At 45.4% G+C, this 144,179-nt stretch overlaps 1 protein-coding gene across 1 annotated transcript; it reads left to right on the forward strand.

The window, feature by feature from the left end:
* The first annotated feature begins 45,827 nt into the window (after nucleotides 1-45,827).
* On the forward strand, nucleotides 45,828-112,115 carry LOC138293840 (regulator of G-protein signaling 21-like). The gene is made up of 4 exons (XM_069233153.1): nucleotides 45,828-45,834; nucleotides 68,699-68,824; nucleotides 77,354-77,520; nucleotides 111,427-112,115. Exons 1-4 carry the CDS (start codon nucleotides 45,828-45,830, stop codon nucleotides 111,607-111,609), a joined length of 483 nt encoding a protein of 160 aa, XP_069089254.1. The 3' UTR covers nucleotides 111,610-112,115.
* The last annotated feature ends 32,064 nt before the right edge of the window (nucleotides 112,116-144,179 follow it).

Here is a 144,179-nt window from a genome sequence, read left to right on the forward strand (position 1 = left end):
AATGCAATGTTTGTGTCCCCACCCTAAGTTGGGTGGGACAAAAAAATCAGAACCCCCTAAGGGTTCCAAAGCATTGTGAAGCTTTTGTTCTATGCTTGTAGACTTGTGTTCTCTATGGGTGAAAGTGGGTCTATGAGTATATGAGTGGCTGTGTGAGGCTCTTAGTGGTCTGTGAGTGATTGTCTCAGTGGGTCTGTGTGTGGGTGCATCAGTGTCTCACTGGGTCTGTAAGCAGGTTTGTAAGGGTCTGAGTGAGTGCATAAGTGTCTGAGTAGGTGTGAGTGGGCGCATGAGTCGCTGAGTGCATGTATAAGTGAATGTATTGGTGCATGAATGACTGAGGTTTCTCTGCCAAATTTTTACATATTTGGGAATATTTTGCGAATTATTAGCGACAATTTGTGGATTTTCGCAAATATTGAGCATGGTGAGTCAAAGTTATTGTTAACCCATAATTTGCCCATAAAATACATCTATATCACACCTCTTCCATCAGGGAACCTCCGCCCTGACCCCTCATGCTACTCTCAATTAGGAATTTCACCCCTGGGGTCCATGTCTATCAAATAAGATGGCGGCCTCAACTTTCTAGTCCTGTTGCGGTCAGCCAATTACAGTGCTTCTTTTCGCAAGCACATTTGTGAACATTCACAAAAATTTGCTAACTATTTGCAAGCTCAGATATACCAATTTGGATTTCCATTATTATCTCAAAAACCTACTGAACAGATTTACACCAAACAAGCAAAAGCGTAAATTTGGTACAATTCCGTCCAATGATCAGGCTCTAGTCATGTCTAAAGGTCCTATGGGAATTAACATGGGAAACACAAAAAATTTTACACCTCCTTTTTCCCTGCCCCCACTTGATGGATCACACCTAATCTTTCCATGAGCAACAAGAATCATCAGGGTACTTTTTTTTTTGAAAATTTCATTGAGATTTATCAAACATTGATAAAGATATAGGCAAGTCAAAAAATGCTTCTTCTATGGAAACTAGGGGCCAGATTTACAATGTTTTGGCACAAGGCAGTGCAGCAAGCCTTCTTGCTGTGCTGCCCTGCGTCAAAACAAAGGGGCAGAATGTGCCATATCTACAAGATATGGCACATTCCTGTTCTTTTCCCCTGGACTGGTGCACAAATGGCTGTTCTGCGCCGTCTGAGGTACCTTTGCAACATGGTGTTGTGAGGTGTTTGTCTTTTGCAGGAAGGGACACCTTTCTGCACAAAAACAATCCCAAGAGGACTTTTCCTCTTTCTATGCAGCACACATAGAACGAGGAACAAATTGGGAGAAATAAAGATATTTCTCCCTGTTGTGTCACTTCTACGCCACCCCTGGGGTGGCATAGGGTTTTGACGCATTCCCAGGTTTACAAAACCATGTAAATCTGTGAATGCATCAAAATCTACGGGTGTTGCATGGGAACACCTACGCAACACCAATGGAAACGCCTCCCCGACGCAAGGAAAGGCAACGCAGCAACTTGCGCTGCCTTGCCTTACTCCATATCTACAAGGCCTTGTAAGGCCACACAAATAAACCATTTTACATAATCCATAACTTAATTTACCAATTAAAAATTAAAAGAACAAATTGCCAAGTTTAGTAAACATTATAACATATGATAATGCTCTTCCCACTCTACTCTGGTAAAAATCAACAATGTCCAACACATCGAAGATTAAAAGTCAATGAAATATAGGCCCTCATTACAACACTGACAGTTGGTGATAAAGTGGCGGTAATACTGCCAACAGGCTGGCTGTATATACTGCAAAATTATGACCATGGCGGAAACAGCTCAGAGAGACAGCCACTTTAACACACCAACCGCCAGGGCAGAATCGACAGGCACTACGACGGTAACCACCTAACAGCCAGGAGGAAGCCAATGTTCCACCCACTGTATTAAGACACAGGAAACTGACACCTTTTCCGAGGCGGTACCAATGACATCAAAAGCCTGGCGAAAACAGATCTCAGAAGTCAAAGGAATCACCTGTGGAGACTCAGGGAAGAACCATGACGCCATGGAGCCTGAGCTGCACATATTTCCAATGTTGATTTACGTCCTGCTCCACTACGAACACCAACAATGGTGAAGATGACCACGTGAGTACAGCCGACTAGAACGCAGGGGAAGGGGGAAGGAAAAAGAGAGTGACACACACATGCACAACACACACACCCACCCCCACCCCCAGCACCATACACACACAAGCAGATGCAGTAACATAACATATTTGCCCTTTACCCCTCAGGAATAATGCAAGGACAACTCCAATAGAGAAAAGTGAGTGTAATAAGATAAATATAGTAGAAATACATGCATCCAAATAAAAAAGTATATACATATTTACAAATGAAGGGACACTGCCCAGTCCTCAATGTTCTTGGGCCACAGGGCCACATTACAAAGTCCAAGGCCACACTTCACTCCTGCAACAACAAGGAGGGAACACTGCAGGGGCATCAGGTCAAAAATAGGCAGTAACCTCAGGGGGCCTGGGAATGGGGGGCACTTTGGCTGGCAGATGGAACAACCTCACTGGTCCTGGAGGGGGCAACATGCCCTATGCTTTGTCCTGGGGAGTGCAAGGCCACAGTCTCTCAAGTGGGTGACTAGCCCACTGGCACTGGAGGGGGCATTTTGCCCAGTGCTTTGTCCTGGGGAGTGCAAGGCCACAGTCTCTCAAGTAGGTCACTTGCCCACATGCTCTGGAGGGGGCAACATGCCCTGTGCTTCATCCTGGGAAGGATGGGGTGAGTGGATGGCTTCTCCATTGGTTCAGGAGGGGGCATCGTGCCCAGTGAGCTTCATCCTGGGGAGGATGGGGTGAGTGGATGTCTTCTCCACTGGTTCTGGAGGTGGCATCGTGCCCTGTGAGCTTCATTGTGGGGAGGATGGGGTGAGTGGATGGCTTCTCAATTGGTTCTGGAGGGGGCATCGTGCCCAGTGAGCTTTATCCTGGGGACGATGGGGTGAGTGGATGGCTTCTCCACTGGTTCTGGAGGGGGCATCGTGCTCTGTGATGCAGATCTTGGAAAGTGCAAGGTCACAGTATCACAGCTGGGTGTAATACCCACAGGATTTGCATGGGACAGGATGCACAACAGCCCATAGAGGCAGGTATACAGAATGTCCGCTGGCGTTGATGGCTGTTCAGTGGTGGCAGTGGTGCTGCTGCTGCTGGTAGTGGTGGGGGTGGCTCCAGTCCATCCATTGCAGCCTCGGACGGCTGCCCACTACTGGTGCTGCTGCTGGTGGTAGTTGTAGGGGGAGGCTCCAGCCCATCCCCTGCAGCCTTGGATGGCTGCCCACTGGTGCTGCTGCAGAGCTGGTGGTGGTAGTGGTGGGGGGGAGGCTCCAGCCCATCCCCTGCAGCCTCGGACGGCTGCCCACTACTGGTGCTGCTGCTGGTGGTAGTTGTAGGGGGAGGCTCCAGCCCATCCCCTGCAGCCTTGGATGGCTGCCCACTGGTGCTGCTGCAGAGCTGGTGGTGGTAGTTGTGGGGGGAAGCTCCTGCCCATCCCCTGCAGCCTCAGATGACTGCCCACCGGTGCTGCTGGTGATGGTAGTGGTAGGGGGAGGCTCCAGCCCATCCCCTGCAGCCTTGGACGGCTGCCCACTAGTGCTGCTAATGGAGCTGGTGGTGGTGCTGCTGGCAGAGATGGTGGTGGTGCTGGTGATGGTGCTGCTGGTGGAGCTGGTGGTGGTAGTGGTGGGAGGAGGCCCCAGCACATCCCCTGCAGCCTCGGACGGCTGCGTCACCATGGTTGGTGGTGGGGGCTCCGACTGAGTCCCAGCACCGGGCCCCTCGTCGTTATTGCCAGCTGGTGCAGGCCCCTTGCCCTTCCTGCCAGAAGCTGGGGATGGCTCCTTTTGGAAGCAGCTTGGGATGGCTCCTTGCCCTTCCTTGCTGCAACTGGGGGTGGCTCCTTGTGCTTCCTTACTACAGCTGGAGCTGGCTCCTTGCCCTTCCTTCCTGCAGATAGGGCTGGCTCCTTGCCCTTTCTTGAAGCACTTGGGGCAGGCACCCTTTCCGCCTGGCTTGCTGGTGGCTGGGATCCTTTCCCACTTGGAGTTGCTGGGGACACCACTGTGCCTGTGGACCGGGTGGCTGAGGTGCTTGCTTGGGTTCTGACCACCCTGGCCTGACATGAAGGATGGTGGGGAGAAGGGGTAGGGAAGAGGTCAATGGTGGAAAGGAAAAGCTTCTTAGGGACATTGGGGCGGGAAGAGGGAGAAGGTCGGGGAGAGGAGGAAGAGGGAGTGGTTGTAGGAGGTGTCTCTCTGCTGTGTTTGGGTGCAGGTGCATGGGCTGGATGCTGTTGTGAGGTGGATGGCTTTTGGGTGTCTGAGTGCTTGCGTTTGTGTACCTTGGGGGGGGGCACAGACACAGTGGGAGAGGACATAGGGGATGTGTGCATGGATGTGTGGGTGGATCCCTGTGCTACTCACTGGGCCTGCTGGTGTGCCACTGCCTCCCTCATACTGTTGCCCATGTCTGCCAGCACCCCTGCAATCGAGACCTGGGTGGTGTTAATGGACTTCAGGTCCTCCCTGATCAACAGGTACTGTCCGTCCTGCAGCTGCATGTTCTCCTGCATCGTGTCCAGGATCTGGCCCAGCATATCCTGGGAATGTTAGTTTGCTCCCAGGATCATGGTGAGTGCCTCCTGGAGAGTCGGTTACCTGGACCTGACCTCCCCCGGCGCACAGCAGTCCTCCCAGCTTCCCTGTTGTCCTGTGCCTCTGTTCCCTGAACTGTGTGCCCACTGACCTCAGGTCTCTGATTGTCCTGGGTTTGTGGGGTGCCCTGTAGTGGTGGACACACTGCTGATAGACATGCTCTGGGAACAGAGGTATGGGCCCGCTGGGTGGGTCCTGTGGTGGTGTTTCCTGAAGGTGGAGGCTCTGTGGTGGTGTGAGACTGTGCCTGGGTAACCGACTATCTGGAGGTCCCTTATGGGCCAGGTTGGTCATCCAGATCCAGGCAAGCAGAGCTGCAGTCATCACTGTGGGCTTCTTCTGTGGGTGACTGGATGCTGCTGGTACCTCTTCTCCGGGGACTTTGGCTGGGATACCTGTGGGGATGTAAATTTAGTGTTATTGTTTCTGTGTGTAAATTATTGTGCATGGGTGGGTTGCCCTCTATGGTTGTTATTGCCCTGGCAGCTTTGCCTTGTGTGAGTTGTTATTTGGTGGGCTAGCTGATTGTCTCTTGTGTGCATGCTTTATTTATTGGTGTCCATTCAGGGCTGTGAGTGGTGTCCATGCATTGGTGGTGCGTGCAGGGCTTGGCAGTAGGATGAGTGGGTTGTGATTTTGGGGTAGGTGGGAAGTTGTAGAGTGATGGGAGTGAGGGTGAGAGGGGGTATGTTTGGCATGCAAGTATGGGGGTGATAGTAGTATAGAGTTGACTTATCAGAGTCCAGTCCTCATCCTACTCCTGCCAGGCCCTCAGGGTGCAGTATTGCCAAGACTTGCTCCTCCCATGTTGTTAGTTGTGGGGGAGGATGTGGGGTCCACCGCCAGTCCTCTGTACTGCGAGCAGGTGTCTTGCAGCAAAGGAAAGCACATTCCCCCGTAGGCCGTTACACCTCTTCCTGATGTCATCCCTTGTTCTGGGGTGCTGTCTCACGGCGTTGTCCCTGTCCACGATTCTCCACCATAGCTCCATCTTCCTAGCAATGGATATCTGCTGCACCTGTGATCCAAATAGCTGTGTCTCTACCCGGATGATTTCCTACGTTATGACCCTTAGCTCCTCCTCAGAGAATCTAGGGTGTCGTTGTGGTGCCATGGTTGTAGTGTGAGTGTTGTGGGTGAGGATGTGTACGGTGATGTGTTGGGGTGTGTGATGTTTTTTAGGTTTTGATTCATAGCCTTAGAGTACCTTTATTTGCATCAGGAGCGACTCCACCGTTAGGGCGGACGAGCGTCATCCTCCCGCCTGAAAGGCAGCTGCAGAACCTTTAGAAGAAAACAATAATAAACTGTGATGCATATTTAAGAGCCCCTAGAGCCACTGTTAATGAATCTCCCCGGCGCTCTATGCCCTGCGCCGTATTGACTTTTTGTGGCTTAACGCTATCTTGTAAATACGGCCCCTTGACACACAGCCCTTTGTGTGGAGGGGGCGTGCAATGGGTGTTTATGTGGGCATGTCACAGCAACACCCATTGCATTTTTACTTTTATTCCTCCTAATTTTTTGCTTGTTCTATGCATGCTGCATTCTGCAGCACATATGGAAAGAGCAAAAGGCCAGACATGATTGTTTATGTGCAGGAAGGTGTCACTTCTATCATTTCAAAATGACGCTTTGGCACTTCTGTGTGTGCTGCATTCTTACACACACTATGCCACTTTGTATAATCAAATGCAATTTGATTCATTTCTACAGGAAAAGTGTGGGAACAACAAGATTTGAGTGGCTGTTGCTTGCTGTGCTTTTTGTTTAAACATATTAGAGCACCAAGAGGCAGATTTTAAAAGCCCAATAGCGTAATTTGTTTTACCCTAAGGCGGCGCTAGAGTGACATTTTCCCCACTCCATATTTATAAAGTGGCCCAATGCACGCATTGCGCCATTTTGTAAACCAGTGCGTCACATTATGCCTGCACCAGGCATAATGTAGTCAAGGGGAGGCATTCCCCCATTAGGGCGGCCCAAAAAAATGGTGCAAGGAAATCTAGGGGATTTCTTTGCACCATTCTTTTGGCACTTTTAACTCCTGGTCAGAGCAGGTGTTAAAAGGGAGCATCCTATTATTTATAATTGGCCCCTACGTACTCTGCAAAAGTAGCGCCAAAATGTTGGTGTTACTCCTGCAGAGTAAATCAATAGCGTAAAACAATGACGCTATTGCCCCCTACTCTGCACCGTATTTTAAATACGACGCACACATGGTGGCGGTAAGGTGGCAGCAAAGGGGCACAAGGAAAGTGGGGACCTTTAAAGATTACGCTTCAAATCTTCTTTCTGTATCAGGTTTATTGGAAGATAAACTAAACTATGACATATTCAGCACAGCTTCCCTTCATAGCTTCTCTTCATCCAGAAAAAACTCTCACCCAGGTCCCCACATTCCATAAGATGTCATTGCTTACAACATGCATTCCAGCAGCATTGCCTAGTCACTTCATTCCAAGATATCTCCACACATCTCCCCACTTAACACCCAGATAACATAGAGGAAAAGAAAACAACTAGCATGAAGAAATATTATGTACCACAGTATGTACAAAAATATGTGCATATTAACATTATTTTATATATATAGATACATTTTTTTTCCTAACATAACACCATCATCAAGATTACTTAACAATATTATTGACTCATACAGAGAAAAGTTAATCAAATTTAAAGATTAATTTTACACACACTACCCATACTCCATGACGAGCCATTCTCTAAGATTACTACGTTCCGTTTAAGTTCCTTCACTAACTGGGAAGCAGAATACTTGCTATCCCCTTTCAAGAGAGTTACACCTTTTCTTGTCACCACCCACTCCCCCTTTTCAATGTGACACTGTTTCACCCCCATTCTCCTATTATAATGTTGGATGTTTCTCTTTTGCATCTTTTCAACTTTATCTCTTACATTTTCCCTGTCTACCATCAGCTTTTCTTTTATTTTCAACCACACAGGACACTCTTTCACTCCAGGCTCTCCCCTTTTAGCGATACAAATGGTGACACTCCTGTAATCGAATGTGGAGCCGTACGATACGTCCACATCATTTTATTCAACTCCCTCTTCCAAGGAAGATGATTGGTCAATGATAACTGAATATTCTCCATTACTTTACGATTTACCCTTTCCACTAATCCATTAGCTTTTGTAAGGAATAGAGCAACTCTCTCATGTACGATCCCTATCTACCGTAAGTAATTAGTCATTTCTAATGACAGAAATTGTACGCCATTGTCTGATACAATTGTTTTGGGAATTCCTTCCTCCATGAACGTTTCCTCAAAGAACTCTATAACTTTTGATGTACATACTTGATCAGAAATTTTGATAACAAACCATTTAGTGTGATAATCCACTAACAACATTATATACCTACATCTAGTAGCCTACCCTCCCAAGGTCGCCCTGGCAATTTCATGGGTGCTAATGGGGTTTGCCTCAGTAATTTTGTTTTATCACTATTTGCATAGCAACACAGTTCTTCACTATCTCTTCTACCTGTTTATCTATACCTGGCCACCAAAATGACTGTCTTACCTTCCTCTTCATCATTCCTCGACCTAAATGTCCTTGATGCGTAATGTCAATATTATGTTTGCATACACCTTCTGGAGGAACAATTTGATTTCGTCTTAACAACTTCTCATTCTGTATGCTTAACTGATCTCTTACCTTGAAGTAGCTAGACAATTCATCACTTTGTACATCCTCACTCCTCCACCTATTAATCACTTTATCTTCCACTTTCCTCATAATAGGATCACTGGCTTTTGCAGTTTCCCATTCATTTTCACTTACTGCCATCTCTCTTAAAACCGTTTCTATAACATTTCCAATTTCTTCACCTATGACTACATCCACCATTATTGGCATTCTTGAAAAATAATGTGCCACCACATTCCTGTTTCCCTTCACAAATTCAACATCAAAGTTGTAATCCATCACAGACAACAACCACCTTGAAACTTGAGGTATTATGTTACCCTCTAGTCCACGCCCACCTTTAAAAATATACGTTAATGGCTTATGATCGGTCCTTAATTTGAAAGACATCCCCCACAAGTAAAATCGGAAATGATTGATTCCCAAGCAACAAGGCAAGGCTTCCCTTTCTATCACAGAATACGAAATTTCTGCACCTTGCAATCTCCTTGATGCAAACCTCACTACATATTCTTCTCCCTCCTTAACCTGTGTTAATACAGCTCCAGTGCCTACATTGTTGCCATCAGTAGTTATGTAAGTTTTTGCAGACACATCAAATACCCCCAAAGTAGCTTCTAAGATACACCTCTTAACTTCTTTAAAAGCATGCCTGCATTCCTCATTCCAATTGTACACCACTCCTTTTTCCATAAGCCTTCCTAATGGTTCAACTATTTCCGTAAAAATGTTTATGAACTTTGCACAATATTCTGCAAGACCTAAGAATGATCTTAATTCTTCCTTGCAACCAGGTTCTGGTGTATGTTCAATTGCAGCCACAATGCTCTTCTTAGGTTTAATGCTGTGACTACTTATAGTGTGCCCTAAGTACGTCATTTCAGATTTTCGAACTTGACATTTTTCCTCCTTGATAGTTAGACCCTTCTTTTTTAATCTGCACATCACTTCTTCAAACAAAAGATCATGTTCAGATTCATCGTTTCCAACAATTAGTATATCATCCTGGAAGCACAATACATTTGCCATATCACCAAAAATCTCCTCCTTTATTCTCTGGAAAACGGCAGCAGCAGAGGCTAGACCAAAAGGTATCCTCTTGTAAAGGAAAGCCCCTAAAAGCATTACAAAGGAGGTTAGATGTCTTGAATCTTCATGCAGATTCACCTGGTGATAGGCAGATGACATGTCTAAAACACTGAATATACACCCTTTTCCCTTTACAAATAACATTTCTGAATTGTTCGGCAAAGGCTGCCTATCAACCCATATATTTTTGTTCAAGTCCCTAAGATCAATACATAGACAAATTTTTCCAGTATCCTTTGGTGCCACCACAACTGGAGCAAGCCATTCCAAAGACTCTATGGGTTCAATAATGTCATCTTGTAGCAACCTATCCACCTCCTGTCTCAAGGGATCTCTCATCAGATTCGGAACGTTCCGTACTTTATGAACCACCAGTCTTGCATTTTTCTTTAGTACTATTTTGTGGGAAAACACCTTCAAGAGACCCAATTTTAGTGAAAAGACCTCAGGATGCTTTTCAATGAGAGGATGCCGGAGTCCTACACACACTTCCTTAATTTCTTCCTTTCCTATAACGATCACTGGTTCTTTTGCGTTGGGATCGAGAATTATGCCCAAATCTCTTTTGTGACGCCAGCACAATGCATTTGTTCCATAGACTGTAATGTATACTTTCCCTTTAACAGCTCTTCCCTTAAAGAGGATTGTCATCCATCACATGCCAATCATTTCAATTCTTTTTCCGGCATAACCCACAGCCTTTAAGTCTGGTTCCAGTAAGTTTTTATTACTTGTGATTGCCCACTCTGTCTCATATGCTTCCTTTGAGATAAGCGTGAAAAAACTTCCTGAATCCACAAGTAATTTGATTGGCACATTGTTCAGTAACACCTGAGCATGAGGTTTCTCCAACAAATCCGTACTTTCCATTTTAACTTGCAATTTTGACCGTTCCTTATCTGAAGTTCTATTTTCGACATCACAATCATTGAACTCTCCATCTACAAATAAAATTATTTCTTCAATACATATATCCTGAATTTCCTGGACTGTGTGACCACCACCACTCCCACTTGGTTTCAATTTGCGAACTGTAGCAAAATGTCATCTTTTGCCACAGCTGCAACAGATTGCACTTCTAGCTGCACATATTTTGCTAGATGCGATATGTCCAGGTGCACCACACCGACACAATTGTTTTCAGTGTTAACTTGTAAGTCACTTTTATTTTTAATTTCACCAACAATACTTTGTTTGCTTTCCTTATTGGGTTCATCCATTTCCTTCAGCCAAATGATAGTGTGTTCCATTCTCTTGGCTATTTGTATTGCTTCTTCTAAATTTGGATCTTTCATTAATAATTTCTCTCTTATTCTTTTATCATATGTACATCTTATAATCTGGTCTCTTATCAAAGAATCAGACAACTGTTCAAAGCGGCAAGGCAAGGCAAGTCCCCTTAAAGTTGCTACATATGACGCAATATCTTCATCCGCTCTTAGTATTCTGGAAAAAAAATGATGACGCTCCAGAACAAGATTAGTTTTAGGAGTAAACTGAATGTCCAGCATTTGTACAGACATATCATGTATATTTGTAGGCTCCCCATCTCCCATTCCCAAGGAGACTTCAGGTATATCTTCACATATTCTTCTCCCTTCGACACCCAAATAGTGTAGTAGAATCACTTGTCTTCTGAGGGGACCATATTGATCACCCCCAATTGCAAGTATGTAAGTTGTGAACATTTTCTTCCATTGTTTCCAAGCAATGGGTGGTTCGCCAGGTGTTGCCAAGAAGGGTAGTGGCGAAGACATGCTTTGGTCCCCCATTGTGTTATTTTACTTATTTATTTCTTCATGAATATTTTATTATAATATTTTTTTTCCACAGTCTTCCTCCGTTATTGAAATCATAGCATATTCTAGACTACAGTTGTATCACACTGCTCTACAAAGTCCTCTTTTTATTTCCATTGTCCTTCTTTTATTTCACTCACAAATATTCAATGCCAGGCATCGGATGTTCGTAGCAGAATTCTATTATCCTTAGTTTGCAATATTCGTGTGTTAAAGGTCATTATACTTTACAATTATTTGTTTTTCACAGCACATTGAAAAGATTCATAAATCTTTTATGCCATGCTTTTCTCCTGGAAGTTGCTTTAATCTGTTAATGTGCCTCCTGCACGGAACTCCCTTGTCGCCAATGTAAAGATTACACTTCAAATCTTCTTTCTGTATCCCGTTTATTGGAAGATAAACTAAACTATGATATATTCAGCACAGCTTCCCTTCACAGCTTCTCTTCATCCAGAAAAAAACCCTCACCCAGGTCCTCACATTTCATATGATGCCATTGCTTACAACATTGCATTCCAGCATTACCTAGTCACTTCATTCCAAGATATCTCCACAGGACCCTTGTCCCCTGTGCTAGCCATTGGGGTGGTGGGCATGACTCTTGCCTTTTCTAAGGCAGGAGTCATGTGGCATGGATAATTTGCATCAGAAAACGACGCTAGGCAGGTTAGAGTCATTTTTTTTACTCTAACCTGCCTGACGTCATTTTTTTGTGCAAAACCCCCTTCTTCCATACCGCCAGCCCCACCTGACTAATGTCATTTTTTTTTACGCTAGCCTACCCCTTGCACTGGCTTGCACCATTCCATAAATATGGTGCAAAGCTGGTGCAGAGAAATGGTGAAAGCCAGTGCTAAACTTTTTGGTGCAAAAGTGCGTTAGTGCACTTTTCCACCAAAAAGTATAAATTATTTTGACACTAAAGCAGCTCAAACCTAGCTCCATATTTATATTTGTACGCTAGACCCATCTAGCATAAAAATATAGAAGTTAACGCCATGTTCAGGATTTGTGAAACCACCTTGCGTCTATGAGATGCAAGGTAGGTGTTCCTGTCCTAAACACCAATCTATCCCCTAGAACCATATTTATCTCCAGGTGCAGAAATGACAGGTAAGAAGCCGGCAGGCCTAAATAATGGTGCTAAGCTCGCTTAGTGCCATTATTTAACGCTTGGGTCAGGCCTGGTGTTAGGGTGCAGGTAGGCCCATTTGCACAGCTAAATACCATGGAATGGGCACAAAGATGCCCACTCGAAGCCCCAAGAACACCACCACCCACACCGCACTACATACAGGGACATTACAGGAGGAGGAGCCCCTCCAAGGTAAGTTGAGGTAAGGTAAATTTTTATTTTTGTATGTACCATTGGGGGCACTGGATATATTGGGCTTCCCCATGGGACACTAGTCTCCTGTGGTGGGCATTAGGGTGGTGAACATGACTCCTGTATACACTTAGACAGGAGTAATTTTTTTGGCTGCCTGGGCATCAAAAAATCATGCTAGTCGGGTTAGCAGCATATTATTTGCCACTAACCAGCCTAACGTCATTTCGGACCCACTAGCTCATTTTCCATAACGCCATCCCCGACTGGCTAGAGTCTTTTTATGTAGATGCTAGCCACTCCTTAGCGCCATCCTGCATAATTTAATAAATATGGCTATAAGAGGGCTCTAGGGAATGGCTTTAGCCAGTGTTAAGAAAAATTTCGTAAAACTCTGTTAGCGCAGTTTTGCGTAATTTTTCATAAACAAGGGCCTTTAGTTACTGAAAGTCACAAAGATGGTGAACAGTGCTAACATTCACCCCAGTCACAAAGATCTGTGTTTAGTCCCTCATTTTTTTTCCCACCACACGACCCCAAGTTGGACACTGCCATATGCAAAAATGTTTTGACCCTGATCCTCATGGGCAGAGTGCATCATGAACTGCCAGACAATGTCTTCTCTGGACCTGAAACAAGCATCCTGCAACGGGTTTCAGGACATCACACTTCATCAGAGTGGCTAGCTCAAATCCATTGGCGCAGTGAGCACAGCACCCACATCTGGGCAGACATTTCCCATTTAGGACAACAAAAGCAAAAAAAACATGCTGGAGGGAATGCAGAGCAATGCAAACATTCACCACCAATCACAAAGATCTGAATTTAATCCATCATTTTTTGCAAACCACACCACCCCAGTTTGGACACAGCCATATGCAAATCAGCCTTGACCATGTTCCCTATGGAAACAAGCAAGCCTGATATGCGAAGCCCACAAACAAGCATCTTAGGAAATGTTCCAGAGTATCGCCCTTCATCAGGCAAGCTAGCCTAAATTTAATGGCGTACTAAGCATGGGACAGGACTCACACCTAGGCATACACTTCCCACTCACAGCGACAAAAGGAAAAAGAACAGATGATGGATAGAATGCTGAACAATGCAAACATTACCCCCAGTCACAAAGATCTGTGTTTAATACATTGTTTCTTGCCCATCACACCACCCCAGTTTGGACCCAACCATGTACAAATCAGTCTTGACTCTTCTGCCATGAGAAAAGTGAAGCGTGAGCTGCCAAGCTATATCCTTCCTGGACCAGAAACAAACATTCTGGTACCTGCTTTAGGGTATAACCCTTAAGAATCCAGGTGAACTTAAATCCAGTAGTGCAGTGAGCACAGTACCCACGCCTGAACATACCCTTCCCACTTAGATCACAAAATCCAAAAGAGCACATGATAGACAGAATGCTGAACAATGCAAACATTCATCCCAATCACAAAGACCTGGGTTTACGCCATCATTTTTTCTAACCACACAACCCCAGCTTTGACCCAGCCATATGCAAATCAATCTTGACCCTGTTCCCCCTGGGAGCAGTTCAGCCTGAACTGCCAAGCCCAGTCTTCCTTTGACCTGAAACAAGCACCCTGGGACTGGTTAGAGGATGTTAGAGGATGTTACACTTCACCAGGTTAGCTGGATTCCAGTGGCACAGTGAGCACCAGACCCACGTCTGGGAAGACTATTCCCAATTAGAGCAACAAAAGCAAAAAGAACAGACTATGGAGGGAATGCAGAACAATGCAAATATTAATCCCTAAGCACAAAGATCCTGGTTTAATCTATTGCTTGTTTGCCCACCACAACACCACAGTTTGGAACAACACATATGCAAATCAGTCTTGACCCTGACCCAAAAACAAGCAATCATGGAATAGGTTCAAGTGTTACCCTTCATCTGCCAGACTTGCTTGAAGTCACTGGTGCAGTGAGCGGGGGACCCACCTCTAGGCATACCCTTCTCAATTAGGGAGACAAAAGCACACAAAAAAAACTGATGAAGGGCAGAATGCTGAACAATGGCAACAATCACCAGCAGCCACAAAGATCTGGTTTTAATCCATGATTTTTTTGCCCACCACACCACCCAGTTGTGACCCAGCCATATGCAAATCAGTATTGACACTGTTCCCCATGTGAACAGTACAGCCTGAAGTGCCAAGCCAGGTTCTCCCTGGACCCGAAACAAGCATCCTGGGACCGGTTTCAAGGTATTACCCTTCATCATCCAGACTAATTTGAATCCACTGGTGCATTGAGCACGGGTCCCACATCTGGCCATACTCTACCCTCTTTAAGCAACAAAAGCCAAAAGAGCAGATGATGGAAGGAATGCTGAGCAATGCAAACATTCACCCTCAATTACAAAAGCCTGGGCATAATCAATCATTTTTTTGTCCAGCACACTATCTCAGTTTGAACCCAGTCATATACAAAGCAGTGTTGACCCTGTTCCCCATAGTAACAATCCAGCCTGAACTGCCAAGCCAAGACCACCCCGGACCAGCACCAAGCATCCTGGTAAAAGTTTCAGAGCATCATCCCCATCTACCAGGCTATTTTGAATGCAGTTGAGCAGTGTGCACGGGACCAGGTCTGAGTACACCATTCCCACTTAGGATGACAAACCCAAAAAGAGCAGATGATGGATGGAATGCTGAAAAATGCAAACATTCATCCCAATCACAAAGACCTGGGTTTAGGCCATCATTTGTTCCCACCACAGAACCCCAGCTTTGACCCAGCCATATACAAATAAATCTTGACCATGTTCCCCATGGGAACAATTCAGCCTGAAATGCCAAGCCAGGGCTTCCTTGGACCTGAAACAAGCATCCTGGGACTGGTTTCAGGATATTGCACTTCACCAGCCAGCCGAGCTGGAATGCAGTTGCACAGTGAGCACCGGACCCACCTCTGGGAACACTATTACCAATTAGAGCAACAAAAGCAAAAAGAACAGACAATGGAGGGAATGCAAAACAATGCAAATATTCACCCGCAAGCATAAAGATCCAGTTTCAATCCATTATTTTTTTTGCCCACCACACCACCACAGTTTGGACCCACACATACGCAAATCTGTCTTGACCTTGGCCCCTTGGGAACAATCCTTGTTCACCCTGGACCAAAAACAAACAATCATGGACGGAATTCAAGTATTACCTTTTATCTGTCAGACTAGCTTGAATTCACTGGTGCAGTGAGCAGTGGACCCACCTGTAGGCGTACCCTTCTCACTTAGGGTAACAAAAGCAACAAAAAAAAAACAGATGAAGGACAGAATGCTGAACAATGCAAACATTTGCCAGCAGCCACAAAGATCTAGGTTTAATCCATCATTTTTTTGCCCACCATACCCCCAGTTTGGACCCAGTCATACGCAAATCAGTATTGATATTGTTCTCCATGTTAACAGTACAGCCCGAAGTGCTAGGCCAGTTTCTCTCTGGACCCGAAACAAACACCCTGGGACCAGTTTCAAGGTATCACCCTTCATCATCCAGACTAGCTTGAATCCAGTGGTGCATTGAGCACGGGTCCCACGTCTGGGCATACTCTACCCCCTTAAAGCAACACAAGCCAAAAGAGCAGATGATGGAAGGAATGCTGAGCAATGCAAACATTCACCCTCAATTACAAAACTGGGTTTAATCAATCCTTTTTTTGCCCAGCACACTACCTCAGTTTGAACCCAGTCATATACAAATCAGTCTTGATGCTGTTCCCAATAGTAACAATCCAGCCTGAACTGCCAAGTCCTCCCTGGACCATCACCAAGCATCTAGGTAAATGTTTCAGAATATCATCCTTCGTCATCCAGGCTATCTTGAATCCAGTTGAGGAGTGTGCATGGGACCAGGTCTGAGCAGACCCTTTCCACTTAGGGTGACAAAACCATAAAGAACAAATGATAGATGAAATGCTGAACATTGCAAACATTCACCACAGTCACAAAGATGTGGGTTTTAATCCACCAATCTTTTGGTCACCGCATGGCTCAGGGTCACCTGGGGTCTTGCAGGGTGAGGCCACATAGGGCATGGTTTATGTCCCAGACCCACTTTTAAAGGTGCCTTTTCCACCTTCAACCCACCCACTTATCGTCTGGCACTGCACCACTGGGGCAACCCTGTGATTGGCTTCTCCTTCTTCAACCCGTGTTCTTTGCTCCTTGCTCTCCTTGGGTCAACGATGCAGCCCAACTAAAATGGAGCAGACCTCCCATTACTTTTTGTCTGCTCGCGTCCTTTATTCCCTGCTCTGCTAGGGTTGCCAATGGTGCTTAGTGCAGTGCCTTCATGTAAGCCTTGTTAAGCGAATCCAAGCAGTTGACATTTTTTGCCACCTTCATTTCTTGTAGTTGGGGCACAGGTGTTACTGAGCACGCAGCCTGGCCTTCTTTTATTCATTTCAAGGGGGAAGTTAGTGCTCTGCCTTTATAGCTAGTAGGAGCTGGAATCTCCCTTTTGTTTTACTTTCTCTTTCTCCCTGACTTTGTCCTGATGTTTTTGGGCATTTTGGTTGGTGCTACATGGGGGCACAAGGTAGTTATCCACAAAATTCTAATTGTCCAGTCTTCTTTTTCACCGCATTGTGTTTGCCCCCATCCCTCACCACCTCTTGCACTGGCCGCTAGGACACAGTGGTAAGGGGCAACTAGGTAGGGCTAATATGCTTCCATCTGTTTAGTGGTCATTTTTGATGTTTTTGCTGTTGGCTTGCTTTTTGCTTTGCCTGTTGTAGGAGCCCATTCCCTTGCATGCCTCCTAAAGGGCTCAAGCAGGCTACAAGCAGTGGAAAGGATAGGGACATGGAGTCGGTTAAATGGAGATTAGACACTATGGATGAGATGTTTACACTACTTTGCCCAGTGCTGTTAGGAGGGACTGGGATGGGAGCACTGTCTACACAATCCCCAATGGTGTTTGTAGAAAGACCCAGGAGGCCAGAGGTTCCCCCATTGATGGCTTTTTCCTGCATGCCTAAGAAAGCAAGGAATGGGCAGTTGGGTCAAGTAACCCCTTTGGGTACACCTGCAGTGGCTTCTGAGCCATATCTGTTAGCCAGTATAGCTAGTGTGTGAGAGGATGGTTGTGACTATCTGGTCCACCCCGATTTTTCACTTTTTGATCACCTGATTTTTTACCTTTCATTGTGAGATCACCCTCATAGTTGGGGACTCACCCACAATAAACTCATGTTGAAATGCACTGCGCATGTTCACCACCAGTGCCCACATTGCTGCAAGAGTAGGAGTCCTCAGAATGGTTACACGTGATCATGTGTACACATGTGTGCGCATACGTGTGAGGGCTGCATGGGGAGGATTCCTCAAGTGCACAGCCCAAGAACTTCACTCGGATAGCCTGGTGCAGTAGGAGCTATGCAGAGGGGGTAGTGACTTGGAGTAGGCCTCATGAGAGGGATGTACCCATGTGAGGGATAGTCTGGGTGCTTACTGTTTTCTCACTGTAGGGACACTATATTAAGGGGCAGATTTAAGAAAAGTGGCTCTGCACCTAGTGCAGTGCCACTTTCCTTGCACCCGTTAGCACCCCTCTACTGCCACCCTGTGTGCACTGTATTTAAAATATGGCACACCATGGCATATGGTAGGGGGCAACAGCGTCATTTTTTTTTTACCCTACTGATGTACTTTGCATGAGTAGCGCCAAAAGTTTGGCGCTACTCCTGCAGAGTACATAGGGGCCCATTATAGATAATGGTATGCTCCCTTTTAACGTCTTCTCTGAGCAGGTGTTAAAAGTACCAAATTAAATGGTGCATGGAAATCTCTTAGATTTCCTTGCACCATTTTTTCACCCGCCCTAACTGAGGAATGCCCCCCTTGCATACATTATGTATGGTGCGAGCATAATTTGGCACAAGGGTTTACAAAGTGGCGCAATATATACATTGTCCTACTTTGTAAATATGGCGCTGGGAAAAAGGCACTTTAACGCTGCCTTTGCATAAAAAAGACGCTACGTAGAGCTAAGGGGGCGCTAGGTGCTCTTAAATATGCCACTAAATGTCAACATCAGTGTGCTTACTGTCTTTTCACTGTAGGAACAATCCACTAAATTTCAATGGGGTAGAATGGCCTAGGGTGAAAAATCAGTCCTCTAGGGACCACAGGGACCTGAGTCACACCAATATACACTGTAACCTGTATGAAAAGAATAATGTAGTAGGTTACTAGGGCATAGTGGCCCAACTTATGGCTCATCCAGGATGCCATCTTTCTCTGACTCAGCTCAGGATTAGTGACAATTACTGCTCTGTCCAGCTGCTTGAGCAGGGCCTTGCATAAATCAACTAGCTGTCATCCTGTGCAAGGAATTGAACTGAGAGAGGCTTTCAGAGCACATGTGGCAACTAACTCCTGGACTACACCATTTTGAGCTATCCCAGAAGACTGTACAGGAAGGAGGGGACAGCGACAAGGAAGTGATGTGGCACATCTGGATAGGCCATCAGTTCAGTCCTGCTGGTCACTTCCACCCCCATTTAAAAGGCACAGGGGAGGGCTATCTCTCTTGGCTGTGATTATGTGCGGGACAATGGGACTGAAGATGGGCATCAAGGACAACTGGGAAGAAGAGCCCCCTCACTATCCACTGGGGCAGAGACTCTGCCCCTGAATGACTTCAGACCCAGTAAGGCACATGCCAGGGCCAGGTAAGCTGGCCCTCTTACCACCCCGAGGATCAGTTGTGGGAAAGACTGGGCTAGTGCAAGGAGTGCATGCAGTCCTGAAGAAAAGGAACGCACCCAGATGAAATGTGGGAAACATTTAGGCCAGGAGGCCTGATGAAAGTGCTCCTGGTGGCAAGGGCTCCCCACCAGGAGTGAAAGGACACCAAGATCATCAAAATCGGCCCTTGGGGGCCTGAGATATGAGGAGAAAAAGGTCTGCAACCTTTGATCTTTTTCTTAGCGAGCAGCGAAGTGCATGGGACTCCACTGCTGTTACAGACAGTGCCCCCAGGCTGGGCCAGGGTCCCAGGGCTGCCCCCAAGAAGAAACACTCCCTCTCTTGAGGAAGGAGGGAGCCCTGAACCTGATCCTAGGGCCCCCTGATGACTGGGCCATTCATGGAGATGGGGTGTTCCTTTGCACATACACCCTCACTGCGATGGTGGTCCGGGGGCCCCATTAGGCAAACGTAAAGTGAGGGAGAGTCGTTGTGATCCCAGTGAAAATAACCACAGGGGTCCTGGAACCCATCCCATGGCCCATACAAGGAAAGGAAGCCAGAGAGGACAGGGCTACAGTGAGCATCTGCCTGCAGGAGACGGCAGACGGAAGAGTGGTGGCCAGCTCCAATGGCAGCCTGGTGAGTAGGTGAGGGCCGCTGGGGTAGGCTTTCCCAGGGGCCCTCCAACTTATCTACACCACCTGGGGTGTCTGGGTGGGGCCGGACACCCCCGAACATGAGGGCAGCCGTGGGTGGGCTCCCAACGCTGCCCTCTAACAAGGCAGCATTCCGGGGTGTCTGGGTGGGACTAGACACCCCTCAAACAATGAGAAACACAGCACGAGGCCACAGACGAAAACAAAGGTAAAACCAAAGTGAAGTGTCACTCCCAGGGCACAGCGCGAGAGCCGCTCATCAAATATGCAACCCAGCCCACAATGCTTTGCGACCCACCACGTTCTCCCCAGCTCTATACTTCGCTTGTGGTGGCACCAGGAAGATGCAGCACAGTGTCCCCCCTCCCCCCCAATGCAATGTTTGTGTCCCCACCCTAAGTTGGGTGGGACAAAAAAATCAGAACCCCCTAAGGGTTCCAAAGCATTGTGAAGCTTTTGTTCTATGCTTGTAGACTTGTGTTCTCTATGGGTGAAAGTGGGTCTATGAGTATATGAGTGGCTGTGTGAGGCTCTTAGTGGTCTGTGAGTGATTGTCTCAGTGGGTCTGTGTGTGGGTGCATCAGTGTCTCACTGGGTCTGTAAGCAGGTTTGTAAGGGTCTGAGTGAGTGCATAAGTGTCTGAGTAGGTGTGAGTGGGCGCATGAGTCGCTGAGTGCATGTATAAGTGAATGTATTGGTGCATGAATGACTGAGGTTTCTCTGCCAAATTTTTACATATTTGGGAATATTTTGCGAATTATTAGCGACAATTTGTGGATTTTCGCAAATATTGAGCATGGTGAGTCAAAGTTATTGTTAACCCATAATTTGCCCATAAAATACATCTATATCACACCTCTTCCATCAGGGAACCTCCGCCCTGACCCCTCATGCTACTCTCAATTAGGAATTTCACCCCTGGGGTCCATGTCTATCAAATAAGATGGCGGCCTCAACTTTCTAGTCCTGTTGCGGTCAGCCAATTACAGTGCTTCTTTTCGCAAGCACATTTGTGAACATTCACAAAAATTTGCTAACTATTTGCAAGCTCAGATATACCAATTTGGATTTCCATTATTATCTCAAAAACCTACTGAACAGATTTACACCAAACAAGCAAAAGCGTAAATTTGGTACAATTCCGTCCAATGATCAGGCTCTAGTCATGTCTAAAGGTCCTATGGGAATTAACATGGGAAACACAAAAATTTTTACACCTCCTTTTTCCCTGCCCCCACTTGATGGATCACACCTAATCTTTCCATGAGCAACAAGAATCATCAGGGTACTTTTTTTTTTGAAAATTTCATTGAGATTTATCAAACATTGATAAAGATATAGGCAAGTCAAAAAATGCTTCTTCTATGGAAACTAGGGGCCAGATTTACAATGTTTTGGCACAAGGCAGTGCAGCAAGCCTTCTTGCTGTGCTGCCCTGCGTCAAAACAAAGGGGCAGAATGCGCCATATCTACAAGATATGGCACATTCCTGTACTTTTCCCCTGGACTGGTGCACAAATGGCTGTTCTGCGCCGTCTGAGGTACCTTTGCAACATGGTGTTGTGAGGTGTTTGTCTTTTGCAGGAAGGGACACCTTTCTGCACAAAAACAATCCCAAGAGGACTTTTCCTCTTTCTATGCAGCACACATAGAAAGAGGAACAAATGGGGAGAAATAAAGATATTTCTCCCTGTTGTGTCACTTCTACGCCACCCCTGGGGTGGCATAGGGTTTTGACGCATTCCCAGGTTTACAAAACCATGTAAATCTGTGAATGCATCAAAATCTACGGGTGTTGCATGGGAACACCTACGCCACACCAATGGAAACGCCTCCCTGACGCAAGGAAAGGCAACGCAGCAACTTGCGCTGCCTTGCCTTACTCCATATCTACAAGGCCTTGTAAAGCCACACAAATAAACCATTTTACATAATCCATAACTTAATTTACCAATTAAAAATTAAAAGAACAAATTGCCAAGTTTAGTAAACATTATAACATATGATAATGCTCTTCCCACTCTACTCTGGTAAAAATCAACAATGTCCAACACATCGAAGATTAAAAGTCAATGAAATATAGGCCCTCATTACAACACTGACAGTTGGTGATAAAGTGGCGGTAATACCGCCAACAGGCTGGCTGTATATACTGCAAAATTATGACCATGGCGGAAACAGCTCAGACAGACAGCCACTTTAACACACCAACCGCCAGGGCAGAATCGACAGGCACTACGACGGTAACCACCTAACAGCCAGGAGGAAGCCAATGTTCCACCCACTGTATTAAGACACAGGAAACTGACACCTTTTCCGAGGCGGTACCAATGACATCAAAAGCCTGGCGAAAACAGATCTCAGAAGTCAAAGGAATCACCTGTGGAGACTCAGGGAAGAACCATGACGCCATGGAGCCTGAGCTGCACATATTTCCAATGTTGATTTACGTCCTGCTCCACTACGAACACCAACAATGGTGAAGATGACCACGTGAGTACAGCCGACTAGAACGCAGGGGAAGGGGGAAGGAAAAAGAGAGTGACACACACATGCACAACACACACACCCACCCCCACCCCCAGCACCATACACACACAAGCAGATGCAGTAACATAACATATTTGCCCTTTACCCCTCAGGAATAATGCAAGGACAACTCCAATAGAGAAAAGTGAGTGTAATAAGATAAATATAGTAGAAATACATGAATCCAAATAAAAAAGTATATACATATTTACAAATGAAGGGACACTGCCCAGTCCTCAATGTTCTTGGGCCACAGGGCCACATTACAAAGTCCAAGGCCACACTTCACTCCTGCAACAACAAGGAGGGAACACTGCAGGGGCATCAGGTCAAAAATAGGCAGTAACCTCAGGGGGCCTGGGAATGGGGGGCACTTTGGCTGGCAGATGGAACAACCTCACTGGTCCTGGAGGGGGCAACATGCCCTGTGCTTTGTCCTGGGCAGTGCAAGGCCACAGTCTCTCAAGTGGGTGACTTGCCCACTGGCACTGGAGGGGGCATTTTGCCCAGTGCTTTGTCCTGGGGAGTGCAAGGCCACAGTCTCTCAAGTAGGTCACTTGCCCACATGCTCTGGAGGGGGCATCATGCCCTGTGCTTCATCCTGGGAAGGATGGGGTGAGTGGATGGCTTCTCCATTGGTTCAGGAGGGGGCATCGTGCCCAGTGAGCTTCATCCTGGGGAGGATGGGGTGAGTGGATGTCTTCTCCACTGGTTCTGGAGGTGGCATCGTGCCCTGTGAGCTTCATTGTGGGGAGGATGGGGTGAGTGGATGGCTTCTCAATTGGTTCTGGAGGGGGCATCGTGCCCAGTGAGCTTTATCCTGGGGACGATGGGGTGAGTGGATGGCTTCTCCACTGGTTCTGGAGGGGGCATCATGCTCTGTGATGCAGATCTTGGAAAGTGCAAGGTCACAGTATCACAGCTGGGTGTAATACCCACAGGATTTGCATGGGACAGGATGCACAACAGCCCATGGAGGCAGGTATACAGAATGTCCGCTGGCGTTGATGGCTGTTCAGTGGTGGCAGTGGTGCTGCTGCTGCTGGTAGTGGTGGGGGTGGCTCCAGTCCATCCATTGCAGCCTCGGACGGCTGCCCACTACTGGTGCTGCTGCTGGTGGTAGTTGTAGGGGGAGGATCCAGCCCATCCCCTGCAGCCTTGGATGGCTGCCCACTGGTGCTGCTGCAGAGCTGGTGGTGGTAGTGGTGGGGGGGAGGCTCCAGCCTATCCCCTGCAGCCTCGGACGGCTGCCCACTGGTGCTGCTGCTACTGGTGGTAGTTGTGGAGGGAAGCTCCTGCCCATCCCCTGCAGCCTTGGATGACTGCCCACCGGTGCTGCTGGTGATGGTAGTGGTAGGGGGAGGCTCCAGCCCATCCCCTGCAGCCTTGGACGGCTGCCCACTGGTGCTGCTAATGGAGCTGGTGGTGGTGCTGCTGGCAGAGATGGTGGTGGTGCTGGTGATGGTGCTGCTGGTGGAGCTGGTGGTGGTAGTGGTGGGAGGAGGCCCCAGCACATCCCCTGCAGCCTCGGACGGCTGCGTCACCATGGTTGGTGGTGGGGGCTCCGACTGAGTCCCAGCACCGGGCCCCTCGTCGTTATTGCCAGCTGGTGCAGGCCCCTTGCCCTTCCTGCCAGAAGCTGGGGATGGCTCCTTTTGGCAGCAGCTGGGGATGGCTCCTTGCCCTTCCTTGCTGCAACTGGGGGTGGCTCCTTGTGCTTCCTTACTGCAGCTGGAGCTGGCTCCTTGCCCTTCCTTCCTGCAGATAGGGCTGGCTCCTTGCCCTTTCTTGAAGCACTTGGGGCAGGCACCCTTTCCGTCTGGCTTGCTGGTGGCTGGGATCCTTTCCCACTTGGAGTTGCTGGGGACACCACTGTGCCTGTGGACCGGGTGGCTGAGGTGCTTGCTTGGGTTCTGACCACCCTGGCCTGACATGAAGGATGGTGGGGAGAAGGGGTAGTGAAGAGGTCAATGGTGGAAAGGAAAAGCTTCTTATGGACATTGGGGCGGGAAGAGGGAGAAGGTCGGGGAGAGGAGGAAGAGGGAGTGGTTGTAGGAGGTGTCTCTCTGCTGTGTTTGGGTGCAGGTGCATGGGCTGGATGCTGTTGTGAGGTGGATGGCTTTTGGGTGTCTGAGTGCTTGCGTTTGTGTACCTTGGGGGGGCACAGACACAGTGGGAGAGGACATAGGGGATGTGTGCATGGATGTGTGGGTGGATCCCTGTGCTACTCACTGGGCCTGCTGGTGTGCCACTGCCTCCCTCATACTGTTGGCCATGTCTGCCAGCACCCCTGCAATCGAGACCTGGGTGGTGTTAATGGACTTCAGGTCCTCCCTGATCAACAGGTACTGTCCGTCCTGCAGCTGCATGTTCTCCTGCATCGTGTCCAGGATCTGGCCCAGCATATCCTGGGAATGTTGGTATGCTCCCAGGATCATGGTAAGTGCCTCCTGGAGAGTCGGTTACCTGGACCTGACCTCCCCCGGCGCACAGCAGTCCTCCCAGCTTCCCTGTTGTCCTGTGCCTCTGTTCCCTGAACTGTGTGCCCACTGACCTCAGGTCTCTGATTGTCCTGGGTTTGTGGGGTGCCCTGTAGTGGTGGACACACTGCTGATAGACATGCTCTGGGAACAGAGGTATGGGCCCGCTGGGTGGGTCCTGTGGTGGTGTTTCCTGAAGGTGGAGGCTCTGTGGTGGTGTGAGACTGTGCCTGGGTAACCGACTATCTGGAGGTCCCTTATGGGCCAGGTTGGTCATCCAGATCCAGGCAAGCAGAGCTGCAGTCATCACTGTGGGCTTCTTCTGTGGGTGGACTGGATGCTGCTGGTACCTCTTCTCCGGGGACTTTGGCTGGGATACCTGTGGGGATGTAAATTTAGTGTTATTGTTTCTGTGTGTAAATTATTGTGCATGGGTGGGTTGCCCTCTATGGTTGTTATTGCCCTGGCAGCTTTGCCTTGTGTGAGTTGTTATTTGGTGGGCTAGCTGATTGTCTCTTGTGTGCATGCTTTATTTATTGGTGTCCATTCAGGGCTGTGAGTGGTGTCTATGCATTGGTGGTGCATGCAGGGCTTGGCAGTAGGATGAGTGGGTTGTGATTTTGGGGTAGGTGGGAAGTTGTAGAGTGATGGGAGTGAGGGCGAGAGGGGGTATGTTTGGCATGCAGGTATGGGGGTGATAGTAGTATAGAGTTGACTTATCAGAGTCCAGTCCTCCTCCTACTCCTGCCAGGCCCTCAGGGTGCAGTATTGCCAAGACTTGCTCTTCCCATGTTGTTAGTTGTGGGGGAGGATGTGGGGTCCACCGCCAGTCCTCTGTACTGCGAGCAGGTGTCTTGCAGCAAAGGAAAGCACATTCCCCCGTAGGCCGTTACACCTCTTCCTGATGTCATCCCTTGTTCTGGGGTGCTGTCTCACGGCGTTGTCCCTGTCCACGATTCTCCACCATAGCTCCATCTTCCTAGCAATGGATATCTGCTGCACCTGTGATCCAAATAGCTGTGTCTCTACCCGGATGATTTCCTACGTTATGACCCTTAGCTCCTCCTCAGAGAATCTAGGGTGTCGTTGTGGTGCCATGGTTGTAGTGTGAGTGTTGTGGGTGAGGATGTGTACGGTGATGTGTTGGGGTGTGTGATGTTTTTTAGGTTTTGATTCATAGGCTTAGAGTACCTTTATTTGTATCAGGAGCGACTCCACCGTTAGGGCGGACGAGCGTCATCCTCCCGCCCGAAAGGCAGCTGCAGAACCTTTAGAAGAAAACAATAATAAACTGTGATGCATATTTAAGAGCCCCTAGAGCCACTGTTAATGAATCTCCCCGGCGCTCTATGCCCTGCGCCGTATTGACTTTTTGTGGCTTAACACTATCTGGTAAATACGGCCCCTTGACACACAGCCCTTTGTGTGGAGGGGGCGTGCAATGGGTGTTTATGTGGGCATGTCACAGCAACACCCATTGCATTTTTACTTTTATTCCTCCTAATTTTTTGCTTGTTCTATGCATGCTGCATTCTGCAGCACATATGGAAAGAGCAAAAGGCCAGACATGATTGTTTATGTGCAGGAAGGTGTCACTTCGATCATTTCAAAATGACGCTTTGGCACTTCTGTGTGTGCTGCATTCTTACACACACTATGCCACTTTGTATAATCAAATGCAATTTGATTCATTTCTACAGGAAAAGTGTGGGAACAACAGGATGTGAGTGGCTGTTGCTTGCTGTGCTTTTTGTTTAAACATATTAGAGCACCAAGAGGCAGATTTTAAAAGCCCAATACCGTCATTTTTTTACCCTAAGGCGGCGCTAGAGTGACATTTTCCCCACTCCATATTTATAAAGTGGCCCAATGCACGCATTGCGCCATTTTGTAAACCAGTGCGTCACATTATGCCTGAACCAGGCATAATGTAGTCAAGGGGAGGCATTCCCCCATTAGGGCGGCCCAAAAAAATGGTGCAAGGAAATCTAGGGGATTTCTTTGCACCATTCTTTTGGCACTTTTAACTCCTGGTCAGAGCAGGTGTTAAAAGGGAGCATCCTATTATATATAATTGGCCCCGACGTACTCTGCAAAAGTAGCGCCAAAATGTTGGTGTTACTCCTGCAGAGTAAATCAATAGCGTAAAACAATGACGCTATTGCCCCCTACTCTGCACCGTATTTTAAATACGACGCACACATGGTGGCGGTAAGGTGGCAGCAAAGGGGCACAAGGAAAGTGGGGACCTTTAAAGATTACGCTTCAAATCTTCTTTCTGTATCAGGTTTATTGGAAGATAAACTAAACTATGACATATTCAGCACAGCTTCCCTTCATAGCTTCTCTTCATCCAGAAAAAACTCTCACCCAGGTCCCCACATTCCATATGATGTCATTGCTTACAACATGCATTCCAGCAGCATTGCCTAGTCACTTCATTCCAAGATATCTCCACACATCTCCCCCCTTAACACCCAGATAACATAGAGGAAAAGAAAACAACTAGCATGAAGAAATATTATGTACCACAGTATGTACAAAAATATGTGCATATTAACATTATTTTATATATATATACATTTTTTTTCCTAACATAACACCATCATCAAGATTACTTAACAATATTATTGACTCATACAGAGAAAAGTTAATCAAATTTAAAGATTAATTTTACACACACTACCCATACTCCATGACGAGCCATTCTCTAAGATTACTACGTTCCGTTTAAGTTCCTTCACTAACTGGGAAGCAGAATACTTGCTATCCCCTTTCAAGAGAGTTCCACCTTTTCTTGTCACCACCCACTCCCCCTTTTCAATGTGACACTGTTTCACCCCCATTCTCCTATTATAATGTTGGATGTTTCTCTTTTGCATCTTTTCAACTTTATCTCTTACATTTTCCCTGTCTACCATCAGCTTTTCTTTTATTTTCAACCACACAGGACACTCTTTCACTCCAGGCTCTCTCCCTTTTAGCGATACAAATGGTGACACTCCTGTAATCGAATGTGGAGCCGTACGGTACGTCCACATCATTTTATTCAACTCCCTCTTCCAAGGAAGATGGTTGGTCAATGATAACTGAATATTCTCCATTACTTTACGATTTACCCTTTCCACTAATCCATTAGCTTTTGTAAGGAATAGAGCAACTCTCTCATGTACGATCCCTATCTACCGTAAGTAATTAGTCATTTCTAATGACAGAAATTGTACGCCATTGTCTGATACAATTGTTTTGGGAATTCCTTCCTCCATGAACGTTTCCTCAAAGAACTCTATAACTTTTGATGTACATACTTGATCAGCAATTTTGATAACAAACCATTTAGTGTGATAATCCACTAACAACATTATATACCTACATCTAGTAGCCTACCCTCCCAAGGTCGCCCTGGCAATTTCATGGGTGCTAATGGGGTTTGCCTCAGTAATTTTGTTTTATCACTATTTGCATATGCAACACAGTTCTTCACTATCTCTTCTACCTGTTTATCTATACCTGGCCACCAAAATGACTGTCTTACCTTCCTCTTCATCATTCCTCGACCTAAATGTCCTTGATGCGTAATGTCAATATTATGTTTGCATACACCTTCTGGAGGAACAATTTGATTTCGTCTTAACAACTTCTCATTCTGTATGCTTAACTGATCTCTTACCTTGAAGTAGCCAGACAATTCATCACTTTGTACATCCTCACTCCTCCACCTATTAATCACTTTATCTTCCACTTTCCTCATAATAGGATCACTGGCTTTTGCAGTTTCCCATTCATTTTCACTTACTGCCATCTCTCTTAAAACCGTTTCTATAACATTTCCAATTTCTTCACCTATGACTACATCCACCATTATTGGCATTCTTGAAAAATAATGTGCCACCACATTCCTGTTTCCCTTCACAAATTCAACATCAAAGTTGTAATCCATCACAGACAACAACCACCTTGAAACTTGAGGTGTTATGTTACCCTCTAATCCACGCCCACCTTTAAAAATATACGTTAATGGCTTATGATCAGTCCTTAATTTGAAAGACATCCCCCACAAGTAAAATCGGAAATGATTGATTCCCAAGCAACAAGGCAAGGCTTCCCTTTCTATCACAGAATACGAAATTTCTGCACCTTGCAATCTCCTTGATGCAAACCTCACTACATATTCTTCTCCCTCCTTAACCTGTGTTAATACAGCTCCAGTGCCTACATTGCTGCCATCAGTAGTTATGTAAGTTTTTGCAGACACATCAAATACCCCCAAAGTAGCTTCTAAGATACACCTCTTAACTTCTTTAAAAGCATGCCTGCATTTCTCATTCCAATCGTACACCACTCCTTTTTCCATAAGCCTTCCTAATGGTTCAACTATTTCCGTAAAAATGTTTATGAACTTTGCACAATATTCTGCAAGACCTAAGAATGATCTTAATTCTTCCTTGCAACCAGGTTCTGGTGCATGTTCAATTGCAGCCACAATGCTCTTCTTAGGTTTAATGCTGTGACTACTTATAGTGTGCCCTAAGTACGTCATTTCAGATTTTCGAACTTGACATTTTTCCTCCTTGATAGTTAGACCCTTCTTTTTTAATCTGCACATCACTTCTTCAAACAAAAGATCATGTTCAGATTCATCGTTTCCAACAATTAGTATATCATCCTGGAAGCACAATACATTTGCCATATCACCAAAAATCTCCTCCTTTATTCTCTGGAAAACGGCAGCGGCAGAGGCTAGACCAAAAGGCATCCTCTTGTAAAGGAAAGCCCCTAAAAGCATTACAAAGGAGGTTAGATGTCTTGAATCTTCATGCAGATTCACCTGGTGATAGGCAGATGACATGTCTAAAACACTGAATATACACCCTTTTCCCTTTACAAATAACATTTCTGAATTGTTCGGCAAAGGCTGCCTATCAACCCATATTTTTTTGTTCAAGTCCCTAAGATCAATACATAGACAAATTTTTCCAGTATCCTTTGGTGCCACCACAACTGGAGCAAGCCATTCCAAAGACTCTATGGGTTCAATAATGTCATCCTGTAGCAACCTATCCACCTCCTGTCTCAAGGGATCTCTCATCAGATTCGGAACGTTCCGTACTTTATGAACCACCAGTCTTGCATTTTTCTTTAGTACTATTTTGTGGGAAAACACCTTCAAGAGACCCAATTTTAGTGAAAAGACCTCAGGATGCTTTTCAATGAGAGGATGCCGGAGTCCTACACACACTTCCTTAATTTCTTCCTTTCCTATAACGATCACTGGTTCTTTTGCGTTGGGATCGAGAATTATGCCCAAATCTCTTTTGTGACGCCAGCCCAATGCATTTGTTCCATAGACTGTAATGTATACTTTCCCTTTAACAGCTCTTCCCTTAAAGAGGATTGTCATCCATCACATGCCAATCATTTCAATTCTTTTTCCGGCATAACCCACAGCCTTTAAGTCTGGTTCCAGTAAGTTTTTATTACTTGTGATTGCCCACTCTGTCTCATATGCTTCCTTTGAGATAAGCGTGAAAAAACTTCCAGAATCCACAAGTAATTTGATTGGCACATTGTTCAGTAACACCTGAGCATGAGGTTTCTCCAACAAATCCGTACTTTCCATTTTAACTTGCAATTTTGACCGTTCCTTATCTGAAGTTCTATTTTCGACATCACAATCATTGAACTCTCCATCTACAAATAAAATTATTTCTTCAATACATATATCCTGAATTTCCTGGACTGTGTGACCACCACCACTCCCACTTGGTTTCAATTTGTGAACTGCAGCAAAATGTCATCTTTTGCCACAGCTGCAACAGATTGCACTTCTAGCTGCACATATTTTGCTAGATGCGATATGTCCAGGTGCACCACACCGACACAATTGTTTTCAGTGTTAACTTGTAAGTCACTTTTATTTTTAATTTCACCAACAATACTTTGTTTGCTTTCCTTATTGGGTTCATCCATTTCCTTCAGCCAAATGGTAGTGTGTTCCATTCTCTTGGCTATTTGTATTGCTTCTTCTAAATTTGGATCTTTCATTAATAATTTCTCTCTTATTCTTTTATCATATGTACATCTTATAATCTGGTCTCTTATCAAAGAATCAGACAACTGTTCAAAGCGGCAAGGCAAGGCAAGTCCCCTTAAAGTTGCTACATATGACGCAATATCTTCATCCGCTCTTAGTATTCTGGAAAAAAAATGATGACGCTCCAGAACAAGATTAGTTTTAGGAGTAAACTGAATGTCCAGCATTTGTACAGACATATCATGTACATTTGTAGGCTCCCCATCTCCCATTCCCAAGGAGACTTCAGGTATATCTTCACATATTCTTCTCGCTTCGACACCCAAATAGTGTAGTAGAATCACTTGTCTTCTGAGGGGACCATATTGATCACCCCCAATTGTAAGTATGTAAGTTGTGAACATTTTCTTCCATTGTTTCCAAGCAATGGGTGGTTCGCCAGGTGTTGCCAAGAAGGGTAGTGGCGAAGACATGCTTTGGTCCCCCATTGTGTTATTTTACTTATTTATTTCTTCATGAATATTTTATTATAATATTTTTTTTCCACAGTCTTCCTCCGTTATTGAAATCATAGCATATTCTAGACTACAGTTGTATCACACTGCTCTACAAAGTCCTCTTTTTATTTCCATTGTCCTTCTTTTATTTCACTCACAAATATTCAATGCCAGGCATCGGATGTTCGTAGCAGAATTCTATTATCCTTAGTTTGCAATATTCGTGTGTTAAAGGTCATTATACTTTACAATTATTTGTTTTTCACAGCACATTGAAAAGATTCATAAATCTTTTATGCCATGCTTTTCTCCTGGAAGTTGCTTTAATCTGTTAATGTGCCTCCTGCACGGAACTCCCTTGTCGCCAATGTAAAGATTACACTTCAAATCTTCTTTCTGTATCCCGTTTATTGGAAGATAAACTAAACTATGATATCTTCAGCACAGCTTCCCTTCACAGCTTCTCTTCATCCAGAAAAAAACCCTCACCCAGGTCCTCACATTTCATATGATGCCATTGCTTACAACATTGCATTCCAGCATTACCTAGTCACTTCATTCCAAGATATCTCCACAGGACTCTTGTCCCCTGTGCTAGCCATTGGGGTGGTGGGCATGACTCTTGCCTTTTCTAAGGCAGGAGTCATGTGGCATGGATAATTTGCATCAGAAAACGACGCTAGGCAGGTTAGAGTCATTTTTTTTACTCTAACCTGCCTGACGTCATTTTTTTGTGCAAAACCCCCTTCTTCCATACCGCCAGCCCCACCCGACTAATGTCTTTTTTTTTTACGCTAGCCTACCCCTTGCACTGGCTTGCACCATTCCATAAATATGGTGCACAGCTGGTGCAGAGAAATGGTGAAAGCCAGTGCTAAACTTTTTGGTGCAAAAGTGCGTTAGTGCACTTTTCCACCAAAAAGTATAAATTATTTTGACACTAAAGCAGCTCAAACCTAGCTCCATATTTATATTTGTACGCTAGACCCATCTAGCATAAAAATATAGAAGTTAACGCCATGTTCAGGATTTGTGAAACCACCTTGCGTCTATGAGATGCAAGGTAGGTGTTCCTGTCCTAAACACCAATCTATCCCCTAGAACCATATTTATCTCCAGGTGCAGAAATGACAGGTAAGAAGCCGGCAGGCCTAAATAATGGTGCTAAGCTCGCTTAGTGCCATTATTTAACGCTTGGGTCAGGCCTGGTGTTAGGGTGCAGGTAGGCCCATTTGCACAGCTAAATACCATGGAATGGGCACAAAGATGCCCACTCGAAGCCCCAAGAACACCACCACCCACACCGCACTACATACAGGGACATTGCAGGAGGGGGAGCCCCTCCAAGGTAAGTTGAGGTAAGGTAAATTTTTATTTTTGTATGTACCATTGGGGGCACTGGATATATTGGGCTTCCCCATGGGACACTAGTCTCCTGTGGTGGGCATTAGGGTGGTGAACACGACTCCTGTATACACTTAGACAGGAGTAATTTTTTTGGCTGCCTGGGCATCAAAAAATGATGCTAGTCGGGTTAGCAGCATATTATTTGCCGCTAACCAGCCTAACGTCATTTCGGACCCACTAGCTCATTTTCCATAACGCTATCCCCGACTGGCTAGAGTCTTTTTATGTAGATGCTAGCCACTCCTTAGCGCCATCCTGCATAATTTAATAAATATGGCTATAAGAGGGCTCTAGGGAATGGCTTTAGCCAGTGTTAAGAAAAATTTCGTAAAACTCTGTTAGCGCAGTTTTGCGTAATTTTTCATAAACAAGGGCCTTTAGTTACTGAAAGTCACAAAGATGGTGAACAGTGCTAACATTCACCCCAGTCACAAAGATCTGTGTTTAGTCCCTCATTTTTTTTCCCACCACACGACCCCAAGTTGGACACTGCCATATGCAAAAATGTTTTGACCCTGATACTCATGGGCAGAGTGCATCATGAACTGCCAGACAATGTCTTCTCTGGACCTGAAACAAGCATCCTGCAACTGGTTTCAGGACATCACACTTCATCAGAGTGGCTAGCTCAAATCCATTGGCGCAGTGAGCACAGCACCCACATCTGGGCAGACATTTCCCATTTAGGACAACAAAAGCAAAAAAAACATGCTGGAGGGAATGCAGAGCAATGCAAACATTCACCACCAATCACAAAGATCTGAATTTAATCCATCATTTTTTGCAAACCACACCACCCCAGTTTGGACACAGCCATATGCAAATCAGCCTTGACCATGTTCCCTATGGAAACAAGCAAGCCTGATATGCGAAGCCCACAAACAAGCATCTTAGGAATTGTTCCAGAGTATCGCCCTTCATCAGGCAAGCTAGCCTAAATTTAGTGGCGTACTAAGCATGGCACAGGACGCACACCTAGGCATACACTTCCCACTCACAGCGACAAAAGGAAAAAGAACAGATGATGGATAGAATGCTGAACAATGCAAACATTCCCCCCAGTCACAAAGATCTGTGTTTAATACATTGTTTCTTGCCCATCACACCACCCCAGTTTGGACCCAACCATGTACAAATCAGTCTTGACTCTTCTGCCATGAGAAAAGTCCAGCGTGAGCTGCCAAGCTATATCCTTCCTGGACCAGAAACAAACATTCTGGTACCTGCTTTAGGGTATAACCCTTAAGAATCCAGGTGAACTTAAATCCAGTAGTGCAGTGAGCACAGGACCCACGCCTGAACATACCCTTCCCACTTAGATCACAAAATCCAAAAGAGCACATGATAGACAGAATGCTGAACAATGCAAACATTCATCCCAATCACAAAGACCTGGGTTTACGCCATCATTTTTTCTAACCACACAACCCCAGCTTTGACCCAGCCATATGCAAATCAATCTTGATCCTGTTCCCCCTGGGAGCAGTTCAGCCTGAACTGCCAAGCCCAGTCTTCCTTGGACCTGAAACAAGCACCCTGGGACTGGTTAGAGGATGTTACACTTCACCAGCCAGGTTAGCTGGATTCCAGTGGCACAGTGAGCACCAGACCCACGTCTGGGAAGACTATTCCCAATTAGAGCAACAAAAGCAAAAAGAACAGACTATGGAGGGAATGCAGAACAATGCAAATATTAATCCCTAAGCACAAAGATCCTGGTTTAATCTATTGCTTGTTTGCCCACCACAACACCACAGTTTGGAACAACACATATGCAAATCAGTCTTGACCCTGACCCAAAAACAAGCAATCATGGAATAGGTTCAAGTGTTACCCTTCATCTGCCAGACTTGCTTGAAGTCACTGGTGCAGTGAGCGGGGGACCCACCTCTAGGCATACCCTTCTCAATTAGGGAGACAAAAGCACACAAAAAAAACTGATGAAGGGCAGAATGCTGAACAATGGCAACAATCACCAGCAGCCACAAAGATCTGGTTTTAATCCATGATTTTTTTGCCCACCACACCACCCAGTTGTGACCCAGCCATATGCAAATCAGTATTGACACTGTTCCCCATGTGAACAGTACAGCCTGAAGTGCCAAGCCAGGTTCTCCCTGGACCCGAAACAAGCATCCTGGGACCGGTTTCAAGGTATTACCCTTCATCATCCAGACTAACTTGAATCCACTGGTGCATTGAGCACGGGTCCCACATCTGGCCATACTCTACCCTCTTTAAGCAACAAAAGCCAAAAGAGCAGATGATGGAAGGAATGCTGAGCAATGCAAACATTCACCCTCAATTACAAAACTGGGTTTAATCAATCCTTTTTTTGCCCAGCACACTACCTCAGTTTGAACCCAGTCATATACAAATCAGTCTTGATGCTGTTCCCAATAGTAACAATCCAGCCTGAACTGCCAAGTCCTCCCTGGACCATCACCAAGCATCTAGGTAAATGTTTCAGAATATCATCCTTCGTCATCCAGGCTATCTTGAATCCAGTTGAGGAGTGTGCATGGGACCAGGTCTGAGCAGACCCTTTCCACTTAGGGTGACAAAACCATAAAGAACAAATGATAGATGAAATGCTGAACATTGCAAACATTCACCACAGTCACAAAGATCTGGGTTTTAATCCACCAATCTTTTGCCCACCACACCAGATTGTACCCATGCCATATACAAATCTATCTTGACCCTGTTTCTAATGGGAATAGTTCAGCCTGAACTGCCAAGCCAGGTCCTTCCTGGACCAGAAACAAGCATCCTAGGACCACTTTCAGAGTATTAAACTTCATCGTCCAGGCTATCCTGAATCCAGTGGTGCAGTGAAAATGGGCCCAAATCTAGGCATACCCTTCCCACACAGAGCAGCAAAAAAGAACAGATGATGGATGGAATGCTGAGCAATGCAAATATTCACCCTCAGTCACAAAGATCTTGGTTTAATTCATTGCCTTTTTTCCTACCACACCACACCACCGAAGTTTGTTCCCAGCCACATACAAATCAATCTTCACTCTGTTCCCCATGGGAACAGTCCAGCCTGAACTGCCAAACCAGGTCCTTCCTCGATCAGTAAAAAGCATCCTGGAAAATGTTTCACAGTATCTCCCTTCATCATCCAGGTTAGCTTGAACCCAGTGGGGCAGTGAGCACTGGACCCATGTCTGGCCATACCCTTCCCAATTGGGGCTAAAAAAGAACAGATGACTGACAGAAAGCTGAACAATGCAAACATTCAACCCCAGTCACAAAGATCTGGGTTTAATCCTTCATTTTTTTGCCCACAACTACACCCCAGTTTGGGCCTAACCATATACAAACCTATCTTGATTCTATTTTCTATAGGAAAAGCCAAGTCCAAGCTGTTAAGAACATTTTTTCCTGGGAAAGCAACATGCATCCTGGGACCGGTTTCAGAGTAGCACCATTCAGCAGTCAGACTAGCTTTTATCCAGTGGGGCAGTGAGCACAGAAGCCACATCTGGGCATACCCTTCACACTTAGTGCAACAAAAGCAAAAAAAAACGGATTATTGATGCAATGCTGAACAACATCCACTCCCAGTCACAAAGATCTGGGTTTAATACATCATTTCTTGCCCACCATGCTACCCCAGTTTGGACCCAGCCATTTGCAAATCAGTCGTGACTCTGTTTTCCATGGGAGCAATCCAGCCTAAACTGACAATCCAGGTTCTTCCTGGACCAGAAACAAGCATCCTGGCACCAGTTTGAGAGTGTAACCCTTCATCACCCAGGCTAGCTTAAATGCAGTATTGCAGTGAGCACAGGGCCCACATCTGGGCATACCCTTTCCACTTAGAGAAACAAAAGCCAAAAGAAAAAATAATGGACAAAATGCTGAACAATGCAACCTATCAACCCCTGTCACAAAGACCAGTGTTCAGGCCATTGCTTTATTCCCACCACACGACCCTGATTTGGACCCAACCATATACAAATGAGTTTTGACCCTGTTCCCCATGGGAACAGTCCAGCCTGAACGCCTGAACTGACAAACAAGGTCTTCCCTGGACCTGCGCAAGCATCCTGAGACTGATTTCAGGAGATCACATTTCACCAGCCAGGCTAGCTTGACTCCAGAGGTGCAGCAATCATAGGACCCACCTTTCCCACTTAAGGCGACAAATGAAAAAAAGAACAAATGATGGAGGGAATGTTGAACAGGGAATGTTGAACAATGCAACTATTCACACCAAGATCCAGATTTAATCCATTCTTTAATCGCCCACCACACCACCCCAGTTTGGACCCACACATGTGCAAATAAACCAGAACACTGGTCCCTCTGGAAAAAGTCCACTCAAAAAAACAAGCCAGACTGTGCCTCAAACAAAAACATACAATCTTGAACTATTTTCAAGATATTACCTTTCATCAACCAGACTAGCTTGAACCCACTGGCACAGTGAACAGGGGACTCAACTATGGGCATACCCTTCCCATTTAGGGTGACAAAAGCAAAACAAAAAAACCACAGATGATGGCCAGAATGCTGAACAAGGCAAACATTCATCCCCAGTCACAAAGATCTGAGTTTAGTCCATCATTGTTTTGCCCACCACACTGCCTCAGTTTGGACCCAGACATATGCAAATCAGTCTTGACCATGTTCCCTATGAGAACAGTTCAGCCCAAACTGCCAAGCCAGGTTCTCCCTAGACCAACAATAAGCATTCTGGGATTGGTTTCAGGGTATCACCCTTCATCATCTGGGCTAGCGTAGAAACAGTGGTGTAGCGAGCATGGGGCCCATGTCTGGGCATTCCCTTTCCACTTAGAGCAACAAAATTCAAAAGAACATATGATGGCCAGAATGCTGAACAAGGCAAACATTCATCCCCAGTCACAAAGATCTGGGTTTCCTCCATTGTCTTTTTGCCCATCACAACTCCTGTTGGACCCAGCCTTACTCAAATCAGTCTTGACCCTGTTCTCCATTAGAACACTCTAGCCTGAAATGTCAAGCCAAGTACTCCATGAACTGAAAACAAGCATCCTAGAACAGGTTTCAGAGTATTATATTTACCAGTCTTGCTAGATTACATACTATGGTGTAGAGAACTCTGGACCCATGTCTGGGCATGTCCTTCACACTTAGTGTGACAAAAGCAAAAAGAACAGATGTTGGATGGAATCCTGAATAATGCAAACACTCCCCCAGTCACAAAGATCTGGGTTTAATCCATTGTTTTTTGCCCACCTCACCACCCAAGTTTGGACCCAGCCATGTGCAAATCAGTCTTAATTGTTCCCCTTGGGAGCAGTCCAACCCGAACTGCCAAGCCAAATCTTCCTGGACCAGAAACAAGCATCCTGGAATGGTTTAAGGGTATCAACCTTCATCAGCCAAGCTAGCTTGAATCCAGTGGTGCAGTGAGCATGGGACCATTGTCTGGACATACCGTCCCACTTGGGGCAACAAAAGCGAAAATAACAGATGATGGGAATGTTAGAAACGGGGTCTTTGGTTGGTAGTCAGGTTACCCCCTGTCCAAGCACAGACCCTCAATCTAGTTAGGGTAAGGGACAATCACCCTCAGTTAACCCCCGCTCATCCCCTTGTAGCTTGGCACGAGCATGCAGGCTTAACCTCAGAAGCAACGTGTAAAGTATTTGTACCAACACACAAAGTAACTCAGTGAAAACACTGCAAATGACAAAACACAGGTTTAGAAAAATATGTAATATTTATCTAAACAAAACAAGACCAGAGCGACAAAAATCGTGAGTGTGCGTCGAAAAAGGCCAGTGTTGATTTCTCACTTGCAAGCGAGACCGTGCGTCGTTCTTCTTCCAGTCAGGACAGTGTGAGACGGTTCTTCTCTCCTGCAAGAGAGTGATGCGTCAATCCAGATAGACACCTCACCTCCAAGCAGGCTTTGTGTTGATTTTCTGCACCCAGGGATGTTGCATCAAAAATCCGGTCGCACAGTATCACAACACAGCGCTGCGTGGGGTTTGCGTCGTTATCAGGCTCCATTAGCGGTTTCTGTGTGTCGTTTCTCCAGCCACGTTGCATCGATCTTCCAGCTGCGATGCAGGTGGAGAGTTGATTTCAGCCACAAAGCCACCTGCGAGTTGTTTATCAGCCGCATTGCGGAAGGTGCGTTGAAAATTTCCCCTCACAGTGGTCTGTGCGTGGATTTTCAGTTCTTGCCTGACAATGTCATCTTTCAAGGGCCCAGGAACTGAATAGGGCACCACTTGGCAGGGCAGGAGTCTCAGCAGAAAGTCCAGGTGCGGGCATGGGAAGTCTTTAAGGGCCCTGAGACAACAGCAGGAGGCAAGCTCAGTTCAAGCCCTTGGAGATTCTTCTCAAGCAGGAATGCACAACAATGTCCAGTGTTTGTCCCAACAAAGCACAGTCACATCCCGCCCCAGTTTGGACCCATCCATATACAAACCAATTTTTACCCTATTCCCCAATGGGATCGGTCCAGCCTGAACTGCCAAGCCAAGTACTCTCAGGACCAGAAAGAAGCATCCTAAAACTAGTTTCAGGGTATCAACCTTCTTCAGTCTGCTTAACTTGAATACGGTGGTGCAGTGCACACGGGACCCATGTCTTGGCATACTCTTCCCACTTAGGGTGAAAAAAGCAAAAATAACAGATGATGGACAGAATGCTGAACAATGCAATAATTAATCTCCAGTCACAAAGATCTGGGTACAATCCATTGTTTTTTTGCCCACCATAACATCCCACTTTGCACCCATCCACTTGCAAATCAGTTGTGACCCTGTTCCCCATGGGAATAGTCCAGACCAAATTACCAAGCTAAGTTCTCCCTGGATCAGAAACAAACATTATGGGACCAGTTTCAGGATATTATCCAGGCTAGCTTTAATCCAGTGGCACAGTGAGCAAGGGACCCACATCTAGGCATACTCTTCCCACTTAGAGGAACAAAAGGGAAAAGAACAGATGAAGGACAGAATGCTGAACAATGCACAAATTCAACCCTAGTCACAAACATCTGGGTATAATCCACGATTTTTTTGCTGCCATATGCAATTCAGTCTTGACCACGTTCCCCATGGAACAGTCCAGCCTGAACTGCCAAGTCGGATCCTCATTGGACTGGTAACAAGCATCTTGTGATTGGTTTCAGGGTATTACTCTTCATCAGGCAGGCTAGCTTGAATCTGTTTGCGCAGTGAGCACAGGATCCATGTCTGGGCATGCGATTCCCACTTAGGACAACAAAAGCAAAAAAGAACAGATGATGGACAAAATGCTGAACAGTGCAAACAATCCCCCCCTGTCACAGAATGTTGGGTTTAATCCATCATTCTTTTTCCCAACACATCCCCTCAGTTTGGACCCAGACATATGCAAATGCCACTTGACCCTGTTCCACATGGGAACAGTCCAGCCCGAAATGTCAAGTCAGGTCCTCTCTGGACCAGAAACAAGCATCCTGGAACTAGTTTTGAGGTATCACTCGTCCTCAGCTAGACCAGCTTGAAATCAGTGCAGCAGTGAGCACGGGACCCAAGTCTAGGCATACCCTTCCTAAAAAGCATCCTGGGACCTGGGACTTTATAAAAGATGTTTTATAAGCCCTTGAGATGGAAAAACAGCCAAAGTTGTGTTTGTGCATTGTAGTGCATCAGCTCCATTGGCTAAAATTGGGAGGCTTTATTTAGTCTCATTTCCACTAGAGAAGAGCTAACTCTATCAAGTGTGCTTTCAAATTAGAAATTAGAATAAATCCAACTACGTGCCAAGGTTGGATTTGTTATAAATAGTACAGAGAAAGAGTTTAGAACTCTTTCTGAAAGCTACTAAAATCAGCCCTGTAGTGCGCTTTCCTGATTGGTCAGTCTCTGGCATCCTTAGCCAAGCTGCCTTAATGAGGTGTGAAGTGGCCTGGGTTGAAACAAAGGAAGTATCTGGTGGGAGGAGAACTGTTGCAGCAGATGACAGAGCAGGATGGCGAGAGTGGACAAACTGGTTTCCAAAGGAGGGAAAGCTATCTGGGACAGAAACTGGACTTCCCCATTTCCTGTTCCATCAGCCAGATGGGATCCCCAATAATTAGATCAGGAGAGGGGCTGAAGTGCTATGTTAGGGAAACATAGCCGCGCCAGTGGGAGGGCTCAGACAGATGTAACTTTGAAGAAGAAATTCCCTTCATGTTGGATTTTTAAAGAATGTTGCTTTCTTGGATTGATTTTTGCCACACTTTACAGGAAGTGGTCACCCCAGAAGGGGGCCCCCTGCACCCCATTGGTCAGTAAGGCCCCACTCCTTACCAACACAGGAGCAAGAATAAATATGGCAGAGCTGCCCAACAGTTCAGATCCCTGCTGGAAGAAGATACTGGAGAAGAAGGATTGCCCTGCTGAAGCCCTGGTCTGCACCTGAAAACTGCACTAACAAATACTACATCAGCTGCACACTTTGGGCTTCACCAAGAAAAGGTCATAGGGCCTCATTTAGACCCTGGAGGTCATGAGATTGCCAGGGCAGCATTGGAGGCTCGATCGCTGCCAAAGCGGCTGTCTGGCCTCCACATTATGACCATGGCGGAGCCGCCATGGTCAAACCATCGACACTGGCGTTCTCTGTGGTCTCAATCCACCAGGGCACCACTGCTTGCAGCACTACCCTGGGGATTACAAGTCCTCTTTCTGACAGCCTTTGCATGGCGGTAGCCTCGCCATGTAAAGGCTGGCAGAAAGGGAGTGCCAGGGGCTGCACTGCCCAAGCACAGCACGTTGCCTGTGAAGAATGGTGAGTGTTGAAACCAAAGGGGATGAACACAGTACTTGGGACTCAGGATGCTGATAACAGCAAACAAATGACGAACAAGCATTGGAACACAGAAGAAAATTGTGCGACAACGAATAGAAATGGAGGGAAAGTAAGTGGCAAGCACAGAAACCAATGAAAGCAAGGCAAGCAAGGGGGCGAGATCTAAGCCCTTTTTAAGATTTATAATAAATACAGTAGATTTCACAAGCACTGTGCAGGTGAAACCTGAACATGTGAGAGATTCTGAGTACCTCTTTTAGTGATAATCATAAAATGTGATCCATGAAAGCGTTAAGAAAGCACTATGGCATTTCTTTGGCTATTTGTATTTTTTAAACAAAGGAGAAAAAGTGTCCACTGTAGCCTTTATTGCACATTACCTTTTTGAGGGAGGAAGTTTGTAATGAAATCTGTAAAAATCCATGCCATTGTTCAGGAGCAATAGGCAAAGGGTGAACATATTTTAAAGGTGTAGAAATCAAGGATTTATTTTGGGAACAGACATAAACTGGACCATACTCCTGGCAAGAATGAACAGATGTCCAAAAAAATCCTAGAACTAAATTTCAATTGTTATTAACACTTCTGTGACCTAAAATAGCTACGTCCTGACAGATTTTCATAACATTCACTTCTAGTTCTGTAATTGGAATAAAGATAGCTTCTTCACCGAATACAGTGCATTTAAGTGAATCAAGGGAGTTTTTAAGGAGATCTTCTAACACATTTAGATCCATCTGGACCTCTGTAACCTTGACCTTATCTTGAAAGGACTGAAAAAAAAAACATTGAAGAGGACTTACAGTCTGCCTGTATGTAAACAATGACTCTAGATAAAGACATTCCTAGAGTCAGTGATATAAGGGATGGCAAAATCATGCAGTGCAAAGAAAAATGCTGCTGTACTTGATTGCCATTTCTGCATTGAAGATTTCCCAAACACTGCAAATGTTGATGATCAGTTTGAATTGCAAATGATTTTCTAGCCGGGCATCTAAAACAAGTCTCAGTTCAGACTCCAAGCGATTTTTTGAGTTATATCTTCAAAGTACACAATACAAATAATACAACATTGTAAATCCAAGAAAAATTTAAGTATCTTTAACATTTGCAGGAAAAGACCAGTCCAGAATAGCTGGCATCTTCTTCGTACCCTTAGAAATTCCAGAAGCATTCATCAATTAAAATCCAAGATATTCAACTTCTTCTCTCAAAAACACATAATTCTCTAGTTTATGGGAATAATCATGCTACTTGAGTCTTGATTGACTGAGAACATCAAAATATCTATTTACTAGGAGGCATAGGGCATCTATCTTTGTTCATTATCTTTTATTTATTTATTTATTTGCATGATTAATTAAAATCTTAGCAAAAATGGTCAATAATTAAATAATTAGATACAATAAAATTCACTATCCACTGTTAGATTATTGAATTTATACTAAAACAATAATAAAAGTAACTAATAAAAGTAACTAAATAATTGTTAAGCGCAACTGTCCAATCTGTCTGATTCTACATCCTTAAGGTGAAATCATGGTCCCAGGCCACGAGTTTATTCATGTGGCATACACAATCCAAAATTTGACAACTTTGCAGTATGTCTGTGGATCAGTTGAGTCAAACATTTTCAACATTACTAGCCGACAAGAACGAATCCCATTTCTCTTAAAAACTAGTTTTAACAGTTGGCAACGTGCTTCTTTTAGGGCCAGGCCGATACAGATCAAGTGGACCATATCCTCCCTGGCAGCATTACATAGCTTGCAAGACGTCTCTCCCCCATTCTTACACAGTGGTTGATCTGCTCTAGATGGTAGGGATCCTAAGCATAGATCAAGCAGGTGGCGTTTGATGTAAACTGAAAATGTTGAAATCGGATATTGCGATGGTGCCAGGGTGGTGTAGGTATGCATAAGAAACCAGGCATGTGAGGGTCGTGCAAATTTACATTTATCATCTAGAAAGGATTGCAGACCTATTTCCTTTTTTAGCACAGAAGGGGATATGACATATTGGAGTCCCATAGGTGCACCATTTGTGTCTCTTGCAGGAATGCTGCAAATACCTGTTATATACTGACTTTGAGTCAATGTCTACTGAATTCCATAAAGCCACGACTAAAAGACTGGCATTTTTTCTTCTTATTTTATGCCAGGTCTTTATCGTATGTGCTTTTCTGTCCAGCTGTTGTTGTCTAAGGCCAAATTCTAACCTAACCTGTGCAGGGGAAGCAATACGGGGAAGATTAAAGACTTGCTTGTAGATTTTTATTTGTTGATGATCCAAGAGCAAGGGATCTTTCCCATATAGTGCTGCGCTTCCATATGTGACACCCGGAAGGAATTTGGCCGTCATGACGGACAGAAAAGGTTTGTACGAAGGTCCTTTCAACCTTTTGGCTAGGGCACAGAAGGCGAACGACAGGGCTTTAAACTTCTGCTCGATTTACTGCTTTTGCAGCACAAGGTTGGCCTTGCTGTCTATTGAAAAACCCAAATATTTATAGCAGCGAGTCACTTCAAGGCTAATGCCGTCCAACTTAATTTTGTTTACAGAATTAGAAGGGCATCCTATAGACATAGTTTTGGTCTTCATAGTGCTGATTTCTAAATTATTTGTTGTTGTAAAATCGCCCAGGGTGCTAACTAGCCACTGTAGCCCTATTTTTATGTGGCTCAATAAAACAATATCATAATCATATGAAAGGTGTGATATGGGCAAGTTCCCCATCCTTGGAGAGTGTGAATTGGTTGCATCTAGCTTTAGGGAGAGATCTGCCACAAAAAGGTTAAAGAGGTGCAGGGCCAGAACACATCCTTGTTTTAAGCCTATATTTGTTGGAATCCTCCTTTAAATTTTCAAACCATCTGCTACCTTGGTCTGCACCCAAGTCTTATCATATGGCATTTCGAGGTTCCTGAGAAGCCGTTCTTGCAGCCCCAGCTTCACAGTTGGCAGCAAAGAATTGCCCTGTCCACCTGATCAAAGGCGCTTTTGAAGTCCACAAAGCATAAATGTAACTTTTTATTTAGGCATTTTGCTTTATCGGCGATGTGACTCAGCTTGAGGATATTAATCACTGTGCCATAACCCTTCCGGAAACCAGTTTGATTCAGGGGAACAAGGTTATTTGAATTAGACCAATTGAGCAGGTCGTCCAAGATTAGGATGGCAAAATATTTGGCCTCACTTTTAATTAAAGCGATCAGTCTGCAGTTGGCCGTATTTGTTCTATCACCCCCTTTGAATATCAGATTGATGATAGATCCTCTCCAACTGTCTGGGATGTTTGTATTACGCTCAACTTCGGTAGAAGGAATTGACAGTGTAGTTGACCAGTACTCCGGATCGGCCTTAAATATTGCCTGTAGAAGGCCATTAGGGCCGGGGGCCCCATCCCTACGGCCCTTCCTGATTACTTGGGAGACTGCCTTGGCACTGAATCCAGCATCAATCTGACAGAAAACCTTAGGACTTGCAAGGTCCTCCAGATGTAAGTTTTCTTCAGATGAGACTGGTTTGAAAAAGATGTTTGCCAGGTAGTCCACCCATCTATTCTCAGGAATTGATGAGTAGCTAATTACTCTTGACTGGCAGTCAATGCCATTGACTGTTGCCCAAAAGTCCCTGGAATTGGCCCTTCCTGAGGTAGAGAGTAATTTGAGCCAGAAGCTGTCCTCCCTCTTGATGCACTTACACCATATCTGATTTTTATAGTGTTTTCGAAGAGCCTTTATTTGCGCACATGAAAATTCTGTGAAAGGTTTATCTTTAATTACTCCAAGCTTGTCCCTCAGTTCCTTTCTTAATTTTAGAATTTTCACTGATAGGCTTGAAGACATCATCCGATTATATGATGGTGATTGACGCCTGGTAAGGCCGAGCAAGGATAATGAAAGTAGAAAGGCGGCCCACACTTCCACAACTGGAGAGTCCTGAAGCATTGCCGATTGAAACAGAGTTTTTATATTTTCACACAGCCGTGGTAATGAGGACTCAGGCCAAGTCAGACGGTCTAAGTTGATGGATGCAATTGTTCCTAGTACAAAAATGGCTGGGAGAAAATGTAGGGCATTCAAATCCAGTTCCATATGTTGATATGAGTGATCACTATGGAGAGTAGTTTTAATTTTAAACTTGCTCAGAAGAGCTAGCAAGGGGAGAGACACAAGCCGTATAGTCTATTACGGTTGCAGACTTTGTGCTATAATAACTATAACTTGCCGGCATGTCATCTTTAGTCCTGCCATTTAGAACCTTCATGCTCAAATGCTTCTACCAGTTGCTTACCCATTGCATCCAGTCTCTTCCGTATTGGTGGGAGTTAAGGCAGTACTGACCATATAGTATTTTCAGCTGCCAATTGCTCATCGGGGTCAGGAGTGTGAATTAGGTTGGCGTTAAAATCGCCCGTCACTAAAATGTCCCATGTTGGGTGAGCACATCTTAACTCTTCTGCCTTGTTCAATAGTTTCTTGAAAAAGAGGGTTTTCCGGGGTTTCTGTGGGTGAGAGTAAACATTAAAAATTACTAAAGTGGTTTTTCGATTATTGCTGAAAGTGATTTTGACGGCCTGCAAATCATGTTTTAAATATGTCAACTGCTCTGTTGTAGCATGTAGTGCCGTGGAAACATATATGGCTAGACCTCCACTTGGCCGGGCTGATTTGTTTGGTTTTTCGGCGCTGACGGGGTGTAATAAGTAGCCTCCTAATGGTCCGGGTCTATTAGCTATGTTTCTTACAGTATGATTATAGAATATTTGCAGCTGATTATTGCTGGGAATCCGTCTGCAATAATAGTTTTCGCTCCAGCGATGTTCCAGGACATGATGGTGTCAGCCGACCCCTGATCCGTATTTTCTGCATGATAAACGTTAATTGAATTGTTCCTTCTTGAGTTTAAAGTATGAGCCATCCACGTCTGTTCACCTTGAACACCATTCTGTGGTTGTGGTATTGGCATATGGCTTCTTGCAGTTGGGAGGTCACTGGAAGTTTTTTGGTTAGGTTCCCTCCTCCTATACTGCCACTGCTCTGACTCTCTTAAATTGAGCCCCCATACAAATTCGTGGGCCTTTAGATCCAATTGATGATTTGATTTTTCCCTAGTGCTTGACAGCAGGGGGAGAGGATAGCATAATCTGGATGGTGCTGACAACAGTATGCCCCAAGCATTGAATTGCTTTTTTACGGCCAAAATTGATGTAGCGATTTCCCTTATTCTCCAAATTGTGGATGTTTGTTCTGGCCTGTTTTGAGCGCTTCTGGAGAGGAATTTCATCAACATTAGGTCTGCGGATACAATCTTCTGAATTGATGACAACTCAGCCAGGAGCCTCAAGATGTTGCCCCTATTCAAGCTGTCTTGTTGGCCCCGTGATGTGTATTGTGGAGTTAGAATGATCTGCCTCGGTTCCCAGCCATTATCAGTATAATGGGTGTACTGAGATTGGTGGGGGTGAGCCGTAGTTCCATGTAGCGTTGGCTTTCTCAGCTGATCACCCTCCCACTGTTTGCTGTTTGGGTCCATTGCTGATGTGTCCACTTGTCTAGTTATTTTGAGCTTCGGTTACAAAAGTTTGTGCATTTTGAAATGTAACTTTTTCAGTTGTTAGCCCATGTTCATTAGTAATTGTTACCACCCTGGAGCGATGGTTATAATTTGGATTTGTTTCCAAAGCAATTTCCCTACTAGTGATGTCAGTGCTGGATTGTGTACTATATGCTATGTGGGGTGGCTTACTAGACTGGCTAATAGGCTGTGATTGAACCTCATCACTATTGTTCTATGGCTGCAATTTGGGTTTCGCCAGGTTACCCATTGTGGTGGCTGGGCAAATTGCTGTAAATTGCAAGGAGCCACCTTGTGTGGCTGACCTTGAATGCACCAACTGCTTCTTATTCCCGAGAGACAAATTGGTTCCCGATGCCCCTATCTGAGAAACACCTTTTAGTCTCGGTATTGCTGCCACTGGCGTCCATGGAAGGTCCTACGCAGATGGTTGTGCATCTAGTTGGACCGCAGGTTTTTCACTACCTATGCATGCTAACATTCTTTCTGATTCTAACATTGTGCACCCGTGGTGTGAAGCCAGGTCCATGAGCTCCTCCTCCCTCATCTCCGAGCGGTACAATGTAGGCTGAAGTTTTTCGGTCAGCCAGTGCATTTTGTGTTCTACTGATGGTGGCGAGGCAGCAGGTTGAATGCCATCGGAGGTTAATTTGAACTGAACCATTTGCTGCCCTACCCTTGTGATTTTCACATAATTTGAAGCATGGGGATTTCTTGAAGATCCGAAAATCCGGGTTCGTGGTTTTGATTGTACCAAACATATGGGGTAGAAATTGTCACTAGCATTTTTGGTGGCATTTTTTTTCCTTGCCTTTCTAGCTCGCTCTTTTTGCCTTTTAGATGGACGTTTGGATATTGGGGCTAACTATTCGTTGGTACACTCTGAGTTTATAGACGCTGTTTTTCCCGTCTGTGCTATTTCATCTGTACAAATTGAGTTTATTGATGTTAATTTTTCCGTCTGTGTTCCCAATATAGTGGTGGGAGCCACATCTGGAGTGTCACAGAGTGTCAAAGGCCTACTTCGTACTTTTGGATCAACATTACCACAAAAGGATATGCTCTAGGAATTTACCCCGTCTTTTGCAGGACAACTTGTCACCGCTCCTTGTATTTTTTGGAGTGACACTATGTGAGATAGACCGTGCTTGGGATTATTGAGAGTAGCGCGGTCGCTCTTATTTGTTTTCACTTTTTCCATTATCTCTGTTAAACTATTTGGTAATGTGCTGAATTTATCGATGATTGGTCCACATTTGCAGAAATCTTGCTGTTGATCTATATTGCTCTTTTGATCAGAAGGCCAGATGGCCAGCACCACCAATTTACAATTAACATCAGCGATGTTAGTGGCCATAACATTCATTAGATCAATTTGTAAATCAAATTTGTCGATTGCATATTGAGAACTGTTGTTGAAGTATGAGGAGCGTTTAGAAGTGAGGTGTGTAGTCGAGCAAGGTCCCTCAACTCACAACTAGTAGATTCAACTGCAAGGGGACTTTTGAAGACAGTTTTGCTATTTCTATTGATGGCAGCTGGGGCTGTATTGTTTGTGACAAGAGTGTCCAGGTTGCTAAGTTTTGTTACGCCTACATCTAGTTGTAGTTTGCTCATGTCACTAGAGACTTCAATGATTGTGTTGGAAACTCTTTCTTGTTGCAGTATAGCCAGACTTTGATTATCATTTTCCAAGGTTTGACCATGGGATGGGGGTTGACTGTTGGCGAGTTCCAGCAAACACAGGTTTTTCAAGTTACTACAAATAATTGGCAGCTCAGTGTTACATGGGTTAACTGTTGTGTCCTGTTGTTGGTCACCTTGAAGAGTTTTGCCCTCAGGAATGTGAACCTGAGCCGTGATCAGGGTGCTGCACACCTGAAAGTTTTATGCGCTATTGCATTGCTTGTGACCCCGGGGTTGGTCTGTTGTTCATGGACTAAGATTACATTGTGTCCTGCAGTAGCTTGCTGCTCTGAAACTTCCTGGAGGGAGAAATCCGACACAAATGCTGAATCGAGGTTGTCGAGGAGGTGAAACTTCTTGATGTGTTTTTATTGCCCGATGCATCATACCCCAACTGCCTTGTACCCAGTGTTTGCTGGACCAGTGGGGTTCAGAGGCCCTCAATGGTGTCAGGATTTGAGAAGAAAGCTTCAGTTGGATCTTTTAGGAATGCAAACTTGTTGGTAACTCCTGACTTCTTCAGGTAGGCCTGAAGAGGAGTGAGAGGCAATACCAGTTGGTCGAGATCCCTGCTTTGTGCACCCGGTGCAGGACATTTTCCTTTCCTTTGTGCCCTCCTTTGGGGTCTTTGATTCCTGGTTTTGCATTCCGTGGGAACCCTGACTCAACCAGATCTCATGGTAGCTCGGGGAACTGATCTCTTGTCTCAAATTCCTTCTGGCAAATCACAGTCTCTTTGTGCCTGATGAGTTGAACGTTCTGGAGGAAGAGGGCTGGTAGATCTTAAACTCTGGGGCAGTAGGAAAGCAGGGCACACAGGACACTCACAGGCTGCACCCAGACCTAGCTGGGCCACTTCCTTTTGGACCTTGTGCACTCAGTCTGGGGCTGTTGGCTAAAACAACTATGCTCACCTTGGCTGGTAGACCAGTTGGAGAATCCCTTAGTGCAAGACCTCCTGCTGGGTTGACGGAGGATGGAGTGGTTAGGAGGTAAACGGGTGGACACCAGCCCGGGCAGGAGGGAATGGGGGACAGGGCTGGATGGGGCAGGACAGGACCGAGAGCAAAGCCTGGGTGGAGGGCTACACAAGGTACGGGGCGTAGCTCGAGATAGGTAGCACGCACAGGGTAGTGCGGAAACAACCAGTGGCAGGGGAGATAGGGATGGATCTGAGGAGATCAGGGGCGGCAATCACGAGGCAGGGCCTCCCGGTAGAGCGGGACAGGGATCAGGGATGCGATGTCAAAGTGCAAGAGTGCAGGAGCACACAGAGTGCTGGGGAGTGCAACAGATGTAGTAGGGCCCACACAACCTGTACCAACAAGCTCCAGAGAACAATCTGAGCACGCTCAAACCCACCACCCTGAAAACCCCGCACCCTGCGCCGCTCCACACAAGCGTACCCCCGTTGACTGCCACGGACCTCTACTGCTACCACCCTGCTCGCCTCACCGGACCGCAATGCACCACTCTCCCCTCCACATGGCGCCACTGGGAGCAGACAATCCAGCCGGCCACTGGAACCCACTAACCTGCTAACCCCTCAACACCTCGACACCCCTCCTGATCCCCGTGCCCCAACCTTTCCAAGAATCCCCCTATCCTCCCTCTCTCCCCCACTCACCGCAACTGCCGCCGCTCCGCCTGCATCCTCCGCAACTTCCTCGACCTCCTATCGACCTCCTGTCAAGAAGATAGGGCCGCAGGTGGGCTTGCCGTAATCGTTGCTGCTTTTTGCTGTTATTTTTCCCCGTTGGCGCGCTTTGTCAAGGCTGCGCTGGGTTGCAGTCGGATTGGGTGCAGGTGGGGTGAACGCTCACCATGCCCCCGTACTCCCATCGCTCGTTCCACTCTGTCCTCTCTCCTATGTGTTTGTCCTATGTGAATGTGAACACACAAGTCACACACCCAAGTGTCAAGATATTTGTTTGGTTATTCTACATCCACACTAGTTGCTTCCACCTACTTATGTGCCTTCATGCACAACTAGAGGCCGCCAAGTTGTTTCTGATGAGTCCCAGCAACAATGAAATCACAACATAGTGTGTGAATAAGCATTACCTCTGGTCATTATCTTGTTTATGACCCTATTATCAATTTATGATTGAAGATCTTGGTCTTTCTTGGGGACAAAGTCTGATACAGATGACAAGATTAACCTTTTCTGAAATTTCTCCTCTAAATAAGCCTTTAAAAAGCCATTGTCTTTCTCAGTTATGGAATAAATACATCCAAAAGTAGCAACACGTTTGGATTCAGTGGCTGGCCAATCATCAAAATTGTCACAAAGGAAAGTAGTCTGCAGCGACAAATTGAAGTAACATTTTTGTGTGTGGTCAATTTACTAGGCAAAAGCCAGGGTTGTTACCTACTAGGTCTGTTTAGCCATGGTCACTTTGTGATGTGAAATTTTCTTCCTGAAGGATTCCCATGACATGTCTTCAGTAATGAATAACTTCATGTGAGAGTTTTCTGCCCTTATAGTCCCCATTGCATATTAAAGACCCTGTTCAATTACTGAAACAACCTGCTTTTTCTGACCTGGTGCAACCGCTCTCACTCTGTACCTAGAGATAGAAATGTTCAAGAAAAATCAGCCAACCATGAGGGTGTCCCAAGATGGTCTACTGAGGCCTAACAGGCCAGTGTTAGGTGCCCATGCTGAATGTGACTTGGCTATCTTATAAAGCTCAATCCCCACTCCTACCATGTATCAGGGGAGGAAGCAAGAATCCAAGGCTATTACAGAAGCATAATCCTTGACAAGGAGCATTTAACGCCCTTCACAGCTTACAGGCCTTGTGTTCCTCTGGTAGCAGGGCACAGTGGGGTTTGAGTTAGTGGCACCAGCAGGAATATATGCCCGAAAGACTGAAGACGGCCAACTGAGTCCAATCTATTTTCATTTTTCAAAAATTCTACCAATGATGACAAAGAGTACTTTCTCAGAATTTCTAAGAGAAGGGAAAATAGTTGGCACTAAAGTGAATGAAGATGGCAAACAGACTATCTCAGCCAAGATCTTCTGAATGCAAGTTGTTGAGCCTAGAGATCAAGAAGTCAGGAAGTGAAAATCAAAAAGAGTTGTTGGACAGAAAGTGAGAGGATATACATTCCTCCAAGTTAACTCAACATCATAAGGTGCTCTGGGCCAGGTTAAAGGAACAGCAACATGCAAACTGATGTATCCACAACAATGGACAAAGGCAATTTGGTGGGAAACAACTATGCCAACCATTGGCGACATTAATGACATTTGCTGAGCCTCCAGCCACACAGCATCCTGAACCAGCAGTCCTATAACAAGCTGTAAAGCTCAAGTTTGCTTTCCAAAAGTGACCTAGGTGCTCCTTCAAGTCTGGGTTGGGTGTATTTATTCTCTTCAGCTATCCTTTTGAATGTGGCCTGGATCATTATAAATTGGAGCATGTTAGCAAGAAGCTGTCTCAAATCAGTGCATTCATATAAGAACCATATTAATTCTCCCAATTTGGAAAATATCCCTGCAGTGGTTCCCATGGCCAGTAGCTTCATGGAGAAATTGTCGATGTGGCAGCTGTTCCAGGAACAGGGTACAGGCTCTGGGATGAGTGTTGCTCACAGGATATGGAGTGATGCCACTCCCCACCCCACATAACCGTCCTAATTAAGACAGTGTTCTGTGAAGGGGCTAGGGAGTTGGACAAGTATGCAAACTGGGCTTCAGTTCTAGTTCCTGAATCAGCTGATTACGAAAGAGGTGCAAGAGAAATTTGTCAGAAATAATGTATTATTATCCTATTGCTGTGAATGATTGAATTTCCTTTATTTGGGTTATAAAAAAATAATAATAAAAGTACTAAGCATTACAAAGTCCATAAATAATATGATTAACAATTAGACATGTTAAAAAAACATGAAACGTTAAAAAGAAACATGGCCATGACCCAACCATGGGTTCTTAAACAAAAAATCATATATTCTGCCTACAGAAGCCATAAAAATCTAAGACCCAAATTTCAAAATCTTCCAACGCAAGACATTTTTTAAAGAGTTAGAAACTGCCACTGCAACTATGAAATCATTCAGCAATTGTAAATATAGGAAAGCATGGTGATATTGATGAAAACCCTTGGCTTTAAGAATGGGCAGAAGAAATCTTCTTCTAAGAGAATCATAAAAACTACAGAACAAGACTAAGGGGGTGATTCTAACCCTGGCGGTCGGTGATAAAGCGGCGGCCAACCCGCCAACAGGCCGGCGGTCGAAAAAATGGAATTCTGACCCTGGCGGGAACCGCCAACACAGCCCGCCACATTAACACTCCGACCGCTGCGGCGGTGCAGACAAACAGCGTGGCGGTCACCGCCAACAGGCAGGCGGCAGACAATGTACCGCCCACAGTATCACAACTCACCAATCCGCCACCTTTTCCGGGGCGGGAGCCCCGCCGATAAAAACACGGCGGAAACAGACTACGAACGGGAAAACGCGCACCAAAACACACTCCACGAGGAAGGAGGACAGCATGGAACCCGAATTAAACATCCTACCTGCTCTCGTCTACCTTCTCATCTACCACGAGTACGAACTCCGGCGCAGACGACAACGGTGAGTACTGCACCTACGACACACGGGAGGGGGGAGGAGTGAAGCTTACGGCACACACATATGCGACCCCCACCCCCCAAACTATGTACACACTAATGCAGAGCAACAATGCACAGTGACACCACCCAAACCCCCCTTAAAAATGCAAAGACAGAAATAAATTGGGACGAAAATTTTATATAAAAAATAGACTCTGATATGGAGCGGTCAACTATGCAAAATATCCATAACAAAATGATACTGTATACACTGCCATGGAGAACTGAGGCAATTAGTCCTGTACATGAAAGTTAAATGGAACAGTCCGTGGGCTACAGTGTAGCGACACAAGGGCAAAGCCCACACAGGAGACCTGAGTCCTTTGGAGAGAACACTGCAGGGGCATCTGATGAAAAAACTACAGGCACCTCAGGGGGAAGGGAAGGGGGAGGCACCACAGCCACATGAGTCCACGACGCCAGATCCACGAAGGGGCCACCATGCCCATTGATGTATCCTGGGGAGTGCAAAGCCACAGTCTCTCAAGTCTCTACAGTGGGTGGGTTGCCCACTGTACCATCCTGGGGAGTGCAAAGCCACAGTCTCTCAAGTCTCTACAGTGGGTGGGTTGCCCACTGTACCATCCTGGGGAGTGCAAAGCCACAGTCTCACAAGTCTCTACAGTGGGTGGGTTGCCCACTTCACCATCCTGGGGAGTGCAAAGCCACAGTCTCTCAAGTCTCTACAGTGGGTGGGTTGCCCACTGTACCATCCTGGGGAGTGCAAAGCCACAGTCTCACACGTCTCTACAGTGGGTGGGTTGCCCACTTCACCATCCTGGGGAGTGCAAAGCCACAGTCTCTCAAGTCTCTACAGTGGGTGGGTTGCCCACTGTACCATCCTGGGGAGTGCAAAGCCACAGTCTCTCAAGTCTCTACAGTGGGTGGGTTGCCCACTGTACCATCCTGGGGAGTGCAAAGCCACAGTCTCTCATGTCTCTACAGTGGGTGGGTTGCCCACTGTACCATCCTGGGGAGTGCAAAGCCACAGTCTCACAAGTCTCTACAGTGGGTGGGTTGCCCACTTCACCATCCTGGGGAGTGCAAAGCCACAGTCTCTCAAGTCTCTACAGTGGGTGGCTTGCCCACTGTACCATCCTGGGGAGTGCAAAGCCACAGTCCATCTGGTGGATGACAGTCTCCACTGCTCAAGGAGGAGGCATGGTGGGCACAGTGAACCATAAACAGTGCTTGACAGGAAGGGCCCAGTGGAGCGGTGCTTGAGACGGCGGTGCCCAGCGGAGCGGTGCTTGAGACGGCGGGGCCCAGCGGAGCGGTGCTTGAGAGGAAGGGCCCAGCGGAGCGGTGCTTGAGACGGCGGGGCCCAGCGGAGCGGGGCTTGACAGGAAGGGCCCAGCGGAGCAGTGCTTGAGACGGCGGGGCCCAGTGGAGCGGTGCTTGACAGGAAGGGCCCAGCGGAGCGGTGCTTGAGACGGCGGGGCCCAGCAGAGCGGTGCTTGAGACGGCGGGGCCCAGCGGAGCGGTGCTTGAGACGGCGGGGCCCAGCGGAGCGGTGCTTGACAGGAAGGGCCCAGCGGAACGGTGATTGAGACGGCGGGGCCCAGCGGAGCGGTGCTTGAGATGAAGGGCCCAGCGGAGCGGTGCTTGAGACGGCGGTGCCCAGAGGAGCGGTGCTTGAGAAGGCGTGGCCCAGCGGAGCGGTGCTTGACAGGAAGGGCCCAGCGGAGCGGTGCTTGAGACGGCGGGGCCCAGCGGAGCGGTGCTTGAGACGGCGGGGCCCAGCGGAGCGGTGCTTGAGACGGCGGGGCCCAGCGGAGCGGTCCTCTTCTGCACGGCGGGCCCTGTTCAGCGGTGCTCTTCTGCACGGCGGGCCCTGTTCAGCGGTGCCTATCTTCACGGCGGGGCCCAGCGGAGCGGTCCTCTTCTGCACGGCGGGCCCTGTTCAGTGGTGCTCTTCTGCACGGCGGGCCCTGTTCAGCGGTGCCTATCTTCACGGCGGGGCCCAGCGGAGCGGTCCTCTTCTGCACAGCGGGCCCTGTTCAGCGGTGCTCTTCTGCACGGCGGGCCCTGTTCAGCGGTGCCTATCTTCACGCCGGGGCCCAGCGGAGCGGTCCTCTTCTGCACGGCGGGCCCTGTTCAGCGGTGCTCTTCTGCACGGCGGGCCCTGTTCAGCGGTGCCTATCTTCACGGCGGGCCCTGTTCAGCGGTGCCTATCTTCACGGCGGGGCCCAGCGGAGCGGTCCTCTTCTGCACGGCGGGCCCTGTTCAGCGGTGCTCTTCTGCACGGCGGGCCCTGTTCAGCGGTGCCTATCTTCACGGCGGGCCCTGTTCAGCGGTGCCTATCTTCACGGCGGGGACCAGCGGAGCGGTCCTCTTCTGCACGGCGGGCCCTGTTCAGCGGTGCTCTTCTGCACGGCGGGCCCTGTTCAGCAGTCCTCTTCTGCACGGCGGGCCCTGTTCAGCGGTCCTCTTCTGCACGGTGGGCCCTGTTCAGCGGTGCTCTTCTGCACGGCGGGCCCTGTTCAGCGGTGCTCTTCTGCACGGCAGGCCCTGTTCAGCGGTGCTCTTCTGCACGGCGGGCCCTGTTCAGCGGTGCACATCCAGTAGGTCAAGGGAGCCAGACCTGGCCTGGACTCCCTGCTCAGTCGCCCTCCGACCGTGATGCTTCTGGACCCTTCGGGGACGGAGTCCTGGGCCCTTTGGTGTCCTCCTTTCCAGCTGGGATGTGGCATGTGGGCCCACCTGCTCCGCGCTCCTGCTGCCTGACTTCTCCGCCCTGCTGCCCTTATGCTCCTTAGATGGGGGTCTCGGGCCCTTGCCTCCCCTAGATGATGTGGCTGGTGAAGTGGGCGAACTTTGCTCCTTGGGGGCAGCCGTGTGAGTCCTCGCACGGCGGCCCTTGTGTTTCCTGGTCCTCTTGCCGGGGGGGGGCTGGATGTGTCCTTGGTGCTGATTGAGGTGTCACTGCTGGCAAAGTGTGGACTCCAGAACCCATGCACAACAGTGACACCCGAAGCTGGGCTGGTGGTGGCTGTGGTGCTCTTGGGACTCTTTGCAGATGGAGGGGGTAGGTCATCGGAGGGAAAGAGGTCAAGATTAGCCAGGAAAAGTTTTTTAGGGCCAAGGTAAAGGGTAGGAGAAGTGGTGATGGGAGTGGAGGAAGAGGATGTGGTTGTAGGAGAGTCAGGTGTGCTGTCATTGGGTGAAGGTGCTAGTGCTGTAGGCTGTCGTGAGGTGGATGTCTGTTGGGTGGGTGGCTGCCTGCGTTTGTGTGTCTTGGAAGAGGGGGTGACAGACACAGTGGGAGAGGACACAGGGGACGTGTAAATGGCAGTGGGGGTGGTGACTGCACGCGTGCGGACTGTACAGGAGGGTGTGGTGGTGATGGAAGCACTGGCTGATGTTGGTGTGCATGCAGGTGTGAGTGTAGACGTCACAGGGAGGGAGGAGGGAGACGAGGAGGAGGGGGACACAGGGGTGGCAGTGACTGTTGGAATGTCTGCATCTGGGTGTTGCTTTGGTGAGTGTTTGTGGGATCTGTGGTGCTTGTGTCTGGATGAGCTGCCCTTGGGTGTTGAGGTGTGTGCAGGCTGGTCAGATGGTGTGGATGGGATAGGCTGAGGAACAGGAGACAGAGACAGGCTGGAGGCAGTCAGAAGAGGGAGGCTGGAAACAGGGACAATGGCTGCCGTCAGTGCTGAGGCCAGAGCAGTGAACGATCGTTGATGGGCAGCCTGACCCGAATGAATGCCCTCCAGGTAGGCATTGCTCCGATGCACCTCCCTTTCTACCCCCTGGATGGCATTCAAAAGGGTAGTCTGCCCAACAATGAGCGTCCTCACAAGGTCAATGAGCTCCGCACTGAGGGCAGCAGGGGTGACAGGGGCAGGGGCTGAGGTGCCTGGGGCGAAGGAGACGCCCGCCTTCCTGGGCGAGCGGGCACGGAGCGTAGGCTGAGGGGCTGCAGGGAGGGCGGGGCTGGTGCGCTGGGTGGTGGCTGTACCTGTAGAGGCGGGGAGCCCGGATGTTTCCGCCACCGCTAGGGAGCACCCATCCGAGGACGTGTCTGTGTCGCTGCTCTCACCACCGGTCCCCGTTGTGGTGCTCCCCTCGCCCTCCGGATCACTGGTGCCCTCGGTGTCTGTTCCTGGGCCCACCGGGGCCTTGTGACTTGCAGCTCCCTCGTGCTCCGATGCCAAATCTCTTCCGCCTGATGATGCTAATGCACACATGCACAAGAAGATGAAGAAGAAGAGTGGGGGGAGAAAAAAGAAGACCAGGTTGAGTGCATGCAATGTCAACACCGTTGGCGGAGAGGACAGACACAGGAGCCTCATGCACTAAGCCGCGCATTCGGGGTACACTACTCAGTACTTCTGACTAAGACAACCGGTCAAGAGACGACAAACGCGCAGATGTGTGAGGCTGGACCATCAATAGCTGTACTTGTCACCCTACAGAGGTGGGGGCCGGGAGCACAGGGCCATGCCTAAGGGAGAGGACTACACTACAGAAAGCGCCCTGGCCTAATGTCACCCACAACCCTCCTCCCCCACCCAGACGCCTCCACTGCGCAGAAAGATAGCAGAATGTGCTCATACTCACCCCCTTGTGTCTGCTGTGATGCTCTCAAGCGCCCATCCAAATCAGGGTAGGCCACCGCCAGGATCCGGGACATCAGGGGGGTCAGGGTACGACTGGCACCCCTCCTAGGTTGGGAGGCCATCCCCAGCAGTGACTCGGCGGTCTTCCTGGTTCCGCGGCGGATGTCCTCCCACCTCTTGCGGCAGTGGGTGCCCCGTCTGACGTGGACCCCCAGGGCCCGGACTTCCTTGGCGATGGCACGCCAAATCTCGACTTTCTGATGGGCGCTGACCTATGTGACATGTACAGGGTGGGAAGGAAACATTCATCAACTTACTGCATGTTAGATGTGATTGGCCCCCCTCCCCAACCTTGCCATATGGCACATGCTCTCATCTGTCGTGCGTTGCACTCCTCATTCGCCCCCCACCCCACCAACTTACATCCACCCCACTCCACACAGGCATCGCCCATTCCATGTGCACCCGGTGTACTTACCTGTTGGTCTGGAGGACCGTAGAGTAACGCATACTGGGGGAGGACCCCATCCACGAGCCTCTCCAACTCTTCAGACGTGAAGTCAGGGGCCCTTTCCCCAGTCGCAGCAGCCATTGTCACTTCCAGACCGAGGTCACAGCAGCACTTGCAGTATAGGTCCTCTCCTGTGGATGATCAGGTCTCGAGTGATTAGGCAGATAGAAAATGGCGGTCACGCCCGCGGCGGTGCGTACCGCTACCGCCGGCGCACCTCGTCATTGGCTCCTGAAACCCATAGGCTTCAATGTTAACCAATGCGGCTCCGTGTAGCGGTCTTTGACCGCCTACCGCCACGGTGTGCTCCGCCAGCGCATTGACCTCACATCCCATTGTCCCACTTCACAGGTCAGGCAGCCGCCATTTCAAGGGCCCACATGGCATAATTTTTACTGCGACACACAGGCCTAGGCCTTGCATTGCCACACATACACGCCTTTCAAAACATAGATAACCGTGTGCTATGCAAGCTGTGGTGAACGTACCAGTGATTGGCTTGACTCTGTGCTCCATGTTGTCATTCCTAGGCACCGTCCGCTGGGACTTGCGAGGAGAAGGATGAATCCTCGCGTGTACCGACCGCTGGTGGACCTGTCGACAATGGAAGAACGCCACATCATACTACGATACCGACTTGACCGTGCCACTATCCATGAACTGTGTGCCCAGCTAGAGCCAGCCCTGATGTCCCCCATCCGCCAACCCACAGGAATTCCCCCTGTGGTGCAGGTTCTGTCAGTCCTCCATTTTCTTGCAAGTGGCTCATTCCAGACAACAGTGGCCATGTCATCTGGAATGTCTCAGCCTATGTTTTCAAAAGTTTTGTCTAGAGTGTTGTCTGCCCTGACGAAACACATGCGGAGTTACATTATATTCCCTGAGGAGGTTGATTTGGCCACTGTGAAGGGTGATTTTTATGCCCTTGGACATATTCCCAACATCATTGGTGCCATTGATGGGACCCATGTAGCCTTAGTCCCCCCAAAAGACGATGAGCAGGTGTACAGAAACAGGAAAAGTTACCATTCTATGAACGTCCAGGTGGTCTGTTTGGCTGACCAGTACGTCTCCCATGTGAATGCCATGTTCCCTGGGTCAGTGCATGACGCGTATGTGATGCGTAATAGCAGCATCCCTTATGTGATGGAACAGCTACAGAGACAACGTGTGTGGCTAATAGGTGACTCTGGTTACCCCAACCTGCCTTGGCTATTGACCCCAGTGAGGAATCCCCGGACCAGGGCTGAGGAACGGTACAATGAGGCCCATGGGCGAACTAGGAGGATCATAGAAAGGACCTTTGGCCTCCTGAAGGCCAGGTTTAGGTGCCTGCATATGACAGGGGGATCCCTGATGTACTCACCAAAGAAGGTGTGCCAGATCATCGTGGCCTGCTGTATGCTTCACAATCTGGCATTGCGACGTCAGGTGCCTTTCCTGCAGGAGGATGGTCCAGATGGTGGTGTTGAAGCAGCTGTGGAGCCTGCGGAGAGTGAAGAGGAGGAATACTCAGAGGACGACACAGACAACAGGGACAGAGTTATCCAACAGTATTTTCAGTAGCACACAGGTAAGAATCACCCACGCCATTTTACTTTTCCTGAAAGCCTCCTGCTTCTCAACTTTGTCTATGACCCCCCAGTTCTTTTAAACTGATGTTTGATTTTCCCTTCCCTTTTCAGTGCTGTATGACCCACTGCGTGACTTCTGCTTGGTTAGCCCATGGACTAATGCTTATTGATCTCGGTATGTGTTCAGCACAAAGTTAACAGAACATAATTGATCGGTAATGTGTTATACATTTGTAAATAATACAGCCTGACTCCTGTTTGATTTCAGTGCATTGAGTGATTTATTTTTTGTGCTATATAATGGTACATGATATAAACACGGTGATGGGTGGGGGTGGAGTAATGGCCATGGCAGAGTCCAGTTCTCAGTCTCACAGGTGCATTGTCCATATGCCTGTGGAAGGATGGAGCAGGGGCAGTTCAAGGTTGGACAGGGTGGCAATGTGGGACAGTGGGATGACTTCAGGGGGTATCTCATGCTGGCGGGGGTCTTGACATCCTATTCTGTCGATTTTTTTGATCTCAGGCTCCTCTTGCGGGGTGGTTGTTCTTCAGCAGGAGGTGGGGTTCTGGTGGCCTGTCGTTGTGGTGGGACCTCCTGTCCACTAGCGCCGGCGGAGGTGGTAGGCTGTTCCTGGCTAGTGACAGGGGCCCTGTGTGGTGCCACATGGTCCCGCAACGTGTCTTCTATCCGGTTGAGGGCCTGGACTATGCTCCCCATAGCGGTAGAGATGTTGGTAAGTTGATTGGTGAACCCCATGTAGCGTTCCTCCTGCTGTGCCTGGATCTCCTGGAACCTGGCCAGTACCGTCGCCATCGTCTCTTGGGAGTGGTGGTAGGCTGCCATGATGGTGGTGAGGGCCTCTTGGAGAGTGGGTTCCCTGGGCCTCTCCTCCCCCCCGTCGCACAGCAGCCCTCCGAGTTGCCCTGTTTCCCCTGGCCTCTGTCCCCTGGACGGTGTGCCCACTACCACTGCCCTCAGGTCCCTGTTGTTGTTGGGGTGGTGGGTTAGCCTGGGTGCCCTGTAGTGGCAGACACACCGCTGATTGACCTGTCCTTGAGACAGAGGCATGGGCCCGCTGGGTGGGAGCTGTGCTGTTGGTCCCAGAGGGGGTTGGGTCTGCTGTGGCCTGTGTGTGGGGAACCGACTGTCCAGAGGTCCCCGATGGTCCGGGCTGGTCATCAGGTTCCAGGTCGACAGAGCTGCTGTCATCACTGGGGGCCTCTTCCGGGGGGGGGGGATGGACATTTCTGGACCCTCCTGGCTGGTGTGTTGGCGTTCGGGTCCTGCATGGGGTAAGAGAGTATGGTTATTGTTTCTGTGTGTGCTATTGCGTGCCATTTATGGGTGCCCTTGTCCCCCAGTGCTGTCATTCCCTTGGGGGAGGTGTTGTGGGGGTGTTTTGGGGGGGGGGGTATGTGCAGTGGTCATGCTTAGGTGATGGGTGTCCATAGTTTGTGGTGGCATGCAGGGGTTGGTGTTGGGTGGGTTGTGCTGGAGAGACATTCTCAGGGAGGATGTGTGATGAGGGGTTGGGGGTGAGGGTGGTGGTGGGGGTTAGCATGCTGGCGGGGGTGAAGTAGTTGAGATTGTACTTACCAGAGTCCATTCCTCCGTGTACTCCAGCGAGGCCATCAGGATGCAGGATGTTTAGTACCTCTTGCTCCCATGCTGTGAATTCGGGTGGAGTGGGTGGGGGTCTCCCGCCAGTCTTCTGCACTGTGATGTTGTGTCGCGAGACCATCGAGCGCACCTTTCCCCTTAAGTCGTTCCAGCGTTTGCGGATGTCGTCTCGATTTCTGGGATGCTGTCCCACCGCGTTGACCCTGTCCACGATCCGCTGCCATAGCTCCGCCTTCCTGGCTATAGTGGTGTGCTGCACCTGTGAGCCGAAGAGCTGGGGTTCAACTCTTATGATTTCCTCCACCATGACCCGGAGTTCTTGGTCCGGAAAGCGTGGGTGCCTTTGGGGTGCCATGGGGTGGTGTGGATGAGGTGTGGGGTGGTGTATATGGTGATGAGTGTGTTGGTGTGTGGTGCTTTGTGCTTCTATGTGGTGTGTGTGATGGTGTAGTGTGCCTCTGTGTGATGTAGCTCTCTATTCTGTGATGTGTCTCTCTCTCCTTCGTCTCTGATCTTCGGTCGTAGGGGTTTGTGGGTGATGTGGGTGTGTGTTTTATAGTTGTATGGATGTGTGGGAGTGTTGTTGGTATGTGTGTCAGGTGTGTGTATTTCAAATTGTCCAATGTGGCAGTGTTTTGGAGCTGTGTGTGTATTTTGAGCGCGGCGGTGTGTACCGCCAATGGAATACCACGGTTGAAAGACCGCCGCGTGGATTCGTGGGTCAGAATGGCATGGGCGTGTTTGTGTTGGCGTGGCGGTGGAGGTTTGGTCATCTCCAGTTTTCCGCGGCCCGCTGATGAGGCGGCCTTCCTTGGATGTCGGGTTTTTGGCGGATTCACAGTTGGTGGTCAGAATGACTGTGGCGGTTTACCGCGGCCGCGGCGGTAGTATGGCGGAGTTCTGACTGGGGGTATAGGCCTTTTACCGCCAAGGTCAGAATGACCCCCTAATTGTTCTAAGGTCTGGAACAAAGTGTTGTCCCACGGGCACATTTTTCTCGCAGAGGGCTCATATTGACCAGGCAGGAAGCATAAGTTGCAACAGCTAGAACCTAGTCTGAACCTGGTGAGAAGGACTCTTTCCCATGGGTTTCTGACAAAGGAAAGATAGGGTTCTGGGCCAGGAATAGTATTTAAAATCATCAGGGCCCTGGTTGACTTACTACCCAAGGTAGCGTTTTCTCTACTTTCACTTAACTGCGTTAATAGCAGTTCCTTCACGGTCTTTTTGTCAGCCCGTTTCAACACTTCAGGATTAAAAACTAATTCTGGGTGCCCTGCTGATAAAGCTAAAGATGTAATATAGTTAAGCCACTGGATTCTAAGCCCTGAGCCACAACTGAGACAGTCCTCAATGGCTTCCCTGTTCAAAGTTGCCATTTCCCCACTCCAGACAAATATCCATAACAAGATAGGCACAATTTTTGCATGATCTTCCGAAAGACCAGACCCAACTCGTTATGCATAAACCAGCTTGGACTAGCTGGTCCCACCTCTACTATCTTTCTAAAAAAATGATTTTCTTCACGCTGAATAAATATACAGTTAGAGTACCCCCAGATTCCAGCGCCATATAATAGTACAGGTAAACATTTTATCTTGTAGATCTGCGGCAATGGTAAAGCAGGCTTGCTCCGAACTAAACAAACAAATCTAAAGAGTGCCCCTCATGACTGGTCAAAGCACAGACAGCAGTTTGCGATATATTTGGTCCATTTACAGTGCTCATCAAAGGTGACACCCAAGTATGAGAAGGAGGTTACCCTTATTATCACCTGATCCTTAATTAAGATTGGTCTAAGTTTTGGGTTCCGCTTCCTACAAACCACAAAATGTGTCTTAGAAGTGTTAACATCCAGTTTGCAGGTCACCCATAAAATCAATAAACAGATCCACCAGAACTTTAAGACCATTCAGTGTGCGAGAAAGGATGACAGCCTCATCTGCATATAATAAAGAGGGGACAGAATTATTTTTTACTTTAAAAAAATCTTTGCCATGGGTACCTAGATGTGAATTCAGGCCATTGATATATAATAAAAATAGGATTGGTGCCATAAAGCACCCCTGCCTGACTCCCATTGCTAATTTAAAGACATCAGAGCATTTCTCTGCCTTTCCAAATTTAACTGAGGCATTACCATCTTGGTGGAGCACCCAAAGGACATTTACCAAAGGTTAGGGCAGCCCAAGATCTTCCAGGATTGAGCGTAGCTTTGATCGAACAACCCTGTCAAAGGCACAACCCTATAAAGGCCAGGTAGACAGCGCCCTTCTTGGCTACCACATATTTACCCACCAATAGATTAAGATCAAGGTGCTGTTCCATTGTCCCTATGCCCTCTCTAAAATCATAGTGGGCCAGGCAGATAATATTATTTGCTTGGATCCATTCTTCAATACAAAGGAGGACAACCTGTCTCACTATCTTAACCGTGGAGTATAGCAAGGGGATGGGGCAGTAACACGCTGGGTCCTGTTTACACCCTTTTTTTTAAATCAGCACTATTACTGCTGACTTCCATGAGCTAGGGATACCGGTTTGCGATGCAGTGTTAAGCACATTCGTCAATAGCGGAGACCACAGGGCAGCGTTTTCCTTGTATAAGTCCATAGGGACGCCATCCGGGCCGGGGGTTTTATTGAAAGGGCTTCCCATGATGGCAACCTGAACTTCCTCCAATTTAAAGTCTAAGTGCAATGGAGAGGGAACAGCCACATCCATCTCCACCAATTGTTCTACACTATCTAGTGAGTAGACCCTCTTGAAGTGGGCAACCCATTTTTAGGTGGATATGGTGGTCCCTACAATGTCAGGGGAAGCTTGATAAGCAGAATTTCCATTCACTAGATGCCAGAAGGACCCCACATCCCGAGTTTGCAAGCACCCACTAACTACTCCCATCTCTCTTCTTTGAGACATTGCTTCCTGAGTTTTATTGCCTCCTTGTAAGCAGCCCTAGCTTCACTGATAGAGTGGAGGTTCCTTGAGTGGTTCTTAAGGACTTTGTGGAGGCGTTTACTGGCAATACAGCAATTCTTATCAAAACATCCATCTTTACGGTCTTTTAACGGTCCTTGAAGATCCAACATAATGGATCGGAGGCTGCTATTCAGAGACTGAAAATCAGCCAGAATAGGCACTGGTGGGGCCTCAAATAGTAAGAGGGAGCTAGAAAACATATTCCTACATCTCTTAAAAACCTCCACCAATAGAATGGGGATCAAAACTTTCCGCCAGCTGAGCCTCCTACCTTGGTCTTTTGGAAACAGCCCAAACACACCTGGAGTCAAGTTCACAGTCCAAGTAGCGGGAAAAACCATTCTAGCTTCAATATCATTATGGTCACTAAACAGTTGGTTGTGGATCAGCCCATTGGTAAAACACTCAGCAAAACTATTAGTATTAAAAATATAACCAATTATAGTCCCTTTTTTCTACCCAACAAAAGTGGGTTTGAGTAAGTCACAGCTTGCCGCTCTCTCCAACATATTACAGAGACCAACATGTCTCACTTCAGTCACCAGCAGCTTACCTCTAGGGTCCGAGGGTTCTGCAGGAGATATCCATTCTTCCGTAAGGAGGGGAACTACACCCAGAGGGGCCGTTCCTATCTTGGCATTAAAGTCTCCTGCTAAAAGGACATTAAAACAGCCCTACTTAGGGGCCACCCTCTCTTCCAAGGTCAGAAGTGCTTGGAATAGAGACCTGATCTGACACCCTGAGTAACAAACTGAGTTATAAAACTTTACAACAAAGAAATTAAACTTTTCAGAAATCACGACCCAAGATATCTGTATACCACTGTTCCTAAGAGGGATTGGAACAACTCGCAGCTGTGCAGTGACTCAGAATAAAAGAGCCAGACCACCACTAGCTCTTTACCCTTGTGAAGGAGTTGCTAATACAACATGGATCTCAAAACCCCCTACAGAAAACAGCTCCTGTGCCCATGTTTCTTGGAGTAATATGATGTCATACTGAGAGATGAACATAATCCACTGAGGGTCAGAGATTTTATTCCCCAAACCGGCAGAGTTCCATGAAAGGAAACTTAGTTCCCTGGGTGCGCATGCAGGAATACCCTCCTGAGGGGTGCAAACATCGGGCTTAACCCCAGCCGGAACCCCTACAGGCACGGTGAAGGTTTGTCAACCTCATTCACCAAGATCAGACAGGGGCAAACCTATTTCTGGTCGGCATTGTGGGAGCGGAGCACAGCCCTAATCTCTTCTCCAGATAATTAAAACCTCTAGCTTCGGACAGGGTGGTGGGCTTATAGAAAAATCCGAAAGGCAAAATCCTGATGCCGAGTCCCATCATAGAAGGTTGCCTGGCAGTGAAAATCAACCTCCCTGTCATGTCTGAGGTTCTACGATTATTCATCACACAGTCACCCTCCTTGGACTTATTTGTGGGCCCAATCCACTCAACTCTTCTCACAAATAGTATATTCCTAGATTCTATGGGGTTAAAAGTAGCGTTTTGGCTCAGCCAGTGACAAACCTTGTTCTGCAGGTTTTCAGTTGACTCACCGTGGGGAAACTCAAGGGGGTGGGGGCCACCAGTTAATACTGCCATGCATGGCAGCACTCAGAAGGCAGATTCAGAAGGGGCAGACTTCTGGATGCCGCAAATCGAGCTACCTTACGCCTGTTATTTCTATGGTCCCCTCTGAATACCTAATGAGGAGCCCGCAACACAAGATTGTGAGGTTTGAACGTTAGAAGGAGCTGAAGGCAGAAGTCCGACACCCACCCTCCCTAAACTCTGGATTACCAATGGCTTCTCCCTGCAGACGACTATTCTCCCATTTTCTTGCCTCCAGCACCGGGGATCCATGAATGGTCAATGCAGGGCCTGGCCTATTCAAAGTGAAGATCAATGTCTCCAATTTGGATAACCTTTCTAGGACTGGAGCCAGACACTGCTAGACAATGTTTTTAAATTCATTTAGTGCATGATCCCACTCCTAGCTGCCATACGCGACCCTCACCTTGCTGCTCATAAAACCTCTTCTCTCTGGTTGCTTGGGCTGTCGCTTCCCTTTAACTGGCGAGGCACTCTTTTTGGTTATAGGTGGGGTCTGTACGAAAGACTCTACCAAGTACTCCCTCCCAGCTACTACCTCCCTTGCGTAGCTGTCATCAGGGGGTCCCAACAGTGAAATATCCAAGGAACCTATGGAGCACTGGAGGGAACGTGGGACCGTGGAAGGACCTTCAAGTGGCCTGCCACTCGGGCCCTCCCCCAGCTCCAAAGATAACCTCCTTTCAGCCAATTCGATTTCTTTTGCAATCACACCCATATCCCGGGTTGGGACGGAGTCAATTGTAGATCCCTTTTCTTACTCTCCTGCAGTTTGCGTCTTCCTCTGTGGTGACCCTAGGGCTCTAAAAGCCTTGATACACCTCTTTGTAAATAAGAATGAGTTTATGGGAGGGCAGGCCCACCTATTTGCTTATACCTCACAGTAAAACATACATGATAAAATAAGGTGGGAGCCGAAACCAAGAGGGCAAGCCCAGCCCAGCCTCCTTCGGGCTCTGACGGGTGAGGACAGGCTGGCCCATGGCCCGGGCTTGGTCCGGGCGTGCCCCGCACACTTCCCATGCAACATTGTGTCCCCTCGCACTTTATAGCGCTCACTGGAAAGGGCAAGTGGGAGCAGGTGATGTTGAAAATGGCCGCCTCCTGAGGCCACAAAGCAGTCTGGGATATGTAGTCCGTTGTAGCAGAGTTTAGCACTTGTGTGGTTTCAATTTACATTTTATACTTTCGTAGGCATTTTGACCATTTCATTGTAAAATATACCAAGCGGCTAAAGTGTGAAGCTACCACCCCTCATCTTTGACACAAAGTCAAAGTTCTAATTACATTTTTTAGTCAAGCAATTAAATCCTTCCTATTTAAGTAAGGCGTCTAATTTCGCTCTGCATGTCTCTCCTCACTTCTGGCTGTTAAATCTGCTTTGACTCAATGCTAAGAAGCCACCTATATCGTGTTTATCGTGCTTTATTAATAGGTTAATCAATTCAATCAAGTAAAATACACATTTTTTTTATTGAAACGTTGAACTACACTCTGTATTTTACTAAATTTGATAACACTGAAAAAGACGATCAAAGTATACTAAATTAGTTCGTTTGCAGTGTATTCAAAACACAAATCAATGTTGATTGTGCGTGTCTATTGGAATACTAACCTCTCTAAAGGTAGAAACGTTGTGACAGTGTAATTGGTGCACCATAAATTCATAGCACATACTGGGGCATTGTATTGTGTATAAAAAAAAAAGAAAACCCGTACAGTAATAACAGAATATTTTAATAAGAAACGTTTAGGATGAATTCATCACGTTTATTTCAACGTGTGAACTCAGAAACTATTGCCTAAGCAATAACTCTGGAAGGCAGAGTGAAAGGGGATAACACATAGGCCCGTGAGGGTCCCCTTTGTCATGAGAAATTACCAGGATAATCAATAATTACCGTCCTGATTTTCCTCGTTAATCCTTCTCACTCCCTGGTGGTTTACCCAGAGATTTTGGACAACATTAGCAGTCAAAATAAGTGCGTGTAATACACGGGATCAGCGGGTTTTCTGTGGATGTTTCAATCCCAATGTCATAGGTAACACCCACGAATGCCCCCATCAGGATTACAGAAGCACTTGTACTTGCCCACTAGAGATAATTTAGTTAGCAATGTGCAATGAGCAGGTATCCATAACCCTGCCTCCCCTCCACTTCCATCTGGATCTGTCCGAAACCTAGATCTACTCATATCAGAAGGGTGTAGTTCTGTTGTAATCTACAGTATCAAAGACTGCTTTAGCAAAAGATCTCAATGCTATTTTCAAGGGTAGATGTTGTTTCCACAGGTCAAGCTCGAGTGAAGAAACAGAGGGAACCGATTCTATTGACAATCTTCTGGCCACAAAAGGTAGGACTTATCTTCTGATATTATGGATGTGATGTGTTATAACGGAAAGGATCTATGGTGTTGATGCAGTTAACTGTGATGATGTTTCCTCAAAATGTCCACTCTCCTGAAGCAGTCTGAGCTCGTCCATCTTGATAATAATGAAACATACAAAATGCTATGCTGTGAAGCTCACTGGTTGACTTTAACAGATGGTTTCATTTCAACACTTGGCCATGAATATATACGATGGATGAGGCCAAACCAAAGTCTACTGAAGCATAAAGGTAGATATAGTCAGAAACACATTGAGAAACAAAATCCCGAAATTATCCATCTCTATCATATTCTACAGAGAGGAGTCCATCAATTTGATTTTTTCTTTCTTTTCTGACAAGGAGCTGCATTCTGTAATATTTCAAAAGTGAAAGATTAATTAAATGCAGCAAGATCTTGAAGATTTCACAGTGCATTACTCCAAACAGCATGCAGTAAAATCATCTTCAATCAAAGCAGGAGGATGATTAAAAATGTCATAGGAACAGTTGAAAAGGTTGGCCACTTTGCTGATGGAGTGTGTAGAAGATAGGTTCATGGAAAGTCAAAAAGGAAAAAGACATATATTGCAGAGCAGCAAGTTGTCACGTTTGATATTGCCTGACATCCTTAAACATTGCTGTTCCATCATGAGGAAAGGGAAGAGCTCATTCCTCGGTAGCTGTGGCTTCGAGCAGAAAGGCTTAACATAGGGACTTAGTGAAAAGCATATAACAGTATTAATTAATGAAATAAGATAGTCACACAACTTGAAAGAAACATGACACAAATGTAGACAAATAGGGTATATTTTTAAGACTTTTTAGAGACCTTGATGAGCAAAATCCATTGGAGGGTTCCAGAGCTACAGATTTAAGAAGATGTTCATGCTTTTAAATACTTTTAAATTCAAGTGCAAACAAGCATTGGTCAACAAAAAGTCTGTAAACGTTTGAAAAATTTGAAAGCAGTTTGACTACTCCGGCCCGGCTTGGGCAACCAAATCCAGCAGGATGGAGGTTTAGGGGGCCAGAAGGGATAATTTGGGTCGTTTCTTGGCCACCAGAGAATTTTAAAGACAAGTTCCACACTTTATAGGATGACCACAATAGACTTTAATGGAGTGGTCCTAGTGCTCAAGATACAAGTGAAAAGATGCTTAAGGAAGCTCTGGTTGTGGTGGTTGACAGGGGTGCCTTCGTGATTGTTTCTTGGTACACAGATTATGTGGGGTAACTTTGACCACAGAGATAGGGGTCCCTGGAAATCTTGTACATTGCAGTAGCTGGCTGGCCGATGCTGGTCTACTCGTCTTCTTGCACCATGTTTGGGGTGACATCCTTAGGTGGGGTCTAGTGTCCCTTGCTGGGGATACATTGAGGCTTGGATGGCACTCCTGGGTCCATCAGACTTGGGTGCAACTTTTAGTTATCTCAGACATGTCTCTTGGTGCATCCAGCAACTGGTAGCTGTAAAACTTCTGCATTGGCTACCAACTTGTCGGTTTGGGTTTCTTCAGCTCTTTTGTCCCTGGAGCTCATGCTAGGGGATCAAACAGCAGATCCGTTAAGTCACTGCTTTCATTTGGGGCCAGCAATCTACGTTTTCCTGAACCAGTAGCCACAGACAGATTCCAAACTGCACTAGGCCAAAGTGCAAAAGGTTCATTCTTTCTGATGGTGCAGCCTCTATTTGTGCAGGTTCAAGGGCAGCTTGGCATTCCTTCTTTGGTCCTCTATCTAAATCCAGTGTTATCTTAGAGGCAGGATGCCAGTGATGCCATATTTATCCCAGCAAAAATGACCTGAGGGAACCACAAGGCCACTAGCCAATGGCCTTTAGGCCCCTCCTTTCTGTTGGCATTTCCTGCAATGTATGGCATCTGGCTATCATAGAGTGCACTATTCTAGCCACTCTAAATATGTTGGGATCCCTCTTTGGTTGGAAGGAGGTTAGTAGCCCACTCTAGATGTGTGGCTACCTGAGAGTTACACGTCCATGGAAAAATTGGTTTGGGGGCTGGGGTTCTCTCTCTGTCCCTGTTTCCAATGTGTCTACACGAACAAAAGGCAGTCTGCTGTGTAGTGTTATCACCATTTCCCCAACAAAGGGGGTTCCCCTTTGAAGTTTGCCTTTAGGGCTAACACCCTGAGTGGCCATCCTGGAAGAGGAGGGCACACCTCACTCTGCAGCAAATACCTTTGTACTTAAGCCTGCGGGTCATTCAAATGTTTCCCCAGGTCGGCAGAACGCTGTCTGTGGCCAGGGCCTTTCTGATGCCACTGGTCTAGCTGGTACACAGAGTGGCAACTTTCTAAAAGTTGCGGAACTTTAATTATGACATCAAATTCGACCTGGGCATCGGATTTAATGGCATGACTAATGTGATACCTTATAGTACCTAGTTAGGTAGTCCCATTCAGGAGTTAGTCAGGCTGAAGTGCCAGCCACTAACCCTGTGTTATCCAATGGGCTACTAACCTTTCCCCAGCAAAATGACAATTTTGAAGTGCTGCAGTTAAGACATATGAAAAAGTGTGTCTTACTTAACATTATGCAGCTCTCTTCCATAGGGCTTGCTAGGTCTTCCTTAAGGAAGACTTACATTTAATGTTAAGGGAAGTCATGGCTTTGCCATTAAATTGCTAAGTTGAACTAGCAGGGTAAACACTGCCCTTCCAGTCTGCAGTGGCAAGCTGGAAGTCATTTTAACCCTTGTCACACTCTGGGTTGCACAAACAGTGCTGCAGCCCTCAATTGACACTCTGGCCCTCATTACGAGTCTGGCGGTCACTAGACTGCCAGACTTGCGGATGGCAGTCGGACTGCCGCAATGCCGTGGTCAGAGTGCCATATTTCAACCCTGTGGTCGGGCTGCAGGGGGACCGCCAGCTCCACCAGGATCGGTGATCCAGGTGGTCTGCGGTAGGTGGCAGCCCTAATCCACCAGGGCAGCACTGCCCTGGGTGATTACAACCTTGTTCTCCGCCAGCCATTTCATGGTGGTAGCACTGCCATGAAAAGGCTGGTGGACAACGGGTGCAGAAGGTCCCAGGGGGACCCTTTCACTGCCCGTGCACTTGGAATGGGCGGTGCAGGAGCCCCCCTGGTCAGCACCCTCGCAATGTTCACTGTCTGAATAGCAGACAGTGAATATTACGAGGGTGCTAGTGCACCCTGCAGCCTACAGCATTACTGCTGGCTTGATTATGAGCCGGAGACAATGCTGTAGGCTGTTTTCCGCTCTGCCAGTGGTTGGAAACTCATGTTTCCACCCACTGACCTAGCAGGAAACCCTTAATGGGCCCAGCAGGGAGATAGCCAGTGTGGCAGCAACCTTCCCACCGACAGTTTGGCAGATGGTGTAAACCGTCCTCTGAACTCATAATGAGGCCCTCTGTCTTACATGCCCTGGGTACTATACACTAGGGACTTATTTTAGGAAGCACTTGCCAATTGAGTATAGCCAATTCAACATATATTTTGTAAAGGGTTAGAGCACTGAGATCTGGCTGGCAGGCCTCAGTGCACTCTCAGAGTCGAAACCCAGAAGTGTCTGCCCAAAAATGTAGGAGTGAACTTGCAAAAAGAGGCATTTCCTTATATACATAGAACAAATTATAAGGCTTTCACAATTGGAAGCCAAAATGGAATTCCTACTCATCTCCCTTCCCCCCACCCTGCCTAAGAACAACACTTGTTCAACATTATCAAGATACCTGACTGACAGCTATTTCTAAATGTGTCAAATCTCTCAGATCTGACGTTGATAACAATCCGAATTTCTGCACTCAAACAAATTCCTGTGTCGAAAGCTGCACAATTCTAGATTAAACTCCTCAGGGCAGTTAAACCATTGATTCCTGATCCTGACGTTTTATTCATGCCACAATCCCTAAAGCGCTCCAGAGTCGACTACTAAAACTTTATATTGATCACTGTACTCAAACGACACTATGCTCCTGTGAAGTTGTTTCCTCTGTGCAGCAGTTTTCTTTCTGGAAATATAGGGAGTTAAAAATAAAACACAACACATCACGAAGCCCAAAGTAAAACGTGTGCAATACAAAATTGCAAAAGCACAGCAAAATAATTAAAAGGCAATTGTTGTTTGAACTAGTGCTTGAAATGGAAACATAGAAGTGCAGGAACTCTGAATCAGAGTACCTGCTTGTTTCTGAGAAGATTAAAAGTATTACTTTTTTCTTGAGAAGAGCAGGTACACTCCCTCAAAAAAAAAAAAAAAAGTGCACTGATTTGAACTGACCAGAGCTTGCGCTAGAATAGTGTAATTTGGAGAATAATGCCAAAGTACATAACATTTAGGACAGATGTATAGAGCCTAATCACATGACAGAAACGTGTTATTTTAAGTTAAAGTTCATCTAATAAGAAGGTGGCAGAATGTTCTCCCAGAGGAAGAACAGGATGGCCTGCTTCCGTTTGCCAGGTTTGAAAGCAAGTTTACCTTACCAGAAATGTGCAAATGTACAGCCATCTGTAACCGCGATTTTCGGCCTCCTAGAACCATGAAATTTAACAAGAATATTTAAAGACACTTGGATCTTTAAACCATCATGAAACTAGTAACGAAATTTGAGGGGGGGGGCTGCAAACTACATCGAGGGGCCCCTCCAGTCTGGAGCAATCAGTCTAGGGTACTGTCCTGGTGGGAACCCCTGGAGCTCAGACCACCCCCCCCTCACCCTGCACCGCAAGGGCTGTGGGGGCCTACACCTCTGCATGAAACACCATGCATATTTGTTTATAAAATTATATCAATACACCCATTTTAATAAATTTGGGAACTACCTTACTGCTAGAAATATATGATTAACATACATAGGACTACCAAATTAGGGACCAGATTCATGGGGTTTATGGCAGCATGCTGCCTGCATCACAAGTGAAAGTGCAGAAATGCACTGTATTGATCAAATACAGTGAATTCATGTTCTTTACCCCTGCTCTGGTACCCTTTTAACTGCCTAGCACCTACACAGGCATACTTGCACCATGGTACAAGGGTGCCTTTGTTGAATGTAGGATTATTTCTGTGCAGGAAGGAAAACAATCCTTCACAAAAAAACAATCCTGAGAGTTTTTTCCTCTTTCTATGTGTGCAGGACACATAGAAAATGAAAAAAATGAGGGGAAAGAATGCATCAAAAACCATGGAACTTGTGTGGGGACACCCAAACAATATCTGTGGAACTCTTCCTTAGCACAGAGTAAGGCAACACAGTGATTTTCACTGTGTTGCCTTACAACTTATTTTTGAAGCCTTTCAAAGCCACACAAAGTAGCTTTGTGTCTCTTCAAAAATATGAATTAGTGGTTTGCTCCATACTTGTTGCACACTGCGTGGTTCAAGCATGGCGCAAACTCCTCATAAATATGCCCCTAGATTTTCCTACTGATTTTGTGAGCTCCCAAATGGATCCCCTTGGAAGCCATGGGACTATTTACATTTGCCTGTATAGTACATAAAGCTCTTTGAAATAGAACTTCACACTACCTTAAGAACAAATTCACAGAGGGTCCCAATTTCTGCAGAGTTCAGGAACGCTGGCTCTCAAAACTCTAACTTTTAAGAAAAAAAGACTCACATGCCCTTTCTGGGCATGAATTTATGGTATGTAACATCATTCCACAAACATTAAACCATATCTGACTAAAACGCATTCGAAAAGTAGTGCCTCTTTAAATGGCACTGGCCCCTCTAAATCTTCATAAGTACTATGAACTACTACAAATTTTGCACCAGATAAATCTTGACACTTCACTGATGTAGCCATTTGGAAGACAAAGCTTTCTCCTATGTGCAGTGCATAGTGCATTGATGCTCAGGACAGACTGTGGGTAGTGTATTTGGCAGGGCCCACAGCTCCTACTTCTCCTGGATGCAAAATAACTCCACTATCCATTGAATCACTATTGTGTAGAAACAAATAGTTCTGGCAGTATAGCTCACCAAGGGCCAGATTCACAGGGCCCTAGCACCACCTTGCACCACATTAGCGTCATTTTGTTCATGCTCCTTGGCCCAAAGAGGCAAAAATCACCACAAAATATTCACAAAGTGGTGCAATGCATACATTGGACCACTTTGGGACCCCTTGCGCCACATTATGCCTGCTCCAGGCATAATGAATGCAACAGGGACGTTCCAGCGTTAGGAGGCCCGTAAAAATGGTGCAATGAAATCTACAATATTTCATTGCACCATTTTTAGCATCATTTTTCATGCCCGCTCAAAGCAGGCTTCAAAATGACACACTTATTGAAGTCGATGTGCCTCCTTGCACTTTGCTGCACTAGCTTCAAAATCTTTGACAGTAGTGCAGCAAAGCGCCACAACCGCATCAAAAATGTTGACGCAACTGACGTAGCATGCACCATGATGCACCGTATTGTAAATATGGCTCACCCATAGTGTTGTTAGAAGGGGGGCGCAGGAAATCTGGCACATCCATATTGATGCGCCATGTTCCTGTAAATCTGGGTATAAGAACTTCACAATCTGGAAAGTACATTTCTTGTAATTTACAAGCTGAGGAAATAAGAACCACTGGTCTTTATCTATTTGCCCTAAATACATCTTTTATATAGATTATTTCAACAACCGGTCTAGACACACTCTACTTTCTTTGGTATGTAAAAGCCTTCTTCCCTTTCCAGGCATGCCAACACACCTGGTGCCACCATCTATCACATGGTTTCAGCTCTATTCATACAGTTTACCAATGAAGAATCGATATCACACGGTAGGAGATAACATGAGCTGGCAACCCCTATGCAGTGTGAGTTTCCCCTGTAGATTAAAACAAAACAAGAATTTGCAAAGCTAATAGGTCTAGTATTGGTCACCAGCCATTGGCTTTGTCAATTCTGTTTTTTGTTTCATAATTCTTGCAATGTTTTGTTATTGGGGAAACTGTTGGGCCCTCATCAATGAGAAAAAATGTAAGCAAAAAACTAAACATTTTGGCCTTAGTAGTCCCTTTCACTTAGGGGAACTAATGTGTGTGTTAGTTAGAAATGGGGCCTTTGGTTGGCAGTCAGGTTACCCCCTGTCCAAGCAAGGACCCACACTCTAGTAGGATAATGGAGAATCAAACTCAGTTAACCCCTGCTCACCCCCTTGGTAGCTTGGCACGAGCAGGCAGGCTGAAGTTAGAGACAATGGGGGTCATTTCGACCCTGGCGGTCAAAGACCGCCAGGGCCACGAATGACGGAAGCACCGCCAACAGGCTGGCGGTGCTTCCCTGCCCATTCTGCCGCCGCGGTCAGAAAACCGGGTCCGGCGGTTTCCCGCCGGATTTACCCCGGCTGGGCGAATCCGACATGGCGGCGCTGCAAGCAGCGCCGCCATGGGGATTGTGACCCCCTTACCGCCAGCCTGTTTCTGGTGGTTGTCACCGCCAGGAAGAGGCTGGCGGTAATGGGTGTCTAGGGGCCCCTGGGGGCCCCTGCACTGCCCATGCCACTGGCATGGGCAGTGCAGGGGCCCCCTAACAGGGCCCCAGCCTGCTTTTCACTGTCTGCTTAGCAGACAGTGAAAAGCGCGACAGGTGCAACTGCACCCGTCACACACCTGCAACACCGCCGGCTCCATTCGGAGCCGGCTTCAGTGTTGCAGGCCACCTTCCCGCTGGGCCGGCGGGCGCTAACATTGTTAGCGCCCGCTGGCCCAGCGTGAAGGTCTGAATGGCTGCAGCGGTCTTTTGACCGCGTAGTGGCCATTTGGCGGTTCCCGCATGGCGGGCGGCGGTAGCCCCTAAATGTGTTTACATTTAAAATTCAGAGATAGTGATGTGTGTTTTCAATATTATAATACAGCAGCCGCTAGCTAGTATTATTGTAAATAATATATGTGACCCCCCCATTTCTCATATGTGAAGTCTTATTTTGATCTAATACATTTTTTATGGATGTTGCATGGTGTTGAACAATATGAGCATTTCTCTGCAAAATGTCTGCAAGAGAGTCCACTATATCTCCCACATTAAAATAAATGAAAGGAAAACTACATTTAAAACAATCTGTTTAAGAATTATTTAAGCTCATTGTGGCAAGACTCTGCAGAACAGGACTGGCTCTATCTGGGTGCCGCCTGAAAGGCTGATGCCCTAGGCCATGGCCCACTTTGTCCATGCCTTAAAACGTCTCTGCAGACGAGTCCTTGCACCCTGATCTCTTGAGATGCAAACTAATTAACTTCGCCAAATTCCGTCATTATAGTCATAACTACGCTCACCGCACTCGTAGTCTGTGGCTGTATAAACCATCATAATGTTTCTACATGTAATTAGAAACCACACATATTCTGGACTATAAGGTAACATGATGTTTAGCTTGTCTGCGATAGGACATTTATTGAAACTTTCTACTGGAAATATTCAACAACTTTGATCAATTGTCTGAATGTCACTGGATAGTTTTTACTGTGTTCATATCCCTGTGACTGGGCCCTGTGACTGAAATTGTTAGTGTGACATTTTTCTCTGTAGATGGTCTGGCAGCCTTCAGAGCATTTCTGCAGTCGGAGTTCAGTGACGAGAACATTGAGTTCTGGCTAGCGTGCGAAGAATTTAAAAAAGCCAAAACATCTGCACAAATTGCCTCGAAGGCCAATAAAATCTATTGTGACTACATTCAAACAGAAGCGCCAAAGGAGGTAAAAATTATTATGCCAATTTGACTGTGCTCCCATGTCTCTCCCGCTTATCTACCTTTTCGCAGAGACCTCCTTTCCAACTTCACTGGGCCTGGCTACTGTCAGTATTAGTCTTGGTAGCATTTTGACTTCTAGAATTACAGCCTGTCAGGCAGATGCAAGTAATCACACTGGAGTATGGGTAACTGACAAATGTAAAAATAAAGCACAAGGAAAAAAAAAATTAACATTGCAATGCAAGGAAAATTATTCGGTAAAGATACTCCCTAAAATACGCAATAAAATTAGGGAAAGGTCTTATTAATAAAGCAAATGGTAGGAGCGATACAGAGAGCGATTGAGTAAGAGAGTGAGTGACTGTGAGCAAGAGTTTGTGCTAGAAAAAGAGTGAATCTAGAGATTATGCTTTTGCTTATGCATCCTGTCCGAATAAGGACCACAATACTAGTCAGGATAACTCAGATACACTACCTAAATTAACCCATGCTCACCCTCTGGCAGTTTTGCACAGAGAAGTCAGGCTTTACTTAAGAGGCAATGTGTAAAGTATTTGTCCAACACAAATTACAGAGACACTGTGAAAACACCACAAAAAGACTCCACACCCATTAAGAAGAATAAAGAATATTTATATGAGTAACACAAGACCAAAATGACAAAAATCCAAAAAGTAGAACTCAAGAAATCAGTTTTTAAAGAATAAATTGCAATAGAGTGATTAAAAGTTACTTGTGGTCGTGCTGGACCTGGGTAAATCCAATGTTCAGCCTGAATGTCATGGAGGGAAGGCTGGAAATAGGACCCACACAGGGTGCACTGAAAAGTATCTTGGATGGAGGGTCGCCCCGGTGTCGTCGAGGTGATGTGAAGATGATGCGTCGATTCAGATCCGTGCAGTCCGGGAATGTGTTGTCATCGAGCTGCTCAGCATCGAAATGAGTTCTTCGAGAGGTGGTTTTGATCCCCTTATGATGAAGGCGATGTATAGTCTTTGAGCTGCACAAACAGCGATGCAAAGGTGATGTGCCAGGGCTGGTGGTAATGTGTCAATCCTGAACTGCGCAGTCAGTGATGCGAAGGCAATGTGCCAAGGCTGGTGATGATGCGTCAATCCTGAACTATGCAGTCAGGGATGCAAAATCTTCAAACTCAGTGGCGATGCTTTGGAGTCGAGGGAGAATAAGGTGTTTCTGACCAATGCCACGTAATTGATCTGCAGATTTTTTGCAGGAAAACAGCTGCAGAGTCCCCTGTCAAGGTACAAGACTTGATTGGTGTCTCTTGGTAGGATAGGACTCACAGTTGGCAGAGTCCATCAGCTAAGTAGGGATATAGGAAGTCTTTGATGGCTCTGAGACTTTAGAACAAGAGGCAAGCCAACAACCCCTTGTTGTCACTCTGGAAGCAGCTGGCAGCAGGCCAACACAGCAAAGAAGTTAAGCAGAGTTGCAGTCCCTCCTGGCAGCACAGCAGCCCTCAGATTAGAAGTGTACTAATTTAGTGGGGTTTGGGATCAAGTACTTGTCCCCAGCTGGGACTTTGGAGTGGGGGAGACTTTAAAGAGAAGCCTTTGAAGTACAAAAGGTCCCTGCCCTTCCTTCCCTGGCTCCAGACTGTAAGAACATATATTGCATTCAGGCACTTGTCATTGACTTACAGGACTGTTCTTCAGGACTTGAGGTGAGTCTGAGGCAAGGTACGAGACCACACCAACAGGTCACCTCGGGGGGAGCTCTGGGGCATCCAGGTGCAGCGGGGTATTATGGAGTCAGGCGTCCTATTAACTTCAATGGAGATTTGTCCTGTTAAACAGAGGTTGAAAGCAGGGACTTGGGGGAAGTCCAGGGGTACCCACAGGGGGGCTCAACCCCTTGAGATGCTCATGCTTGTAGGGACACTGATGGTCCACTTCTCCTCAGACTGAGGGGCTTGGGTGAAGTGGTGTCTATTGGTGTCAGGTTTTCATGGTAGAGTCCCTTGCGGTTGGAGGGGGCCCTGCAGAAAGCGGCTGCAGATGGTGACTGGAAGCCCAGTCTGTCCAGACCCAAGTATGGACATCCCTTGTACTCGGGCTGTGGGGCCTGAATGCAGAGGCACTTTGAGGTGTTGGATGGCGGTGTTCAGGCTCACTCTTTGTCTTGGGTTCTGCGAAAGTCTTGCTTCCCCTGAAGTCCTTGATGTGGAAGTTGGTTTCCTCAGTGTTGGTGCCCGGAACGGACAGAATAAGCCTTGGCTGCTACAAGGGGTCCGGTACTCAGGGTGTTGGTGCTGTGCAGGTCGAGTCGGTCCTGGCGTCCTCACGCTTGGATGGAGTACACATCTGACCTGTAGGAGAATGGTGACCTTTTCCTGGGTGGTAGCTTTGTCAGTAGTCCCAGAAAGCAGCAGGACGGAAAACCGGACCTTGCTTTTTTGTTCTTGTGGCTATGGGAATAGCTCCTCTACTCCAGGGGAGATTCTTTTGTGATTGGCAAAGCACTTGAAGCCCTTTGGATTTATTGGAGCCTGTACATTGGCAGGATGAGTCTGTTTCTTCCACGATTGTCAGGGACATCAGGGCAGATGACAGCGTTGGCGCTGTCAGTTGTTGTTCCTCTGTTCTCGGGTCAGCACTCTTCTTTGCCCACTCCTTCTCTTTGTCCATTGAAAACTGAAGTCCTGGTATGAGGGGGTCCCCTAAATACAATTTATGGGCATTAGGGTAGAGAACAGTAGTAGCCAAGGGGCTACTTATCCCCGGGGTCACTACCCCCGTTGATAACCACTTCCTTTGGTAGTGGGCCTCACCTTGTCCCAGAATTCCTAATTCCATTACACACAAGATGGTGGACTTCCTAAACTCCATGTTCACTTCAGGCTGGTCACGGTAGAGCTGTGTACAACCTGGCAGTACAACACGCTTCCTGCATAGCTAATTTTTCTGTCTGTCCTTGTGCCAAATGGACCTCCGTGTAGGGAGTTTCCTCACCCAGGTCTGGGGAAAGTTGGGGGTTTGCATACCAAAGGTGGAAGGGATTTTGAAGTTCTTGGCCTTGGTATGCAGATTCACTAGCAATGTCATCGGCAAAGGTGATAACACCTCCTGCCAGAGCAAGCATTGTTTCTGTCCTTGGAGAGCAGAGGCTCTCACCTGCAAAGGTTCAGAAACTTGTCTGTGGTGGCAGGCTGGTCGATACTAGTCAGCCAGCACACCAGAGGACTAGTAGTTGCAGGTCTGAGGTGCCCATATGGGTGCATGTCATAATAAATCAAATGCTGGCATCAGTATGGATTTAATAAGACAAGATGTTTGATACCAAACACCACTATTTTCCATGCAGCCATCATGTAGTTGGGCCACTCATGCTGACCAGTGTCTAGTGTATGCCTTATGATGGCTGTCCAGTCACTTGCAATGTCTAGGATTAGAACTATACATCATGGGGGCATATCTGCTTATGACCATATGCTCCACCATGTATTATAATCCACCCTGCTTTGAGGCTTTTAAAACCTGCTGTAGGAGTGACTTTCATATAATGCGTGCAGAGACTTTGGCATGTTGTAGTTTCACTCAGGGCTTGCACCCTGACACGTAGTCCGCAATGGTAGGCTGTGTGCAATTTGTGTGTCACTTAGGGTGGCATAAGTTATGCTGCAACCCTTAGGGACACTCTTTCGTACCATTGCCCTAGGTACCAGGGGAACCATTACTAGGGACTTGCAGGGGTGCTAAACTTCGGTGGCAATTGTGAAACAATCAGACGTACTTTTTTTTAAGGAAAGAGCACTGGCAGTGATTTCTGGTTAGCAGGCCTCAGTGCAATGTCAGAGTTCAACATCAGCATTTAGAAGTTCTAAAAGGGAGCAAAAAGTAGGGGGGATATCTGCACAGAATCCCAGTTTCCTACAAAGCTATTCTACAGGGGGTTATGCAGCTCTTTGTGTGGGGACAAGCACAGCCCTATTCAAGTGTGACTGTCAGCTCCTCCCTCCCAGACTAGCTCAGGAAGGCCCTTCAGCCTGGTGTTGGGACATCAGAATGTGAGAGCCACACCCCAGGTCCCTTTATGTGTGACTGTCCAGATAGAATGCACAAACAGTAGCTGTCACCCACACCAGACGTGTATTCAGAGAGAGGCAGAGGCACAGAATGGTTAAAGTAAGAAAATACCAACTTTCTAAAAGTGGCATTTTCAGACTTACAATTCAAAATCCACCTTCGGCATAGGTTGTGATTTTAAACTCTGAGCCCAGGGACACAAAACTACAAATTGCTCTCTTTTCCCAATTGAAAATACCTGTATCAAGGTAATCCAAGTGTTAACCTATGGGAGAGATAGGTCTTGCAGTAGTGAAAAATGAATTTAATAGTTTTTCACTACCAGGAGATGTTAAACTTTAAAGTATGCGTCCAACCTTTCAAATACACTGCACCTCACCCTTGAGCCTAGCTAGGGACTACCTCAGGAATTACTTACATACACTAAGAAGGAATGTTTGGGCCAGGCAAGTGGGTGCATTTGCCATGTCGAAATGACAGTTTAAAACTGCACACACAGGTTCTGCAGTGGCAGGTTTGAGACATGTTTAGAGGCTACTGTAGTGGTTGCACAATCAGAACAGACCCACTAGTAACATTTAATTAACCAGCCCTGGGCACATATTGTGCATTTCATTAGGGTCATGCAAGTAAATTAAATATGCCAATAGGGGATAATCTAATGTTGCCATGTTTAGAGTACAGAGCACCTGCACTATAGCACTGGGTACCAGTGGTAAGTTCACAGAACCCTGAAAGCCAGCAAAAATGAAGTCAGCAAAACAGGAGTTCGAGGGCAAAAAGACAGGGAAAACCAACCCAAAGAGGCTAGGTCTAACAGTACTTCTTTCACTATTACCTCTACTGCTGTGACATTGTTCATAATGGTAGTCCCTAAAGTGTCTTTCTGGTGAATTGGATGCATTCTCTAATAGGCATAAGTCCTGCTCATTTGTTTCTATAACTGACATCTGGGCTCTAGCTTATATTACATAGGGAGGGTAAAGGAGTCTATAAGATAGCTTTTCCTGACTCTTAGTACATTACATTTGCCTTATCCATCCCCCATGTATGAATTGTTGAAAATGTCTTAGGAGTCACTGTCCTCTGCTCTACCAAATTGTATATTTGCAAAGCTTCAGCACATTCTTTTTGTGCTTCAACATCGACTTTGTCCCTTTTGCACTTTGGATGATTTGGAGGGTTTTTACACTTTTTAGAATATTTGTCTCTTAGCTTGGCCGGTGTAGATACATTCATTTCTCTTATTTTATTTTGCTATCCAGGTCCTTGCATCCTACATGTTTTATCACATAGATTCTGTTAGTAATAGTGCCTGATGGGCATATTTCTGAATATTGCATCCGTGTGAGAATCCATGATGTTGGCAGGTGTGCAGAAAACCTGCACCTATATAAGTACTTCTTGAATGGATGCACATTTACTACTTTTTAAAATTGACATACATTGGCAGTAGTAAGCTTGCAAAGCTGCACCAGTCTTAAGTTTCCAGGCATACCACTGACAATCAACACTCACAAAATGTATGGGAAGAATGCTTGGAAATAATCTAACCACTGGCAGTCACTGGCAGTAATATTCCAAGTCACTATTTCTTGCTCACTGTGCCTCTCTAAACAGAGTGCCTGATTTTGGGTTGGCATACTGAGTAAAGGAAGACAGGGTGGCAGAGAACTTTACACTGCTGCCGTGATTTTACCAGTCTGCCAAACTCTAAATCTGCCCTTGAGGCCCACCTAATATAAATCAGTGCTGATCCTGCTCCTCAGGAGAATATTCTATACTGAATCTTTGTCATATCCCCCAGTCTCACTGTGGCTCACTCATTTTTTACTTGGGAAATTTGAGATTTACAACCCTCAAATCTCACTGACTACCTTTACCCAGGGTGTTGGATGGCTCATGATCTTCAGCAAGGTCTGTGATGTTCAGCTATGGATGCCGCCAAGCCAGACTTTTTACTGGCTAGTCATTTATTTTAATTGCAGGCTTGTAAGAATAGTGGCAAACCTATTCACCACAGAGATCCAAAGTTTCCAAACCACTTTCCTGTGCACTTTTGCTGACGTGTCCCTGAATGACTAGTACTCTGATCTCATTACAAGGATTTATGAAGGTGTACGTGCTGGTGGAAACCCTGAGCTCATAAACCTTTGTTGGTCATCAATCCTCATATTAGCTTTAAGCACCTATGGGGTGAAGTATGTGTGATGGCTATTGATGTAACGGTAAAATTTGTTTTAGTGCTCATTTTGAGCAGTTTCCAGAAGGTTTTGTGATTATCCCTAGCTGCAAAACGAAGTAAAAAGACCATTTGTACTGTAAAACTAGTTTATTTCTTACAAGAACTAGTTGAATAATTTTGCCATCCACAATTCACACCTTAGACTGAAAAATATTGGTGCCATGAGCATCTGAAAATACATTATAGGGGCAAGTGTAGCTTTATGAAGAAACCAAGACAGGTAATGGGCAGATTTGCTACCCTATCCTGCCCTGTAAAATTAAACAAGCAAACTTTCAGTATCCGGAATTATTGTCTTGCACGACTCATTCTCCCACTACCAGTGGGGGTGTCTCTCCCATAGCAGAGTGAACAAGAGCATAAGGAGTGATATTGTGAGAGCTGAAACCCTATCATTTACTGAACCCCAATATTTCCATTATTACGAATTGTTCCTCTATCAGTTGAGCTTCGGGTTTCTGTTGATCTAGTAGCAAGAGTCACCACTCTACATAATATTAAACCCACCATATTAGCAGAGTGGAAATCATATATTAACTGGGACCGCTCAATTACAGAGTTCTAGATCAAAAATAGGTTTTTAATCATTAGTTACAGGAATCCTAATATAGGCGATGCATGCAAAAGGAATACATGTTATAAAGTCCCACCTGCAAAATACAAAATCAGAAATAATAATCCCTATTTAAGCAGTTAAATCTCCCAGTGTCAAACACATAAAGATGACTGACAACATTTTAAAAGAGAGTAGAAAGTCTCAAGAAAATTGAACAAGTAAATTGAACAGATACTCTGGAGGATAATGAGACCGAGGGTTTTCCTGCACATATTTGCACAATTAATTTCCAACACTGCAGATTCAGCATGACATGATTATGGCTAGCTCACACTGGGCAAATCAAAAGTAAAATAATATTAGTTGAAAACCTTAGCACTAATCCATTTCTGAATTATTCCACTTGCTTCCTCAGCAACTTCAGTCTGCAGATGTAAAACAAAGGCACTTAGCAGTAATGTTGTTCAGCAGGCCAACATCCAAACTTCCAGCGGTAGTCCTTCAAAATGATAAATGGACAACACTGATGGAAAGCGTCACTCACAGTACACATTCTCTAAGCATTTTTCTACGTCATAGCATACTGTGCTTTACCGAAACTGTGGGCAGAGAAGACTTGCAGTGGCTCACCGACTGGGAGGGGGAAGGAGCGGGAGGAATAGGAGCAAAAAACATAAAACAACATTAATTTAAAAGGAATGCTGTCTTTGGAAAAATGTGGCATAACTACACTGCGTTATTAATCATACTTCTAAACAATATATTCAATGTTTTTTATGTGCAGCATCGTTACTTCATAAGTTCTGACTATATGGAGCATACAAATTCACACGATTTATTTTTCAGCCAAAATTGCACATTTGTAAAAAAGCTTACAAATCAACCATTGGTTACCTATTTGCTTAATGGCAGTTGTTGCTTGAAATGCCTTTTATATACTAGCTTGCTTGTAGAATGGTGGTACAGACGCACATAGTTAAAAACATTACGGGGCATATTTATACTCTGCCTACACTGAATTTGCGTCATTTTTTTCACGCAAATTCAGGCAAAACTAACACCATATTCATACTTTGATGTTAGACCCCGCTAACGTCAAAATATCTCAGTGTGCGTCATTTTCTGGATGTGTGAAACTGCCTTGCGTTAATGACATGCAAAGTAGGCGTTCCTGTCCAAAAAATTACTTAAAAACCTGTGCGCCATATTTATCCAACCGCGCAAAAATCCAGCATGGCTGGGAGGCGGAGTCGGAAAATTACGCACAGTCCGATTTGCATCAAAAATTAACGCCTGGGTCAGGGCAGGCATTAAAATGGGGTAAACACACCAGTACTTAAGGAAACCCCACAGAAGCAACATTAGAGCTCCAAAAGGAAGACATGGAGGTGCTATTCATCCAGCATGCACGAAGACGCAGAGCACAAGACCAACAGCAGCAGCTTCTACCACACCAGCAGGGACCCTAAAGGCAACGCAAAAGGCCGGAGAGGATATTCCGGACCAGGACAACCCTTCAGGGCCTCAGGGAACATGACATCATCCAGAGGTACAGACTAAACTGGCAAGCCATACAGCAGCTGCTGCACCACATTGAGCCACAGTTGGCACCCAGCTTGCAGATACCCCACATCATTCCACCACAGACCAAGCTGCTAGCTGTCCTGCACATGTTGGCAAGTGGCTCTTTTGAAACAACTGGTGCCCTGGTAGCCGGGATCTCACAGCCCTCATTCTCTGCCTTCCTACCCAAGGTATTGGATGCCATCATCTCCGTCACACCCCGCCACATCAGTTTCCCCAACACACAGCAGAAGCAACAGGAGACCAAACAGGGCTTCTACCAAATCAATGGCTTCCCACACGTGCTTGGTGCCATTGACTGCACACATGTACAGATTGTGCCACCTTCTACAACCGAATATCTATACTGCAACAGGAAGCACACACACTCCATCAATGTGCAGGCCATTGTGGATCACCAACATTGTGGCAAAGTATCCTGGGAGTGTACATGATTCATTCATCTTCTGCTACTGCACCATCAATCAACACTTCCAGGAAGGACGATATGGAAATGGCCCACTTGTTGGTAAGTACAGAAACCTAGTTATATACACACAGCACAGCAACCCCGTAGGACATACAACACATGCACCACTACATGGACACGTGGCCAGAAAGACACTGAGGTTGTGACACTGCTAGTCATGTTTGAAATCCTGACCCAATGGGATACACACTTATGGACAAATGACAGATGCAAATAACAACAGATGCCACTCCAGAGCCACAAGGGGTCAATTTAAAACCACACAGTGACAATGACATGGCCTTAACTGGCAGTACAACATGGAAGATGAATCTTACAATATCACATCAATAACACTCAATAACACACCCTTCCAAGAAATATGTACTGTGTAAGGGGTGTGTATTGGGTTTCACTACAGGTCAAACACCATGAGACACATAGCATAATGATGCTGTTTCTAATGAAGGTGACATGGAATAATTGAGGCATTACCAACATCTCACATCACTCCTGAGGTGACATTGCCCGCTACCAATAAGGAAGTGGACTGTGCAAAGAACACATATTGATGGGACAATATTGCAAAGTGCACATTGCTACACATACGGATTGAGACAATTACACATATACACAACAGATGTACAGGCCCATGGACCTTCTGACACTTCACCCCCACAACTAAGTGAGCCAGCTTACCTGGACCAGGTTCAGTAGTGTAGGTACACGTTTGCACATGAGCCAACTCGGTGAGGGCACAAAAATAGGTTTGCATAGAACTTGTCACACATGGGCTATTTGTGCATTGTCAATTGTGAACACTTCAGTGCTGCAAACTTATGGAGATGTGTTGTACATTGTCACCTAGCCAAATCAAAGGGCCTCACTGTTGCTTTTCACATGCTATTACATATGTTGAATTGGATGGGATGTTGAGGTCATATAGTGCAACCATGTTACCACCACAGTGGAATCGATTCTGTGTGTGGAAGTATCATATCACCTCCAGTGAAGGCACATGGACATTTATTTCACATGACATAATGCATGGGAGATGCACAATGAACTGCAAGTTTACAAATATACCACTGATATCCGGTCAGCCAAACACCAATTTAGATAAATAAATAACCCATGCTGAAAGAACATTCTAGAAGCCTAGGATACCACGCAATGACACAAACACAGATGACTCACAGACGACACAAGAACTGCCATGCAAAGTGATAATCAAGGTGCAACCAACATCCAAATATTTACACAAATTTTCTCTTTCAGCTGATCAGGGTTATGGGATCCAGCCATGGATCATGATCCCATTTGCCAACCCAAGCACAGCATCAGAGCGTGCCTATTATGAGGCACTTCGGAGGACACACACCATAGTAGAGAGGACCATTGGCATCCTTAAGTCAAGATTCAGGTGCCTTGACATCACAGGAGGCAGCCTCTTATATTCACCTGAAATGGTCTGCAAGATCATTTGACCTGTGCCATACTGCACAACATTTGTGTAAGGAGGAACATTCCCCTCTATGAACCAGCCCCACAAATGCCTGAAGAGGAGGAAGAGGAGGATGCTGTTCATCTACATGAGGGGGACCATCCAAACACTGCAGCAGGATTGCGTTGGAGACAACACATTGTACAAAATGTCTTCGAACTATAGTCACCATCACCACTTTCTTACCATATGTCATTAAACACCTCACTTCATCACTTAATCATGCTCTGGGTAAGTCTTTTATGCATCACATGATCCCTAGGAATCATAATCAGAGTTTAGCCTCATGGAGCATTGCAGTAATACAGATTAGGATACTGAAAAAGCCACATCACATTTGATGGGTATGAATGTACACCCAACATCACACACAGTGGAAATGACATATGTCCTGTCTATTTCACATGTGAAGGGCAAAATCAGAGGACCACAGCTATGACACACATCCATGTTCCCAGCATGGTTCATTGCAGCACATGACACACAACTAAGACACCATCAATCATAAGGTAAAGAAGTGTTTTATACATGAGGCAGTGGATGTGCTATTGCATTGGTAACAGGAATGTATGACCAGACCCTTGACAGCAGTAAGTGTGACATCAGCTATCTTTGCAAGGAGAATGTGTGACAAGGAGTCCAACTATGATGAAAATGGACAGCATGAGTGCCCCAGGTATGACAAGCATTGCTCACAAGACATGCCCTCCGCAGTCCTTCCCAAGTAATAAGTCCTGAAACTGCCATGTATTCAGTTTCTGCCCACCCTTCTCTAGGGGGGCCTGTAAATGGACTATCTTTACCCTGATAACCTTCATCTACATGCACCCAGGCTCCCATTCTGACTCCTGTGTGCTTCCCTCTTCAGTATGGCACACCATAGTCATAGTTCATCAGCCTGCATGGACTTCAAGTCCGATAATGCACTGCCTGGTAGATGGTAGGACCTGTAATCAGCTGTCCATTGCTTCCTATGTGAAAGGTCCAGTTGGCCATTGAACTTGATTCTCAACTACAGGACTTATGAGAGACTGAAGCTGCGCAAACCTGTGAGCACTTCCATGCAGCCCAGACATTTGAACCTGCACTGCCATTACTGCTGCTTGTAACTACTTAGAAGCTGCCATTTTCTGAATATCCTTGTTGTGCATTGCCGTATAAATCACTTGTGTAACAGAGCCCTTGGAGGATTGTGTAACGTTGCAGCCCATAGCACAAACACAGCTTTTAGTTCCCAAAGTGTTGTTCCAGCTTTTCCCAGTCTGAGTCTGCTCACTGGGTATTTGCCTTGTTCATGTTTGTTCCTGACAGAGCCTGCATCCTGTTAGCCTGACTGGTTCCTGTCTTTGCATTAACCATAGAGGTTCCCTATGGCTACATTTGTCTCTTAGTTGCTTTCCATGTCCTCTCTCTCCTCATGGGGTATTGTGTCTGGTAGGTCTAGGAGGAATCCTCAAATTTATAGTTTAGTTTAATCAGTTTACTTATCATATTATGGTGTGGGACATGTATTCAAATTGCCTAATCCAGCCCCCATACCTTGTCTGGGTTTCATGTATTTATGAGTGCCAAACAGTGATAGTGTACTATGGCTGTATGCATGGATTTGTACAGTGCCATCCAGCACAACAAACACCTTTTGCCAATGTGTAGGAAAGGACAAAACATGTTTGTGCCCTGAAGGTCCACACACAGATTCACATCAACCGCAACCTCTTGATGGGGCTTGCATGGTGACTAGCTGTGAGATTAATCAGTACAGAGGAACTGATGTACCCTGTTACAGTGGGAATTTTCTAGGCCACCATGTGTACACATGTTGTGATGAAACCTGCCTGTTTCCTATTACTGATCCATAAAGTTTTTGAGCACACCAAGGTTGCCCTGGTGTCAGCCTTATAAATGTTCTGCAGTGCCATAGCTGGACTATCCCCATGCGTGTCGTCAATTTATCTTTAGCTTTAGGTCAATTCTGCTTTGAAGGATACTCTGTTAATGCAGGGAATGGCTCCACAGACTCAGGACTAGACCTGCACGTAACTGTGAAAACATGGAGGCCAATACTGACACAGGGCACACATGGCCACACGCTTGAACTGGACACCTTTGTGCAATGAACCACTGGAAATATGTGAACACATGCAGCATGGTCTGCTGGTCCTCCGCTACCAGAGGAGAAACATAGGTCATTAATATGACTCAAACTGTGGTGTAACATAACTTTTTTGGATTGGTTTTTGGACTCTGTGTCACAAACACTGTACCTACCTAGGATGTTCAAATGCCTGACTCATGGGTAGTATACAAACAAGTGACCAGGAAGTGGTATCCAACATTCCAGTACATGTGATGGCTTACCCTTGTAACATTGCCATTATCAACCGTCCTCTATCTATCCTGTGCATAGTTTGTCATGGGAGATGTTTTGTCCCCAAAGTCAGGGAAGTTCACACAGCATTAGACGCTACGGGTATGACAAACACATATCCTGACTGATGTACCTCAATGAATGGCATCTGATGGTTATCCACATTTACAACACATGCATACAAGCACGTTATGCAAAACACGTCTTGTGACGTTCACACAGAGGCACAACAACAATTGGAATAGCCAATTCACAGACATATACACACAGGCAATGAGTGAATGTATTAGGTTGCATAGCCTTGCTATCCTCTATTGACGCACCACTTGCTCAAACTAGGGAATACCAATTTTTATTCCAACTGTTTGGGTTGCTGTTGCTTCAGTTAAGAGTGTTATTCTGGCACAACAACATGAGTATTATGGTCTGCAGTAGTGTGGTCTGCCACCTGTGCCCAAACACTGGAACACACACAGCAGGCCCTACCAGCCTATCTCTGTATAGTTACAGCTTTCATGTATGTTAAAAATGAGAAAAATGACACAAACACAATTAAAGACAGATATTTTTACGCAAATGAGTAAAAAAAGATGCATATGCATCAAATTTTGCCACATATGCGTTGAAAAATGACGCTCACAGCCATTATACATCCATTGGTCCCTAGCGGTAATTCCAATACTGCACCCCATGAAATTGGTTGTCCATGAAAAATAGATTGATCTTTGAATGCAGGGTAATTTTTAAGCATTTGCGTCAAAGCCCGTAAGCGTCATAAAACTTTCACGCATCATAATATAAACGCACCGCATTTGAGACAGGAAGTGATGTAATAGGATATCCTGTTTACAGAAATGGTACAGTGGGTGTACTGTTGAAGTAAGCCTCAGCAAGGCCTACTAGTGCAAGGGGTTCGCCCTTCTCTGCACAAAGTCCTCAGACCATATAGGAAGAAGTTAGCACAGAAACTGAAATAAAAGACAAAGTTTATTAAACCTCATGAGGTGGCACTACAGTTCAAATGGCACCCTTCGGTAATGTTTGAAGTAGCACACTGAACTAAGAGACCATGGTCCTTTTATACCCACGCAGGAGCTAAAAGAAGGTGGTACAATTATAGAAGCAAGACTTACATACATGTAAGGTCATATGGAAATGCACAGTCGACAGGTAGGAGGGGCTAACAGTTTCAAGGACTAGTTGACACATTACTGTCTGTTACTGATTACTAACAGCTGCAGATCTTACTGGGCATGTGCGAAAGTGGGAGATGCTAAATATAACTTGTCACTAGACAGATTTTCAAGAGTAGTTAACAGAAAGGTAGGACAGAGCACATGGTGAGCACATGGCAGAGAAAATGGCTGCCATGAATACAAAATGGATTCCGCCAAATGTTTACAATAGTTGCTATATACAAGATGTCTTCTGCTAATGCTTAATCTAATAGCTATTAAATTACAACACTACTTTCACTTTCACTTTGCAGTCTGTGATTCTTCTAGACTGTGTGGCTGTGTTGAGAGTTGTGTCTGTCCAAATTGTGCTTTTTGTCTCCTGTGTGCCACTCCAATTGTCATCCGTTGTTTTTGTAATTGTCTCAGTAAATCAGTGTAAGTGTGTTTTTGTCCTTTTTTGTGTCTAATTTTGTCTTTGTACTGTTGGTAGTGTATAGTGGGTATTGTTAGTTGGGGTATTGTTGGGCTGTTTGTGGGTTCATTTGGGTTCATTTTCCTACCTCCTACCTTCTACCTTCTACCTCCTTACCCTGTATTTTCCTATTTTCCCTTTCCTAAACCTATTATTTTTGTCATGTTGGGAAGGCCATGTCTGGGGAGAATGGGTGAGGAGGAGCTGGGGGCTTTCATTTGGCTGGTGTGCCACTTCCTCCCCCTGATGTTAGAGGCTGGTGGCAGGGTGCTGCTGGGGTATCACACCGAGGCGAGGAGGCTCAGGTAGTCCAAGGTGCTGTCCCATCTAAAGAGAATATTCTACAGCCAGCGCAACGACCACCATCTCAACTGCTGGACCACCTGAGTGTGGTGATTGGTGGCCTTGTTGGTGAGTACAAATCATACTAATGTGCACATTTAAATGCTCTGAAGTGACAGTAGCATAATTATTGACATGATGAGTGGAATGTTTGTGGACATGTGGAATGCAAGTTAAATATACAGTGGCCCTGATTTATACAATATTTGCTATGCATTACCGTCATTTGTTGACGCAAAAGCTGCACAAACTTACAAAACACAACTTGATCTTGTAATTAGTGCTGCTTTGACGTCAATTGAAGATGGTAATATGGCTCAAACATATGTTTTATTCATGGTCTGTGAGTGTACCAGGAATGAGATGTATTTCACATGCTACAGCAAGGAATGTAGTCCCCGGTTATTTGGAATATATGTCTGAACTGTATTCATGACCATACATTCTTCCTAACCTCTGGTAATATCTTAGGCTGATTCTTTGACTTGATTTGTACAGCATTTAAATTAGAAATGGATGCCAAAGTAATGCACACATGATAATATCTAAATGTTTGGTGCTACTTTCCGTAGCTATAGCGTAAAAAACATGAAGAAAATGCTACACATTAAAAAAAAAGAATATCTGACCCTTTTTTAATTGTTCCTGTGTGTTTTAAGTTGCCTTGGGCACAATTGCCGGTACAGAGCTGATGCATTTGCCATCTGTGTCACTTTATAGCCAACCAATTTTCATAAGTTAATGGGTCATGATAGGATCCCTGAACTTAGTGAATGCATGGTCACAAATTATTTATTTGCATGATGTTGTGCAAGGGACCCCTGACTGCTTCTATCATACATTTAAAGTGACAAAATAGTTTCCTAGTTTACCTTTGGTACACCACTGCTGATCTAGTGAAGCATATGTACAATAGTTAACTTCTCAGTATGAAGGCTATCACAGACATGGGTGTATGCTAAGATCAGCAGACCAGCATTCCTGTGACTGCTGCCATTCCCAAGGTGCATACAAATTGAGACCTACCTCATCAAGATTGCCACAGTAGGACATTTGCTAAACCATGTTTCAATTAGGGGACAGTGACAGTTCATTGTATAACCACAGATCACACAACTTGGCAAATGTAAGATGATGAATGTGGCTAACTGTGATTTTCAATACCTGTTATAGGTACACAGGGCACTGACTAACGCATTTCAGGTGCAATGACTACACCTGTGCCCATGAATTCTGTCATGGATGATCGAATTAGACACTGTCAGCATATATTTGTTTGTTGTTTTGACTTAGATAAATGGCCAATCCATGTTTAGTGTAACGTTGTCATCAAGTAACACACAGGATCCCTGCCATCATGGTATCATAGGCGGCATATACGGCTCTGGGTACACTGGCAATGTGGCATATGTCACCTACAGACAACACAGGCCCACGTATAATGGACCATAGAAAGCATAATAATTCATGAGCTAAACTCAACCCACATGAGCATCACACAGTAACTGATTGTCCCTTGATGCACAAGCCACAATACCTGAGTGACTGCTATTGCAGTGCACCAGGAATGTGGCTTTGCATGTCTCTCATAACAACAAATGAAGAAATGGAATACCCTCTATAAATACTTCTGCACCAAACTGAGTAATCATGTTTGTCACCACATGATTGTTAGGGCCAGTGCATGTGTGCATATGTGTGTCTATCACTCACTGGAGTGACAGGGTCAATACATGTTTGCAGTGGTATGTCTGTTGGGGTGCCTACATGCCTAAGGTGTTGCTCTATCGTATAAAATGTCACACACAGTCAGTTTGTGTTCCAGGTTTTGTACAGTGAGCAGACATTGAGCACATTTCACCCTTCCATGTTTTACTGGTGGACCAGCCCTCTACACAGTTGGAGAAGTGGCTCGATTTGCAGACCCAGACATATCCAGTAAGTGTTGATATGTTAGTTCTGTGTTGTGCTTGCAGCTGTTGTGTGATTGACTCCTGTGTGTTGGACACATAGCAAGGTATGATGTGCTGGCACATGATCTGATATGTGACTTCACTGGAGTTTGACATTTTGTTCCATTTTTGAGTTGGACAATCAGTGACGGAGAGTCATATTTTGGGAATCTAGTGCTGTGTTGTAGGCATGGGCAGGTGAACAGGGTGATATTTGTTGCTACATTTATGCCAATGAAAAATTTGGAGGTAGCCATTTTCATGATTTAGTCAGCAAGTCATACCCTGCTTCACACAGACCAGTAATGCCGAAGTATTACCCACAGACTTGAGCCTCCCTGTTAACTAATGAACCTGTAGGACTGTATGTTTGACTTCCCAGCAGCATCTAGCTCCACATGTTGTGCTAAGTTTATGTGGCACTTGAGTAGAATGTCATAGGTGTGTATGCAGCTCAAGCCCAGATGGGTGCTTGCATCTATGTGCTTGGTTTTGGAAAGGTATTAGTAAGATCAAATGATGTTGACAATTGTCCGCAATTAGGAACATAATTGTGGATGTGATTGTCCAATGTTTGTGTCTATCCTAGTTGGCAGCCCACCTTACCCGTGGTAGACTGACTAAACCCATGGACAGCTGTTCAAAGCTTCCTGGCTGTGCTTGATGTTTAAAAGTATGTGTTGCATGTCCATCACCCCATGAGGCACAGGGTTAGGTTTATGAAATATGTGTACCTAGGTGAGAGGATCCCAGTGTAGAAGACAGACATGTAATTCCAACGTTCCTTTGCTCCAGCCTAGGATACCCCCTCATGATTAGCAACTGCATACCTTCCTGGCAATTCCATTTACAAATCACAGATCTTGTGGCCCTTGATTGTCATCCAGAAGATAGTCATTAGTTGTCCCGTCACATGTGGAGTACTTGCAGCATTTGTTATGTTACTAATTGCAGAACAATGACGCACAGATTGTTTAAGTAGGTACACACCTTTTTGAGCATTGCTGTGCTGTTAGATAGGAGATGTGTAGACTGCGTTGGCATGTAATTCCTCAGGGACAATCTATGAGCTGTACAGTGATTTGGACTGTTTAAGCTAATTTTGAGGAAGTGTTAGAATATCATCAGTAGATGTATCACACAATGATGTAACAAATGTTTGGCTTTCTCTATTTTTACAGCTGCCAACATGGATGCCAATCAGATCAGGGATTTACAGAGGAGGGTGATGGGTTACTGCCACATTCTAGATGTGGTGTCTGGGTTCCGCAACATGGCACGGTGCTATCACCATGAGAGAGCCACAGGGGTCTGGAGGGCATTTGCCCAAGGGGGAGCCATCCTTGCCCACAACAGCCACCACCACCAGCACAACCACTCCGACCACAGTTGCACCAAGGATGACAGCCACTGTTGCAGGTCCCTCTATATCATGAGCTCCAGGCCCACAGACAGCAGGTCCTGCTCCTCCCCCTCCAAGCACCGCACCAGCACCAGCACAACCATCCACTAGTAGCACACAGACAACCCCTGCTGCAGTTATAGACAATGCTGAATTCCAACAGATGAGACGTGACATGCAACGGATGTTGCGCAGGATGGACAGGCTGCAGAAGGAGGTGTCCCGCAATAGCAGGAGACTGCGTGAGATGAAGAAGATCCTGCGGAGGGCAAACTTTGAACTTTGGGACCCTCAGCCATGATTCCCTCCCCTCCCTCCTGTTTGCTGGTTCTTATATTTAGTGGGTTTAGGGGGCTTAGTGTTAGGTTAAAATAGGCTGTTAGTTTAGTTAGTATAAGTGGGTTGGGTGTGGAGGGGATTATATTTTTACATGTAGTTTTTTGTGGGTGGATGGGGGATGATGTTGGGGTTTGTGTGTATAAAAAATTAAAACAAATACAAAAAAATATAAAAAGAAAAAAACCAAAAAATATATATTTGTTTAGGATAAGATAGTATGTATCTAGGTTAGTATATGTTGTCCTACATGTGTCCCGTCATATAAGGGGGTGAGGGGTTGATGTTTAGAGTGTTTAGTTAAATGTGATAAGTAATTTTAGATTAGGGTAGTTAGGGGCAGTTGCGGGTAATGTGTAGTTAGGATAGGTTGAGTTAGTTAAGGTGTTTCCCCTAGTTTTAGTATTCCTTTTTACTGTTAAATAAACATGTAGGTTCTCCTTTACAGTATGTGTCATATGCTTGGGGATCAGGGCCTTTGGCATGGGGGAATAGTGTCAATTTATTATTTGCATTTATGTGCCATCCTGCATCCAAATCCCATTTTTGACATGGTTATTCACAATTCCAAATGAGCTGTCACTTTGGCAGCTACACCAAAGCTACTTCTCTACGCATCTGCCATCCATTGCACCCACCACTCAAGGTTACTATGGTTCCCAATGTGTTGTTAAGTTTGGATGTGTGTTTTAAATCTGTCATCATTTGAGACCTGATTTGGAATCTTGGGCACTGTGGTATGTCTGCCTGCAGCCTGATGTTCATGTGAACCCTGAGAAGGTGAGTGATGGTATAACCTTATGTAGTATTGTATACATAAATCACATCTATCATTTCTTACATTGTGCTCCCAGGTTAAATATTTCTCCATACACTCGTACACATCCATTTCTGCTGTATGGTGTGTGTGTGTGATGAATGTTTACAGTCAGATGTCACATACATAAGGATTGTCTTGAAGGGAATTTTGAACACATTGATTTTCTGTTTGAAGCTGACTTTTTCAGTCCAACTCAGCATTACCCAAGGGTAGGTTGCTCCCGCTGCCGCTGCAGCTCCACCAGCCCAGGCTCCTGAAACCTCCAAGCAAGTCCTGCGAAACCACAGTAAGTACTCCCCCCGTCCAGCCCCTCGCCCTGCCCCGCGCTACTCACCTCTTCTCCTGCTTCCCTCTTCATCTTTGATCTTCCTCTTTGCTCTCCATCTGTATTCTTCATCTATGTTCTTCTTTCTTCCCTGCACCCCATCCTGCGTGTTCTTTCTTCTGTCTTTATCTGTGTTCTTCTTCTGTGCTCTTCTTTCTTCCCTGCACCCCGTCCTGCGTGTTCTCTCTTCTTCTTTGTCCTTCTTCTGTGTTCTTCTTTTGTATTCTTCATCTGTGCTCTTCTTCTGTGCTCTTCTTCTGTGTATTTCATCTGTTTCTTCCCTCTCTTCTGCACCGCGACCTGCGTGTGCTTTCTTCTGTCTTCATCTGTATTCTTCTTCTTTGTACTTCATCTGTGTTTCTTCCTTCTCTTCTGCACCCCGTCCTGCGTGTTCTCTCTTCTTCTTTGTCCTTCTTCTGTGTTCTTCATCTGTATTCTTCATCTGTGCTCTTCTTCTGTGCTCTACTTCTGTGTATTTCATCTGTGTTTCTTCCCTCTCTTCTGCACCGCGACCTGCCTGTGCTTTCTTCTGTCTTCATCTGTATTCTTCTTCTTTGTACTTCATCTGTGTTTCTTCCTTCTCTTCTGCACCGCGACCTGCGTGTGCTTTCTTCTTCTTTGTCCTTCTTCTGTGTTTTTCATCTGTATTCTTCTTCTGTGTACTTCGTACCCTCTGCTTCTCAGGGCTCTCCTCTTCTGCCGGACTCCTCTTCCTTGACTCTTCTCTCCTCTTCTTCTTTACCTTTTCCTTGGCTCTTCTCTCTTCTGCTCCTATTCTTCTTTACCTTCTTCCGGGCTCTTCTCTCTTCTGCTCCTCGCTCCTCTTCTTCTTTACCTTCTTCTGGGCTCTTCTCTCTTCTGCTCCTCGCTCCTCTTCTTCTTTACCTTCTTCTGGGCTCTTCTCTCTTCTGCTCCTCGCTCCTCTTCTTCTTTACCTTCTTCTGGGCTCTTCTCTCTTCTGTTCTTCTGCTCCTCGCTCCTCTTCTTCTTTACCTTCTTCCTGGCTCTTCTCTTCTCTCTCTTCTGCTCCTGACTCCTCTCTCTGACCTTCCTCACTCCCCTCCACCTCTGTAACCCCCCTCCCCTATCTTCCTATCTTTTCTTCCTAACTCCCGCCACCTTTAACCCCCCTCCCCTATCTTTTCTCCCCTCTACCTGACCCCCCACCCTCCGCTTTCCCGTTGCCACCACCTGCTCGCCCCCGCCCCCCCTGCTCCCATTCGTCGGCCCACTCCCGTCCCCAGCTGACCCCTCCTCCCTCTTATGGCAGCTGCTGTGCGGGTGCGCCGCTGGCGCGCAGAAGGCGCGCCAAAGGCAAGCCCGTCTGCACCTGTCTGCCCCTGGACCGCGCCCAGCGCCACGACCCCTGGCCACCAGCACTCCCAAACCCCGCAGCACCGCTACGACCCCGTCACCCTACACGCCCTCAACCCGGGGCGCTCCAGCACCTGCTTCCAAGCCATCCCGAAACGCACCCACGGACCCTTCGTATGTCACACCTGCAAACTCACCTTCTACCGCGAAAACACCACGCCCGCCAGCCCACGCGCCAACAACCACCTCAAATGCATCCTGATCAACGCACGCTCCGTCCACAAGCACGCCGTTGAACTATGGGACCTCCTGGACTCCACCGCACCGGACGTCGCCTTCATCACTGAGACCTGGATGAACGCCTCCTCGGCCCCCAACATCGCCATAGCCATCCCCGACGGCTACAAGATTTGAAGGAGAGACCGCACCAACCAAGTAGGTGGAGGAATCGCCATCGTCTTCAAGGACTCCATCAACGTCACCACCTCCACCGAAGACACCCCCCTCGCCGCCGAACACCTGCACTTCCAGATCCACACCGACCCCAGGACCACACTCAGAGGAACTCTCATCTACCGACCCCTGGGACCACGCGCCCTTTTCAGCGACTCCATCACTGACTTCATCTCCCCGCACGCCCTTGCCTCGCCGGACTACATCCTCCTCGGTGACCTCAACTTCCACCTGGAACAGAACAACGGCCCCAACACCACCGCCCTGCTCGACAACCTCGCCAACCTCGGCCTCAAGCAACTGGTGAACACCCCCACCCACATCGCCGGATACACGCTAGACCCCATCTTCTCCGCCAGCAACCACGTATCCTTCAGCCACTCCTCCGCTATACACTGGACCGACCACAGATGTGTCCACTTCACCTTCCGACGCGAGACTCGCCACCTCCGCACACAACCCATCCCACGTCGACAGTGGAACAAAATCCCAGAGGAACAGCTTCTCTCCACTCTCAACGACAACCAACCCACCTTCTCCTCCAACCCCAACGACGCAGCCCTCAGCCTCACGAATTGGATCACCAACTGCGCAGACAACCTCGCTCCCCTCAGACGCCTCCCAAGACAGACCAATGCCAAAAAACCTCTCTGGTTCACTGACACCCTTAAGGAATCAAAGAAAACCTGCTGCACCCTCGAGAAAGCCTGGCGCAAGGACCACACTGCAGATAACATGACTGCCCTCAAGAACGCTACCTGCGAACACCACCAACTGATCCGCGCCGCCAAAAGAAATTTCTTCACAGACAGACTGGACAAAAACAGCCACAACAGCAGAGAACTCTTCAACATCGTCAAAGAGCTCTCCAACCCTAACGCCAACGCCATCACGCCCTCACAAGACCTCTGCAACTCCCTCGCCACCTTCTTCCATCTTAAGATCACCGACCTACACAACAGCTTCGGACACCAGACCCAGCCAACCACCACAAAACCTACAACCCCAGCCATCACCCTCAACGCCTGGACTCACATCAACACAGAAGAGACCAAAGCCACCATGAACTCCATCCACTCCGGTGCCCCATCGGACCCCTGCCCACACTTCATCTTCAACAAAGCCGACGACATCATCGCCCCCCCGCACCTCCAGACCATCATCAACAGCTCGTTTTCTTCTGCTACCTTCCCCGAGAGCTGGAAACACGCTGAAGTCAACACCCTACTGAAAAAACCTACGGCGGACCCAAGCGACCTGAAGAACTTCCGCCCCATCTCGCTCCTCCCATTCCCTGCCAAAGTCATAGAGAAGACCGTCAACAAGCAACTTACCAACTTCCTTGAAGACAACAGCATACTCGACCCCTCTCAGTCCGGATTCCGAGCCAATCACAGCACAGAAACCGCCCTCATCTCAGTCACAGACGACATCAGAACCCCGATGGACAATGGAGAAAGAGTCACCCTCATCCTCCTCGACCTCTCGGCTGCCTTCGACACCGTCTGTCACCGCACCCTAATAACCTGCCTCCGCTCCACCGGGATCCAAGGACAGGCCCTGGACTGGATCACCTCCTTCCTCTCCAACCGCTCCCAAAGAGTCTACCCCCCACCTTTTCGCTCAGACCCCACCGAGATCATCTGCGGTATCCCACAAGGCTCCTCACTCAGCCAGACACTCTTCAATGTCTACATGAGCCCCCTCGCCGACATCGTACGCAAACACAGCATCATCATCACCTCCTACGCCGACGACACTCAACTGATACTTTCCCTCACCAAGGACCCCACCAGCGCCAAGACCAACCTGCAAGATGGAATGAAAGACGTCGCAGATTGGATGAAACTCAGCCGTCTGAAACTGAACTCAGACAAAACGGAAGTCCTCATCCTCGGAAACACCCCGACCGCCTGGGACGACTCCTGGTGGCCCACGGCCCTTGGCACCGCACTGACCCCGTCAGACCACGCACGCAACCTCGGTTTGATCTTGGACCCACTTCTCACCATGACCAAACAAGTCAACGCCGTATCATCCTCCTGCTTCCTCACCCTCCGCATGCTCCGAAAGATCTTCAGTTGGATCCCCGGGACACCAGAATGACCGTGACCCACGCCCTTATCACGAGCCGCCTGGACTACGGCAACACCCTATACGCAGGAATCACCGCTAAACTCCAGAAACGTCTGCAACGAATTCAAAACGTCTCCGCCCGCCTCATCCTAAACATACCCCGCAACATCCACATCTCCGCCCACCTGAGACACCTGCACTGGCTTCCCGTCAACAAAAGGATCACCTTCCGACTCCTCACCCACGCACACAAAGCCCTCCACAACAAGGGACCCGAATACCTCAACCTCCCCTCAGCTTCTACACACCCACCCGTCCTCTTCGCTCCGCCAACCTCGCTCTCGCCGCCGTCCCTCGCATCCGCCGCACCACGGCGGGTGGGAGGTCCTTCTCCTACCTGGCGGCCAAGACATGGAACTCTCTCTGCACCATCCTCAGGACCACCCAGGACCACTCCGCCTTCCGGAGACTACTCAAGACCTGGCTCTTCGAGCAGCAGTAACCCCTTCCCCCTAGCGCCTTGAGACCCGCACGGGTGAGTAGCGCGCTTTATAAATATTTATGATTGATTGATTGATTGAGCATTATACTGTTAGTTTTCTATTTACTTCAGAAATAAGCCTCAGGAAGGGCAGATGATGATACAATCCAGACGCCAGTGCATAGTTATCAGACCACAATCTTTCAAGGCAGTTGTATTGACATTCTATGGCCCTTGAGAGGTGACATACATCACTAATCTCCTACACAGTTGATGTGTCACAATACACAGAGACAAAGTGGTTGTGTAAGTGCTATTTATTTTAAAGTGCTGTAGTGCAACATTTACATAGTCCAGGATTGTGAGTCCATTAGTGTGACGCCTTCTATTGTGATACTACACATGTGCAATGGGACATGTCATTGGACATGCTGGGGTGAAGTGTCATACAGTGCAGAGGAACATGAATTGCCAATGAGGTAGTGAGAGACAATCACAGAGCATAGTGTCAAGGTAAACAGTGGGCTGGAGAACAGTGCATTATTCCAGTGACCCTGTACATAAGGGTATCCATAACTGACTTACCTCTGAGTACACTTATACTATTTTCATGAGGGTGAGGGCAGGAATGGTTCTTAGTATAAGTTTTAAAACTCTTAATGTTAATACTTCTATATGGTGTACTAAGGTATGAAGCTTCAGAGTGTTAAGGAAATCCACTTTTTTCTATTTTGAACACCTTATATTCTAGTAAGTTTGTGGCATGAGTTATGTGGCATTTATTCTGAAGGCTCGGCTCATGCATGGAATCTTTGAGCTGGAATCTACCCTTGTCTCTGCTCTCTATGAATATTTGTCGGCTCACAAACCTCTTTTGGGCAGACTATATGTTGAGCTTAAGTTTTTCAAGGCACTTCATATGTGCTAGTGAGATCATTAACACATATGAGAGGGCATGAGAGTGCCTTGATATATTTGTGTTTAGGATGTGTGCTGTCCAAAAAAGGATTAATTAACAAAATAGCCTACCTGGGTCAGTGACATTGATTACTAATCTGTCAAATACATTCCTGTTGAAGTCAATGACGATTGTTTTGCATGGGCCATACACTAGTCTAACTAGTCCTCTAAGAAAAAGTTTCAGGAGCTCTTAGCCAGTCCCAGGCCTGACTACAACAATGGGACTGCACGTCTGCAGCTAACATCAGTTGCCTCTCAGGATACAGGCACAAAGGCTGAGTTCAGTAAAGTGTGCTGTGGTCAGCCAGTTTGACAAAGGCTCACTCATGGCTGCTCATAGTTATTCAATAAACAACCAAAGTGCAGACATGAGGGTAACACAGAGCACACACTTGTGCAGCCAAATAATACATTTAACACTGTCTAATGGAACAACAAGAATGCCCCTGCTATGGCTAAGAGTCAATCAGGCTGGCAGCTTGTTTTATCCCTGGGCTTTGGATGCTTCAACTCAGCTTCATCCCACACAAAACGTAAAAAATCCCTCAGTTTTGGGCTTATTCTTTGCTGCTTTTTTCATTTTTGCTTTTCTCATTTGTGGGAAAATTTAGCTCATCTTATCAGGAGTCTTCTGCAATCCCTGTTGTGTCCACACTGCACAACCCTTAGTTTAGTAAGTGCCAGAGCACTTTTGTCGTAAAACAAAGAAGTATAAACCATAAACCCAGCAGGTGGCTGAACGGTACAGTGCAAAACAGGAAATCACGGCTTCCCTGCTTAAAACAATTGTGTGATTATGTGCAAATACTATATTTCACCAAGACTTACGTTTCCCTTCAAATATGGCAATAAGCTCTTGTTTCTTGTTTAATAGACTGTAATGTTGCTCCATCTCCAATACAAAATGACACCTCGAAAATGTGGGGACACATATTTTATGTTATGTATATAGCAACTATCACTTATGGGGGCATCCTGGCGCTGAGCAGATGAGTGTGCCTCACAATGCCTAGGACTGGGCAGGATGGTAAGTAGAAACGCTGGGTTTTCAGCTTCTGGCTGGATTCAGAAAGAGAGGAGGGGGCATCTTTGGTTGACTGACTATTCATGATAGGGTGGGTTGCTGTGTGGGTGGTGGTTGGTTAGTGTGTGTGTGGGGTTCTGGGTACGGGAGCGGTGAATGTGGATGGGTGCATGAGGGCCTGAGGGAGGTGCAAGTCAAGGCTCCCTTTGAGGTGTGTGGAGCAGTACGGCGAATGGCTGTAGGGGTCGAGAGCGCAGAGGAACGCTGTCGTTAAGGGGAGGACCAGGGTTCCTTTCACTGGGTCCAGTCCAAGCATTGACAGGCTTGCTATGGCACGCTAGCAGTGCACATGTTGCACAATTGAGTTGCGGTAGACATGAAGGGCCTGATTTAGAACTCGGTGGACAGGTTACTCAGTCACAACGATGAGTGATATACTGTCTGCTGAAATCTAAATGCCACTATCTTCTATGTGGTTTAGATATTGGTGGACTGGATAACACATCACCATTGTAATGGGGTAACCTGTCTGCTGAGTTCTAAATCGGGCCCGAAGTAGGTGGTGGGAGGGTGGTAAGTGCAGTGGGAGGAGTTTAGGAGGTGCAGGATACAGGAGAGTGAAAACAAGGTAAGGAGCACTGGGGTGAGGAAAGGGTGGCAAAACTGGAAAAAACAGGGGCAAAATGAGTACAGCACAGAGCACAAGGAGGCACACATAACAGAGGAAAAGCTGAAAATGGGACACAGACAATGGTAAAAAACAGCAGAAGGCACCAGAAACAAAGCCGAAAATAGGGCACAAACAAGGGCAAGAGCAAAGCATACAAAGACTATAACGAAGCATACCGAATCACAGACATGGGTTGAAACGAGAAGAAAATGGGAACAGAGAGACACAAAATAAGGGCACAACAAGCAGAAAACAGGGCCCAGAAGAGTCACAAAACAAGAGAAAACAAACAGGCACAGATAAGGACAAAGCACAAAGAGGCATAAACAAGCAAAAAATAAAGCACAAGCAAATCAGGAAGCAGGGATAATGGGGTACAGATAAAGGCAAAAATAAAACACACAGAGGCGTAAACAAGGGCTGAAGCAAAGTGAAGAGTGGTGTAAATAAGGGTTGAGATGAGAAAAAAAACAGGCACAGAGAGGCACAAAAAAGGGAAAACAGGGCACAGAAAAGGACGGAAATGAAGCCCAAACACGGGAAAAAGGAGCCCATCATGCAATGTGATCTCAAAATGAGCACTATACAAAAAAAGGATTTAGGCACTCATGTTTATAATGCACTCACTTGTACATATGAAACGGCCTTTGAACACTTGACCTCAGATTGTGCGCATTACAAAAATGTATTTTTTAAAGTACAGTGTACATGATTCAGCGTACAACCTGCATTTAATTAGAAGTTGGCTTGAAAAGGTTTTACCTGCTGCAATGGGGTACTCCAGATGCTCACTTCCATTAATAACAGCCGGCTTCAGCCTCAAAAGTCTGAACAGAGAAAGCACCAGAGCTGCTGAGTGTGGGAGTCTGGGATGACACTGTGGGTTGACTGGAGAGGCTCTGTGACTCAAACCCCACAGCAGTGAAGGGTGTATAACTGGACTGTCTGCGGCCTGCTCCTGCATGTGTTTTCAACTTGCTCCTGCCCACAACCCTTCCTATTTCTGAGCCACCGCAGGCCCCTCTGTTCACTTTCCAAAGTGGACTCTGCAACTTGCATTGAACTTCACTGTGATTGTCTGTCAGTGTCATGTGATTTTCATTGTGTATTATACACACAATTCACCATTTCCATTTAATTTATATCCTTATCCAGTTCAGTCAATATCTTGTGTACCTCAATGTGATTCATATCCAATTTCAGTGATGCACATATTCATTTCAAGTACAGTGTTATTTACCTCACTGTTATTTCTATCCATCTCAAGGTTTGTTATATTTGATTCGTTCTCTAATTTTTATTTTTTTAAATTAGCTTTTAAGTTAAATTAGCTCAATACAAAACAGTACACTTTCCAGCACAAAATCACAGTACAGTACACACATGGAACAACATAACGTATAATCAGGGCCACTGCAATGTGTAATTTTACAGCCGTGGCTTTTTTGCATGATTATGGATTTGCTGCATTTGGCATATAATTCACTAGCTGCTACATAATCTGTAGGTTTTAACAAAAACAAATGTTGTTTCTAACTCAAATGGATCAAAACTTATGAAAAACACGGTAAGACATAGGGCCAGATGTATTGTTCTTCACATTAACGATTACCTCATTGCAATTTTTAACGAATCCCTATTAAGTTATCGCTATTGGAATGTATGAAACCACAGGAGTTTCATACAGTGATTCGCAAGGTCTCGCAAATGGACCAACCTCATTAATATTCATGATGTAGGTCGCATGTTGCAAGCCATTGCCAATGGCTACAATCACAGGGATGGTGGCCTGCTGGGCTCAGCAGACTACCATGTCTGTGACTGCTTTTCAATAAAGCAATCTTTTTATTTATGTTTAAATGCATCCCGTTTTCCTTAAAGGAAAACGGGATGCATTTAAAAGGAAAAATGAAAAGTTTTCTTTTCAATTTTTTAATAGTAGGCTGTGGTCCATGGGACACTGCCTGCTCTTAAAAAATGTTTTTGCATGCATTCACAAATGGGAAGGGGCCCCTTGGGCACGCCTTCCTCTTTGCGAATGGGTTACCACCAATTTGAAGTTGGTGGTAACTGCGATTGTTTTGCGACTGCATTCATGGTCACAAAACAATCATACATACCTCTACTATTCGATATTAGGAAGGGATACCCTCGACAAACCCCTTCCTAATACCGAATCGGTATGTAGTCGCAAATCCAATTTGCGATTCGGTAACAAGTTACCGAGTCGCAAATTGGACTTGTTACATACCAAAATTAATTTTTGTAATTGCAAAAAGGTTTGATACATTTGGCCCATAGTCCTGTGCAACAGAAGGCCGTTCAAAAAGGTTGTTTGGTACTCTTTCATTTGCTTGTTGCTGCATTTGGCTTTCAGTTGTTACTAATAAGATGAAATTGTTCCACAGACAATTCATCATTTAATCAATCAGTAGATTTGTAGAGTGCTACTTGTCACCCATGCGGATATCCAGGCGCTGACAGGGTCTTGTTGATTAGCTAAATAGCCAGGTCTTCATAGACTTTTGGAATTGTGGAAGAGATGGGCAGGTCCGCAGATGGAAAGGTAGCTAATTCCCTGACTTTGCTGCAAGTAGGAGAAGGAGGGACCTACGCATCTTCTATGTCGGATGCGGGGTGAGGGTAGGGAGAAAAGAATGTGGAGTGGAGGTGTCCGTGACCTTATGGAAGTTCAGGCGGTGTATCAGTTAGGCAGGTCTTCAGTTGAATAGGGTGGAGTGCCTCGTATGCATGGGTCAGGATCTTGAACTGGCATCTTTTCTGTATAGGGAGCTAGTGGTGTTTATCTGAGGATGAGGGTGATGTGGGTTCATCTAGTGAGGTCCAGGATGAGTCAGGCTGCGGTGTTCTGTATAGTGTATAGTCATCGGAGGTGAGCTATGATTCCTGTATAGAGAGTGTTGCCATAGTCCAGTTGGCTGGAGATGGGGGCCTGGGTGATGGTGCGTCTTGACCTTCAGGGTAGTAATTTCAATAGCTTATGTAGCATGCGGAGGATGAAGAAGCAGAAGGAGACAGAGTCAACCTGATGCATCATGGTTAGCTTATTGTCCAGAATGATGCCTGAGTTCCTAGCATGGATAGTGGGAGTAGGAGTAGGTCCGAGTTCTGAGGGCCACTAGGATGCATCCCATTAGGAGTTTTTGGCCGATATTAAAAAAAAATGACGGAGAGCGGCGCTGCACCAAAATTGGCAGCACCGCGCTCCCTCTTTTTCACAATGCACGGATGCGCCATATTTAATTGAATACGGCGCACCCCTGTGTTGTTCCCTGCACTGGTGTTAAATTAAGCTGCCTGCACCAAAGCAGGCATCCTTGCACCATCAAGCAAAGGATGTCTGCGTTGAGGGGTTTGATTGTTTATGTGTGGGAAGGTGTGGTGTTGGGCAAGATGGCTCCATTTGGCTGGTCATATGTCTGTGGTGGTAGCGGGGTTGTTGCGCTGCTTGAAGAAGTCAGTAGCCTTGGGCTTGGGTTTGAAGTTTCTGTAGATTTTAGCAATCTTGTTCTGGAAAATGTTTGCAAGGCTTTTGCAGCGATCCTGTGAGGGGGTAATGTTGTTTGTTGTCCTTGAGTGGTTGGAGAATTCCTTGACGATGTTAAAGAGTACTTTGCTGTTATTGGAGCTTGATTCGATGTGTGAGACTAATATTTTCCAATTCAAAGCTGTGATACAGTGCCTAGAACTATAGTTATTTCAGTGCGTGCCATATTCATCTTAGCATGTGTAATACTCCTTTTAATGGATGTCTCATTCACATTAACACATCATATTAATTCTAACTTGAATCATATCCATTTCAACACGTATCATAATCATGTCAATGTGTCTCATATTACTTACATACCAAGCCATACTCATTTTGATAAATGTCATATTTATTTTAACGTTACTCAGACTCATTTTAAAACATGTCAGATTAATTTCAGTGAAGCTCATGTTCCTTTCAACTCATGTTGTGTTCATTTTAAAATGTGTTATATTCAATCAATGTTATATTTACTTCAATGGATGTCATATTCATAGAAACACTTGTCATATTATTTTAGGGTTTAGCATATCTATTTTAACAAATATCATAATCATTTGAAAATGTATTATATTAATTTCAACGCATGCCATATTCATTTTGACAAATACCATAAGAATTTTAGCTTTGGTCATAATCATTTGAAGGCATGTCAAATTCAGTTCAATAGGGCTTATAATCATTTCAACTCAAACCACATTTATTTTAAATCATCTCCAATTTATTTCTGTATATCTTATATTCATTGCAATCTGGGTAATATTCATTTCAACACAGTTCATATTCAGTGCCACATGTGCAATGTTCATTTCATTGAATGTTATATTTCTTCACTGTGCATTATATTCTTTTCACAATATAATATATTTATTTTAGTACCTTATATTTATTTCAATCTGTCATATTCATTTCAATGTATGTCATATTCCTCTTGGCATGTCAGTCCTTTCAAGAAATGTCCAATTATTTTTTGATGAATATTGTATTTATTTCAGTGATTGCTTTATTGTTTATGACGCGGGCCATATTTATTGCACTATGGTTGATATATATTTCAGTATATCTCTTATTTAATTACAAGTGTGGGTTATTAATATTATTCACTAAGTAGCATATTCACTGTGCCAGGTTTGCTTTGGCTCAAGTCAGATTCGCTCTGCCAGGTATCATATTTATTTTGACACATTACATGCATTTTGTTGTGTGTCATATTCCTTTTGCTGCACGCTATGCATTTCAGGAGTTGTCCTATATGGGAGCTTTATTTTGACTTGAACGGCTTCCCATAGAGAGGTCTTTTGATGAGGAGACTAGAATGTTAGAACTGCCAGAGGTGTAATGTAACTCGGATTTTAAATTTAATGGCATCCAGAAATCCACTAAGAAAAATTATGTTTTTTTATTTTTAACTTCCTCTGTGTGTTGAGTATGTGGGTTCACCCTCCAGCCTTAAACATACATCTGCATCCCTGCAGTTGTAAACATTTAATTTCCCATTCAAAAGATTGCATTTGGTCAGAAATGTATGTTTACAACTGGGTTTACCTGTTTTACGCCTGCTAGATACACACAAAGAGATTTTTGGAAGGCCTAAACTCATTTATGTGGGGAAGATCACGGTCACAAGTGTTGAGTACTCTGCAAGAGTGAAACCCACTAATGAGCTGTGGGAAAATGGACATTCCACAGCATAATTATACTTGGAGCCTGTCAACGCCCATAGCTATGAACATTTGTGGGAACTACCAAACTCCTCTCATGCCCCTTTCCACTGGGGAAACTGTAGGATTTCCTTTACACAAATCAAGGCATGGTGCAACTCCCTTCACAGGGTACGAAGGGAAAAGAATCAACCTGAGATTTGCAGGAGAAACTGGACAAAACATTGGCCTTGTGGAGAAATAAAATGTTTTTAAAAGCATGCGTTTGCACAAGGGATTCTACTCCTACTGTTCAGATTTCTCCCATGTGAAGAGCGCCACACTGGGGTTAGAATTCCTATAGAAATGTTATATAAACTTTCCCAAAGTACACTTGGCACCCAGTCTAGTGCAGCTTTAAAGATGTACTCCTAGGAAAGTTTGTGAATTCCAGAAAGTTGGAAAATTACATGTAGGTACAGCTCTCCGCCTGTAACTTTCTGATTTTCTTCATGAATCGGGCCCTTGCTCCTAATAGCCATTTTATCTGTGCCTATTAGCATACTTATTTCAGATCTAGTAGGGCACGAATAGTTTGAATATAATTTACAAGAAAAGTACATAACTGCTCACCCTTGGACCTACATAAGCTGTTCCTCTGAAATAGGCCTAAAGTGGCATACTCAATATTGGTACTCGTCATGGAATTTGTATTGTACAAATCTGTCTACATTCAAAACCAACCGTTCTTGTTAGCTCAACTTGTATTTCTCAACCCACAGATGACAGTTTCTTAGTTAGAGGTCTGTTGGATCGTATAACTGTTTCATGTATTTTAGGATCCGCATATCTGTGCTACAGAGAGAGAACTGGCACTTTAGATTAATCGCGGGAATAAATGAGCGCTGCTCCTTAAAGTTTATGCATTTGAATGTTTGTCTTCATTATTACTAACTACACCTTTAGATCAATTTGATTTTGAATCAGAATCAAAAAGCAGAGTACCAGACTTACAATGAAGGGCCTTGTAACATTAGAACATAAAATAAAATAAAAAAACTGAATAAACAGGACGTGGTGGACAAGGAAATGGCACAGTAAAACAAGTAAGGAGAAACTGTTAGATCAGTAATTGAGAATGAAGGAATGATAGATTTGCTGGGGTAACGGTTGGATTAGAAGTACAAGGTTAGAGGCATGGGGTAGATATATTACATTTTTTGTACTTTATCCATTGGTATAAAATCTTATATCTCTGCTCATAACAACCTGCCTCGTCTTTAAAATTGGGATTAAAGATGTAGGGGCTTATTTACAAGCCCCGTGCGCTGCCTGTGTGTCACTGTTTGTGACGCTCAGTGGCGCATATTTCAGGCCCATATCTAATAATCCAATTTGCATGACTTTTCATTGCCTTGTAGATATGGTGTATGGCAATGCAGAGCAAGTCACTGCGTTGACTTACACTGAGCCAGGGAGGTGTTACATGGGCATTGCAGTGGGTTTTCCCACACAACACCCATGGGTTTTGATGTATTCCCAGATTTACAAGGCATTGTAAGCCTGGAAATGCATCAAAATGTGATGCCTCCCCAAGCGAGGCGCAACGAGGACAAATATTTATTTCTCCTTGTTTTTTCCTCTTTCTATGTGTGTTACAGAATGCAGCACGCTTTGAGAGAGGAAAAAGCCTCTCATTATTGTTTTTGTGCAGGAAGGTGTCCCTTTCTGCACAGAAACAATTCTGTTTGTGAAGCAGGTGTCCTTGTACCATGGTGCATGGGTAGCTGCATCAGCACTAGGCAGCCCTGTGTGTGCCAGCACAGGGAAGAGGACCAACATGCGCCATATCTTGTAGATGAGGCACATTCCCACTCTTTCCCTGTGGCACATGGTAGCTCAGCAAGGTCACTTGCAGCACTGTCTTCCACCACGTTTGGGGTGGAAACAATATTTAATCCATTTAGAGTTTAAAAAATGTACTATGTTGCTTAGGATGTGAGTAGTGTATGTTGTGATATGAAAGTATGAGTTCAATTATCTTTCTGTATAATGAAGAACATTATGCAACTTATGCAACATTTAGCATCAGGTATCAAAACAACTTCATAAAATGTGGTGGACTCCTTACTAATTGCATTTGCATATTTCTTTAATCTAGATCAACATTGACCACAAAACCAGAGACAACATCACAAAGAACATCTCTCAGCCTACTATCACCTGCTTTGATGAAGCTCAAAGAAACATCCTTTGCCTCATGACCAAGGACTCCTACCCACGATTTCTAAAGTCAGACGTCTACAAGGAATTCATGAAAAAGCAACAAAATACGAGCCATTAAAAGTGTCTGTAGTTCTAGTTAAAAAGATTAAACATGTGAATCATTAATTTGTAACTCCTAACGTGAACAGGAGGTTTGCATGATGGACTTGTTGCATTGCTCTGAAATATTTCCCCTCATGTTGTTTAAAATATCCTTAGTATTTAAATATAATCTTAAGTAGGCAAATGTGTGGTTGACCTCCTGGGTGTCTGGTAGTGCGGTGCACTGCCATGCAGAAGACCTCGGTGCTGCATCTTCCTCTTGATGGTGCCAGTTAGACACAATTGGAACCACAATCGAGCTGGTACTCGGCAAGTTAAGATAACAATTCACTTAGATAGTGAGGTACTAAGATGAGATACAAAAAAATGTCTCTATGATTCTAAAGTTTGGGTCCAGTTACTCTGAACTTTAGAAAACTCACAGGGCCAGATCTAAAAGAAAGTGGCGCATTGGTCCCAATGGACCACTTTCCTTGCGCTGCCTCTGCCCATCCTAACAACATCATGGTTGTGCAATATTTACAATATGGCACACCCAGGTGCTCGTTTCCACAAAAGCATCATTATTGATGATGCTATTGTGGCGCTTTGCTGGATTAGCCCCTTAAATGAAGGCAGTAGTGCAGCAAAGCACTGGGAATGCTCATAGGTTACTATGTGGCTGTTACTTTAAAGCCTGCCCTGAGCAGACATTAAAAATTATTTTAAAAAATGATGCAGTGAAATCTTGTAAATGTCACTACGCCATGTTTTTTCAGCCTCCTTCCGTGGGAATGCCCCCCTTACATACATTACACCTGGCATAGGTATAATGTGGGGGAAGGTGTTACAGCGTGTCCAAAGCTAGCATTTCACCACTTTGTAAATATGGTGCTGGGAAATGGCCTCCTTAAAGCCACTTCAGTGTAAAATAAAATAACGCTAGGGTGGCGCAAGGAAGCACCAGGGCCTTGTAAATGGCCCATAGTTTTAAGTCATAATCATGATACAGCAACTGTCTACTTTCACTCTGCAATCACACTTTGACTATGTCTTTGTCTTTGCCGCTGTACAGTAATTTGATGCATTTTGGCTAGAATTGTGCTGTATAAATAGCACATGTAAAAATTTACACATGTTAATGTGCGTGCATGCTGTGGTAACCACTGTTTATGGGAAGAATCTATTGATATCATAGTTAGTACAGCCAAGACAAGGCTAGAAAGCAGAAACATTTCACTGATAATGATGTTAATCTTTTTCTTGTATACTGTTTTACTACATTATTACACCTTGCACTATAAGTAGGAACCATATGTCACTAACCTGTACGACAACTATAGCATGCTTCTTTTGGTCACTTCACCTCCATGTTCTTTAACTTTCATGGGTGAAAGTGCACCCCTTGTAACTTATTATTATTTCAAATGTTTATTTTTTGTAATAGAGGGACATAACATTGTATAACTCCTCAACTCCGAGTTTCTGGTACCAGAACACAGGCAATAAGGGGTAGGCAGCACTTCCTACGGTATAGAATGAATTGCAGAAATCTATAGGCCCTGCCGCCCCATGGACCCGTCTGAAATATTAAAAATGATAATATACTCATGTTGGCCCAGGTGTTCAAAGAGTTGCCTTTCTAAGCTAAATGACAAATGTAGGCAGAATATCTGTACGTCAGAAAGTTGTTAAAAAAACAGTTTCTGAGTTAAATAGCATGATCTTAGTATCATTTATATAGAGTCAAGACTTTCTATTAATAAATCCAAGGGCCAATATTTTTGCAAATGATATTTAGGAAACAATATTTCAACAGATGACATTTAGTCTGTGATATTCTGGTACCATCCCGCAGAATAAAAACTGAACAATCTGATGTTTGATAAGCAGACAATGGAGGATAGGTATATTTACATTATTACAGCATTGTAATTAGAGATCAGGTATGCACTGAACATTACTGTAATTGTCACTGCGTACTAGATACAGAGCATTGGCCCTTCATTGCGATGTATGCAAGACAAATCCACTTAGACTGTGACCTTGTAGAGGCTTGTTTCCCTTTAAGTATGATGTGTCCTCTAGGAAAACAAAGGGGCACTCTATTATGTTGTATTCTTGCCCTCTCCAACATCTGCAATACAATGACAGAGGGGCATAGCTCATCCCTCTGTCATGGTGCAGAAGAATTGACCACTAATCCATCGTTGAAGAAGGGCTTGTGGTTCCCCTCTACCATACCTGTAGTGGAAATGACACGCTAGGCTTATATACTTCTATTATAAAGGCAGAGGCCATAGCGCTCTGACAGACATAGACACCACAAGCTGTATTTGTGTTAGCATTTCATTGAAAGGACTCCTGTAGAAATTCCTCCTAACCCTCTAACCAAGGCCTGCACTGGAGAAAGGGGAGTGCAATATATTTACCAACTCTAGGATGAACTGCTTTCTCTGTACATGTTCCATATTTGCACATATGCTGGGGAAGCATGGATTCTGACTCATACCTTGGGAGTAGATCACCAAAATGTTTGAAGCCCACTCTAGGTAGGCACCTGTGTAAGATTAGTGTTACCGAAAGGCTGCACAGTCTCTACTGTGATATCAAAGTGTCACCTGTTTTGCAAAAAACAGTGCACATAAAACGTCATATGACTGATAACCAAAAGTCACATGTACATCATTGAGGAATGGAAATGGAACGGAATGTGACTCTTGTAATGCATGACTAACATTCACTCAAGACTGCCCTTACCTCTTTTTTTGAGAATCCTACGAACATCCTCATCTTTCTGCAACTTATACTTCAAAGCACAATAATCATCCTAACCCCATTAACCCACACATAGAACACGCCACCTTGATGATAAGTACCACATTTTTAACTCTATGGGGCAGATTTTTAAGAAACTGGCACATCAGCACTGATGTGCCATTTTTCATGAGTCGCCCCTGCCCCACCTAATGACACCATGGGTGCACCATATTTAGAATACGACACAACAGGGCGGTCTTTAGGCCAATAGTGTCAGACTTTTTGATGCTATTGTGGCACTATGCTCCACTAGCATCAAATATTTTGATGCCAGTGGAGCTAAGTGCAAGGAGGCCCAAAGGTTAATATGGGTGTGTCATTTTAAAAGGCTACTTTGAGCAGGCATTACAATTGATGCCAAAAATGCTGCAGTGAAACTTGGAGATTTCACTGTCCCTTTTTGCTGGCCTCCTAACGCCGAAATGCCACCCTTGCATACATTATGCCTGATGCAGGTATAATTTGTTGCAAGGTGTCACAAAGTAGTGCAAAGCATGAATTGTTCCATTTTCTAAATATGGGGCAACGAAAATGTCCTCCTTGAGCCACATTGGCATAAATAAATGATGCTAGTGTGATGCAAGGAGGAGCTAGGACCTTGTAAACCTGGCCCTATGTGTGCATGGTGCTTCAAAGTAGCCCGAGGGGAATACGTTGCCATAAAATAAAAAACTAAAATAAAGTAGGTCTACATCAGAATACTTCAGGTGTATTGTTTTGACAGCAGCGTACTCAAAAGTTTAAAAACATCTTTAGAATCCTCTGTGTTTGTGGCAACAGGTTTGTGATCCTTCTCCATACTTCGTGGCTCCTGCTGAGTGATGTGGGAAAATTATGGATGTGTCTTTCAGGAGTTTGCAGCAGGTTTTTGAATTCGAAGAGGTTAACTGAAATCTTGCTGTTACCTATCATTATTTCATTGATGAAGTGTTTCCTCTAGTACTTCAGACTGATTAAGTGCTTGGAAATGAAGCAGTGCCAAGCTATTTTTAACCAGGCTCTTTTTTGCACCAGGTACTAAGGGCCTGATGTACAAAAAGATTACGGAGTGGCTATCAATAGTGCAGCAGGCGCAGTGGCAGCTTGTTCCAGGTGTTGTAGGGGCCCGTTTGCTCCACTTATGACTGTTTTTTACTACTCAACTGGCATGAGGCCAGTTTCATTCCTTGCCATGCCACCCTCGCTAACCCATATAAAGACTTTAATGTTTTAAAATACAGAATTTTTCAAATTTGCAGACTTTGTGAACAGAAAAACCAAGGTTGCAAATGTCTCTGTGACTTATATTGTACACATTATAACTCATTAAAAATTGTTGGGTAAAGGGCGAGTGAAAAGAGCGTACTCGCTTCCATGCAACACACAATGGAATGTATCAAGTATTTGAAACCTCATTTGGGATTGCAAACCATTGATTGGATAACGGCATCCCAGAGGCAGTGGTATCCTTTTACAACGTTAAAGCTGTCTATGAGTAATAATTTCCACTTTGACGGTAAAGGATTTGGGCATTTAATGGGGCTTATAATAGTCTGGAACACCACTTCATGCTCCCCCAGAAGTCTTTTGCATTATGCAAGTTGCATTTTATTATTGCAGTCCCTTTCCCTCAAGGGACAGACGCTGCAACCAAAAACCAAAAAAAAGTTGGCATTCTACAGATGTTAACACTGTGAAGGAGGTCTTCTCTACCTCGCAGACGTCCATCTCAGTAGTAGCTACCATTTTGGTGGGATTCTCAAATGGAACCTTTCCTCAATAATATGAAGTGATCTGTTTTGCAAGGTGAAACATTGGTACATCCATCACTGTACAAACATAGTCTCAGGTCTCAAACCAGCTGCTGCACAATATCTACCTCATCTGTCTTCGTTGCCCCATTCCCAAGTAAGTGGTTCATGACTTTTGCCCAGCATTCACCCAAAAACACACATGCCCCAAACATTATGGCACCACCAGTGCTGAATTACCAAATAGGCAAAGTAGGCACCAACTACTGGGCCACACTGCTTTTAGGAGCCCCGAAACAAGATCAAAATAATATTGATTTGATCTTGAAAGAAAATTGCAATCAAGCTTTCTTAAATTGTTTCCAAAAGATAGAAAAAATGAATCAAATCAAAGAAACTACAGCTTTACATTAAAGACCCTATGGAGAAAATACTGTATTCATGTAATGTACCCATTAACAACTTAAAGTACATAAACCATAGACATCAGAATCACATAACAGTTTGTCTCTTAAGTGCTCATCGTCTGTCATGCGTCAATTTGTAAAGAAATGGGAGTAATCTACGTAGCTGTAATGTTTAATTCTGTGTAATAGAATTGGTTTATTGAAATGGTTGGTTGGTATAGTTAAAACGTATTAGTAGATAATGTGCGAGGAGGGGCCGAAAGTTCGCTGCATAGGGGCCTCCACATGGTTTAATCCAGCACTGGGCCCCAGGGGAGGTAAAGGGTTAAATACCCATATAGGTGGGGCCTGACGTGTTCTCCCTAGTTTGTGATCTTTCACTTGCACTCAACTCCCAGAAGAAAGTTAAGTAAGATTTTCATACTGTTTTGTGTCGTATTTCATCTTTACTTTTCTCTATAGGATGTTGTTTCCCGAGGGATTACTTTAGCGGATGTAATTGGCAGAAACACGCTGTGTATTTTAGAAGACACTTTCAGCTTTCAATCAGCAAGCTAACTTCCCCATTCATCAATTGGGAGGTAGCCTCTGATTGACTGTTGCTCTAGCACGATCCCTGCTTATTGTTTTATTTAAAGGCTACAGACGTGGAACCGAAGCACCTTTTTCAAACAGGTGTTGGTCCCACGAGGCTTCATTCTATTACGTCATTGTTGGCAAGCACCATCCTGCTGCAGGAAGCCTGGTTTAGGCCCCGTGTCTTATTTAAGAGAAGCGCATTTCTTTCACCAGACAAACACAGGTAGGATACAAGCAGAAAGGTGCACTTCGAAGAAGAGGTACTACCAATGTCTAGCTTTGACAAGGATAGGTCTGGTCCAGCTACTGCCACCTCAAATGTTTCTTCACAACATATGGGTCTCCTACAAAGCACGATTAATAAGGCTGTAGAAGCAGCCTTTGCAGCCTGGAAGTGCAACCTTCTGCTAGGAGAATCAGAACGTCTATCCCATATAACCCTGATGACCCTGACACGGATCATTCAGATGAGGAAGAACACAGGAACAAATGCATCCCGGGCTCAGAATTCAAAAAGGTCCTAACCCATATCAGAGAGAACCTCTCCTTTCTGGGCACAGGGTTTTTAGTGAATGAAGACAAAGTCTTCTGCCAGTTCAGGAAAAAAAATGCTGGAGTCATTTCTGATCCATCCATTCAATGACTCTTATCTAGAGAATAATCAGCCATGGGAAAGACAGTTTTTCTCCCATTCCTATTTAAGAGATATCCTCTTCACCATTTTTGGGAGGAATTTCCTTCCATGATGAAGGTTGACTGTTTGATGGTGGGTTTAGCATCCATGTGGACTATTATTTCAGAAGATGGTCCTCCCTCTAAGCTGGTTGACAAGAAAGTTGAAGAAGCAGTCAAAGAGACTTACTGTGCATCAAATGTTGCTGTCAGGGCTGGATCCTATGGGACTTCCAGGTTAGAATCTACAGAAGAACAGATCAGATTCTTATCTGACATTACCTTTGACTAATTTTCTTCATCAGCCGCTACAGAAGCCTTGGACTCAGTTATTTCTGCTAAGTGCCGTATTTGGATGAGGGCATGGAAGGCTGATCATTCTCAGACTGTCCTTTTGCTCCACCTCCCTTTCAATGCTGTAAAGCGAGGACCTGTTTAAGAAGATTGGCAAAGACTAGTTGTGGAAGACAGGAAACTGCGGACTTCATTCAAACTTCTCTCAAGGGGCAGAGGTTTTAGTTTTCAAAAAGATTTTGGACAAGCGCCATCTTCAATGAGTTCTAATCAGCACTTTTCTGACAGGGGAGATGGCTGCGAGACTCCTTTCACAGGCAAATCCTGGCAAAGACCTGCAGTGTCACCATCCCTCTACGCCAATCATAAGTCATGACTGTTTGAACAGTGCAGAAGTAAGAATCCAGGCTTTCTCAGCAGCCTTAGAGGTAAATGTGTCAGACGCTTAGGTGCTGCATCTTGTAAGAGAGGGCTGTGGAAAATAATTTTTCTCCCCACCTCATGACAGTTTCATATAGACCTTAGCTGCACGCAACCCAGAAAAAGTTAGAGCATTGACAAGGGGAATTCAAGACCTCCTAGCAAAAGGAGCCATTGTTTCAGTTTCAGAGAATGAGAGGGGGTAAGGATGCTCCTCTTTTTTTCTTAGTCCAAATGAGCTCAAGAGAGTGTTCTCCTGTCCTAGGTCTCAATACAGTGAACCTACTCATACTCCATTAGGGTTCAAGATGGTTAATTGCCAAAACATCCTGCCTCTTGTCTTTCTCAGCATGTTCTTGGCATCAATTGATCTATTACATACTTACGTATTCCTATGCACCCTTTTTTGAGATTTCTTGCCTATGGGAACTATTTCTGATTCTGTGCACTTTCTTTTGGCTTCTCTTCAGCACCTAGAATTTTCACTAAGACTTTGGCGCATTTGGTGAGCAACCATCATTTCTTAGGCCTTTTGAATTTTCCTTACTTGGATGACTGGATAATATGTGCTTCTTCTTTTTTAGAGGGACTCAGAGCCAACAAGCTAGTATGAAAGTGCCTGGAAACTCAACGGTTCCTGATGGATGTCATAAAATCTCATTTGTTTCCACTCCGTGACATAAGTTTATTGGTGCCCTGTTCAACACCAGCTTAGACAGGGACTTTCTGCCATCCTGCATATCAACAGAAATTAATGTTACACCCCAGAAATCTCACAGATGTTCATGAGGCTCTGGCAAGAGAATGTCTGAGAGTACAGAGGCACATGGCTGTGATATTGTACTTATGGCCTCATTTACAAGGCCCTTGCGGCACCAGAGTGTCACTTTTAGCAACGCTCTGGTGACGCTGTGCCCTTGCATTCCTGCAATTTGGAAATAACGCAGCTCGGCACAACAGTATTGCTTGCAGCACCACGCTGTGCCATTTCCTAATAAATGAGGCCCTTAGTGCCTTGGGCTCACTTTTCCCTTTTTCGTCTGGTCTATCACCTCTTGTATTCCTGGAACCCCATTTCTCAGGACTGCAAGGCTCCTTTTCTGATCTAGCCTGCAATAGCTCCAAAATTGCAGTGGTGGCTGATTTTCTCAAATCTGAACAAATCGGTTATATTTTGATACAAGTATCATAAACAGGCCATTTCAGATCAGGACAGAAAACCAGGTCACAAGCTCCTTTATCAACCATATGAAAGATACCCTGGTTTCTCTGTTATCTTCTGTGGCACAGAAGATAGGTGTTTGGGCAGGGAGGAATCGTCTGTCTTTCCTTGACAGCGATATATCTTCTGGGGAGGGAAAATAGACATGTAGATCTGGTGAGCTGGACATTCCCCTCCTTGATCTCCTTGTTGCTATTCCCACTATTGCTTCAGGAAATTGTAGCTCAGTGTAAAGCCCCATGGCTAGACCTGCTTGCATCTCACCGGAATGCACTCCTGACCAACTTCTGTACTCTTTTCTGTTTCAGGAAGCCCAGGTGATAGGTGCAATGAGTTTCAATTGGCCCAGCGGTCCTCTATATGCCCCCTCCCTGTTTCCGCTTATCAGAAAGGTACTGCCCAAAATCACGGAGGAACACAGGAGTTTTGTTGGTGGTTCCTTATTGGAAACATCAGCGCTTTACCTTTGGTTGCTCCATCAAGCCGTTCACCCCCATGGATGCTCCCAAATATTCTACCTCCTCCTATATCTCCTCTATTACCAGAGAAATCACATTGCCAGCTTTCTTTGGGGGGCTAGAAATTGAGTGACAATGGATAGCAGCTTTAGGGTTTTTTCTGATATTGACACCTCCAATCAACATTCCAGAAAGGATAAAGCCCTAAAGGTTTATGAGAGGCATTGGAGAAACTTCTCTAAATGGTAAACTGTCAAAAGTCTTCTTCCAGTTTATTGAAAAGGGGGAAGAGCCATAGAGTCCACTGGAGATGTTGTTTCCCGTGGATTGGCTGTATTAATACTATTGAGACAATGGTCAGCTATTAGAGCCATCAGGGGTCCATCTATGGCCCAGTTTGATCTTTTGGTTTCTCGCCTTTCCATTTGAAAATTCTGAAGATTCATGCTTTCTTTCCTGCTCTTTCCTTTCAGCAAGAGATCATATGTCACCCCTTGAATTTGATTAGAGCTCTCATCATTTATTTGGAAAGAACGGCTCCTTTCAGGAAGGTGGATATTTTATTTGTCATCTCTGGTTCAGACAATACACGCCAACATCCTACAATATCCACGTGAAGTCTCTGGGCTAAAATGGTGATATGTTTGGCCTATCAAAATGCTGAACTTTCTCTACCCCCTAGCATTCACAGACATTCCACAACGGCAATATTAGGCAGCGGTCTTCATCTGTTTCTGCTGTCCTTTCTGAAGTTCATTGAACAGTGCTGGTGTTTTTTTCATTGATCCATTGAATAAATTCACGTTACCACCCAGCGCTATAAAGTGCTCAGAGCCTCCCCTGCAGAGAGACAGACCACAACTCAGTTACCTACAGGTAATTTCCATTACTCCGAGTCATAGGCTTCCACACTTTAGTTATTCCTCACTTTAACTATTCACTTTCTGTGGAGAGAATATTTGTAGACTCGTATGTATTTTTCAACTTTTAAGGGTGAATGCTTTGCAGGGTACACAAAGGGCCAAATTTAAGAAGGGCCTAGAGCCAATTAGCACCACAAAGCATCATTTTTTATGCTAATGTAGTGTTAGGTTGGCAAAAAGGCTGCTCCATTTTTACAATGTGGCGCAATGCTCGCCTTGTGCCACTTTGTAAACCCTTGTGCCACATTATGCCTGGGCCAGGCGTAATGTATGCATGGGGGGCGTTTTCCCATTAGGAGGCCAAGAAAAATGATGCACTGGAATCTATGAGATTCCATTGCGCCATTTTAGTGCCATGTTTAATGCCTGCTCAGAGCAGGCATTAACATGAGGCACACCATTCTTTATAATGGGTCTCTACGTACTTTGCAGGATTAGAGCCAACATTTTTGGTGCTAATCCTGCAAAGTACCAAAACAGCGTCAGAAATTATGATGCTTTGTTCCTAGCATGCCCCATGGTATGCCGTATGTTAAGTAATGCACACACATGGTGGCGTTAGAGGGGGGGGAGCAAGAAAAGTGCTACTTCATGTAATGAAATGCCACTTTTCTTAAATCTGGGCCAAAGTGTTCACTTGGTCACGATTGTAGCGAGGAAGGCTATAACTTAACTACTTTGTGAACTGAGACAAATAGAAGTTTGGAGGCAGTGGGAATTATTCTATCCCCGGTACACAATGGACTCAGTCTGGTATTACAAATCAAGTATATTGGTCTGCTGTGGTAGTTTTTCACACTGTGTAAGTCTGGAATCTTAAGTAGCACTTCTTGTGCACTCTCACAGGGCAGAAGTATCACAAGTCAGTCTGTAAAGGTGTGCTGGGGACATCCTTAGGCCTTAGAGTAGGAGGGATGTAACCGTGCAGGCATAGATGTGTGTAGCCTTGGACAGTACACTGTGCCTAGAGCTATACAGTTTTCCAAATCCTTGGGGCTGTGCAGAAAATTGCTCGACCCACGACCAAGCTTCGCACCTTTCTGCTTTTGGGCATGGCAGGAAGATGCATCCCCTATGTTCTGACTGACAACGATTGTCAGAGCCCTCCTTGCACCTTGCTATGTTCTAACTCACAGAGATAAGCATGTTTGAACAACGTCGCTAATGGTTTACCGCACTGCACCCCCCCTCAGGTATTGCATTGGTCAAGCGTATGTCAGGCCAAAGGGATTGCTTGAATTGGGTGGACTAGAGCTCTCCCGAGTTGTGAATCTATCATATGTTCTCTATCAAAGGCAATCCTTAGAGTGCCCTTTAGATCGGCCCAAGATCTCCTCTTCACGAGTTACCGATACTGAAACACCAATGACTCTAAGGGGCTGAGTTATCTGGGCACTGCATACAGGGACTTGAGAGTCCACACAGAATGTAGCCATAACCGGGGAAATGTGTAATCCTGGTAATGATTTCCCTGGTTATTCTTCATCACCTCTCCGGTAATTCACATACTCCAGCAAATGGAGACTCTGATAGAAAGACAGCACGGCTCATATGATGAAGATAAATGCTTGCAAAGGGCAGCACCCTGAGCCTATTTTTATGTGACTGGCGATCTAAAGTGCATACATTTAACTCAGGTTTCTCCAAGTCAATACTGAGCTGCAGACATCAGAAATCAGAGACAGAGGGAGAACCGCTGCTCACTGTTTATGAGAAGTCCAGTCTGAAGAACATCCATAGATGCATCCCTGCGCCGGGCATGAATGCACACATTTAGGATATGGACCCAGAACCATACATTTACCCTCTGTCTTGTTATTTCACTGGGGCCAAAAATGTCTGTTACTGACCGAACACAAAGCCTCCCTAGTTATGATTTCATCTTATGCCTTTTTTTTCGCCACCCCACTCATCCAGGGCCTTATCTTGGGTTCGCATGCTCTTTTTCATCCCTGATTTCTAACCATCATAATTAAAATACCACTTTTAATGAAAGCCTAAGATGATGTCATGGGTTTACAAGTGGTAAATTACAACCAACACCATTACAAAATACATTATCTCGTTACAAAACTGGACAAAGTGGGTGAATGGTGTGATGGGAAGGCTGCTAAAATGACCTGGCAACCCTGACTAACTATGAAGCTAAAGTCGATTGTGCAAGTGTCGAGGCAATTTATCATTGTGTTTCTTTGCACAAATCCACTAGATGGCGCACAGGAGGCACTTTGTATAATTTCTGAATTCTGTCAGGGGATATGACACCTCGGACATCGAGTATGCCAATAATTATGTGTATTTCTATTGTTTACTCTGAAACTTGACAAATGCGCATTATATAACTAATGAAAGCTAATGAGGCTGAATTGAGATTGCCCTCTTTCTTGTGTGCACTTTACAGACGCTGTATTTAATTCTTCGGCAAGCTGTAATTACTAATGTAAATAAATATCTAATACTCTTGTATCTGGACTCCAAATGTATTTATTGCATGCGTGGTAAAACATTAAGGCGGTCATTCTGACCGCGGCGGTCGGCGGTCGCCGCCCGCCAAGCGGTTCCCGCCGAAAGACCGCACTGCGGTCAAAAGACCGCGGCGGTCATTCCGGCTTTCCCGCTGGGCCGGCGGGCGACCGCCAGAAGACCGCCGGCCGGCCCAGCGGGACAGCTCCTTCAATGATGAAGCCGGCTCTGAATGGAGCCGGCGGAGTTGAAGGGGTGCGACGGGTGCAGTGGCACCCGTCGCGATTTTCACTGTCTGCTAAGCAGACAGTGAAAATCTTTGTGGGGCCCTGTTAGGGGGCCCCTGCACTGCCCATGCCAGTGGCATGGGCAGTGCAGGGGCCCCCAGGGGCCCCACGGCACCCGTTCCCGCCATCCTGGTTCCGGTGGTGGCCACCGCCAGAAACAGGCTGGCGGTAAGGGGGTCGGAATCCCCATGGCGGTGCTGCAAGCAGCGCCGCCATGGCAGGTTCCCTGGGCCAGCGGGAAACCGGCGGGAAACCGCCGGCTCCCCTTTTCCGACCGCGGCTTTACCGCCCAGGAAGCACCGCCAGCCTGTTGGCGGTGCTTCCGCCGCACTCCGCCGTGGCGGTCATGGACCGCCAAGGTCAGAATGACCCCCTAAGTATCTCTGCCTGATGAATGTGCAGTCCCACAGGTGTTCTAGCAGTTGCACGGATAGTGAAATAGGTCACTTTGCAGGGACAGCCAGGTCAGGAGAATGTCATCCGAGCAAGGCACTAGGATGGAAGGTAAGGAAAAAAACCTATCCAGGACAGTGGTGTTGGAAAATTTTTAGGAGTGTGGCTGTTGCCATTAATGTTCCATTATGGAAGTCATAGGGACTGTGAAAAATCCAAGTGTCAAAAGTATAGCAAATGAGCCATGCCAACTCAGCAGAAGAGTGGTGAGATTGTGGTATGCAGCTAATTGAGCATTTTGGAGCACAGTATTGCAAATATATTACTAAGGCATGGTGTGGTAGTGCACTATCATTTAAAGATAGGAGTTTGTTGATTGAAATGACAGCAACATTTCAATTGATAACCAATTTTACTAAACAATTTAGCATGCAGACTATATTGTCTGTGCATGAGGTATCTATCATCTGCACAGCACCGAGTAAATTGTCTTGATTGTTTTTATAATATTAAATTCTGTTTCCATCACTCACTACACAAACAGTGCTTCAAATATGCTTTCTTAACTGACGATATATTTTCGGATATGTTTACAGTTTATTGACGAGTATTAAAATGTCGTTGTGGGTTAGAAAAAACTAACATTCTACAGCCTTTCCTTCTACTTCCCCTGTGCCCCAGAAACATTGTCTGATAGTTCACTTTACCAAATGCTCTCAATTTGCAGTCACAGAAAGAAAAGTAAACACCAATCTACATGTTAAAAGAAATAGTAATAATTTGTCAGAAGACACAGTCTGACATTTGACCTCTGGCTTTGAAGAGACAGCAGGTATGATAAAATAAAAACAAAATGTGAACACTTCTTTATTGCTCATTCACCTTCTGAACTCCAGCATGTTCATTTTGGGGATGCAGTACCATCCCCACACCCTCATTTCCAGTGCTTATAATCATCGAGAAGGCATTTGGTTTATTCTGGTCTCTACCAGGAACGTAACACAAACCCCTACTATGTAGGGGGTCCCAACCTTCATGGGGTCCCTTTCAACCCAAAGCCTATGAATAGCTCTAAGATAGGGAGCCTGCGATGGAGACTCTGCCTTCAAATGGTAGGGTGATTGCACCATTTTGCATTACACCACATGTCTAAAACTCTGTTTCAACATTTCCAGAAGGAGTTGTTGGTCTGGAATTCGTGCTGGTTCACCATGACTTTTATGTATCCAAGAAGTGGGCAGCAGTACTGGAATCTATTGAAAGTAGATATTAATAACTAAGTCACAAGCCTGTAATTAATTTAGGAATGTGTGGGTGTACACTCGCATTGTGGATCTACACAGCTGTTTCCCCTGTTAAAAGCCCAATTTGCAATAAATAAATAAAAATACTATGTGCAGGAACCGACGGGTTTTCTTAGAACATGCAGCTGGCGTCAAATGGCAGAGTTGCCAAACCTGAAGCTTTAGCCAGTCCTGTTATGATTTCACCTTCTGCATGTGTCATTCTCGGCTCCGCTCGGGCTTGCATTCTCTTTTGTGTATCCCTGCCTTCTCCCTTTGCCACCTTTTCCCTATCTCTCTGTTCCTCTATATTTAATACCTTTTCTGTCTTTCACTTTTTAACCCTAGGCCAAAGTTTCAGAATGAAAACAAGTGCTCTATACGCAATTGAGAGCATGGTTTCATAAACTCGAGTGCCTGTGCGTGCACAGTCTCAGCATTTGCAGAAACATCTTGGAAATGTAGTTTCCTTTTTTTCCCTTCTTTTGGGTGATTATTGTCTACGAAATATCTTCGTTGAGCAAACTGTGTGAAAAAGGGCAAATATTGGCATTCTTTCAATCACAAACACAAAGCTCCTTTTATGGATTTTTCAGTACATCACCCTAAAAGCCTTGCTGGCACTCCACTAATGTTACCAAAGGTGGTGCAGTGGTTGTGTTATAGCCGTGTCAAAAAATATATATACATATTTATTCAATACAGTTCCTAGGTTTTCTTAATTCTTCCCCCATTGATTTTTTTTAAAACGTGGATCATAAAACTCTATACAAAACACTTATATACAATAAAAATTATAATCATTCATGCAAAAATTATCTGTATAAAAAATGTCGAAGTGGCATTTCGGTGGTCTTTTCAATGGTTCACCCCACCTTCTTCAGGACAACAATTCTCTATATATAACGAATCGCTAAAAAGAATACAAAAAATAATGGTATTAAAATCCCATATTGTATCAAGCTAAGGTTTAACTACAGTCAAACATCATTCCCTATCAACTCTCCATCCGTGATATTTCAAGAAAAAAGTATTTATTTCAATTACAGTATTCAATTAAAATTATTACTCAAAGTTCCTAAATATTTTTATGGAGCTAAAATAATTTACTATAATCTCTCTCAAGTGTCAGCATGCCCCTAAAATAAAATTGCCTTCAAAATGTCATAACACTTACTGATTTATTGTGTTATGATGGCCCTGTATTTCAAATTATTCCCTGCCATCCTTGTTATTGCTTATTTCTGCAAGGGCAAAAATTAATATTTTCATTATTTTTAATTTTAATTTCAATACCTCAATTTCTTTTATAACTGAAAAAGTCCCCTATCAATTGAGTAGTATGTGTTTATTTTACTTCACTTCTTCTGACGTTCGGGAATGTTGCTCACTTAAAATACCCCAAACAGACAATGGTGATGGAGTGAGGTAATACCAGGAGAGAGTGCCCCTTTTTTGTTTTTCAGACTGTGAGACCCAGAGATACAGTTTACGAAGAAAACGATTGGCGTGAATAGACTGCGGGAAAGAGGAAAAAGTGCAGGAAGTGTGACTGGGGATCGCTTTGGGGTATTGTAAGTAAGCAACATTCTAATTCACCCTCCATTTTAAGACACATTAATGCTAAAATAGCATTAATGTGTCTTAAAATGGAGGGTGAAGCCCCATTTTTATCTACCAAAACAAAATATGTTTTGACTTACCAGCACTCTTTATAAAAGATGGTGTTCACCTGACTATAGTTAGAAATTGTGTGTTCCTCTTCACCATCCAAAATTGGCTAAAACACTTAGGGGGTCATTATGACCCCGGTGGGTGGCGATAATGTGGCAGTAGTACCGCCAACAGGCTGGCGGTACTTATACCCACATTATGATCGTGGCGGACCCACTACGCTGATACCGCCGATACCGCCAGGCTGCCTCAAGCCTGCAGCCTCGTGGTCCCGGCAGTTGTAATCTGCCAGGGCAGCACTGCAAGCAGCGTTGCTCTGGGGATTATGAGTCCCCATCCGGTAGCCTGTCCATGGCGGTAAACACCACCATGAAAAGGCTGGTGGTATGGGAGACTTGGGGGGCCTCTGTGGGCTCCTGCAGTGCCCATGCGTTTGGCATGGGCACTGCAGCCCCCATGCACAGCCCCATCGTGCATTCCACTTCCCGATTTACGGGCAGTGGAATGTGCTGCGGGTGCTGCTGCACCCGACACACCTCAACATTGCCTCCGGCTCAATTACGAGCCAGCTTCAATGTTTTGGTGACTTTTCCGCTGGGCCAGCGGGTGGAAATGCTGTTTCTGTACACTGGCCCAGTGGAAATGTCATAATAGGGCGCCAAACATACCACCAGCAATGGTGGTATGTTGGTGCCCGCAGCTTCGGCGGTATTTTAAAAAGACCTCCAAAGTCGTAATGAGGGCCTTAATTTTATAAGGAGCCTCCCTGACCCACTAACACCTAAAGGCTGTTGTGCTCATCTTCAAATAATCCACTATAGAAGCATTAAAGAAAGGAAAATATGTTTATTACTAAATGCAGGCTCTATCCACGGCTGTACTTCCTTCTCCAGTAAAGTCTCTTCCCTGACTATCCACCCAACATCCACAATGGTCCATAAACACCACTAGAACCTTTCACTCTTCACATTCCACTCACCATCTCAGGTACTGCACATCTCCCTCCGTATCAAATAACTACAATATAAACAAGCATTTGCAATGCAACAGGTCTCGCATTTCTCTGAGTTAGAGCTATTAGCAGTTGTAAACTCCCAACCGGACTTTTCTTGCCTCATTAAATGGAAAAAAGAGCGCAATCGTGCTGCTACAGTTCACTCGTAGTGAAACCTATCTGCACAAATGCAATTATCTACGTAACCAGCAAAAGTGCAATTAACTATGTAACAGGGTTGATGTCATGCAAAGCACTCGACTTCTGCCAAGCGAGATCGAGCTGTGAAAAAAGAGAAAAAATAGTCCACAAACCAAACGGAAAACAGCGAGCATCGTGTGTTTTCGGTACTTGGTCGCTGTGCTCAAGGAGGGCTAACCATCGGAAAAGGAATGACGTATGCATGCCTTCCACTATTGAAATCAAGCAGATTTTAAAAGGCAAGCCCACGAACCAATGAAAGACACTGACGTGACGTGGACGGGGCTCTGAGCCCTTTTCTAACTACTACAGCGCCTCGCAAGCAATACGCATGCGCAAGCGCATGCTAGTGCAATCCCGACCCTAAAAAGAATACTGACATGTACATACACTATGCTAGATCTATGCAAACATGTAAACCCAAAAGGAAATACAATAAATGTACACCTAGCATAAGCATACAATGTTTTAAGACATTTTACAATCTCAAACCATTAACATAGCACAAGCATCACATTTCTTTGGAGGCTTACGATTGCTTTTCCCTGCATTCAATTGAGCTCCACTCTTTATTTCACCTCTGTGCACATCATCACTAACATCTTTTTTTTTTCTTTAACTTTCTGGTTTCCTTTCTCTTTTCTCCACTATTTTTGCATCCAATGTGGAACTTATTTATTTCCTCCTCCTTCTTTGTTCTCCCCTTCATTGAAAAGTTCACCACTCTATTAAGGTTCCAGATGTGTCCATTGTAGGAAGCTAGCTCTTTATGTGATATATCAAAATGAGATACATTGTGTAAAGAGTCCAGGGCTATGCAATCCGAAAGTGCTCTTATTAAATGGTAGTGTGGGCGCTCAGCCTTAGGCTTAATGCAGAGGAGTGTGAGACACTTGCAAATACACACACAGTGAAGAATGAGACAAAGAACTCAAGAAGGAGATTAACACCAATTTACAAAGATAACAAGTATCTTCATATATATTTTAGCACCAGAATCAGTTCATTTAGACAAGTAGGTTAAGTCAGAAAAATCTTTACAGTTTTAAAAAAGTCAACAATTTTCTGAAAGCTGCAATGCAATCCTATGGAGGATATCAGACCGCAAATCAGGTACAGTACAGCGACTTACGAGGACAATTTCCTGGTCATTAGGTAAGTACATGGCAAGGTTCAGAACCACAACAATGGCTTATGCCGGGCGGCACTGGGGCGGCCGGGTGCAGAAGTGTAGTACAGAGTTAGGTGTCCAATGTTACTCTATAAGGATCAGTCGAGCTGGAAAGATGCTGCAGGTGATGACGGGGGATCCAGTTGGGGGGAACCAATAAGGTGATTTCAATCTTGGGATGTCCGAGCAGTTGGGGACGCCTTTAGTCCACTTCTCCATGGGTCAGGGGCAGCAGGTACAGAGGTGTCCCTAGGCATTGGGTTTTCTCTATTGGGACACTTGCAGCTGACGGGAAGTCCATGCTGAGGCTGCAGGCATCATGGGAGTGTCCTCAGTGGTCAAGTATGGGGTGGACTTCATCTCTGGAGGGCTGGGGAACCACTCTGGAACCGTTGGTCCACTTCAACTGTGCGGCACAGGTGTAGTGGTGCTTCCATTCATCAGGTTTCTGGTGGTCTGGAGTCCTCACAGGGTGTCTTGGCATGCCTGCAGATGCAGGGAAGCAGCTTTGCTGCTCCAGGGGAGTTCCTGGGTCTTTTTAGATGCCAGGCAAACCTCACATGCTCAGGGGCACAGCAGCTGCAGGGTGAGACATCTTTGGCACAATTTGGCAGGAGCATCAGTGAAGCCGGCAGGGTTGGGTCCAGGTCAGGTGCTTCTTCCTTTGCTTTCAATGCTCCTCAGTGTCCTTCTTCATAGGTCAGCAGGAATCTGCTTTCCTGGAGCCAGGGGCACCCCTAGTACTGCATTTAGGGGCATTTCAAGGAGTGTGGAGTAAGAGCCAATGGGCCACTTACCCCTGGGGTCACTACACCCCCTATGTGACCAATTCCTGTAGGAAGCTGGCATAACCCTGTCCAAGAGTTCCAAAATCTGCCTACACCAAGATGACAGATGTTTACGAGATCTGTCAACTTGAGGCAGCACACCTTAGGGGTGGGACTGACCTGATGGGTGGACACACATCCCTGAATGCTAAATGTCCCACCTGTCCAGTTGCCAAATGGGTCCTGGGGAAGTGGGGTTAGAATCTCCCTTGTGATGGAAGCCAGATCTGGATACAAAGGGAGGTGGGCTTTTTTGAAGCTCCCTGCCTTGAAATGCAGATTCACAGGTCGTCCTGTAGGGAAGGGTGTGTAAATACCTCCCCCAGAGCAGGTCAGTTTATGACCTCCCCAACAACAAAGGTATTCACCCTTGGTGGGGGGGTCAGACTTGTGTCTGGTGGTAGCATGTTGGCTGAAACTGGTCAGCCCTCACACAGGTTGTTGGTATAGCTTCAGGGGGAACCTCTAAGGTGCCCTACGGTTGCATGTATTAATAAACCAGTCACTGGCATCAGTGAGGGCTTATTAAAACCAGGCGTTTGATATCAAACATCCCTAGTTTCAGTGAAGCCATCATGTAGCTGGGGAGCTCGTAATGACCATTGTCCAGCACATGTTCTTAAAATGGCCTCACTGTTCACTCACTATGTCTAAGAATTAACAAGGAAATAGCTGGGGCATATCTACTCATGCAGATATGCCCTTACATGCAATCAAAAGCACCCTGCCTTAGGGCTGAAAGACCTGCTGCAGGGGTGACCTACATATATTGCACGCAGTGTTAGGTTACATAGCACCCAGGCTGTGTGCTATTTTGTCATTTCACTTTTATCTGCAGCAAGACATTCAATCTGCAATGTCAGTCTGCATGTCCTAGGTGAGGGGTCCCTGAGGGTGGCATAATACATGCTGCAGCCTTGGGTATGTTCTTTGGTACCCATGCCCTAGGTACCAGGGTCACCTTTTACTAGGGACTTATGGGGGGGGGGGCAAAGATATTGCTGATTGGGGAAAAATTGAACAGTTTTAGGGAAAGAGACATGGCACTGGGGAAGAGGTTAGCAGGAACCCAGTGCATTTACAGTTGAAATTGCAACATGTATCCGGCAAAAAGTGGGTGTGTCCATGTCAAAAAGGGCTGCTTTCTTACACCCATCCTCCGTTTTTATTGCATTATTAAAAAAGTTAACTATTTTCATTGTTATGCTAAATTTTGAATACGTACTGTGTGTGACAGGAGCCTTAACCCTCACAAAGTCTCCCACCTTTACCTTCCCAAGTTTTGCAGACTTCTTCTCATTCACATAAATTTTTCTCTCCATCATTTTACATTTTACCTTCTCCTTACAATCCTCATCTTCTCTACTGTCTTTCGTTTCTGTACAATGTTTTACCCATGCCCAAGGAGAGCCCAATATTGAATTGGCTCTCCTTCCCCTAAACAAGTCAAACAGATTTTTCCCAGTGGTAGTATGCGGTGGCACTCTATATACTTCCACCCACTACAAAGGTTCCTTTAGCTACTCCTTTCCTGAGCTTTTTGCTAACTGTACAGCTTGTTTTATTGCCCGTATCATTTTTTCCACTGTAAAATTTGACTTGGGTGACATAATACAGACCTTTTATGAGTGATGCCCCTTTTTTAAACATTTCTTCCATCTCTCTGGAAACAAACAACACCATTATCAGTTCAAATGATTCAGATAAGCCTTCTCTTGCAAATATTTGTGATAGGAAGTCTATGATTTTTTAATGTTATTTCATTTACAACATTCACTTCTGGTCACCTGGAATACAAATCCGCCAGCACAATAATGAATGTATCTAATCCATTACCCTCCAATGACCCTACAATCTCCATAGACACTTCACTCTAAGCATACTTTGGTAACTCTCTCACCATCGTGGGCTGTTATCTAGTTTCACATATTCTAAGATAACATTCAATACATTCCCTAACGACTTTCTCCACTTCTTTATCAATTGCTGGCAAACAATAATCAGTTCGCAAATGTTCTTTGGATCTAGAGATCCTTTGATGTCCCTCATGTGTCATACACAGCAACATCTTTCTCACTGTTTCAGGAGGAATCATTCAAGTGCCCCTGTACACAATCACATTATCACAAAATAATTATTCTTTAACACTCAAATATGTGCTAACTTCTGTGTCCAAAAGTTTATTTTCTGCCCAGCCCTTTTCTAAATTGCACATCACATCTTGCAACACCCTGTACTGCTCCATTTAGTTTTTCCACTCCTTCATACTCATAGTTCTCTCATACACAACACACACTTTTTCTTCTTCTATAAAATGTTCTTCACTCTCATCCACATCCACCATTCTTGACCGACAGTCAGCTACAATATTGCTCTTTCCAGGTATATACTCTACTTTAAATTCAAATTCTACTGGAACCTTCCAACCTTCACATTTCACATTCCACTCACCATCTCAAAATACCACCACTCTTCCCAGGGCCAACCCCAGGTAGGGAGCATTCCTGCAAAGTTTTAATGAACCCTTTGCATTTTTTTCTGACTCATGAGTAACTGCTAATAATTATTGACCATTTTTCAACCCTCTCACAGGCGTGGGTAATGATTAACGACTCACAAGTCAGAAAAGTCGAGAATTTCAAAGTTAGTAGCATGTAATGATGTTTTTATTTCTTCCTATCCTTATATTGTGCTGTTGTTTTATTTTCCCTTAGTTCATCTATTTGCAACTTTGCAGTATGTGTTTACAATATCATTTTGCGCGTGACTCTTGGATCAGCTGTGAGACGTTGGTTTAAAGCATGAACATTTTTGGCAACAGACTGGGCTTGCTTACAGTGGTGGTAATCTTATACAGAGATAAGCAGGATTTGTATTTCCTTATTACCAACTGTAGTTTTTTCCTCAGTTTGTGGTGAGGAAATGTTAGATCTGTTAGCCTTGGGGTGGTCTTCCCATAAACCTTTTGTCTGCTTGCCTCCATTTTGTCTGGATTTCTGCACTGTTGGCCTTAGGACTGCAATATACCACTGCCAACCAGTGCTAAAGTGCATGCACTCACTGCACTGGTTTGAATGGCATATACCTGATCAACATATTTAAATCATATACCCAGGATCTGTAAATTAAGTGCTACCAGTGGGCCTGTAGCACATATTGTGCCACCCACTTTATTGGCACCTTAAAACTTGTCTCAGGCTTGTCATTGCAGCCTGAAGGCAGTGTCCCACTACCATGTCGACTTGGCATTTAAAACCCTTTGCCAAGACTTAAACTCCCCTTTTATTACACATGTCACCCATAAGGTAGATCCTAAGAAGCCCAAAGGGCAGGGTGCTGTATAATAAAAATAAAAATATAAGACATGTATTTTAAGTTTTACATGTCCTAGTAGTGAAAAACTCCCAGTTTTGGCACCTAGTAGCAAACAACAGACAGTGCCCCCCTTCCTGCCTCACAGACAATATTAATTCGGTGAACTGGTTTAAACATTTTTCAAATCTGCATGGTTCACCGCTAGAAGGGTGCACAGAGGGGAAGTCTACCCCAAATAGTGTACCGCCAATAGCACATTACATATTGGCCAAAAAAGACTGTGAAGGCAATTAAGGGGAAAAAAGGGAAGGTCTGGGACCGGCTGGAGTTTCTGGGGATCTCTTTTTGTCCAGTATCGAAAACTGGGCCCTTTCTCTAAACAAGTTAACTAAATTGATATTTGGGGTAGGAAATTCCACCTTTCTGAAAAGCAGCTGAAATTATTTCAGTCCTTAAAAGGGGTCCAAGGGATTCAACCTTGACCTACAGGCCAATTAGCCTGATAAACGTCGCCCAGAAGGATTTTAGCAGATATATCTTGTTCCAACTAGATCACTGGAATGAGGACCAGAAGCCCTCTTGTACTCAGAAGCAGGGTTTAGAAACCAAATAAGAACTGTAGACCAAGTATTTAGGTTCACAATCATGTACCGGAAGACAGTTATAAGTTATTCTAGAAAAATTCCTTCTTTATCTAGTATTCGTGGACCTCAAACCGGCTTTCAACCTGGTTCCCCTCAGCAAACTATGTGACAGTAAACTTCCTGAAACTTCCATGAACCTTTGAATATCATTGTATGTCTACACCAAGACACTTATGCCTAAGTCCACTGGGGCACTGAAGAAACTTTGGCCCTTTTCCTTTTCTTCTGGCCCAGCGATAGCGGGCCCAGGAAAATTTGGATTATTTCCATCTACAAGAAGCTGGGATGTAGACAACATCTCTCTACGGTAAGGCTAATACAGGCAGAAACAAGGGAGCCTATTGTATGTGCTGTAGTTAAATACTTGAACTGCAGATGGTCTATAATAAACAAGACGATGGGATAGCACCACGTGCTAAAGAGCCATTACCAGGCTGCCTGATATTTTTTTTTATTTTTACCTTTGTTACTCTTTTAGGCCCAGATTTAGGAGGGTCTAGCACCACCTTGCGCCACATTAGCGTCATTTTTTATTATGCTAATGTGGCCCCATGAGCCCACATTCACCACACCGTATTTACAAAGTGGTGCAATGGACGCATTGCACCACTTTGTAACCCCTTGCGTCATATTATGCCTGCGCCAGACATAACGTATGCAAGTGTGGGGTTTCCCCGTTGGGGAGAGCGGTATAATGGCTCAGTAGAATCTAAGAGATTCCATTGTGCCATTTTTGCCAGCTATTTTCAACGCCTGCACAGAGCAGGCGTTAAAAGGGGGCATGCCATTGTTTACTAAGGGCCTCTATATACTCTGAAGGATTAGGGCCAACAGTTTGGCGCTAATCCTGCACAGTACATCAATAGCAGAAAAAATGTTGATGCTATTGCCCCTGACCTGCGGCATGGTACGCCATATATTAAATACACCACACACATGATGGTGGTAGGGTGGTGCTAAGGGGCACAAGAAAAGTGTTTCTGCATTGGATGCAGCACCACTTTTCTTAACTCAGGGTCTTAGTTTCTTGACATCTCTATTTTGGTATAGGATTCAGCACAATTTGAGCCTTACTTATGGGCCCTTTTTGGTTCATGGTTTTTCACTTTTTAATATATAAGATGAAACTGTTTCAATGTGCTTTTTACCAAATTTTATTATTCTGCCTATTCGATTTGCAGACTTAGAAGAATAGTTTATCTTCTTTCCACGTACGATATGCTGTATTGTTATACGTGCTTTTATGGTTGTTAAAACGGAAATAAAGTATATTGACTATTGATATATGCACCTTTTAAAAGCCCATCTGAAGTGGAATCCAATAAAAATTGAGATAGCACTGAAACATTTTACTATGGAAGTTTTTTTTCCTAAATGGTATTAAGGTTTCTTTCTTCTTTGATAAAGGGTTCAAGAACTGATGAGAGTAAACTTATGCTGTCACTTGCCTTTGATTGAAATCAAAGATGCTGTGCAAAAGCAAAGTTTGTGAACCCTGTTTTAATGCATCGACCATTTTTTTTAACGAAATAGAAAGTTAATAATAATTAAAAGTTTAACAGTGAAAAAATGTAAAGAAGCACGCCTATCTCAATGAAAACACGAGTGCAAAAGAATAGTGTTTGACTGAGTGAATGTCAGTGCCTGGATACTTAGAACTAAATTGGACATCAATTGGCTGAGAGGGCCTTTTTAGACTATCGGTGTGTACATATCCTTGAGAGCAGCCCTGCATGTGAATCTGAGTTGGTGTTGGTGGCCGTGAACATGTTCCTGGCTTGCACAACTACTGCGAGACTGTTGCTGTGTGTGCATTTCCCTGAGACTAACCCTAAATGTGTACCAGAGTGAGTGTTAGGGTCCATCAAATTTGAACTGGCTGAGTCAACCAACTCCTGGCAGCACCTAGCATATACCTGAGTGAGTGCCGGTGTGCATGAACCTGGACCTATGTTAAACACCCAGTCCCCGAGTGTGCCTTTCTCACCATCGTAGTATTCTTTTCCTTAATAGTAACCCTGACTGTGTATCTCACTGAGTGGTGTTGTCCTTGACCTGGGAACTGTTTTGGACACCCACTGCTTGAAAATGTTTTTGTCACTATCAAAGTGTTAATTTCCTTGAGAGTACCCATGATTGTGTACCTGAGTGAGTGTCAGTGTGCAAGAACTTTGAAGCTGACTTGGACTACAAATGCCTCACTATGCCACCATCTGCATGTTTATATCTCTGAGAGTATCCCTGAGTGTGTGCATGGGTGAGTGTCAGTGGCTTTAGACCTGGGCCTGTGTTGCACACACATGATTTGAGTGTGCCTCATCACACAGTGTTCATGTTTCTGGAACTACTTCTATGTGTGCCTCTAAGCGAGTGCCGGTGACCCTGTACTTGGAGTTGACTTGTACCTGAGTGAATACAGGATTCTGTGACTGGAGACCTGTGTTGGATACTCACAGCATGGGTATGTAATCCAATGAGTGATGGAGTGGGTTAAGGAGGATCAACACTGCACACCCTGTGTCCTCTGTACCTTTATCTCTTTTGAATCATTCATATACCTGAGTGCGTATCTGAGTGAGTAGCAGTGTGCACAAATGAGGGCCACCACCTCACTATACCTTCAATAAATTTGGAGCATTTCTATCCCTGAGTGTTGCTCGGATGGTTATAAGAGTGAGTGGGCATCTGACCAGAACCTGAGTTGGACACCGTCTGCTCACAGCTCTTCTTCCCCCTTCAGAGCCTTGAAAATGTTCCAATCCCTGAGTGTAGCCCCAAGTGCTCATCACAGTGAACGGGTGTGTGAGTAATCTTGGACCTCAATTGGACACCATCTGCCTCACTGTACTTTGGTTTCTATTGGAGCACTCGAATCCCATAGTGTGGTCTTAAGTGCTTATATGGGAAAGTGTGGTTGTACTTGAACCATGAATTCCATAAGACACATTCCGTCTCACTGTACTTTTGCCTCGATTTGAGCGCTCAAGTCCCTGGGTGTGACTCTCAGTGCTTATATGGGTGAGTGAGGGTGTGCACAAACCTGGAACTGCGCTTGACTATCTACTTCAGGGTTCTCTAAACTCCATCAGTGTTTGTAGTGTTGAACTGCATGAGTGTAGCATGTTGCATATCGAATGAGTGGGGAGAGGTCGGTAATCCTGGACCACCATTGAAGCATTGGTGGTCACTGTACTCTTGACTCCATCAGAGGGATCGAATCCCTGCCTGGTTGAAGCCCTGTGTAAGTATGTGAGTGAGTTAGAGAGTACACGGCACACCAACACCAGACCCTCGTTTTAGTGTCTGGCTTTGCTTGTGTTTTTAATTTAGGTCTCCATGGAAATCAGCAGTAGATGCTGACTCCAGAATCAGGGTCGAAACGGTGGTCAAAGCCATCTCTTAAAATAGACGTGCTCGCTCATGAGCTAGCTAGCTCTCAAGGGTTGCATATCGAAAACAGTGCTTTTTTCTACGGGGTACCTTGTATTTTTCGCTCGTCTAGGTAGGTACTCCTCATAAATGCCTTGTGGTTAGTCACCTTCGAGGTTGACCCCCATAACTGTGGATTTTTCTAAACAGACCAAAAGCCTTGAGTCAGCACTGACTCACAAGTTTCAAAATGGGCAAAAGAACATTTCAGTCTTAATCCAGTCAAACACTTTGACGAACAATGTTTTACAAATATGTCTGAAATAATTTACACCATATTGAAATAAATGCTCTCTGACTAAAGTTCTACGTTCGTGCCAAGTTTGGTGTTAATCCATTCGTGTTTTTGTACTATCTCTCATCAACATTTCTTTTCAGAGCTAACATGGGAAATTATACACTTTTCCCCCTCTTTTTTCATGGACAGTTCTCCACCAAACCTGCCATGCTGAAACTTTATTGCCTTAGTTGATAAAGTAGCTATCTATCCCTTGAGTCAAAAGCTATAGGAAAATCAACAAAAAAATGCCTTCTCAAAGGAAAGTGCGAGTTTTTGGCGATCTAGCGAGGCGTTCTATTGACATCTTAAACACGAGGCCAAAGGACAGGTGGTTTGTAAATGTCACAAGAAACCAGAGATGGTAATGTAGGACATTGATACCTGTTATGATTGGTTTATTTTGCCTGTTTATTTTGGACAGTTTGTTTGAAAAAGCTGTTTTCTTCAAAGTACAGCTGACAACAGTACTGAGGAATTATATTAGTATGTTTTCTGTAGTTATAATTAGGATGGCTAGATAAAGTTTTTTTTGTTGTTTTTTTTGCACACGTTTCATTGTTGGAGTACTGAAGGTTTTACTGTGTTTGGTCAAGGGGGTGCAAAGAAAAAAAGGGGCTTGAAACCCAGTGCATTTTACATAGACGTTTGTATTTCATGTAGCGTGAAAACGGTCAGTTGGATTTTGATGACATTTGGCAGCATTAGATATTAAGGTGCACAGATAATTCTGTTGGATAGGGAAATTAAGTAGATGATTTCCTAAGTTATAAGGTTTTCCAACTTAGTGCTAGCTAGAGCAAGGAAGTTCTAAAAATAAACTACTGTTTATGTCAAGTTTTAGAATCACTACATGACAACTCAGACACACACTTATGATGACATGATTATCTAAAAAAATAAACAAAAATGTAACAAATGCGGTAGATAAATAGAAATAATTCACATTAAAGCTGATTGCCAATCTATAGTTATAGTTAGCATTCCCAAAGGTAGGAATTCCTTAGATATTAGCTTGCTAATAACTTTCCATCCATTTGACAAATCACCACTAAACTTTCCAGGCATTTAGCATTTTTTTTTTTTTTTAATGTTATAACACATTTAAACTTAGTAATATCTGTCACTTTGGTACTTTTTCAGAAGTTGACAACATTTTGTGAAATTACTGTGGTACACTGCCCTAATAGGGAGGGACTTACTACTTACCTATATCAAAGGCCCAACCACAGAACACAGCCACAGTGTAGTAAAAACAATAGGGTTGCCTTTTCATTCTCTAAAAATAGCCATTACCCAACTACAAACTGGCTTGTCATCTAAATGTACCACTGTTTACTGCAAAGTTGTCACTGTGTACCATGGACCAAAATATAACTAAGGCCTAGCTACATTACTGGATTGCAGTACCCTTGCATCACTCATGCTGTCGCTTGGGGACTTCAATGCTTAAATCAGGTTTACAACAAAAGGTAAGGGCACTATGTGTGGTCCTGCATTGATTGGTAAACCTTGAGAAATGCAAGGCAGCGCTGCTCGCTGTTTTGCATTAGTCTGCACACCATAATCTACATTGCTGCTAAATTTCATATATATCCATATGTCACACCACTGTTGCCACTTCACTGTACCCTATTTCACTCTACGCCACTCCACTCTATGTCTCTCCACTATATGTGACTCCATTCTACTGCACTTCACTCTACATTATTACACTGTATGCAATGCCATTGTACACCACTGCAATTTATGTCACTCCACTGTACACCACTCCATTGGATGCTACTTCACTATACGCTATCGGACTCTATGCCATTTTACTTCATGCCACTGCACTCTACTCTATTCCACTGCATGCCACTACACTTTACAGCGCTCCTCCTTATGCTATTCCACTGTATGATACTCCACCTTATGCTACTCCACTATGTGCCACTCCAGTGTATGGCACTCTACAATACGCCAGTTCATTCTATGCTATTCGATTGGACCCCACTTTAATGTATGCCACTCCACTGTATGCTATTACAATCCACCCACACCACTGTATGCCAGTCTGCACCACTCCATTAAATGCCACTCCACTGTACACTACTCCCTTATATACTATTACACTCTACACCACTCCACTGGACAATACTCAGCTCTATGCCACTCCACTCTATACTATTACACTGTATAGCTCTCCACTCCATACCGGTCCACTCCATGCTGTTATGATGTATGCAACTCCACTCTACCCCTCTTGTGTGTATGCCACTCCACTGTATGCCACTCTGCAATACTCTGCCCCAGTATATGCTACTCCCCATTTCCAGTGTATCCCACTCCACTGTGTGCTATTCCACTGTATGCCACTTCACTGAATGCTACTCCAATTTATGCCACTCCAGTGTATGACACTCCATTCTACCCCACTCCAATCTACACTATTCCATTGGATGCCACTCCACTGCAAGCCACTACACTGTATGCTATTACACTCTACTCCATTCCAGTATATGTCATTAAAGTCTATGCAACTTCACTGTATGCCACTGTACTGTACGGTACTCCACAAAATGCTATTGCAGTCTCCACCATCTACTGTACACCACTCACCTCTACACTATTCTGCTGTATGGCACTCCACTATACGCTACTTCACAGTACAACACTCCAGTGTAAACTACTCCACTCTATGTCACTTCATTAGATGCTAGTCCATTGGACACCACTCCACTCTACACAACTTCACTCTATGCTACTTGACTCTAATGCATCCCACTGTACACTTTTCCACTTTCACACTCTTCTCCACTCTCTATAGCTCCGCTCTATAAAAGTCTACCAAACTTCATAGCACTCTATGAAATTCTACTCCGCTCTATCATACACTCCACTGTCTAACTCTATACTCCACTCTATACCCGTACACTCCAATGTACAACACTCTTTTTCGCTATTCTACACTTGTCTATATGACACAGCACTCCACTCTACTGTACGAGACCACACTTCAATATATAACAGTTTACGACCTACACTATGCCAGTACGCTCAACTCTAGGCCACCCTACAGTCAACACACTATTAAATTATAATGCACTTTACTCCACACTACATTACAATACTCCACTCAACTCTACTCCTGTTCTGTGTGAGACACTCACCTGAATTCAAGGTGTTTTTCAGAGGACAATGACAATTCCCCAATCCTGGTGATGACTAACAGGACAGCGATGAAGAATACATTGCCCTCTTGCAAGTCCTCAACACTAAGGTGGTCATTATGACATTGGCAATCAGCTGACTGCCACAACTGCAATGGTCCATCGCCAGGCTGGCGGTGAAGACCGCCAAATTATGACCATGGCGGTGATCCCTCCCATAGACAGCCAAAGTACCACCCGAACCGCCAGTACGGTCCGTCCACTGACCACTGCTGTTTCCATCTTCAGGCGGGCAGAACACCACACCCGGCCCACCATATTATGGCATAGTAGACCGCCAGGATTTCCAGGGTGGGACCACTGCCTTGAAAAGCCTGACATAAACAAATCATATAAAGGAGACATTCACCTCCAGGGACACAGAGTAGTCAGTGGCCGCCATGAAACCAAAACTGGAAGTGCTGTCGATGCTGTACCATGCAATGGCAGTCCAGGAGCAACAACAACAACGGTGAGTACAGCCACCTAGCACACAAGGGAGGGAGGGGAGAGTGACACACCCGCATGCACAATACACACCATCCACACATACCACACACTGAGAACTATATGCAGAGAAATTCAACAACAAAATAAGCCAGGAGTAAAAAAAGCCAGGAAACATACCTTTGGGCCAACCACTGTATTCCAGTGGGAACAGCGACCACAATAACATAAATGAATCATGTACAGAAAGGGTCATTGGCCAGTTCAATGTATGGGAAAACCCAGAGGGCAACCTCCAAGGCCCAACTTAGCTCCTGACATCCCAAGTCACTCTACTGGGCAGGAGCGTCATGCTGATGGTAGGAAGGCACATTGGTGGGCAGGGGTGTGGGGGATGGTGGTCATTCTTGGGAGGGGGATCCTTGCACTTGGGTTTGTGAGGGGGTGGGTCCTTGCTCCTTTGTTTAGGGACGGAGGTGTTGTCTTAGAGCGGGGGGCCGGAGTACCAGGCTTGTGCCCCTTAGTGGCAGGTTTAGCTGCAGGGGGAGGGACATGAGTGGACTGGGAGCTAGAGGTACTGGTCTGGGGGAGAGGGGCCTTCCTTTTTTGGACAGGACGGGGGGGAGGAGGGAAGAGGTCAAGGTGGGCAAGGAAAACATTTTTAGGTCCAATGTTGCGGGTTGTGGGAGGAGGTTTGGGAGTGGAGGTAGAGGGAGTGTGTTAGAAATGGGGTCTATGGTTGGTGGTCAGGTTACCCCCTGTCCAAGCAAGGACCCTCACTCTAGTCAGGGTAAGTCACACACAAGCCAAATAATCCTGTGCCCACCCTATGATAGCTTGGCACTGAGCAGTCAGGCTTAACTTAGAAGGCAATTTGTAAAGTATTTGTGCAATAAATCACACACTAACACAATATAGCACACAAAAATACACCACACAGTGTAAGAAAAATATATAACATTTATCTGGATAAATGCAGGTCAAAATGATTAAAATGTAATATTTATATGTTGAGATATCACTGAAAAGTGATATAAAGTGTCTTAAGTCTTTTAGAAGCAAAGTCTCTTTCAAGCACAAAGTACCTGGTTCCCATGTAAAATCTCCTCAAAGAATCACAGAGGGGGAGAAGCGTGGAAACAAAGGGGTGTACGTTGATTTCTCGGGCCGCACACAGCGATGCGTCATTTAGTTTTCACACAGGGAAGGCTGTGCATTGATTTCCGACACTCGGTCGTGGATCCTGTTCGGGTTGCGGGATTTTCAGACACCTTGGGGACGATGCGTGGACTTCCAGTGCTAGCAGGGAGAAGTCACAGGACCTGTGTCGATCCAATGGGTGTTGTGTCGAATTTTCTACCGCACGGCATGGGCTGAAATTCAGGCTGCGTCGTTCCGGCTCAGCTGTGCATCGATCTGGTAGGGCCGTGCGTCGAATTTCCGGTCATTATGCTGGCGCTGTGTCGATCTTCTTGTTGCGAAGTCAGGCAGCGTCATTCCGGTTCAGCGTGTGGTGAAATTTTCACCAGGGTGCAGGCTGTGCATCGTTTCTGGCAGGCTGTGCGTCAAATTTCTCTGCACAAGGAGTCCTTCTTGTAGAGATGAAGTCTTTTTGGTCCTGAGACTTCAGGGAACTGGAGGCCAGCTCTATACAAGCCCTTGGAGATCACTTCTTCACCAGAGCCAGAGAGCAGCAAGGCAGCAGGGCAACAGCAAGGCAGCAGTCCTTCACAGAAAGCAGACAGGCGAGTCCTTTGAGCAGCCAGGCCGGTCTTCTTTGCACGATGCAGGTTCTGGTTAAGGTTCTCTTCTCCAGGAAGTGTCTGAGTTGGTAGGGGAAGAGGCGCTGTTTAAATACCCAAATGTGCCTTTGAAGTGGGGGAGACTTCAAAGAGTGGCTTAGAAGTGCACAAGGTCCCCTTTCAGTTCAACCCTGTCTGCCAGGGTCCCAGTAGGGGGTGTGGCAGTCCTTTGTGTGAGGGCAGGCTACAGTCCTTTGACATGAAAGTGTCAGGCCCTCCACCCTCCCAGCCCAGGAAGACACATTCAAACTGCAGATGTATGCAAATGAGGATGAGTATCCTGTGTTTGGGGTGTGTCTGAGTGAATGCACACTGGAGCTGTCAACTAAACTCAGCCAGACGTGGATTTTAAGGCACAGAAGTATTTAAGTGGAGAGAAATGCTCACTTTCTAAAAGTGGCATTTAAAAAACAGTAATATTAAATCCAACTTCACCAGTCAGCAGAATTTTGTATTACCATTCTAGCCATACTAAATATGACTTTCTTACTCCTTTTAGATCAGAAGTTACCACTTAAACAATACATGAGGGTAGCCCTAATGTTAGCCTATGAAAGGAGCAGGCCTCACAGTAGTGCAAAAATGAATTTAGGAGTTTTACACTACAGGACATGTAACCTACACAGGTACATGTCCTGCCTTTTGTCTACACAGCACCCTGCCCTATGGGTTACCTAGGGCACA

Source organism: Pleurodeles waltl, chromosome 4_2, assembly GCF_031143425.1.
Source record: "Pleurodeles waltl isolate 20211129_DDA chromosome 4_2, aPleWal1.hap1.20221129, whole genome shotgun sequence".
Lineage (NCBI taxonomy): Eukaryota > Metazoa > Chordata > Amphibia > Caudata > Salamandridae > Pleurodeles > Pleurodeles waltl.

Coding starts and splice junctions, on each gene's coding strand:
- LOC138293840 (XM_069233153.1), top strand. Junction 68,825..77,353: donor CAATCTTCTGGCCACAAAAG/GTAGGACTTATC, acceptor TTTTCTCTGTAG/ATGGTCTGGCAGCCTTCAGA. Junction 77,521..111,426: donor AAACAGAAGCGCCAAAGGAG/GTAAAAATTATT, acceptor TCTTTAATCTAG/ATCAACATTGACCACAAAAC.